The sequence below is a fragment of the Ipomoea nil genome, unplaced genomic scaffold (assembly GCF_001879475.1).
Source record: "Ipomoea nil cultivar Tokyo-kokei standard unplaced genomic scaffold, Asagao_1.1 scaffold2926, whole genome shotgun sequence".
Lineage (NCBI taxonomy): Eukaryota > Viridiplantae > Streptophyta > Magnoliopsida > Solanales > Convolvulaceae > Ipomoea > Ipomoea nil.
The window spans coordinates 1158374-1302552 of record NW_017619354.1 but is presented as its reverse complement, the minus strand read 5'-3'; the positions used below and the strand labels follow the sequence as shown (position 1 = coordinate 1302552).

Below are 144179 nucleotides of genomic sequence, written 5' to 3'. Positions count from 1 at the left end.
CTTCAACACAAGCTATATCCATAATGAATGGGTAGAGTTTTAGGAAGAAGACAATGTAGGAGTAGAAAGAAAGTGATTTTTATAGTTCTTAAAATCTGCCCAAAAACAAGGGGATGATAAAATCAAAGCATTAATTGGCACAATAAATTTTATTAAATAATCATATTAACACGTTTGAAACGGTTATATTTAATATTTAAAAATTTTAGATCTTTCTGAATAATTTCTGAAAAGTTACAGTAGCACCTTCCAATCTTTTGGGATGGACGACATTCATGCCCGCGAGTTGCACTTCATGCACGCCAGAGGGATACTCTAAACTATACAATGCTAACATCCTATAAAAGAGTAGTGTATATATAGTGGTGAAAACCCATATCTCTTTCCCATGCCCGCATGCAACTTGGTTTGTTAATTACAATAGAGAATTGAAGTACAGGCCTGCAGGTAAAATGATAATAAAAGTGTTTATTGCTCACACTTTGCATAATAGACTTAAAAAACTGAACACACCACACACTAGCTTATTGGATGCATGGCATTATTTTATATATATATATATATATATATATATATATATATATATATTATTTATGCAGACCCAAGATACTTGTGATAGTCTGTGTAGCAGTGAGGAAAATAAGCAGTATAGCTGCAACGGTTGAAATCCCTGCCCATAATGGACTGTGAAATAATCACGTCTTAACTTTGACATCAACACATTCCTTGGTTTCTTGCAATGTTGAATCAAATCGTAGCACACATTAGCATAACAGAAGTCACGACTAGAATATACGACCCCTTTAGATAGGGTGTTAAAAAGATGAGCCACTTCATTGTCATTACCTAGCCCATTTAAGATAATTCCATTCAGACGAAGTATGCTGACATCCTTGTCTGTTTTGATAAGATCATCCATGAATACCATGTAATTTGAGAAATACTTGGAATACATACACATCAATTGAATGTTGCTCGTAGGCTATAAAATTCTTGAAGAGACCAGGCTGACCGATGAATCCTCAAGTCTGAAAGAGGGGATCCCAAGTGTGGCGCCATTGAATCTTATATCAAATAGACTCATCATTTTGACATTATTAGTATTAACAACGTTGCCAGCTGCTGCAACCTTTTTGAAGCTATCATCTTCGCCTCTTTCTTGGCTGGAGTAGTCATATCCTGCCAGATGCAAACAAGTTGCTATGGATTGTTACAGAACTAATGCAAATCCACTGAATGCCAGGATATATGAAAGCTTATACGCCTTCTCAATTTAAGTAGGTCAACTTTGGATCATAGTATAATATTAATGACATAAAAGATTGACAAAGGGGGTGTAGCTCATATGGTAGAGCGCTCGCTTCGCATGCGAGAGGCACGGGGTTTGATTCCCCGCACCTCCAATTTTTCTATTCCCCACAACGTTGTATGTATATACCATACACAAGCTTAAAGCTGTTCTGCACCCATATATTTTGCCTCCAAGGCGAGTTCTTTCCATCACCGTTGATAGCTTAGATTAGATGACAAAGGCCGATAATCTATAATAAATTTCAAGACGATGGAATTGTGATGCATGATTAAACCTTATTCAAGTTTTTGCAGGCTTGTACCATTGTTTAATAGCATTGGAGTATGAATCCATGGAATTGTTAAGTTTCCGAATAGCATTGCATAGTCAGTCAGTCATGTTATGAGCCACATATACATAACCATTAACCCGTTAAAAACCATTTTGCGGTTTTTCTTTCCGGGAATGAATTACAACCGGAACCAAAACCGCTGTGGAACCTGCTCTCATTCCTCAATTTTTGAAACCAAAACCAGACCGATGCCCATATCATAAGCAAATATAAGAAGCATAGATGCAGGGAGCTCAGGCAAAGAAAGTCTTGGTATAATATTCCAGGTCTCTCTTTCCATCAACCTCCAGATTACCCCAACATCCTGAGCAGACCAGTTTTATAGATGGCAGAGAATATTAAAAGTTTAAAACAGCCTCTATAGGATAGATCAGAGAAGTGCCAATCAATCTGTATGCATAATGCATGATCTTCAATTCAATGACTTTAAGAAACAGAAAAAACATGTGAGCATTGTAAATGGGTTAAATAATGCCAATGATAGCAAAATATGCACTTGGAAAAGGCCGACGAATTTACTATTTGCATGATCTTCACTCTCCTTTAGAAAAAAGATACGAAATGAAAGCACTGACACGAGATATGCATTAGTTTGTTGTCCATGATAACAAAATATGCACTTAGCCCACTTACACAAAGCCAAGATAACACAACTTTAGATGTTTTTATGGAACAAGTCAGAAAATAATGGAAAAATGATGCCTCTCCACTAACTAAAGAATGGAAGTGAAATGCTCCAACTAGCTTTAAAAATCAGTGGAAGTGAATATACCAGATGCCATGAGATATTAGGACTGTAGTAGCATGTCAAACAAGAACACCCAACTTTTTTGCTGGCACAGAGCCACAGACAAAGAAGCTATCATATAATGCAAAAAAAAAACTGGGTTTTCTAAAGAAACTAGAATAGAATATGATGCATCACCAAGGTAAACATTAGCCATTATCTGTGTGAAGTTTGCATTTTTGCACCCAAGGCATTTCTCATTCCCTAACACCGGAGTCAATAATCAGTTCCTTCATCAGTTAGTTCGTGAACGCAAAACAAACAAACACATGTACCTGTTCATGATCATAATTTGTACGTGAACAATAGTCCATGTTCACGAACAACAACCAAATCAATTCCTTCATCAGTCTATTGGAATAAAGCAGGCTAATTCATAAATACCATTGCCTATATGAAAACCAAAAGGCTTCACTTTTATACTTTTGAGAGCTCAACATGAGGGCACCATTAACTCTCACAAGTCTAATGAAGATTTAGGCAAAGCATATATGCAAAATAAATTTATAACCGATCCAAGTAATGGCCAACCAAAGCAACACAAGTATTTGCAATTACTGAAAATAACAACCAATTACTGTGAAAATTTGGGCAAAATCACCCATTCAAAACTCATCCAAAAATACATTGAAAATTTCTAGTGTTTCTGCATGTAACTATTGAAGACAAACATATATGGTGTAAAATTCAAAGAAAATAAGCAAAATTTTGTGACCTAAGTGGCATGTCAATTAACGGCGACGGCCTGCTGCTTAGGCGGATCGAGGGATTTCTTGGACTTATCTCCGAGAAAATCTTCCATATTGTAGATGACGGTGATGTAAAGAGAACAACTTGGGCAGCGAGCGATCTCTTCACCTTGCTTCAGCTCTTCCATGGTAATTTGGAACAGGTCTCCGCACGGACAAGGGTATGTATACGCCTGAAGCTCTTCCTTCCACTCCATATCCTCGATCTCCACGTCGTCGTAAGACATCGCTTCGTGTTGCTTCCCTCTCTATGCTTCTTTTTCTTTGTTGTATACGAACCTCTGCCTGAACTGTTTCGTATCTAGGTTTTCTCTTAGGAAATTACTCAAATTAGGGCTTTTCAGCTGCTTTTGCTCAGATTCGGAGCCCCGTTTGATTAAAATAAAAATAAAAATATTCCGCCGCGTAGACCGGTGTGTCCGTGTAGGCTAAAAGCCTAGAACCAATAGAATTTATATATATATAAAAGTAAAATCCTCATATGTAATTTTCCCGCTCAAACTTTTATAGTCAAATTAATGAAATGTTTTATTGGTCAAATTAATAAAACTTATTTGGTAAGCAAATGTAAAATGGAAATGTTATAAAAGCTATTAATTGGTAATATTATGCAATACCAATATACCATTGTGAAATCCAGTCAATATAAATTGAAAAAAGGAAATTGATATTATTAATTGATTGAAAATATAAAAGGATTCTAATGAAAAAAAGGAAACAGAAATTAGGCAAATTGATTGAAAATATAAAAAGAAATTAATTCTCACATTCTCTATCTCTACCTATAAATACAATGGATTAGTGACTAGAAAAATTATAACTCTTCCTTTTTGTACTGGGGTGAGTTCTGTATTGTGTCTTTCATTTTTCAATGACATAATTCTTAATTTCTGTTCTTATTTCTTTTCTACATCTTTTGCAAATATTGCAGGATACAAATATAGAGACAATTGAAATGGTTCTGAGCAACTATTTACATGCATTAAGGAGAGGTGTGCCCACATTGTAGAAGGTACGCACAATAACTGGATAAACTAGAATGATGTTAGGCATTGACAATTACAACGAATTTATAAATTTACATGTAATATGCATTATTATTATATAATAGTTGACACTACATTTTTTTAAAAAAATTATTTCTCTTTTATTTTTTTCTATATTTATTTTAATAATAATATAATTGTCTAATTGTTGTAGCAGGAAGTCACAACGAAATTGTTGGTAGTCAACTTCATCCTACACTCATTTGGAATAGAATCAATGTTGGAGTGCTCCGTGTTGTTCATCTTCCAGAGGCAAGAGGTTCTGAAACAATAAATTCTATAGAGTGTGTAGTCCATGATAAAGAGTTTTTTTTTTTTTTTTTTTTTTTTTTTTTTTTTTTTTTGGGTACTATGATCTTAATTTTAATAGTTTGTATTTCAAAACTTTTAGTTTATGCATATGGTTGTTTTATAACATTTTCTTTTTACACTACAAATTCATGGTACTTTTCTACATATGCATATTTTTCAAAAGAATGTGATTCAAATAATGATGGATATGTTAATAGCTCTAAAGATTGTATAGTTATTCCAACATTTAACTTCACTTATAATTTTATATTTTGTTATTGTTATGTAATAGGCATTTCTCACTTCTCAATTAGATCGAATATGCTTCTGGTTTTGAGAATTTTGGATAATATTTACATTAATTTATTACTACTCTGCACTATTCTTTGAAATTTTCGAAATAGAATCACACAGACTTTTATGAATCATTTACGAAATAGAATCAAATTTACGGACGTGGTTACATTTTTGCTAATTTTTTGTTAAGAGTTTTCCAATTTGTATAATTTAACAATTTAATCATTTTTAATTTATATATAACTTAATAAAGCTTATTCTGTAACCAAGTATTTTGTAATATTTACGGTGTGTATATATATATGTGTGTGTGTGCGCGTGTGTGGCCTCACGATCAAAATAAATTATAAAATAATTTATGTATAAAATTTTTCGCTCCTTATAATAAAATAATTCAATAAAGGTTTATATATAAGAAAATAACCAGTAATATTTACCTTTTAAGTATAATTTATCAATTTAATTACTTTTTATTTGATAAAGATTATTTTCTAACCAAACAATTGGTAATATTTACGATTTATTGAACCAACCTTCATATTTCCGGTCAAATGAGTACACAAGATGAAATATGTTCATTGCGTGAAATCTTAATATTAATTGAGTTGCCAAATTGTATATTGCATAAGAATTATTCATACCATAATATGAATTGTAACCAATTTAATAAATCAAAATATTAACAAGTATGTATGGTAATATTATTTCATATGAACGTAATACCATATCTATATAAATGTAAAATCCTCTTACATCATTTTCACGTCCAAACTTGTGTACTAAATTAATTAAATATTTTATATTTTTTAGTCAAATAATTAATAAATCTTATTTGGTAAGCATATGTTTAATGTAAATTAATTAAAATATATTAATTGATAATATTGCATAATTATGGTATTGTAAATGTATTAATTGCTAATCAATTTATAGTAACGTGAATATTATGTATGAGAATAAAATATGAAACACGGATTTGGAAAACGAAAGTGAAATTATGCAAATTGAAAAAGGAAACGTATATTATTAATGGACTGAAAATTATAAAAATCCCTAATTGACTGAATAGAAAAGGAAATGGAAAATGAAACTTATATTATTAATTTATAATTCTCACATTCTCTACCTATAAATACAATCCATTGGTGACAAAAAAATAAAATAAAATGGAAAGATGTTTTTTTTTTTTAAACCAGAAGTTCAGTTGCTATGTTTTTTCGTATACAAATTTATAATTATAAATTTATATTAATAAATAATTATTAAGACAATTATAATTTATTTTATATTATGGACACATTATTTTTAATAATTTTGATTTAATAATATTATACCTTAATTATAAAAATTATACCTAATAATCTTAGTATTAAATGTCATACAATAATTACCATAAACAATGTTTAATAATTGACAAATTCTATTAGGCGAAAATAATTACTATTATAAAATCTTTTGTAATATGGACACATTATTTTTAATTATTTCGATTTAATAATATTATATCTTATTTATAAAAATTCGAAGTAATACATTTAATACTATTGAATATTGATTGACTAAAAATTATCTTAATTATTAAGGTAATTAATAGATATTTATCTTTAAAAAATTCAAATAAATGAATTATACATAGTAGTATGGAATCAATTAGTAGGACAATTATATTATGTAATCTAATTAATAATTTACTTTTTAAAATTATATAATCTTTTCAATAATTATATATATATATATATATATATATATATATATATATATATATATACTTAATGTATAATATTATTGGCATAAAATAAATTATAATTACATTAATATATAATTAATTTTTAATATTAATGGTAATTATTCTAATAATTTTCTTTCCTTCTTTCGTGTAATTATTATGATAATTTTATGGTAATGTGTTTAAATATTGGAAGAGAACAAATATTAGAATTAATATAATTAATGAAATTATTATGATAATTTCCACAATATTTATTAATTATAATTAATATAACTATTGAAACTAAGAAATATAAGATTTCTTTCCTAAAAATATTTGTGACAATTTCATTAAATTATAATTAATAAAATATGAAATATAATTAAAGAAATGAAAGTATAAAATTAACAAAACATGAATATTTATAATTTTACATACAATTATACACTATAATAATCCCTTTCAAAAAATACACTATAATAATCATACAATATTTAAATGTTACATTTTAAATTTCTAAATGTAATTTTTTAATTATAAATCTATCAATATAAATTATAATTATTGAAATTATAATATAGAACTTTTCTATATACATATTAATAAATATTATGTGTATATACAATGTATTATACAATCATATAAGGAAATGCGTCCGATTAGAGTTTAAATTTATTCATACAAAATTTAGAATTTACATTTTTTTTTTTGATTTCTAAGTACAATTCTCTTAGTTAGTATTCATATTTTTAGAATTATAATATATATGAAATACAATTAGGAATAAATAAATTTAATTATGTGAATTTTTCAATAAATTTATCTAAATATGTACGTGATTAGAGATTATATTAGCCATACAAAATTTAAATTTAAATTTTGTATGTTATGAAAATAGATACTTGACCAAATATATAAAAGTCCAACTATATTATTATATTGTACATTATAATATATTTTCATTGTTTTCTATTTTTAATTTTAAATTCATAAAATAAAAAAAAAAAATCCGTGCAACGCACGGGTAAAACACAATCGTTATACCCTGCACCACAGCGCGCGCAGCACTGTGCGTCCCCCGCCTCCCAAAATAACGTTGTTTTGGGAGGCGCGGAAGGGAGTTGACGTGATTATGTGTATTTGTTTATATCATTATGTGTATTTATTTATACAATTATGTGTATTTTTTTATACAGTTAGGTATTGCATCAGGGCGCACAATGCAATGCGCGCCCTGGTGCATGATATAAATTGCCGGTAAAACACTATATTTTTAAAAATACAATTTGATAAATATCATAAATTAATTAGTACAATATCATTTCTGTTTATAATAATTAAAGAAAAAATAAAAAATTCAAATATGTGAACCAATAATTTCAAAATAAAATTAATACATAGTTACAAATAAATATAGCATTATTAGATGTACTTTAATTAGTTTTAATTTTCTTAATGAAATGACTTTTCTTTATCAATTTTTTATGGGAAACTAAGGGAGTGTGTGGCCCGCTGGAAAATATTTTTAAAATAAAAACACTTACTAATAAAAAATAATTTTAAAATATGTTTTAACACCTCATAACATGTGTAAATGTTATATTTTTTAAAAATACAATTTGAAAAATATCATAAATTAATTAGTATAGTATCATTTTTGTTTATAATAATTAAAGAAAAAATAAATAATTCAAATATGTGAACCAATGATTTCAAAATGAAATTAATATACAGTTACAAATAAATATAGCATGATTATATTTAATTTAATTAGTTTTAATTTCCTTAATGAAATGGCTTTTCTTTATCCATAGTGTTTCGATTGGTGGAGAATCTATAATCTATAATCTATAATATAATTAAAAACAAAATTCTATTTACTTGATTTCCCGCTCAAACAATAGTAAATAGTAAAGGTAAATTAAAAAATAAACAGAAATATTTCACAATAATTCTCTACATCATCATCAATTAAAAATGAAACAAAAATTAGGTAAATTGAAAAATAAATGAATATTAATAATTGACTGAAAATTAAAAATGAAAAAAGAAACAGAAATTAGGTTAATTGGAAAAGGAAATGAATATTAATAATTGACTGAAAATAAAAAATGATCCATAATTGACTAAAATTGAAAAGAAAATTGTCAGATTATTGCATTTTAATTTTTCACAATAATATTACATAGTAGAATAAATCAAATCACAATTATATCATAAATCTTTCACAATTTTAAGCAATGGAATAGAAATTAAAAATGGAACGGAAATATTCAATAATAATATTCTACATCATCAAGTAAAAGTAAATAAAAAATGAAAATGAAATATTTCAATAATAATATTCTACACCATCAATAGTAAAGACATATTTTAAACAACAGTAAAGGTAAACTAAAAATGGAACGGAAATATTTCAATAAAAATATTCTACATCATCAATTAAAAATGGTTTGGATAGGTAAAAATATCACTGCATCTGATATTCTAATTGACTAATTGACTGAGAATAAAAAAGAATAATTGTCTAAAAATGAATCTGATATTACTAATTGACTGAAATTATAAAAGGAAATTAATATTAATAATTGACTACAAATAAAAAATGATCCATAATTGAAATGAAAAAATAAATTGACAGTTCATTGCATTTTAATTAAAAAATGGAACAGAAATTAAAAATTGGACGGAAATATTTCAATAATAATATTCTACATCATCAATAGTAAATGCATATTTTAAACAATAGTAAAAGTAAATTAAAAATACAAAGAAAATATTTCATTAAAAATATTCTACATCATCAATTAAAACTGGAACAAAAATTAGGTAAAAATATCAATGCATCTAATATTCTAATTGACTAAAAATAAAAAAAGAATAATTGGCTAAAATGAATTTGATATTACTAATTGACTGAAAATATAAAAGGATTACTAATTGACTGAAATTCTACCATTATATATTTTTACCCGAGTCACCCATCCTTTTGGACTAAAGGTGTTAGCTCTAGACGAAGATAGACAAGATTGTGTTGTAACTACCAATGTTGTCTACAAAGAGGTTTCAATAGTATGTAAATACAATTTGTGATATTATGTTTTTTTAAATGGCAAAATTGCTATATATCTAGACAAAAAAAAATATATTTTCCATACAAATAAATTAGGATATCAATTCATTTTTATAACTGAGTTGCTAGAGAACGAGCACATTTGACTAATTTATAAAAGTACTGAACAATGATAAATAAAATCTCCAAAGTTACAGCACCGCATGCGTACATCTACATATTAGCTACTAATTTGAGCAATTAATAACATAAAAACACATAAATGATCCAAACCATACTTTCAATTGCACTATATAATATTTGATGTTCTAATTTAAATAATTATATATCGATCCAAATATTCTTAATATATTACAACAAATCCATTCCGTGCATCGCACGGGCGCAAATACTAGTTATAAATAAAATAAAATAAACTGTTAATGCAAACACAAATAAGATAAGACAAAATTAATCAGAACGGGGCGGGGGATTTATCCGTCCCCGAATTTTTGTTTTCAAGATAAAAATCAAAAGGCAAAAACATAACGAAAGCCAATAAACCTGGTATTCATACTCATTTTCATCCAGGACTATTATTTTAATTCTAAAATTCATCACACCAATTACCTCTCTGTTTAAAACATGTCGAATTTTAAAAATATTTTCATCATTTTCAAATTAAAATCCTAATTTAAGTATAAATAAAGGGATTTAAGCCTTAAAATCAATCTCATTTCGCAGTTCTCCTCGCCATCCTAACTTAATTTGGGAGGAAAACTGCAATTGAGATTGATCGTAGAGCTTAAATTCATTTATTCATGGTTAAATTGAGATATTATTTTGAAAAAAAATGAAAATACCCATTAACAATTTCATATTTCGACATGTCCTAAACGAATGGGTGACCGGCGTGATTATTTTTTGCACTAAAACAATAGTTGTGGATGAAAATTAGTATGAATTAAATATATAGACTAAAACTGTCATTTTACTAATACTCGTAGGACCAAAATTGAGATTTATTCTATAAAAAATAATTAATTAATTATTATATATAGAAAAGTATACAATTTTAATCTCTCAGTAATTTATTGACTAAGTGGTTTAGTCCCTAATTATTCACTGTTGCAAAATACTCTCTCATTTTTTCTAAGACGGTCTGATTTTGGTCCCACGAAATCAGTTTAAAGATGTTAGATTTTAATTATAGAATGAATTTTTAGTAATTTCTTGTCGCTGCTTTCAAATTTCCGCTTCATCATAAGTATACAATAGAAGCAATTATCATTCTCAACTTTCTCCTAAAATATGAGAGGTAAATGTTAAGAGCTCATGTGGATAAAGCAACATTCTTTAAAAAAAAAAAAAATCCTCTGCACAAGCCTACAGAAACCAATCGAATCACTTCCCAGTAGTGTATACAAAGGTTATAGTTCGTCAGCTAAAAGGACGGAAGAAGTGCGGTATGAATTGTTTTCGAAGAAAATGCCTTGGAACTACGTTAATTCCATTGGTCTTCAACAACATGTTCAACCCAAATCTCAACTTCTTCGTTTGTAGGGACCTCATAGGCTATATTGCATATAACAATATCAACTGCTATTTGCTATCTAATGGGATAAGATATCTTACAATGAAGAGAGATTGTCTATTTATAGCAAACTCAAGTGAATATTAGTCGTAGATTTGTGTGCTTAGAGATTTACAATTCTTAACTTGTTGCAAATATTTGACTTTATTCTTCATAATCTTAACTCATTAAATGCAAACCTACTCCACATTTGACTTTATTCTTTACAAACGACACTTCGATCCCCTTAATAGTTAAGTTTTGGTTGTGTGACTAGTGCCCAACATAATACAATGGCAAAAACTTGTGTGAGACCGTCTCATGGGTCCCATTAATTCGTGAGCGAGATTTTGTAACAGTAAATAATTATAAACTAAAATGACTAGTCAGTAAACTGAAACAAATTATAATATAAAATTTCTCTAAACTTTCAACAAACCACCTTTAATTTGCATTATCAACCAAGTGAAGCAAATGGAGGATTATTTAGGATTCCAACTGAATTGGACATATATGGATCTTTTAATACATGAATTCATAGGAATAAGGAACTACATACTGGAGTTAAGTAAGTGTGATGTTAAAAAGCTAGCTAGCAATTCAATATAATTACAAATTGTGAGACAGTGAAAGAGGAAGGAATTGTATGAAGCCAAATGGGTTTATGCGTGTTTAATATATTATCTGCTAGCTCAGCTCCATCACTGGGATAATGGTTAAGGAGGCGGATTTAATTTTATGTTGATAAGATAAGGTTTATGTTATTTTCTCACAAGATATGTCGTTTTTGATGTTTTTTTTTTTTTTTTTGAAAATGTAATTTTACTCCCACAATCATTTTCATTTAGTTGTTTTAGTCTTACATAATTGGAGTTGCTCTAAAAATACTCCTTTTTTATTTACTAGGTCCCCTACTAATCTTTTTCTCTCTCTCTCTCTCTCTCTCTCTCTCTCTCTATATATATATATATATATATATATATATATATATATATATATAGGGTCAGGTCTTCCCGTGCGGTTAGTGCAGCATACACCATTAGGTATGCATAAATGCACCACACAGTGTTCGTGTATATAAATACACCATTATGTGTGGTGTATTTTTTTTTGTGGTGTATTTTCGAACACTGTATGGTGTATTTATACATACCTAATGGTGTATACCGCACTGACCGCACGGAAAGACTTAACCTCATAGGAACCAAAATCTTTACATATATATATATATATATATATATATATATATATATATATATATATATATATATATATATATAGGAATAAGAGTCAAATAGGCCATCGAACTACACACGATAATGCAATTAGGCCACTGAACCTAAAAAATCAACAATTAGGTCCCTAAACTAATCAAATTCATGCAATTCTTCCAATTTGCAGGTTTCCAAAAGGTCATCTTAAAATAAATTATTTTTTTAAAAAATAATTATTTAAAATTAAATTTTTTTTTTAAAAAAAAGAAAAAAAAATAAAACTTCCGACCGGAGACAAAGAAACCGTCTCCGGCCGATTTCTTCGTCTCCATGGCCGGAGACGAAGAGTTTCTTCGTCTCCGTCCAGACGAAGCTTCGTCTCCGGCCATGGAGACGAAGAAATCGGCCAGACGAATCTCCGGCGGGAAGATCTGTTTTTTTTTTTTTGTTTTTTTTTTAAATTTCAATTTTAAATAATTATTTGTAAAATTTATTTTTTTAAAAATAATTTAATTTGAAATGACCGATTGAAAACCTGCAAATTAAAAGAATTGCACAAATTTGGTTAGTTTAGGGACCTAATTGTAGGTTTTTTAGGCTCAGTGGCCTAATTACATTATCGTGTGCAATTCGATGGCCTATTTGACCTTTATTCCTCTCTCTCTCTCTCTCTCTATATATATATATATATATATATATATATATATATAGTCTTATTGGGTCACCCTTCTGGCCCAATTTCATAGTCCTATTCTGACCTCTTATGGGCTATGACCTGACCCCATCATTTTCCAATCGTTATGCCTTGGATGGACACGGGTAACAGTGCCGTTAGGCACTGTTATCTCCTCTTTTTTTTTTTTTTTTTTTTTTTTAAATTTCAGATCACTTTGTTATAGAAGTATATGTTCATAATTTTATTACTATATGTTAATAACTATACATTCATAACTCCATAACTGTACGTTCATAACTCTATAACTATACATTCATAACTCTATAATTGTACATTCATAACGTCATAACTGTACATTCATAACTCCATAATTGTACATTCATAATTTTCGAAGCTCTATGTTCACAATTTTAGAGCTCTATGTTCATAATTTTATCACTATATGTTCATAATTGTAAGTTCATAATGTTAGAGCTCTTTGTTCATAATTCGATCAATAACTGTACATTCATAATTCCATAACTGTAGATTCATAATCTCATAACTGTAGATTCATAACTCCATAACTGTAGATTCATAACTCTATAACTGTACATTCATAATCTTCGAAGCTCTATATTCACAATTTTAAAGCTCCATGGTCATAATTTTATCACTATATATGTTCATAATTGTAAGTTCATAATGTTAGAGCTCTGTGTTCATAATTTCATAATTGCATAACTGTACATTCATAATCAAAAATAAAAAAACAAAAAACGCCGTTAACGCCGTTAACGGCAAAACACGCACGAAATTTTTTTTTTTAACTAAATGACGCGTTTTTTTTTTTAAAAACGACGTCGTTTTGGGCCCGTGTCCACAATTCAATGTGGACACGGGTCCAGAGCATAATTTGCCATCATTTTCATATCGTTATTCTATGGATCGGACCATGGTCCATATAGTTGTGTATATAAAGTACATTATTTAAATACTAAAAATATATTATTTTGTATATTATCAAATAATGTACATTCAATATATAAATAATATATTTTTAGTATATTAAAAATGTATCTTGTATTAATGAAAAATATATTATTTGAATATTGAAAATATATGATTTTGTATGTTTTCAAATAATGTACATTCAGTACATAAATAATATACTTTTAGTATATTAAGAATGTACATTATATTCATGATCCACACATCTGTGTAGAACATATAGCCGACAGACAAATTTGCAATCATGCATTTTCTATAAAGTACGGAATATATATAAAACCTTGGAAATTGAAAGGCAATGCTATGAGTGATACTACCTATAATTTAATTAATGATTCATTCATTATATTGCTTTTATAAGCTTTAAAAAAAGAAAGAAAAAAAAAAAGCAGATGATATGAAGTTGCATGCATACGTCTTCTTCTATCATAACACTATGCCACGTGGGAACCTTTGCAGGCATAATGGTTTGGTTACGTTTTCGAAGTGGAAGAGATGAACGTTGATGATCTTATGAAAGGGTTGCAAAAGATGAGTGGTCCTCATCACATTGCATATATGCGTTCATCAATCTCTACTTTAAGGATTGAAATGCGAAAAAAAAAAAAAAAAAAAAAAGAAGAAAGGATTCAATCTCAACTCTATCTTAAAATGTTAAAAGTTAAGAGGGAGAATAGTTATTTTAGTCCTTCAATTATATTAGAATACACTATTGAAAATTATGAATTTTCCGACCACTTGAAAATGATCTTAAATCAAGTAAAAAGTCTTGTTCCGACCACTTTTGATATCCGGAAAAACCTGTGTTGCTATTTCCGATCACTTTTTGGTATCAACTTGATTTAAGATCACTTTCAGGTGATCGGAAATTTCATAATTTCTAGTAGTGATAGCCTCTCAATCTTTTAAATTAACGGTGGTAAAATGATAAATACATAAATTCATGAGTTTCCTTCCAAAACACACATCAAATAAGTAAAAATAAATTTTAAATCAAAAGTATCAGACAATAACTCTGTGTTATCTGTATTCATTTAAATACTCCGATCCTTAACGAACCTTAAATTATATAATGCGTGAAGGCATTAAAAGCTGATGGATAATGCGAAATTAGATTTTTGGATTGCTTTTATAAAACGGAGATAATGTTGTATCCTATGACTTTATTTTGCAATGAATTTGGTGATCGATGAATGCTAAAGATTTGATGAAAAGGCTGGAAAAGCAGTGAATGTTCCGTGTAGTAGAGTATTCATCAATTATTATTGCATCAACATATATATATTGATCCTTCATACGTGTCATGTTACATAAAATATAATCAAATAGCTAGTAAACATACATCTAGTCATTGTTGCAGTTGGGCAACGTGAAGATTTCTATACAACTTTTCCTCATACTTTTATATTATAGATGGAGTGTGTGGAAGACTTAGAGAGTAACAAAAGAACATAATAAATTATAGAGTATTAATAAATGGGATAAGAAATTAAGGGGCATATAATAAGCTCTCGAAGTACTTTTTAGTCTAGGGCATTACATTTTAATTTTTTTTAAACATTTTTACTAGTAATTAACTTGCTATTGCAGATTATGCTAATGTGATTTTCATGTATACTTTTCTTTAATTTATAAACATGGGTGCTACGTGAAAGTCATGTCAACATAACTTGTAATTTTCTTTAAATAAATAAAAATATTTTTTTTAAAAATTAAATTAGTCTATATGACATATAAAGACAACGTACTACATGTTGAAATCACGGAAAACATAACTTGTAATGTAATATAATGTAAATAGTTTGATGGCATGTTTATATTTGTGCTACATTTCAGCAAATTTGGGGCAAGAGAGAACATCCTTGATAAACAATTCAAATTCTTTAAAAAGTTAAATTGTGTATATATTAGTGCGAATCTACATGCCTTTCTAATGTGGAACAAAGACTACTTAAAAACATTTCCAACTTTATTTTCATATCTTAAATGGGTATACTTTAAGAATTAAATTCTTATTCATTATCCATCATTCATTTTGAGTGCATATAATATAACAAATTAAACCTTTAATCCACCTTAACCCAACTCAACTCAAAAGTGAATCTCATTTATGAAAAATTATACCACAAAATGGTTTGACCTCTTTAAATGACAATTTAACTAATTTTTTTCAACAAGTATACCTTGTAATATTTGTACCACTTAATGGGGTATATTACATAAAAATGTGAAAAATAAAAACGTTGAATCATCATCATCAAATACGAAAAGAAAGTATTTGACATACACATATTAGTATATTACTCATTTGTAGTGAAGAGGAAAATGATTGAGGTAATATTCCAGGGAAATGAAACACTTGGTTAAAAGCTTTGTGTCATTACGGAACAAGAGGGAAAAGCTTATTGGGACACGTAATGTATGTCATTCCCCACTATATATAGACACACTACACTAGTGGGATCAGTGTTGTATTTTCTTAGTGCTCTGCATTTATTTAATCTAATAGAGACATGTTTTCTAATTTGTTGCTCAAACGATTAAAACTAGCTTTTTGAAGTCGTCAATTCGTTTGTTGTCTGTTACTCATTCTAATTTGCCATCAATTGAACATGTCCCTTCGATGTTGTATACATACTCCATTTGTTAATAACTTTTCTACAAAGTAAGACACTCCTTCATTCAAAAAAAGGAAAAATTTGTAATTTATGTCCCTCACAAATATGTCAATTATTAATATTACTCTTAAATTAGAGAATGGATGTTTTAAAAATTGAGGAGCAACATTTACACCATTAATAATTTAGGGGTGACATTGATAATTCACATATTTGTGAGAGGCATAAATGTAATCCCTTCAAAAAAATTGAAAAAAAAAAAAGAGTAAGACGATGCTTCTTCTGGGAAGGATAAATAATGGATCTATGAGGAGTAGTTAGAACATAGAGAATATTTTTAATTTTCTCCCTTTCTTCTCATGCTCAAATATCCTTCAAATTGTAATAGCAGTACTCCTAAGACATAAGTTAATAATATTGCTAAACACTCATAAACATCCTATAGGAAAGCACCCTGCAATGATGAACGTAGAGCCCACAGGATCATATCCAACCTTCCTTTTTAACTATATATTACAATATATGGATGGACGACATGACATTTTCATTAACCATCCAATAACTATCATGCACTAACCTTAAAAGCTTTAATTTGTTGAATTGACCATATTGTTTTAACGATAATAGATCATGGACTAAGAATGTCCTCATATACACTCATGTTTGGTAATGCTAAAACTAAGAAAATATTTGGTAACATAGTTAGTTTATCAGTCAATTTTGACTTATTTGATCACTATTGGTTATTTGGCTTGGTTAAACATTCAATATAAATATTTAATTAATTAGTTTGTTGTAACAGCTTATTACTCTAAAATGCTAAAATTCAAATCAGTTTTTTAAGAAAGTTATTTTGCATGTAATCAGCTATCAACTAATAGCTAATTTACCAAACATTTTTCTACAATTAACTAGTCAAATCCATTAAAACAGCTATTTACCAAACACCCCGAAATGTTATGGTTCTCGCATTGCCGCTTCACTTTCTCTTAATCATCCTCAAGAGCCGCATACTTTCTGCTACCACTTTTTATCCTATACGTGTTGTTTGTGGAAACCCATGCAAAGTGCACCTTAAATCCGATTAGATTTTTGTCTGTAGTACTGCTTTTGAGTTTTGATACAAACCATGATGTTCTTGTTCTTGTTCTTGTATTTAAGGCTTTCATGCAATTCAATTCAATTCATTAATCTCAAGTATGGGAACTCTAGTGGGACATCTGGTACCAGGTTTGGCCCTTGCCTTTCTTGGGTTAATGCACACAATCAACACCATTAGAGCTTACTATCAAAATGGCCCTGCTAAGTTCAGATCAAGGTTTTGGTACCCACTCAACAACAATCTTCATCCTCTCTGCAAATCCCACAATCTGGAACTCATTCTTGTGTTGTCTTTCTCAGTTTTTGCCATGGTTACACAGCTCATAAGCTTCCCTCCTCTCCACTTTTCTTTAGAGCTTCTGAATCTAGAGCACGCAACCATGTTCCTTCACCTCGCCATATTTGCTGGGTTCACTCTTTTCGCTGAGTTGAACCACTCCACTGATCTCCTAACTGGGATCTCTGGCATACTTGCCTCTTCCGTTTTCAGTCAAGAGCTTTTCTTGCTTCATTATCACTCTGCCGATCACGTTGGGCTAGAAGGCCATTACCACTGGCTGTTGCAGATCATCGTGTGCATTTCTCTCGTGGCAGCCCTGTTTGCCACAACCTTTCCAGCCGTTTTCCCAGCGGCGCTTGTGCTTTCCGTCTCGGTTGTGTTCCAAGGTTGTTGGTTCGTGAACATGGGGTTCATGCTGTGGGTTCCTCGGTTCGTGCCGCGGGGATGTATGGGCGCCGCAGGGCATCACAGTAGCGCCGTGGTATGTGGCAGCCATGAAGCGGGCGTGAGGGCTGTGGCGCTGGCGAATTTGCAGTTCAGTTGGGTTCTTGCTCTTATTTTGGCACTTGTTGCCACTCTTTGCCTTGTTTTTGCCAGAAACCAAGCAGCCAGGGGGGGTTTCCCTTTCCCCAACTATGAACAACTTCACAGTAGAGTGGTGGATGACCCAGACGCCATTAATGGCTTGAAACAAGTTCAGGTATAGGTTAGATGACAAGTTATGGGTTGCCCTAATTATGTGTATATTATGAACTGCCTTATAAGCATGCTTACCCTAATGAATATCCCACTTTTCCTGTTTGGAGCTTTGGGAATTTCAATCTGAAAAATCCCTTCTTTGACTTTATCATAGATTTTCATGTTAAAATCATAACAGAAGCAAACAACAAGAGTTTGATGTACTAATTAAGGTAATGAGAAAAAGAAATGAGCAGGTTTTACTATTTTGATGATATATATAATAATATGTGAGAAAAACAAATGAAATCAAATCAAATCTGTCACAATAAGCATAGATATGTATATATGGAATGAATGGAGAAGCAGAGCTAATCTTGATTAGCAGTGAAGCATCTGATCTCTCTCAGATCACTCAGCTTCCTCGACAGTAGCTTCGAGGCGGAGGAGGACGAAGCCGACGGCAACCCCAACGAGAACAAGCCCCGGGAGGATGGCCGCAATCTTGAAAATCTCAGCCACGGCATTGCAGGTAGAAGAGAGAGCTCCGCCGCCGCCGCCGCCGCCTCTCCCTCTGCCCCGTGATGGGTCTCTCAGTGAGCTCACAATCTTTGCAAATGAGTGGTCAGTGCAAACAGGGAGGCCCAGAGTGGATACATGGTTATGCGCCTTCAGCCCTCCGAACGAGTTCAACCCACTAATGTAATTCACTTTCGTCGCCCTTTTCTGGGAAGGCCTGATGGCCGTGCCGGTAACTGCACTCGCCGGAGAAAATGTAGCCGATGCAGATGCAGTTGCCATGGCCTTCTTTACCTGATCGAACAAGTTAGAAGATGAGTATAGAAGTGATAAAAACGGAAAAGAAAAGGTGTGATTGGGAGGAAATGGGTGTGAGGAGAATATTAGAGGGTGAATGGATAAGGGGGTGAGGAGGTGGTTGGTTCACAATTAAACTGGACTGCCTCTGCACTTCCTTACTTTTGATATTGGCCAGGAAAAATAATGCTAACATAATCGGTTACCACGGTTCAAATTGAATCTTATAGAATTAAATTAGAATATAATGATATACCAGGAGCAGGCAAGCATTAGCCTCTGCACGAGGCCAAGCCTAGCCTAACCTCCGGCACATGCTAGTTGCACGTTGCAAGCCTAAGGCTAGTTGTCACAATGTGGCAGCTCGCTAAAATTAATCAATGTATTTTTGCCATGGAGCAGGGACGGAGCCACCTTAGGGGTAGGGGAGTCCTGCCCGCCCCCACCCCACCCCACTCCTACTCCTAAATTTTTTAATAAATATGTATGTATATATATTGATATAGTAGGGATAAAATACACTTTTGGTCCCCTCTAATTTATTTTTTGAAAAAAATAATCTATTATGTTTATATTAAATGAACTCAAAATCTAGACTATATATGAAAACAAAATCCTGAAATTTTAACTTCCCGTCCAATTTCTAAAAAATCTCTCTTCGTAAGAAAATATATTGATTTCTACTTTCCCATTCGTACAATAATTCTGGGTTAAAATTCTATTCTAATATTATAAAATAGTGTAATACAATTCCTATTGTAATATATACTTTATATAAAATCAAAATCCTGAACTTTTAACTTCCCGCCCAATTCCCAAAAATCTCTCTTCCTAATAAAATATATTGATTTCTACTTTCTCATTCGTACAATAATTCTGGGTGAAAATTCTATTCTAATATTATACAATTGCAAATTATGCTGTGCAACCGAATGCACCATGCGCATGGTGCATTCGATGCAAAACGACGTCGTTTTGGTTAAAAAACACGCGTCCCACTTAAAGAAGAAATTAGGTTCGATTCCCGGCAATAGCATTTTTATATATCCATAAATTCATAACTATATATCCACAAATTTATAACTATATATCCACAGTGAATGAATGAAGTAAAAATCCACAATGAATGAACTAAATATCCACAGTGAATGAATGAAGAAAATATCTACAATGAATGAACTAAATATCCACAATGAATGAACTAAATATCCATAAATTCATAACTATATATCCAGAAATTCATAACTATATATTCACAGTGAATGAATGAAGTAAATATCTACAATGAATGAACTAAATATCCACAATGAATGAACTAATCCATAAATTCATAACTATTCATAACTATATATCCACAAATTCATAACTATATATCCAGAAATTCATAAATATATATCCACAATAATGCTATTGCCGAGAATCGAACCTGAAATTTTTTTTTAAGTGGGACGCGCGTATGCATGTATGCACCATGCGCATGGTGCATTCGGTTGCACAGCATAACTATTGTTATAAAATAGTGTAATACAATTCCTATTGTAATCTATACTTTATATAAAAACAAAATCTTGAAATTTTAACTTTCCGCCCAATTCCTAAAAATCTCTCTTCATAATAAAATATATTCATTTCTACTTTCCCATTCGTACAATAATTCTGGGTTAAAATTCTATTCTAATATTATAAAATAGTGTAATACAATTCCTATTGTAATTTATACTTTATATAAAAACAAAATCATGAAATTTTAACTTCCCGCCCAATTTCTAAAAATCTCTCTTCCTAATAAAATATATTGATTTCTACAATAATTCTTGGTTAAAATTTTATTCTAATATTAGAAAATTGTGTACTACTATTCCTATTCTAATCTATATCTATACTATATATCAGTGTTGCAAAAATCGCTGAACCGACGATTAATTTTTTTTTTTTTTAAGTTGTAAAGTGTCAAAAGTTCAGCAAGGCATAACTTTTGACTGGATTGTCCGTTTTGGACAAGTGTTTTTTTGAAATCGCGTATTTTTTCGAGACCTATCCTCCGCAAACAGCCTAGGCAGTTTGGCCCACCAATTTCTAAAAAAAAAAAATGCTTTATTAAATAGTTTCTAAGAAAAAACTATGAGAACCTTATGTTTTATTAATAAATTTTTAAAAATTTTAATTAAAAAATTATCCCATGCATTATTTAATAATCTCTCTTTATAATTGGTCAAATTATTTAACTATGGTAAATTAGGGAATAATTAATGATGGTAATAGAAATCCTAGAAGAATATAGAATTGAAGAATATTTAATTATTGTTATATTATTATTGTGACTCACGGAATACAATACAAGAATATTTAATTATGGTTATATTATTATTGTGCCTCACGGCCATTATATACTACCAGAACTTGATAAGAACCTAATAATAATAATAATAATAATAATAATAATAATAATAATAATAATATAAGTGGTAATAATAATATCTAAAAGTAATTAAGTGTTAATAATAATAGTAAGAATATTAACGTAAGAATTATAGCATAGAATAAATCGTAATAATTAATAACTATAGTCTAGGATTAAATTTGGAATTGTCAGGAAAGATAAGCGACCTCTGGTGAAATTAACTCTTAAATAATTATATATCGATTTAAATATTCTTAATATATTACAACAATTCCATTACATGCATCGCACGGGTGAAAATACTAGTATATATTAAAGTTCAAATTCATTAAATAAAAAGAAATAAATCAAATAATTAAAGTGACCATTTTTCTTTATTATCTTATTTCTTTTATCAAGATTTTAATAATGAATGACATCAAGTATATATTTTAATTTAAAAAAAAATCTCTAATTTTGAGATATATACTTTGGTTTTATTAGTTATATATATATATATTGATTAATAAATTTGTGATTTATTGTTTATCTTAATTATTTATTTACATTTGTAAGATGTACATTTTAGTTTAAATGATTAGTTTTGAAATTGACAAAAATTAATATTGATTATTTAATTCATCTTGATTTTTGTCTTTATCTCTTAAATTTTGAAATATTCAGCTAACCATAAAACGAATATAAGTTAATTATGAAAAAAATTTGGTGACAAAATAATTGACAAAACTTTTTATTTGATGTTAAGTGACAATCTATATTTAAATAGATGTTGTTGTTATTGTTGTTATTATATTTTGTGTTATGTGAAAAAATTTTAAAGTAATGATTTACACCTGTGTCGATCGTACTCATATAATTATGTATTTCATACTTTATTACACATAGTATAATTAGAAATCATTATCAATAATAATCACAATAATGTATGGTATATATAATAATATGGTGCAGTTAATTATAATGTCGACTAACATTGTAAATTTTCTTTACTACATCAGCCCCCAACTCAAGTTTTCTGACTCCGTCCCTGCCATGGAGCTACCATGCTTTGTTGCCGTGGTTGCATGCTAAGTTTACCTGTCCCTGGGTTGTGCACGGGCATGGGCCTGGGCCAGTCCCGTGTTTTTTTAAAGGACCGGTCCTTTACAAGTCGGTTCTTCTCCGGCTAAGTCCGGTTCAGACCTTGTGAAGTTCAACCCCCACTTTTTCGGGCTGATTTAGGGTTGGTTCAACCTTAAAAAGGCCCGTAACCACCTCTAGCAATAGATATTTTTTATGATAGCAATTTGACTCAATTTTTTTTTTTGAATACTATTGACTCTAATACAAGGTAATATCTGTTTTATATTTTCTCAAATTAATACAGCCTAAAGAGTCAATACCCCATCATTGAAATTCTCGTCTATAAAATTTAAATTTCTCAAGAATAATTGATCTGGATTTCTAAATGATACCAAGCCTATTTGTCGTAATTAATGCTCTTGATGATAGCAATATGACTCAATGAGAACTTATAAACTAACAATTAGAGAGTTGACACATGTTAAGCAAATTCACGTGATTCTAGAACTTATAAAACTAACATTTAAAGAGTTGACACATGTTGAGTAAATAATTAAATGATTAATTATGGACTTAATTTGTATGTCAAATTAAAACTAAGCATTGTTGGAATCTCGGCAATGTCAATCTTTCGACAAAATGTCATTGTAGATTTGTAGATGCTCTACGTGGATTCAAATTTGAATTACTTTCACTGCTCTGCTACTTGGATTTTTGCTAGATCACTTTAACATTTCGAAGGATTACCATTATAAGCCATATGAAATTAAGAGTATAAAAATTAAAAATATAGGACTAATATAGGATTATAAAGAATTAAAAATATATAAATTGAAATTGAAAATTTGAGAGGTTAAAAACAATCAAAAGAATAAAATATAAATAAGATTAAGAGGATGTATAGAGGAATATTCTCTAATCCCTAACCTAATATTCTCTCTGTAAGGGTTTTCCCTCATCGACCGCCGCCTCCGCTCGTTTTGCGGAGGCAACGAAGGCCTCCTCTCGTTTCTTCCCCAACTCCGACCGTCTCTCAATCGTCTGTCCTTCGGCCTCTCCTCCGCTGCCGGCACCTCTTTCCGCTTCTCTTCCACCGCCACCCTCTCCTCCGGCCCCTCATCGACGTTTCTTCCTCCTTCACCACCGTCCCTCGCCATCTCCAACTCCAGATCCAAGCTTCTTTACTTTATATATATATATATATATATATATATATATATATACACACACACACACACACACATATTAGTTAATGGTTTGGTGTTTAGGAATTGTTTTGGTTGTTTTAGATTTGATTTTCATCTGTTGTTTTGTTAAAGTTATTCCCTCTCGTTTCGTTTGCGAGTTATTTCCTCTCGTGTCTTTAGCGAGTTTTCCGCTCGTTTATTTGGCGAGTTCTCTTTTTTTCATAAGGTGAAACAATTTATCTGATAATGGAGTATGTTTGCTTCATCCCGAGCACCGAAGAAGATCCGAACCTTGATATGCACTTCGGATTAATGGAGATATTGTCTATGGACAGAAGAGCCGCAATAGAGTCAAACTTGGTAGTAAGATCATTAACAATATCAAAGAAGTTTCAGGTTCTCAAAACGAATTCAGCTTCAATCTTGAAAAACAGTAAGAGATTCAAGTTTCGTGTAGCATTAGAAATTTGTTTCATTGTCTGATTGTAAGAATGTTTTATCATTCCATCGATCTTATTGTAAACTTTTCATCGTATGATTAATGAATTAGCTCTTTTATTTCAAAAAAAAAAAGGATGTATAGAGAATCATTGTAAGAGTAAGAGAGTGTTCGATTGAAAATTTTTGTTGGTAAAAATGAATTGGGTAAGGATATTTATAGAGTAGATAATTTTTTTAAAAAAATATTTAAAATATTTTCGAAGTGCAATGACTAAATTAATTGGTCGTTGCACGTTGCAGGCCTAAGTCCAGTTGCCACAATGTGGCAGTTGGCCAAAATTAATCAATGTTTTTTTTTTTTTTTTTTGCCATGGAGTTGCCATGGCTGCATGTTAAGTTTACACGGGCCTGGGCCATGCACTAGGTTTTTTTTTTTTAAAGGACCTGAATCGGTCCAAAGCCAATTCCAATCCGGGCTAAGCTTGGCTCAGTCATGCCTAGTGAAGCCAAACCCACTTTTTTCTCGACGGATTCTAAGTTGTTTCGATCTTGGACCGGCCCGTGGCTACCTATAGTAATGGATAGTTTTGATGATAGCAATCTGACTCAATAAAAATTAAATTCACGTGATTCTAGAACTTCTAAAAGTAATAATTAGAGAGTTGACAAATGTTGAGTAAATAATAATTTGTTTGATTTATTACATACTTAATTTGTTTATGAATTACAAAGTAAACTAGAAGCAAACCACAATCTATGAAGGGTTAGACATGAGTAGGGGTAGGCATTTCGTCCGGGTTATTCGAACCTAGTCGAGCCGAGCCGAAACTAAACTAAATGATTAGGTTTTGGTTTAGTAGTAAAAAACGATATGTTCTATATTTTATAGACTGAATGATTTTTGACAAAAAGAAAGAAAAAAAAAAACAGAATGGTTTATATTTAATTTATAACTATATATATAATTATAGGGTCTTAACAAGTGCTTATGTATGGTCGTGTGGTTTAATCTAGACCATTCAAATTTCTATTAGCAAAAAGATGTGTCTAGTTTAAGGGAGGAATTCCAGGGATTTGATTGATTTTATAACTGCCAACTACTTAAAAAACTGTCAAATTAAATATACCAACTTAAACTTTCAAAAAAAATATACCAACTTAAATTATGACCATAGATCTAATCAAATTAACAGTAAAAATTAGACCACACATTCTCACCTAAAGCTCTATTCTCCTGATTAGAAATCTATAACTAAATGTTTTTATATTTAGAAATTTACCCAATATATATACTAAATCCTCAATTTTCTAATCCAAATTTTCACAATTGTTCTTTGCTCTCAAATTTTTTCTAGGATTCTATGACGTTGTTGTCTGAAGGCATACGTAGGTGATGAGATCGGTTTGGTTTGGTCTAATTTTTTATTGAGAAATGTGAAATATGCATTGTAGACTTGTTGTTTATATTTTCAAATTTAAATTATTAACGAAAATAAATAAATTTATATGCGGAAAAGAATTAGGAAATGTTTGAGTTCTCAAATAGAACTGAAATCCAAGCCAAAACCAAAGTGTAACCAAATCGAACTAAAATTTAAAATCGGTTTGGTTTCATTTTTTCAAAATCAAAATAACCGAAACCTTAAAAAAAAAAAAAAAACCAATTGAAATCGAAACGCCTGCCCCTAAAATTTAAATTTCTCAAGAATAATTGATTTGGATTTCTAAATGATATCGAGCCTATTTATCGTAATGAATACTCTAGATGATAGCAATCTGACTCAATGAAAAGAACATTCACGTGGTTCTAGAACTTATAAAAGTAACAATTAGAGAGTTGACAAATGTTGAGTAAATAATTAATTGATTAATTATACACTTAATTTGTATGTCAAATTAAAACTAAAGCATTGTTGGAATTTCGGCTATGTCAATCCTTCTACGAAATGCCATTGTAGATGCTCAACGTGGATTCATATTTGAATTACTTTCACTACTCTGCTACTTGGATTTTTGCCAGATCACTTCAACATTTAACATTTCGAAGGATTGTTGTATTTTGGTTTTTGAAGATTCATGATTTAGGGTTACTACTCTTGTGTTAATTTTTCCAACTACGACACTGAACAAGACAAAAATGTGGGAGAATGTAGGGAAGGAACTGAAATTACAGCTTTACCCTTCAGTTTAACACCTAATTGACCGCAACTCTAACGAATGACTATTTTGAGTAAAAATTCTCCCGGGAACGAAGATGGAAGGAATTTGGAGAGAGTTCGACAGGTGTCCCTCCGGTATGGAAGAGCTGATCAACCGTGACTACTTGCGCATTTCTTGGTTGCGCAATGGCAGCAACTAGTTTTCACCCCCCCCCCTCCCCCCCTCCTTACGATCAAAAAAAAAATTGAGTAAAAATTTTATAACCAGAGAACCAAATTAAGTGCAGCTAAAAGACAATGATACAAATTAACAAATGACAATAGAAGGAACAATTTTGAGAATTTACTCTTCTTGAAATAGGTCAAATAGTGCAGGAATGAAAATCTATGAGGTAAAATATATTTTATGTAAATGACAATTTAAGTCGACCCTTCCCCAGTTCCCCTAATACTTAAATTTTGGTCCATAAAATCCCACCAATTCAAAATTGGAACAAATTGTGGTCACAACTATACATTGGTAGTATCGTTACATCAAATTATACTAGTTTTTTCATGTACAATTACAAGTAAAAATAAAAAATAAAAAAATTATCCAATTTATACTCTAATATTATAAATATTGCAAAATATCCGTAAAGGGCACCAACCCAACAATATAAATGAATAAGTAAAGCCATCTAAGCATGTAACTAATAAAATGATGACACATTATTCAAACAATATAAATTAATCCCAACAAGATTATAATAATACCATAGAAAATAATGTATGAAACCAAAGCAAAGATGACATTAACATAAGTTTCAAAAACTAAAATCTAAATTAAATTTTCCGAATTGAAATTACCGAAACTAAACTTCATACGGTCTCAAAATAGAGAGGTCAGAAAGCCCCCATAAGAACATGGATAGAAACTGTGGTGAGCTATGTCTTCAAAACATTAAGATTGAACTAACTAGAAAGCTAAGCATTAATTTGGTTGTGCTTCTAAGTCCTTTCTTCGAATAACGGTGACCTGCAAGACCAATTCTGGCCCCAATGAAGGCACAAACTCACAAATGCACCTGTCATTTTCTTGAACAAGGTTCCATCTACACAATTGTCGCCATCCTCCAGACAACCATGTTCGCCCATCACCCCACGTCTTTATATATGCTTTCCATTTTTTATCTTTCTCATCACACATGATCACTTTTGCAGGCAATTCAATATTGTGATCCTTGATGACTTCCATCGGTATATACTGCAAATTAAAATATGTAATTGAGAAACAAGATTGAAATATATGCCAACAAACTTAGCTTCCGCTCATGCATTAAGAATAAATGTCTAGAATAATTACCAGATCATCGCGCCTTTTTGGCCTGATTTTGGTCACAAAATAAGGATTTTTAGGTTGAGTAAAACGTCCTGAGCTGAAAATATCTAAACCAAAATGATCAGGAACATCCTTCTTCTTCTTTTTCAGAGTGGCATCTTTTTTCTCATCACTAACACCCACTTTTTCTGCACTAGCATCATTTTCTTCTTCACTAACATCCTTTTTCTTTGCCCTAGCATCATTTTTCCCTGCACCAACATTCTTTTTTTTGGGACTAGCATCACTTTTTTTCACGCTACCAGCTCTCTTGAATCCACCTAAATTAAGAAACCTTAGCTCGGTGAAAAGTATATATATATATATATATATATATATATATATATATATATATATATATATATATATGAAACATATGACAAAATGAAAATTAAAAAGAAAATCAAGAGAAACTAACTTACATTCAATAATGCAACTTTTTCCTTTGGAACGTGTATGGTATTGAAAACCAACATCATTGTTCTCCTCTTTTGCATCCATCTCATCCTCGTCTTTCTTAACTTGAGTGACCATATTGACTTCATAGTCCACCAAGAAAGTGTTATCTTGACAATTAACACCACCACCATTATTATTTTTCAACCCCTTCACTCGAGCTTCTTCACCTTCCATTATTATCTTTTCACAGCCAAATTGGTCAATTACGAAGAAGTCAAACACAGCAGGATGGTCATAGATGAAAACCAGTTGATCTCCATTGATGAAAGAGTTATCCTCTACGAATTTTGCCCAACCGTGCTTGAAAAAACAAGCATCTCGAGTTTCTGTTATCTCTATGTTCCAGACTTTTTGCGTACGATTCCTTAGTACAACCTTGCGCGAATATCTTCTCTCTGGATCCATGTATGATTTGGGAATTTCCTATTAGAAGAAACATGGGGTTAAATTTGATAATTAAGTTGATAAAAAAACACAATTATTTTCAATATTTGGAATGTAAGGTTTAAGCTTAGGCAACAATTAAACACATAAAAGGCTAGCACTATTTCAATCAAAAACTTAAAAATAAAAAATTAAAAAAAAAAAAAAAAAAAAGGACAAACAAACAAACAAAGGTTGAGTGTGTGTAAAGTCTGCACATAAAAATACTTTGTGGAAGCTAAAATTCCCGATGACTCTGATTAGACTCAGTAGGAAGCAAACTCATAAACAAGTAGTGCCTTAATTTGTCTTAAAATTACAATCTTAGTTAGGAGCAAAACATTGGTTATCATTGAATATTGAAATAAAAGAGATTTATCATTCATATTTTAAAATTAAAAAAAAAAAAAAAAAAAAAAAAAAAAAAAAAAAAAACGAACATTAGTATGTGTAGAGCTCATTGATGTACACTTCCATTCTAAAGAACAAGAAAACAAGGAACAATGAAAAAAAACAACCCAAAATCCATTTTATAAAATATTCTTTCTTCTTCATTTGGGTAAGAATACATTATATGAGGATTTCTAAATGGTATCGACAATCTTAGACAATTGAAGCAGAATCATGCACAAATAGCACAATCTCTTGAACTTAAGTAAAGAAGTAATTAACCATTTATCGATAATGATCAAAGAGTAAATTAATGCTAAATAAAATATCTATTTATTATCATAAAAGAAGTTGAAAACTTGGTTGTGGCTTAAATTGTGGTGTCAAAGGCAGAAAATGGAGTTGATACAGAAAACCATGGTGAGCGACAAATGTTTTGAGCAAAATAAACTATTAATAAAAAAAGTCGGACAATTGTCTAAAACGGTAGATTTTACCTATGGGCACCTAGCACCTAAATTGCTACTTCAGCAGGATTTTACAATAGTATTTTCTGTTAAAAACAAAATAGTTTGTTAAATTTATAAAATTTTAGATTATTTTCAAGATTTGAACGATAAGATTTATACAACTAAAAAGGTTACATTCTAGATTAAAAATCTCTAGATTCATTTACTCAAGCACATACACAAATGCTAAAAAAAAATAAAAATTAGGGTTGTTTATGCAAACCAATTTCTGTGAGCAATTTTGTTGGCAAAAAATCTTGAAGAAGCTAAAAATCCTCTTTTGTGCGCAAGCCATTTCGAACAATGGATCGGAGCTTCTTCTCCTTGTCTTTCTTCAATTGCGTCTTCTGATCTGGATTTGTAAATGATGTCAAGCGTATCGGAGCTTCTTCTCCTCGTCTTAATCTAGATTTGTAATGATGTCGAGCGTATCAAAGCTTCTTCTCCTCGTCGGAGCTTCTTCTCCTCGATTGCGTCTTGATCTGGATTTGTAAATGATGTCGAGCGTATCGGAGCTTCTTCTCCTCGATTGCGTCTTGATCTGGAGCGTATCGGACTTTCTTCTTTCTTCTTTCTTCTTTCTTCTTTCTCCTTTCTCCTTTCTTCTTTCTTCTTTCTTCTTTCTTCTTTCTCGTAACGAATGGCTGGGCCAGGGCCGATCCCGGGTCGTAACGGATAGAGGTTCTTCTTTCTCGTAACGGATGGGCCAGGGCTGATCCCGAATCGTAACGGATAGAGGTGGTTGGGCCAGGCTGGTCCCGGGCCTTGGTCAGTACAAATCTGGACCGGGCCGGTTTCAGGCTAGGCCCGAAATTTTTTATTTTTTATTTGAAATATATAAAGTGTTAAATATTATTTTATAGGGTATGCACGCAACGTGCACAGGGAATGCACAGAACACACGCCAGAAGTGCACACCCTAAAAATTCCTCCAAAGTTCAAAGTCTTTAAAACTCGTCATGATTGAATACAGCCATAAATTTCCTTCGAATTCTTGACTACCGCTATGCCCAAGCAAACCGAGAAAGGATGAACCGACTTGCTCCTGTTACTAACCGTTGCACTTCGCGGCAAAATAGAACCCTCTTAAATTTCGAAGTTTCACGCGATTCCAACTCTAACGACCATTCATATGCTTCAACGCTGAAACTGCTCAAGCGGCGAAAACATATTCAAGAAATCCATGCCAGCCTAGTGACATCAGGTCTTTGCCGGAACATTTTCCTCTGCAATAGCTTATTGAACTCGTATGTTCGTTGTGGACTTCTAGCGGATGCCCAGAAACTGTTTTCTCGAGTTGTGGGTAAAAATTTGGTTTCTTGGACAATATTGATCTCTGGGTTCGTAAAAAATTGTCATTTTGTTGAAGCTACTGAGACTTTTCTTGAGATGGTTATGTATGGGTTGAGGCCTAATGAGATTACGATTTCGAGTATTTTGCCAGCTTTTGGGGAATTGGGATTGACTCTCACGGGGAAATCGGTACATTGCTATTGGATTAGGCAAAATTTTGGAAAGAATGTATATGTGGAAACAGCATTGGTTGACATGTACTCAAAAATGGGGCTGCCGATTAGTGCCAGACACATATTTGATAATATGTCTGAAAGGAATAGCGTTTCCTGGAATGCAATGCTTTCTGCTTATTCAGATAATGGATTTGGTGTGGAAGCAATTCAACTGTTTAGTTTGATGAGAAGGGAGAGGATTTCCGCGGATGCCCTAACAATCATGAGCTTAATATCAGCTTCTTCAATTGCAGGAAATATGCAAATAATGAGTGGAGTCCATGCTTTAGCAGTTAGACTTGGATGTGAGGATGATCTTGTTAAGACTGCTTTAATGGAGAAATATATAAACCTTAGCTGTATTGATGATGCCCATTGTTTATTTCTTGAAATGTTTAAGAGGGATGTAGTTGCTTGGACATTGATGTTGACAGGCTTTTCAAGAATTGGAAACTGGAACAAAACCATTCAATATTTTAACATGATGATGGGTGTAGAAGAAATAGTGCTGGATTCTGTTTGTTTGGCAAGCATCATTTCATGCTGCAGCTGCTGGGGAGCACTTCAACAGGGCAGGGGAGTACATGGACTAGCCATTAAAACGGGCTGTGAAGCCGATGTATTCCTAGGATCAGCCATTATAAGCATGTATGCAAACTGTGCAAACTTGGATGATGCAAAAAGATTTTTTGGAGCGATGAGCAGAAAGGATGTCGCGTGCTGGAATGCCATGATTGCTGGCACTGCGATGTATGGGTATGGTAACGATGCGATTGAGCTCTTCGTGAAGATGGGGAGTGCAGGCGTTGCTCCAAATGACTCGACCTTGGTGTCTGTCTTGTGTGCTTGTAGTCAAGCTGGGATGGTTGACAAAGGGCTCGAGGTTTTCAACAGTATGGTTGAAAGTTGGAACGTTGTTCCTAACCAGAAGCACTACGCGTGTGTTGTAGGCCTTCTTGGGCGTGCAGGCCGATTGAATGATGCCTACTCCATCGTTAGCGAAATACATTCACAGCCCGGTGTTGAGGTTTATGGCGCATTACTTGGTGCCTGCAAGGCTCATGGAAATATCGAACTGGGGATTAAGATTTCAGAGAGGCTTTTTGAGCTGAATCCAGATGATGCTGGGTATTATGTACTGCTGTCGAATATGTATGCCTTTCTGGGGAATCAAGAGGGTGTAAAGCTGACAAGATTATTGCTCAGATCCAAAAACCTGAAGAAAGGCCCCGGTCTGAGTTTGATCGAGATAAATGGAGAAGTATACAGGTTTATGGCAAGTGAGAAGGATCATCCTTTATATCCAGAGATCTCTGAGTTTCTGAAAGGTGTAATCTTGAAAATAGAAGCAGAAGGTTATGTTGCTGACATGAACTGTGTGTTTCAGGATGTACCAGATTTTGCTAAAAAGGATATACTGTATCACCATAGTGAGAAGTTAGCTATTGCTTTAGGATTGATGAGAACAAAGCCAGGTACAATGTTAAGGGTAACAAAAAACCTGCGCATCTGCAACGATTGCCACTCTGCAAGCAAGTTCATCTCCAAGGTTTATGGAAGAATGCTGATTATTAAGGATGCAAATTTCTTCCATATGTTTCAAGATGGCATCTGTTCATGCAGAGACTTCTGGTAAACACAGATTGGCTAAGTCCAACACAATCTAAAGCCTTTAAATTACAAAAATTAACTCATGTATTTACAAAACAATACTTGGGAAGTATATTTTCTGGATGAATAAAGAATGGAGTTGCATATTTTGAGTTGAGTCAAAAGAGTATGCAAAAGAATGTGTTTCCTATACATGTCAATGCACGCTCTAATTTACATTCTGTACAAAACGTGAGCACGTTGGGCAAGCGCTATTCTCACGTCCAAGAAAGAATTTTCACACATTTCAAGATTCCTATTTCTGGCCTAAGAAAAGAGTTAGCTGGTCAAGCTACTGCTTTCAGTAGCTCATCCTGTAGCTGATTGCATTACTTTTCTTGGTCACAGTTGTTCAAAGTTATCTCGCGCATCTTTTCATGGATATCCTTCACAACATCCCGTAACTCTGGAAAGATGGACACTAGCACAAGTTCAAGAATTGCATATGCTACTTGCTTTAAGCATATAGTAGACTGCAACTCACAAGGCAGTTAACGGTAGTCAGTCCCGAGGAATTCAAAAAGACGAGAACTTGTTCAACCAAATAGTAATAGGTCCGTGGATACTAAGAATCAGATGATGGCAAGGTCATACCTGAAGGAAATAGTATATATCTCGAGCACAACGTCTGTACTGCTTTTGCCCAATCAAGCTGACTAAAGCACTAGGGGCACTATCTGGAATGAGCATTAAGATCAAGATTTTGAGCCATGTAAAACAAATAGTAACTCAAGATGCAAGATGCATAGACTGCAGCTATTCAAACGGCCTCCATTTCAAGAATAGAAGGGGGGATGGGAATCCAGAATAAGATAGAGAACTCACTGAAAAGTATGTTTTTTACATTACTAGCTCTGCGAGCAGCCTCAAGCTGTTGCTCAAAAGATCCTCCTTTAGATGTCTGACTCATTGGAAACTGTCTCATTGGCTGCCCATATTGTTGTTGATTTGATTGGCCATCATTCCTTTCACTTTGAGCGGCTGCTTTGAGGAAGAAAGTACCATCAGGCCAAAGAATCTGGAAACAAGTCATTAACAGCAACAGTATGATTATTTCAAATCCTGTGAGTTACAAGTTTGGAGCTTAAAATCTTGGGTTCCAATTGAACTGCTTTCAGTAAAGAAAAATATGATTAGCAAAGACATTTACATCTTGGAGCCATCGTATTCCTTGGGCAATGACCTCCTCTCTCCGGATCCAATGAATTTGCCTCAACAGCCAGTCATCAATAGCGTCTTCCATCATCAACTGCAATATTTGCTTTGATATCCAAAACACTTGTCTTCTGCAAGAACACATAACAAGTTGTACAATAAGACGCTCCATGAAGCTCTACACATCCATGGACTTGCTGCAGTCCATCAGTTTGCCTCCGTTAAGTTGGAAAAAAACTAGTGCAATGCAGAAATGCAGGATATAAAAGAAAATAGAGCAGAGAAGGATGGTACTACTTAGGAAAATCAAGTCACATGTGTCATTATCAAAACCGAAAATGCACGTGATAAAAAAGTAGCAGCTTTACCTTAACCAACCTCTTTTTGAAAGTTGAAATACGTTGTCTACTAAATTCAGAATAGGCACACTTAGATTTGGAGGACTCCACTGCAAGGAAAATTCAGCAAGCAGCAGAGTAAATATAGATGAAACCCCATGATCGAACAAATGAGAAATAATACCTGCAGCTGGCTGTATACTTTTTCATGGATATTACTCAGAAATGATACTATCACCACACTTACTATCTTACAAGAAATGATAGCATTATTTTTGCTTCATCTGTATTGCAAATCCCTTTAATCATTTTAATCACTTAACTATTAGAAATACTATATACTTAATAAGAGACTTTAGGGAGTTTACTCAGGAACACAATAAACAATCCTCAGAACTATCAGCTTGTGAAATATGAAAAGGATTGATGCCTGCACCTCATACTCATTTCACGCCTAACTCAAGTAATTAGGCTATGAAGATAATCGAGAGCATAATCAGAATCCTATTGGAAGAAAGTTCATTTTCGAGGGACTAGGGATGTTGAAAATGGTAAATACCTCTGGGGGCACTACAAGCGGCTCCCCTTGTTGACCTGAGACAATTGCGAAATTTGCTTCAGGACATCCACTAGCACTGACAGGTTCTTGTTTTATTGCCTGATTGGGTAACTCTTTTGAGTTGACTTCATTGTCCGAATGCCATTCATTGGCTTGTGGGCTGGACCCTCCATCTTTATCGCCATCATCTTTATCAGACAAACTGCTCACCGGTTCTGAAGTGTTTTGCCTCGATGCAAGTTTATTGATCTCATCATCGTTCCAGGCAAAAGTTTTGCCTGAAAGTGGAGTATAAGCAGCAGTAGGGGAGTTAACAACTTTCCGCACTAAACCATCAGAGACTCCTTTAAATTGGCGTACTATATCATCCACAGCATCATCCACTTTAACTGTTTTATCGAAAGGAAAATAATAATAATATTGGTTATCATAGATGAAAACAAAGAAAGTGACCAAGAAAGTGATACAATTATACAATAAGAAATGAAAGCATTGAATTCTAGACAGTATTATAGTACTCAGCCCTTGTATAAAGCATAATGAAGATAAGCCAAGAAAAAAGCCAATTACCTGCCAAAGTTTTCATCACTGATGGAGATTTTCCAAACGAGTAGCTCTTCATCCATATAACCCAAAAGTTAGTCTTATTAAATCAACCTGAGTTTATAAAATTAAAACTGTCTCCAGAAACAAAACAAAATTACGTGACCTACACACCTTTGAGGAAGTGCTCAGAAAATCCCACACTTCATGTTGCTCGGCAACATTAGCAATGGACAAAAGATCCTGGTAAAAGAGAAGCCTATGAAGGCAGCTAAAGATAGAAAACTGCTCATCACAAATTAAAAAAGAGCAGTGTGAAATATACTTGCAAATACTTGTCAAGCAGAATACAACGCTGATGAACAAAAGCATCTTCTGTGCTTGAAGAAAAAATCCTTTTAGGAGGCAAATGTAAGGTGTAATTCGGAATTTCCTTCAGGTGTCGATGCAATCTCTCAAAGTTCCTGTATCTGCTAAGACAGCAGTAAGAGATAGAAATCAGTGAACAAAGTCAGAGGATAACCAAGCAATGTTAACATCATAGGAACCGTTTTTGTAAATGAATGTAAAGTAGTTCAAGGTTCCAATTTTACCAAAAGCAGAAAGATGTAACTGACTAATAATGTTATGGCTAGTAACAGAAGATGAAGATGAGAACACGACCTTCTCTTCACGAACCGAGTGTTATTATCAACATCAGTCACTGCAATTGAGTAAACTGCAAATTGTTGTGAACCCAGTTTCTCAAAAAATGCTCCTATAACCTGTTAGAGCAAGCCTCAATTAATATAAATCTGTTAAAGCAATTGCTTATTAACCATGGCCCAACTTATTGAACCTATAGCACATAATACATGAGTATGAGGACAAGAGGTAAAATAATTCTTATACCCGGCACTTGAGCTTTGGAATTTGATGTTTGTCACTGTGTAACATCATTTCTGATGCACTAGTGTTGTTATGTTCTTCAGTATTCCTCCCAACAACTGCATTATTAAGTTGTGATGTAGTAGGTTCACCTTTGCTAGCCAACTGATCTTCCATCTCTAATAGGATATTCAAATCGGAGGTGCTATTTGATCTCTTATTAAGCATAGTTTTTCTTTCAGGGCTTATAATGGCACCAGCATCTTCAGCTTCCTGCATTCAAGGGCCTGTTTTAGAAGCTAGCTCCATGTTCATATGTAAAGATGAATATAAGAAATAAGTACTGAGACCACTAGGTGCAGAATAGTGATTAGGCCTTGAACAAAATTTTACCAGAGACTTATCATCCTTTTCTGGAAATATTTCATCCTCCTGAGTTGCTATTTCCTTGGCTATATTTTTTGAATCACCCAAAGAACCGAATTCTCCAGGATCTTGAGACTCAATAGAAGCATACTTCTTGAGTTTCTTCTTATAGTTTCTCCCTATTGTCCACATATTCTCAAGGTTTTCAGGCATTAGAACTTCTGTTCTTTTAAGAGTTGCTGCTTCAAGGGCACGGGCCCATATAGCAGGTCGTGGATGCATTGTCTCGTCTTGAATTAAATTAGACATGGAGTTTCCTGAAACATCAGATGCAGTCATTGTGAACGAAGAATCACTACTCTGTACATTTTCTGTAGGAGCAGCATGATCATGATCATGACCCTCTACATTGGTTGCGATATCTTTGATAAAATCCTTAATCGCTGCAAAAACATATTCGATCAACTCATTGATGTACCTGCAAGAATGGTAGGTGACTATAATGATTGAAAAGGGTAGGCAGTATAGATGAATGAAACTAAGAAAAAGGAGAAATATTTTTCTTCTGACTCCATGTGACAATTAAGAGAAATGGGAGAGTGCTTTAATTCATTGCAGTCATTAGGAATTATAGAATCTCATTCAGACATTAGAAGAATAGGTGACTGGTGCTCTAGAGGACTTCTCGTAATAGAATAGTTACTTATAATTTAAAAAGAAAGAATAAAACTTCAAACAAGATCTCAAATATGGAGTATAAAAATTGAAGATTCATAAATAAGCATTCTAATATTAAGAAGTAAACAGAAGATAGTACTTTTAACTGTGAAATAATTCAAATGAGGGTAACACCCAATCTTCAACTAACTTTAGAGAATAAAATAGTAACTAATAAACATGCATAGAATACTACATAACAAACATAAATTTCGACAAGAATACATAGTAAAAAGATAGCTCACCATGGACTGGCAAAGTTCAATATAGGTTGCAATACCAAACAAGTTACAATTTCTCGAGCAATGCAGCGAACTAAAGGGCATTGAGCTTCCTTTGGTCTTAGCACTATAGCTAGGACTCCACTGATGAGCCGCTGAAGAACCTATTTCACTGTAGCATTAATTGATATCCTAAAATAAAATGAAATTCAAGTAAAAGAAATATCTTCGTGAGAACACTCCACTCACACCTTGTACTCACACTCTGCCGATATCAGAGCTGGGTGAAGTTCTTTGGAGAGCAATAAATGGTGCTTCAATCTCTCATCCCTCTCTTCAGAAGACAGTGTCGCCATTACATCCCTGCCAATAGCAGCCTGGCTTCTTCGGAAAAGGTCCAGATGATCGCCTATCAGGTCAACTATATCCCTTAATAATTGGAACACATTGGGTTTAGTATCAAGAATTTAACTATCCCTAATGCTAAAGTTCTGCCACTTTGAAAGAAAAATTAAGCAGATATGTTTTTACTAGCCTGGAATAAATGATACCTTGTCAACAGGTCAACAAGGTTTATTTCTTTCACTCTTTGAGATATTTCAGCAAGGGCATCCATAATTACTTGATATATTAGTTCAGGTGCTTCCTTGTCAGGCGTAATATCAGAATACCACAAATCTATTACATAATCATGCAAAAGCTTGTTTACAAAGTCATCCATCGCGGCTTCTACAAGTGGTGCATCAATCTTCCTCTTCCGTTTCGGTGGGGGCAGTGATGTACAAAGACGGGAATCATTCACAGGTAGTTGCTTCTTTTCCAAGTGTGACAAGTATGTGTATGGTCTAACCTTTTGAGGTTTCCAATGAAACTCCACCTCATTCAATAGCAGCCGTAACACAGACACCAGCAACACCGCAATTGGCACATTCATCCACATTGATTTGCTAGTGTCTGCAATCAAGATTCAAGAGAGGATATTTAGAAAGGAACTGCAAATTTTCCATGAAAACTAACTATACAGATGCATTATGCAATCCTTTAAAAGCCTAAACTTTACTCTCATAAAATGTAAACACAAGCAGATAAAACCATAGCTATACTCTAAGCAGCATTGCAATAATTTAAAATTACTCATTTCTGAAGGATGCAAAGATCAAACACGAAATAACATTATATAATTCGTAAACACACAGAAATAAAGCAATGCCAATGACATCTGCAGCAAAGAACAACGTTCGTTTATGTAAAACGTCAAAAAATGAAGAACAAGAATTTTAAACTTACGCGTTATGAAGTAGCAAACTGCGAATATACAGAGACCCCACCATACCGTTCGAAGCTTTGCATCTTCGATCAGATCTTTTATAGTCCCCATGTGCGTTAATACACCGTGAAACCCTAAAATTTCTCGATTTTACAGTTCAAAAATTTCGAATCTAGCATCAAAGACGATAGATTTTGAACGGAAACAACAACAAATGCATGAATGCCCAGGAAGATAACTCGCAAGCCACTGATCTGATTGATTGCGCGAAAATGTTACAACTTTTTACAAGTGAAATTTTGGGCATAAATTCAAAATTAGAATCCAAAAATTTTATCGATTATTCATGATTGATCGAATATAATTTCGAGTTAGAAGCCGGCTGGCGCTGTGCGGTGGAGAGAGAAAACTAAAAAAAAAAAAAAAAAACGAGGGAAAGAAAATCGTCGTTGCCACCTTGTTGGGAGTAGAGGCAGTTGCGGCCGTTATATTTTACTATCGGAAGTTATTTACGGACTATTCAAATATGAGAAAGACTTTTTTATTTTTTTTTTAAAAAAAAAATTTATAACCCCGACCATGGCAAACTATACCATCGACCAAGTTCTAATTTTGTAAACTTTCATTCGAAATAGCTTTTAAATGATATGTTACAGATGAAATATTCTGTACATGTAGTTAAATGTTTATATGCATATAAATAACTTAAAGATACATAATATATTAACTATAAACATATAAACTATTAATTGTATGTACATAATATGTCAACTGCACCTGTATGAGCAGTTCAGTTGGTCAAAGAAGTGAAGTTTAGAAAAAATGATTAGGAATCGAGTCTCACAAACGGTAGTGTGGGAGCAAGTGAGGAAAGCTCATTGTGTGCAGTAAGCAAAGATCTGACATCTGTGTTCAGCTGAGTTACCATGATTTACGTCCTCCTAGATGCTCTGTCGGATCGGGGTGTGGGTCCCCTACCTTTTTGGGAATAATGATATGTCATCTGCATACACATAAGTTTTTGCAATTGTTATATTGTGCACAATGCATTGTGCGCCTTAGCCCAAAACGACAATGTTTCTATAAGTTGGTGGGGAGTTGACGCGACGGACATCGTTCCGTCCGTCTAATCCCATTACAGTTTTTTTTAACACTTGCGTTTATGTGTATTATGTTAAAAGTTTATGTGTATTATGTATTATGTTAGGAGTTTATGTGTATTCTACTATACAATTCTGTACATACAAGACATGGATTTTTTTTTATTTTTTTTTTAAAGTTAACAGCAGAAACGGAAAACATATACAAAACGACGTCGTTTTGGGTTATGGCGCACAATGCATTGTGTGTCCTGGTGCACGATATAATTTGCCTAATTTTTAGACCTGGGTACACAATACAAGATGGACCATGACCCATGGTATAACAATTGTCCCGACCATATATTGGGCCCATGAATCTGAGGTAAATTGAATCAATTTATCTTTGAGATTCAACATTAAATTACTTATATGTACAATAAATTCAAACTCAAACTCTCAATATTAGTAGTAGAAATTGAACACACACCCTAGCACGGGAAGTATTCAATAAAGAATCTCATTTACTAGACCAATTGTTATACTATAGATCAAGGTCTATATTGCATTGTGGATCCTGGTTCAAAATTATGTGTTTGTAGTTGACATATTTTATACATGCATAAGTGACTGTAAATAAATTAGAAGCATATAACATGTTAACTACAGACACATAAGTACATAACATGATAACTACATACACATAATATCTTAACTGCAGGCACATATAATGTGTACAATTAGTATGTTATGTGTATTTAATTTATTTATAAACATATAAACTGTTAATTGTATGTACATAATATATTAACTATAAATACATAATCTGAATATTATTTTGGACTAGGTTTACAATATATGATAGACTATATGGTCTATAATATAATTTGCCTCACAGTATCAATGTTGATATTTTTCTTATCGAGCATTTAGTTCACGAAATGTGAAATTACCTAAAGCAATAAGATTATCTCCTAAGAGGTAATGCAAAATTACTTTAGCCCTGTTTGGTAAAATGGTTGTTAGCCGATATCTGTTAGCTGTTAGCTGATTCTGTTAATTAGAGTGTATAAATAGTTGATAACATTAGATGTTTGTAGAAAAGTTTTTGGTAAATTAGCTGTTAGCTGATAGCTGTTTGGTGTAATTTCTTTTTTCAAAAAGCTAATTGAAAAAGTTGCTTGGAGTAGACTTTTGAATTTTAGCCTTTTGGAGTTGCAAAAAGCTAATTAACCAAACATTTATATTGATATTTTAACTAAATCAAACAATTAATAGTGGTCAAATAAGCCAAAATTGGCCTATATGCCAATTTTTTACCAAACAGGGCCTTTATCTTTTTAGTTAAGATTATGGTGATATAATACTCACATAATTGGTTAATATGTGTTTGAAATTTATGAAATTTAAAATAATAATACCTTATAACATCCACAAATAATAATATGAGAACTCTAGATATTCTCAAAGTGAATAGGGCTTCTTATGCGCAGTCATCAAAGATCTACCCTCTGTAGTTCATGTTCAATTGAGTTACCATGATTTACATCCTCCCAGGTGCTCTGTCGGGCGGAGTGTGGAAGCCCTTAGAATTAGAGTTCAACCTTTTAAAAAGAATGAGAACTCTAGATATGACCCTTAGAATTGAGGTTCTACCTTTTAGAAAGAATGAAAACTCTAGATATATACAAAATTACTGATTAACCCCCCTATAAATATATGTAAATAATCCAACAAAATTTAAAAAAAAATGACAATACACAAATCCGAGATCAAAGGCCCAAATTATCAAAGCCCAGTGGGAGGCAAAAAGGAAACAAGGAAAGTGATTTGGTGGGGCCCAAATGAAGTGTTCTTCAAAAAAGTTTAATAAAGTATTTGGCATTTATTCCTTTTTGTTCAATTTTATTAGAGTAAATACTCAAAATGGTCCCTTGACTATAGCTAAATTCATAAATTGGTCTTTGATTTTTAATTTCAACCAATTAAGTCCTTAACTTTGTAACTTTGACACGATTTGGTCTTCTATCTATTTGACTGTTTGTTGACCGTGATCGACGATCTCCAGAAGAACCTTTAGCTCTCGTCGGAGCACGTGGAGGCCTCCAGGATGACGTTGCAGCGGTTCAGAAACACGTCGTCTTCTTCGCTCTGGTACGAACTCAACTACATTGAATCCAAAGGGAGGATGAAGAAAGGCGACCGGATTTGGTAGATTACTTTCGGTAGTGGATTCGAATGTAATAGTGCGGTTTGAAAATGCAACCGGAACCTTAAAAAACTGACTATGGATCATGAAAGTACATATATATCCTAAAAAATCACAGTCAACAAACGGTCAAATAGACAGAGGACCAAATTGTATTAAAATTACAAAGTTAAGGACTTAATTGGTTGAAATTGAAAGTCAAAGATAATTTATAAATTTAGCTATAGTCGAGGACCATTTCAGGTATCTACTCATTTTATTATTTCTCTAAAAATTGTAATAATATAATTTCATATTTTAATAAATTACTAAAATAAAATACAAAAAGTAATTGTCACTTTCAAGAAGAGTAAATACCGGCGGAGGTCCTCTGACTTTGTTGGCACTGCCACTTTTAGTCCTCAACTTTTAAATCAACCACTCTTAGTCCTCTTACTTTTTGTTTCTAGCCATCTATGGTCCTTCCGTTAAACTTGATCATCTAATGTCGTTTTCTCAAGGATAATTCAGTCATTTCATAATTAATTTATTAATTATTATGTTTGCCGAGTCATACCAAGATATCCCGATGTCGTTTTGACACAATCTTTGTACCAGCTTTTGTACGCCATTTTGATTCACGAGTTGGTTTTGTACACGTTCATAGCTGGGAAACCATTATTTGACTATTCTGATGAGGAAATTAAGCATAATAATTAATAAATTAATAATGAAATGACTGAATTATCGTTTAGAAAACGGCATTAGATGGTCAAGTTTAACGAAAGGACCATAAATGACTAGAAACAAAAAGTAAGAGGACTAAAAGTGGTTGATTTAAAAGTTGAGGACTAAAAGTGACAGTGCCACCAAAGTCGGAGGACCTCCGCCGGTATTTACTCCTTTCAAGAATATCTAAAAAAGAACGGCTTCTCTAGATATTTCTTTTTAGTTTTTTTAAAAAAAAAGATATTTCTTTTTAGCCCAAAGAAAACGCTCGTGGTTTTAACGCCGCAACCTAGTCTCAGGTGACCCCACAAATTATGACATCAAACAAAATTCTGATAAATCAGTGTCCTGGATTAGGCTGTCACGACATCCAATCGTGACTGTCCGTGACACTATCTCTCATCAAAGGACAACTAAAGAAAGAAAATTCAATAAAAAATATCTCATCCTTATCCACAACATCTTTATTATCTACGAACTGTTTCAACCTTCATTTTATGATTTTTGAATTGATGAGTCGTCTCTGAACATTACACAAAGGAAAAATGTTGCGATCTGTTAGTTTGAAACCCCATCTGCCATTTTCGTCTTCTTCAGCTCTTCTTTTTGAAGCTGCAAATAAAAGCCATGGTTCAGGAAGCGCTGTAAATCCGCTCACCATCCGGTGTTCTTCAAGAACCAATGGTTCGATACCAAAGCTCGAGCCTTTTAGCCGGAGCAAGCTCGAGAGAGTCGTTAAAGACCCTCCTCTCATCGAGAAATGCGAACGCGAACTCGCAGGTACGCATCGTATATCGTGTCTTGTCCTAGAAACTTTCTAATTTCATTTTGTGTATTCCCCTCGAGTCTTGATTATTATTGCCTTGATTAGTATGTTCCAAAAACATGGGCTTTTCGCGATGGAAGAAAAAGGGGGAGAAAACAGATCAGATGTTGTTTAAAAACTTTGTCTTTCTTTAGCCTTGTTTTCAGCAACAGGGGTTTTAATTTTAGGGTATTTGATAATCTTCAGATTATTGCTCTGTTCTGGAAGGGGATGATTCCTATAGCTGCTGGAGGGCGTATTTTGAACTCAAGGATCTTGAAGTAAGTCTCTTAAGTATTCAAGAACGGTCTGAGCTTTTTTGGTTGATATGGATCTAATGGGTTCTGGAAAGTTTTCTTAATCAAAATTGAAAATGGTTGTTTTATTATTATCAGAAAGAACATCCAAAGGAGGAGGTGGAGAGGCTAATCCTGCAAGCAGGTGGAGTGAAATCTCTGATTGGGTGCGTGCATGGGATCGCGTCAATGCAGAAACCGGCGAAAAATTTGCAGGAACCCGCGAAGGCGAAGAACAGTGATAAAGTTGATGAGGAAAGGGTGTGCCCTGTACCTGACGGATTGCCCAAGTCAAGAGAAGAGGTTGAAGAAGAAGAGAGAGCTTTGATGCCAGATTCCCCTTTCACCAGATTACTGAGGATCAAAGGGAAATCCCCGGCATGGTACTCCCAAGCACCTGATCACCAAACCTATTGATATTCATATTCAGCTCCATGTTTATACTACTAGTGAGTAGAGGTTGAAGGAATAAATGTATAGTTACTCTGATCTGTAATCTTCTTATAAAGTCTGTTGATTAATATAAATACTGGGTTTCGGCAGACAATTGTAGTCTTCAATCTGTAGCTTGTTTAATGAAAAGGAATTGCTTTATAAATTTGTGCTTTCTGTGACCAAGAATCTACAATATAGTTTAGAGTTCTCTTTCCAGTTTCCACAATAAGCTGGTGTAAATTAAAATGACAAGGGGAGATTACGGCTCTATTTGGCAGAGCTTATAGTATATTTTAAGCTACTAATAAGTTATAAGCTTTGTTTGTTAATGTTCTGGACAATTTTTGAATAGGAATTTCGAGAGCTTAGAATTAGTCTGACCTAAACCGTCCCATTTGAATCTGGGAGCATAGGATTAGTCTATCAATTCTATTTGTGTTATTGGGTGTATGTTATTTTTTGTAAAATCACAGACCACAGAGCTACAGGTTTTTATGATTTCTATTACACATTTGTTGGGGGAGGTGTAGGTGTGTGGTAAAGACTAAAGAGATGTGAAGAAATTAGTGTCCATTAATATTGCACGGCAAATAAGGGGAAGAAGACTGGTTCAATTCATAGATGGATGTTCTTCCGACAATTGTGCCTGAAAACCTCGGAATCTGTGAAATGTATATATATATCCAGAAACATTGAATGGCAGGGTCGGTCCCGTTTCCCCCCACCCATAGAATAAATAATCGGAAGCATGAAGAAGGCATTATGCTGCCTTTTACTCCTCTGCCTCGTATCCCTCGCCGTCTCTCCGGTCTCCGTCGCGTTAACCGATGCCGAGGTTGATTTAATTGCCCATCGCCAGCTCCTATCTCTTGAGAAAGTGAAAGCCGAGGAGGCCCTGGAGAATTGGGAGGAAAAGGTAGATAAAAATTTGGTTTTCGCCAATGACAGGCAAAAAAAAGCTTATGTTGGGCTTCAGGCAATGAAGAACGCCATTTATTCCGACCCAAACAAGATCATCACCGGTAACTGGACTGGCCCTGATGTCTGCTCCTACAATGGCGTCTTCTGCGATCACGCTCTGGATGATCCCGATAAGCCATGGGTTGTTGCCGGGATTGATTTCAACCACGACGACATTGCCGGCCATCTCCCTCTTGAGATTGGGCTACTCACAGACCTCGCTCTCATCCACATTAACTCCAACAGGTTTTGCGGCATTATTCCCAAGACCATCACCAAACTCACCCTTCTCTTCGAGATCGACTTCAGCAACAACCGCTTCGTCGGGCCGTTCCCGGAGATTCTCCTGGAGCTGGAGTCCCTCAAGTATCTGGATCTCCGGTTCAACGATTTCGAAGGGGAAATGCCGCTGGGGTTGTTCGACAAAGACATGGACGTCATTTTCTTGAACGACAACCGGCTGCAGGGGAACATCCCGGAGAACTTCGGAAACTCCTCGGCCTCGCTTGTGGTGTTGGCGAATAACGAGTTCAGTGGGTGCGTTCCCGGCAGCCTGGCCAGAATGCAAGGGACAATGGAGGAGGTGCTTTTCTTGAACAACGGGTTATCCGGGTGTTTGCCGGAAGATATGAGTATGTTCGAGAATGTGACGCTGTTTGATGTGAGGAATAATAAGCTGGTTGGGGAGTTGCCTAAAGGGATGGAGAAGATGGAGAAACTGGGAATTATGAATCTTGATGGGAACATGTTAACGGGGAATGTTCCCAAGTCCCTCTGCACCTTGCCTAATCTTAAAAACCTGTCTTTCGCCGGCAACTATTTCGATTCGCAGGATCCATCATGCGTGCCGCCGCAGGAGGGGCTTCAGGTGGATAATAGTAACAATTGTTTCCCAGGATTGGAGAACCAGAGGTCTGAGAATGTGTGTCGTGAAGTTATGAGCAAGCCAATTGATTGTAGTAAAATTAGTTGTAAAGGTGGCGGTAGTCCAGATTCAACCCCATCCACTCCCAAACCGCCGCCCGTCGCTTCTCCTCCACCGCCAACTCCTTCGCCCCCGCCTCCAGTCGCTTCTCCTCCACCACCACCACCACCCGTTCCCTCTCCACCGCCCCCCTCACCATCTCCACCACCACCTCCGGTTCATTCTCCACCGCCTCCTCCGGTCTACTCCCCACCGCCCCCCTCACCATCTCCACCGCCTCCTCCGGTCTTTTCTCCACCGCCTCCCACACCATCTCCACCGCCTCCTCCGGTCTTTTCTCCGCCGCCTCCTCCGGCACCTGTTCCGTCCCCGCCACCACCGGAGGTGGTTCTTCCTCCAGATTTGGGAGCTGTGTACTCATCACCCCCACCGCCAATCTTCAAAGGCTATTAAGGAGTGCGTCATCAATATCATCATATTTCTACACCATTATTGTATCACCATTTCTGGTCTATACAACAGCTCACCACGTTAAAATCAACAAAACCAACCAATTGGGCATTTAAATGACGGAACAGAATCTCATTGGATTTCATAATTTTTTATGATCAGTCCTGGTATCTCGTGTGGACATTATCTTATTAAAATATGATACAAGATTGAATTTAAAAAAATAATAATATGATGTGTCATTTTAAAATACTTTTATGTTCTTTTCAGAATTTATTTAGCATTGTAAAGAAGATGAGACAAATAAAGTTTAGATTAGTTTTATTAGGAGTAAGATAGAATGAAAAGGAGAGCTAATAAAGTTTATATTAGTTTTATTAGGAGTAAGGTAGAATGGAAATGAGAATTGTATCTATTTTAGAGTTTAAATGATTGTAATTAAGTTGAAAATGTTGAAAATATTTTCAAAATTTCTAGATTTCAATGTGTTAAAGAGAGGGGTGACCTTGTGACAACTTTGTAGATGAAAATTAATAAGAATTATATTTGCTCTTGTAAAAAATTACTACGGGAGTACTATATTTAAGAGCAACCCTAATAGGGGTTTATTCAAAGCGTTTGGAATAGTAAGATCTTCTTAGCTAAACTTTTGACAAATGGGAATGATAGATTTTGGGGATTTTTTTCTCCTGCAAGAGAAAAATAATTTGTCAGTTTTGTCCCTTGTGTGGGTTCCACAAAGAAAATAAGAAAGCAGCAAGTTGTGCGTGGGCTGCACATTCGCGCCCAGTCGAACACGTGCCGTGCACGCGTTTAGAGCCTAAGTCTGTAATTTATTATTATTATTTTTTGAATTTTGCTGACATTTGATTTTTTTTTTTTAAACATCTTTCTTCCATTTTTTTTTTTCCTAATCACACTTACAAAAATTTCTCAATAGTCATACCAAAATGTCCACTATTAAGGATGTCCTACGCTTACCATTAGTATTATTATTGTAAAATTCAAGAGGGAAGAAGATATGCTAGAATTTCTTTAATTTTAGGGCTAAGTTATGATTAAGCGTCACTTGTTGGGAAAGAGCATTAACGACGTCGTTTCGTTTCGAATCCTTTTGCCGTCAAGGACAAGTCTTACCAGATCGGTAGGTAAACCCAACCACTGAATTTGAGGTGGCATTGGATCTTCACCGAGAAGCAGGGCGATCTGTTGTTCCTCGGCGGGATTCTGACCAGTAACTGAACGCTCGGAACTAAAATGGCGGAGATAACGGCCAAATCTTCGAATGAAGAAGAGATAAAACTTGTACAGGAAGGTGAAGGAGTAACGGAGGCGACGACAACGGCAACTGAAGCGCCAAAAGGAACACCTGCGCAGGATAGCAGCCGTGCTGGCGGTGGATGGGGTGGGTGGGGGTTCTCCGCTTTCTCTTATCTCTCCGACCTTCAGAAGGTTGCCACCGTTGCTGCCGAAGAGATCTCTCGCAATGTACATTTCTCCTTTCTCCATATCTCCTGTGTGCGTTTGGGTTTCCTGTGTTTCTGGTTTATTTAGCCATCGTTGAAGACGGCATTCAATAGTGCCTCCAAGTCTCAAATTTAGCCATCTTTTAATTGTTGTTAGGGTATATTTTAGAGTGTATTTGAGAATAGACTTTGGGTAATGTTGCCCTCAGTGTTTTACTGAACAAATTATAGTCGATCTATTTTTTAAATTTTGGGGTTTTGCCGTTTTGGAGTCTGGAGTTTAAAGTTTACTTGTATTTAGAAATGCCTTCTTTTTATGCTCCTCAGGTGCGAATTTTGCTAGTAATAGCTTGGTTTTTGCATTCTGAGTCACTTCTACATGAGGGAAGTTTGTGGATAATTATAAATTTTTTATTGAAGAGTAAAATCTTAGCTTTCCTAAAATTGAACTGATAAGTTAATTAGGATGTGTTTGTGAAGTGGTGAGTAAATAAGGCATAGTTAGGGTAACAATTGTTTTTCATAAAAGAAAAGCCAATGCCTTTCTCAAGCAGCCGTGTATTGAATTTCATGGGATGCTGGGAATTTGTAGTGTATGGGATCTTTGCCTTGAATAGTACCTTTTCTAATTTTCCATTTCCATTTCTTCATTCCAGGGTAGTTTCAGTTATATGTGCTTCATTTATGCAGGCTGTTGAGGCTGCTAAAACAGCAGCAAAAAGCATTTCTGACGTGCAGAATGCAGTTGAGGAGTCTGAATCTGCTAACGAGAATGAAACTGAAGCATCTGCAGTTGAGATTGAAGGTGAAGATGAGAATGACAAACGACGCAAGGAGGCTTTGGATAAATTAGAGAAAGCTAGTGAAGATTCTTTCCTTGGCCAGGCAAGTCATAGAGAAATGGTTAAGAAGAGTTGTCTGTTTGTCTATTGTAGGGGTCATGCTATATTTGTCTTGCACATATGCCATATCCGTCCAAGTTATTCCATTTAGATTGACATGTGCTGATTTGTAATTTTTTCCTCTAATTGTTTAGTATGGCTATGTTTATCTCTCAAAAACTTCTGCAGGGCTTGAAGGTCATTGACAATTCAGTTGAGAGTATTGCTTCAGGGGCTTGGCAAGCACTAGGAAATGCATTGAAAGGGGGTTCTAGTTTTGTTCACAAGTACGTCTTCTTTTATCTGAATTGCATGGTTTTACTCTTTACCTCTAAGCCTGTTACTTCTCAAAAAAATTAATTAAATAACAAAATACAATTCTAAACCTGTGAACTTCTTTCCCTTCTTGGATTCCCAAGTAGTTAGTTATTAACACGATCCTTTGTTCTGCTTATTCAGGCTTGAGGAATCCATTCAGCAAGGTGGCTTACCTGGGGAAACTGGTTCTGGTGCGCCATCCATTCTGGAGGTCTGCAAATATTTTTCTGATTAGCCTTTTCAATGTTTGCATTCTGCCATCACTATTTATATTTGTGCTATTTTACAGACAGGAAAAGCTTTTACTGCCAAGGGAATGCAAGTGCTTGAGCAACTGGGTAAAGAGACCATGGATCTTCTAATATCAGAAACTGGTATTGAAGTTGAGAAACAGACCAAGGAAACTGAAGGAATAGTAGATGAAGATCAGCTCTTTGAGGAGGTTACATTTGATCGATGCTTCTATATTTATGGGGGTCCAGAACAATTAGAGGTCAGTTCAAATTTCTAATTGCTATTTTTGTTTTGAAAGGCTTCTTGTAGGTTTGACAATAATGTTTACTTACAGGAGCTGGAAGCACTGTCCAATCATTATGCAATGCTATTTAACCGAAAAAAAGTGAAGCTACCTTATGAACAAAGGTCTACTTTTGATGGAAAGCTTAAACAGGTCCAGCTGTATTTTGACTTGAGTTCTGAAATTGATGGAAGTGTGGAATTGGAAAAGGGAAAGCAAATAGAGACTGGAAATATGGATAATGCTGATGAGATGAAGGTTTTACGTGATTCCAGTGTGAGCAAGGCTGCTGAATTGGCTGCTGGGTAATATAACCTTAAACACATTCAGTTTTTGGGCAGTATGGTGGGAGGGCCTGATTCATCAACTTTAGCAAACTAAACATATTCATCAAATAACCGGGGGGGGGGGGGGGGGGGGGGGGGGATTCATACGATTCGTTAATTTTATGATTCTTGATGTACGTTGGCAATTTTTGTTGCATATTGTGGTCTGGGGCTTTTTTCTGTCCTGTGCATATTTTGAGAAGAACAGGAATCATCTGGTTCAGGCACTAGCAGTTAGCTAACAGAATTCCTGAATTTTCAAGCCAAATAGGGAATGAACTATTGCAATTATGATTATCTACTGTTTTACTTCCCTTTTTTAATAGTATACTGATGCCTTTTTCATTGGCTTTTACCTTGTTAAAAAGCTCTATTTTGGTTATTTTGTAGTTTTACAAATGCTTTGGCTGGACTAGCTCCAAATGATATGATACAACGGACTGTGGGGAGACTGGAATCTCTCCACTCTGAGGGTGTTCATGTATGAAGGCATTTAGTTATTCTCTTGTACTCTCTTATCAAATTGTGTAACTAACAGCATTTATATTTCTGCTATGGCCAAATTTAGCAAGTAACTTATTGTCCATGTTAATACAGAGGCTTTCAGAAGTGTGTTGCTCTGCTGTTACCCAAATTCTCTTGCTTGGGAAATCTATCACATCTGATGCAAACAAGACTCAGAGTCCGGATGAGGATGTTAATGAAGTGGATATGGTGAAAATTAATTGGCCTGAGGATTCTATTGAAAAAGCTAAGATTATCCGAGCGAGGGCAGAATTGATGACTGCAAGTGTTGAGGCAGTCTGTTCCAGTTTTATTACAGGTAGAGTTGTAATAAACCTTAATTCATTTTTTCTTTAACCTGCAATTTCTTCATGTTTCTTTTGTTCTAGTTTTTTTGCAAGTCGAGTTGTAACAAATAATTTACTTCAAGTCTTCATTTTTATTCTATAAGATAGTCTGACAACCTGGCACCATAGGACAAATATCTTTCATAGTTCTTGAAAACACTTGATAGCCTTATTATATTGGGATATGTATTCTTATGCCCCATGTCCAGGTATGTCTCGTGTGAAGACAATGATACTCTATAATTACAATTTTACCTTCAAATAGAGTTAGGCACGCGTTTCACCATATTATGCAAATCTTTTATCTTTATGCTTCAACTTCATTTTTGTCTTGAATTTTGATAGCAAAGATAACAGCTCCTCCACTTGTTGAGTTGATGAACTTGATTTTGAGCTGCAGGTATATCTGATGTGACAGAGGCATATTTAGATGCAATCAAAGCTGCTTCTGCTGATTCGCATGAAACTCCCCAGAAAACAATTCAGGACAAAGTTAATGCTTTTTCAAAGGATCTCAGTGCAGATCAGAGCACAGCTATTGGAAAAATTCAGGATGGGCTTCAATACTTGTCTTATTTGGTCATCTCTACTTCGATGCCTGCTGCCTGAGAATTAGTAGATTCACACGCTGGTATGGGATTCTATTTTTAGTTTCTCGGTGTAAATAGTTATGCTTAGAAGTTGATTCGCTTGTTCTTTATACTGGCGCCCTTTAAGTTTGCTGTTCCGATAAATCGAAGAATTATACCCTCCTAAGTTCTAAATCATTGTTACTGGTGCCTGGTGGGCATGTATCTACTCTAAGTTACAGACCCTCTCCATTTTCCCCCTGTTTTTTTTCTGAAGGGAAGATACAGATATTGTATGGATTGATGAAATTGAAATAAATTTACATTTAGGTAACCTGGATTTCCATTTGTTGTAAACTTGTAACACTACCTGAGGCTGAGACCCTTACGTTTGTACACTTGCGAAGACAAGTCAAACGAGCTAGTTTTGTCCGAGGAGAATTATGGATCAGTGTTCATAATATTAGGTGAAGATAAGGATGTTGGCAAGGATTTTCAAGAATGGATGACTCAAAAGGAATCCTCCAAATGAAGTGAGAGATTGTAGGGTCTGATCACATGGCGATGATGTCGAGCTTTTTGTTAATTCTCAGCATTGCTGACAGGTAAGGGCAAATTATATCGTTGAACATTCATAGTTGACGTTGCAACGTGGATAATGAATAAATGTTCATTTTTAATATATTGCATGTAGGAATGGTAAGGTATGAGATTTAATATGAGACACTAGCTAGCTCTTACTTTTATCAATAGAGAGTATAATGCTTTCAAACTATTACAAACAAAATGGATTTCATATTAAAATGTTTGGAAATAAAGAGTTAATGTCATATAAGATCCTCCGAGTATGATAGTTTTGTCACGTTTAGTCCTAAACTTTTAAATTGATTTTTCATAGTTTTTTGACATTCAAATTGTTACATCCATGATTCAAGTTTACCATTCATGGTCCTTCAACTTTCAAAATTTAACTAATTGTGGTTCTCCTAGAAAGATTATGGGTGGTTAAAATTTGATAGTTGAAGGATCATGATTCATGAATGGTTAACTTGGACCATAAATAATAACAATTTGAAAGTCGAAGGACCACATGTAATCAATTTAAAATTTTAGAATTAAACATAACAAAATTACTATAATCAGAGGACCACAAATGACATTAACTCGGGAATAGTAGACTACGACAAACTTTTATAGGCCCTAGGAGTAGCTATTGTGCTGCCAAAAGTTATGAGATGTGGGACATGCATGTTAAGCAACCACCTCTACGTCCCCACATGACACTAGGATGGGGCGACCTTTCCATGCAATCTTCCTCCTATCTTCAATTTTCACCTCTAATCCCATCTCTAGACCCAACCTTTACCCTCTTGCCCCAAGATGGATTTACCGTGGGGCAGCTGCTCCTCTCCTCTCTCTCTCTCTCTCTCTCTCTATATATATATATATATATATATATATATATATATATACTAGTAATTTACCCGTGTGATGCAGGGTATGAAAAATTTAAATATAAATATTATGGCCTCATATCAATCGTTATTTTGACTATAAAAAGTTAAATTAATAATAATAAATAAAAATAATCAAAATTACAAATCAAATTACAAATTATTAAAAATAATTATTAAAATACTAATCAAAATTACAAATTATTAAAAAATTAGTACATAATTTTTTATTTTTTATTTTTTAAAAATAAAAGTTAGTACAGATCTTAAAATCAAAGTCTTTATTCATCTTGTAAAAAATCGGCCCAAAACCAAAAAAACGGAGCGTTATGCTGTGCAACCGTGTGCACCATGTTGCAAAAATGACATCGTTTTGACGTTCGCCTTTAAAAAAAATTTACTTTCGATTGTCGTTAACGACGTTATGTTGTGCATAGTTTAAACTATATAGTTCATTCATTCTAGATATATAGTTCATTCATTCTGGATATATATTTCATTCATTCTGGATATATATTTCATTCATTCTGGATATATAGTTCATTAATTCTGGATATATAGTTCAAATTATGCACAACATAACGCCGTTAACGGCAATCGAAACTGATTTTTTTTTTTATTTTTAAAGTTGGACGCGCGTTTTTAATCAAAATGACGCCATTTTTGCAACCGTGTGCACCATGCATGGTGCACACGGTTGAACGGCATAATTTGCGCAAAAAAACAAAACAAAACAAAACCCAAATAACAAACCCTAGACCCATTACTATTGTACGGCTTCTCAAATCTGCAAATCCCTAACCCTAATCCATTATTGAGTCATCTGTTAATTGAGGGTGAACTACTAACCCAAAAGATATCTATATATCACTAACCATGCTTAAATACTTATTTTTTTTTAGAAAAAAAAAAGAGTCCACCAATCAGATAGAATAATTTAATAAATTATAACTTAAAACTAAAAAATTTTGAACTTGTATAAATATAAAATTAAGAAATTTTAAATATTTATAACCATAAAACTAAAAAAATGGATGGAATAATTACATGAATTATAACTTATATAAATATAAAATTTGCTATAGGGTAATTTCTCAACATATTACATTCAGAATATTTGATTAACCCGGTTCTGTCCGTCTATATATAATGAGGGCACAATTGAATTTTGTGTTCATATAAAATTACAGAATATTTTTTGCAAAAATTAATTCTAACATTTGTTAAAGGGAAATATAGGATTTAAATATTGATTAATACACACACACGCACGCACGCACGCACACACATATAATAATAATAATAATAATAATAATAATAATAATAATAATAATAATAATAATAATAATAATAATGGCACAGTAATTTTTTAAAAATATAAAATTATAGAAAATATTTTTCTATAATTAATTCAAACATTTGTTAAGGGGAAATATATGACTTAAATATTAGATTAATCATTCTCTAAAATGAGGAAAATAAACATTCTCTAATATTTTTATGGAGTAAAATTCACTTTTGGTCCTACATTTATTGTGCACTCGACACATTTTGTCCGCTTTTATTAATTTTTCCACATTTTATCCAGACTTTATAAAAGTTGGACATTTTTAGTCCATCGTCTAAATTGGCGTTAAGTTTCCGTGAACTAAAGGGTATTTTTGTCTTTACCATCGCTCTTCTTCCTCATCTGGCTATCGGACATTCTTCTACGGCGGCTTTTGATTGCGTTCTCAACCTCAGCTTCAAGAACCCCGCTCCCATCCGCAAAATGGGGTTTTCGCCGGAGAAAGATGCAGCGACGTGCGGCAAATACCCATCAAAGTCGAAGTCAAAGAGTGGCAGTAAAGATTTCGGAGCTTCATCTCGGCCGGATCGTGGACGCGAGATAAAAATCAATTGTAATCACTAGAATCAATTCGTGGAATCAACCTACTGCATAAACCTCGGCAGAGCAACCCGGCGAGTCTGGTGTTGCAGAACAACGATGACGGCGACGGGGCTAGGCGATGATGGGGCAGGACTCCCGGCGACTTCCTTCTGTCGAAGCCGGTGGATGGCGATGGTGGGGCAGAATTTCCGGCGGAGCGATGCAGGTGACCAGGGACATCGTTGGTTTGGTGGCGCACTGGTTGCGACGAGAATGACGGGAACGACGAAGGGGAGGTGTTTGAGTGTGGTGGTGTAGTCGCCATTTTTCCTCTCTCTCGTTTGTGGCCGCCAGTGACCGGGAAGACGGAGGAAAGATGGAGGAGAAGTGTTGGTGCTATCAGCTGAACTCTTTCTCACCTAATTTTGTGGCTGCGCCATGGCAGTAGACTCTGTCTCTCTCCTATTTCTAGTAATGTAATACATTCTGATTTATCAGCTCTTGTGCTAGTCAGAACTGCCTCCATCTTTTTTACTTCAAGATTGCAACTTTTCACTGGGTTTGTTGTGGGAATCCTATAATTTGTCATGAAGTTGTTTTCTTTTTCTGGTTATTCATGAAATATAGCATTGGTGGACTGTTGTGGATGCGATTTGGTCGTGCGTGATGAAGTATTTGGCCGTGCGATTTCCTTGCATGAACTGAGCCAATCTAACAGTGCGATTGCTCAAGAGCCCCCATATTCTGAAGAGCAGGAAAAAAAAAAAAAAAGAAATTTTGTTTAAAAAATACAAAAAAGTTTATGAGAGATTTCATTCTTGGTTTTGAGGGTTTGTTCTGATATTTCTGGGATGTTTTCGAGTTCGCAGTTGATGAATTTATGCTTTTCTATTTGGTGTTTGCGTCTTTAGCGGAAGAATTCTTTGCCTGCTTGCTTAGCAAAATCTTGATTGCTTAAACACATTAATCAATCTAAGCTTTATGAGTTGCTGTTGCAAGTATGGCAATGCCAAGAACAGGCCACCAAAATTTTTCTTGATTTGTCCCTTCGACTTTGCCTGAGAACAAGAAACAATAAGGGCTGAGGAAGAAGAGTAATGGAAAGGACAAAAATGCCCTTCAATTTCACGGAGACTTAACATTAATTTAGACGATGGACTAAAATTGTCTAACTTTTATAAAGTCTGGACAAAATGAACAAAATGTGTCCAATGCACAATAAATGTAGGACCAAAAGTGGAATTAACTTTATTTCTATACTACTTAGTCTATTATGAACATACTAATATTTAATGCTTATGAAATACTAATATTTAACGTTTATGAACATGCTAACGTTTAATTGTTTGTATTTCACTTTTGAGATTTTTATTCACATTGACAATGTTTTGAAGTCTGACGTTATTCACATATGTGAAGCAGGCTCAAAAAGAAAAAGAAAAAAAAGAAGAAGCAAATACTCCAGATTATTAAATGGTATCTTTGGCTTCTTTCTCTTACCCATGGTGGTTTATTTCTTCAACATTTTCATTTTTCTTCACATACAATTGTAGAACTCACAACTCACATACCATATATGAAATTGGATTTACATAATTTTTTATGGTGCATCAACGCACCTTAATCTTCAACCAACTGTCTTCTTCCCCCTCGTGAATGCGGTCGCGGTCCCAACATGCCATATGCAGCTCTACGGCAGTCCAACATTTTTCTCCACAAGACTTATTTATAGAGTACGGTTCAAGTTTATCGCGCTATGTATGTACATGTGCATATTTAATTTAATGTTAGTATTGAGGATTGCCAAAGTTTTCATTCACTTTGCATTCACATTTGTATTTATGATTTGTAGTAGTGATTTAAGTATACGAAGTGGTAGAATATCCTTTTAAATGGTTAATTAAACAAAAATTCTGATATGTATATAACCTTTCAAATACCAAAATATTTATATAAAAAAAAATTACAAATCCAATAAACATTGGACAACGAAGAGTTACATAAAGTAATTAATAAAAATATTTATTTAATCTAAATGATATATATATATATATATATATATATATATATATATATATATATATATATATATATATATATATATATATAGGGCCGTTCCAATAAAAATTGGGGTCTGTGAAATATCTTAATTTGGGGCCCTTTTTTCTAAGTAATTTCTATATATAAATAATAGTTGTTCAAAAAGTTGTATCAAAATATAAATATTATATAAAAAATACATCTAAATTTTCATTTAAAAAGTGACATGCGTTGTGCACATTTAGACGCAAAATCATCTATCAAACTTTTGATATCAACTAATTCCAAAAGCTCATATCCAATGGAGATTAAAGTTATTCCATTGACTCTCTCTTGCAACATACTTGATCATAAGTAAGATTTCAACAATTTTAACTTTGAAAAACTCATTTCTGCAGCGGCAACAGTAATTGGGATAGTCAATAATATTCTATATGCAATAGTAGCACTTAGAAAATAACCCATCTGTTTCAATGAATTCAATATACTCACTGCACATATCTTTTCTTTCGATCAAATCTCTCTAAGCAATTTTAGCTCAATATACATTTCATTTTCATTAATATCACCACTGCACACTGTTCATTGAGATCTAGGAATATAATTGAATTAAAAATTAAAATTAATAGTAATTGTTAATTAGCATAGCGTCCCGATTGAAAATGCTAATTGTTATTTGAGATTTTGAATTGAGAATTGCCAAAAGCAGGGGAGAGAATCAAAGGATTAGAAGATATATATACATACATATATATTCTTTTTTTTTTTTTTTTGGTTTTAAAGTAATTGTCAATTGGGTTCAATTTCACCTATCACAAATTGGTCCAATCTCCCTGCACTTAGCCTAAAATCATGTATACTATATATATATATATATATATATATATATATATATATATATATATATATATATATATATATATATATATATATATATATATATATAGAGAGAGAGAGAGAGAGAGAGAGAGAGGACACCATAGATAAAGATAATAATTGTAACAAAAATTGTTCATAAAAATAATATGTTTGATTTACCTTCACAAAAAATATAAAAATGTTTTGGAGGGAAAATTTTGTGGCCTTGAATTTTGCTTTATTATATATAATTTACTCTAAATGTTATAACAAATTAAAAATTCTGATATGTATATAATAACCTTTTAAATACCAAAATATTTTAAAAAAAAATTACAAATCCAATAAACATTGGACAATGAAGAGTTACATAAAGTAATTAATAAAAATATTTATTTAATATATATATATATAGTGTAAGGTTCCCGTGCGGTTGATTAATGTGCGTGTGGTTTGTACTCAATGTGCGTGAGTCTTGTGCTTAATGTGTTTGAGATTTGTACTTAATGTGTGTGGGTGTGTAATGTTAATGTGCGTGAGTTTTGTACTTAAGGTGTGTGAGTCTTGTGCCTAAGGTGCGTGAGTTGTGTGCTTAATGTGCGTGAGTGTGTTCTTCATCCACTGCTGTGAAAATTATGCCCATCCACTGCTGCATTTTGTCTTGTTTTTAACATAAAATCAGAACAGTCATATGTGCGTTTACATATATCCATCTATTCACACACAATCAGAAAAGCTTCACCCACCTTCTCTTTCTGTCCTGCTTCCATGTTGAGTGCTGATCTCTGTTAATTTCGATAGTTTATGAGGGGAAAAAAAGAAGAAGCTACAAGGCATTATGGAGCAGACCTAAGCAGCTGAGCTTGATTGATATTAATATTTTTTGTGAATCAAGTTTTAGAAAGGCAACCTGTGCGTGCATAAATGAGTTAACATCCTTAAAATTTTGACTGTGAAGTTGATAGTTCAATATAGCTCGTAATTCTGAACTTACGCACATTAAGCATAATACTCCGGCACATTAAGTACAAAACTCACGCACATTAACATTACACACTCACGCACATTAAGTACAAATCTCAGGCACTTTAAGCACGCAACTCACGCACATTAAGTATATAACTCACGCACATTAATCTACCGCACCATCGCACGGAAAGCCACAAATGCACCTGATCCCTTCCATATATATATATATATATATATATATATATATATATATATATATATATATATATATATATATATGATACCAAAGATAAAGATAATAATTGTAACAATAATTGTTCATAAAAATAATATGTTTGATTTACCTTCACAAAAAATATAAAAATGTTTTGGAATGAAAATTCTGTGGCCTTGGATTTTGCTTTATATATATATATATATATATATATTTTGTATGTATAAATTGTTAGTAATATAAATAATTGTATTTGTTTTATTATACTATATAGTCTATATCTGTGGTAGAGGCTTAGTCTTATTAATGTTAGCCTACAGAATAGGAGCTTTGTATATAGGACTGTAATTCTTTGTCTACGATTAATTGAATTGGTTATCCATAATCTCATCTGGTATCAGAGCCGAAGGTTCGATCCTCTCTTTTTTCGTTCACCATACACTCTTCCCGTAACAAACGCATGGCATCCTCCTCCAGTGAACGAACCGTCGCCACCACCGCCGGCGCTCCTCCGGTGGCCGTCAACTCCCTTACGGCGGCTCATCACTTTGTCTCCACACGGCTGACAATGAGGAACTATCTCTTCTGGCGCACTCAGTTGGTGCCGTTCCTCCGAGGCCAAGGTTTGTTAGGCTACATCGACGGTCGAGTCCCGTGTCCACCGGCGACTGTCGTTGTATCCTCCACCGCCGGCGATTCCACCACGACAACCACTACCGCTGCAAACCCGACGTATGAGGCATGGATCCAGCAGGACCAGGCGATCCTCTCCACCATCGTCTCATCCTTATCCGACAAGGTTATGCACCTCGCGGTCGGCCGACAGACATCTCGGGAGGTCTGGGATGCGATCGCATCGACATGCGCCTCCTCCACCCGTGCGCGCTGCTTGAGCCTGCTCCTTGTCTACGATTAATTGAATTGGTTATCCATAATCTCATCTAAATCTCTTATGTATATACATAATAAAAATTTATGAATACTAAATATACATAAGTTTCAACAAAGGATGAGCTCCGATCCATAACTCTACATCTCACTCTCGGATCTCTACTTTTTGACCCAATTGTCCTTGGATCCAGGTCCCATGGCTCCATCAATACCCAATTAGCTATGAATTAGATTATTGAGCTATGAAAATTTTCAAGAAAAATTCTAGTATAACCCCCTCCCAACCCCCACACAACCCCTCACACACCCCCTCACACACAAGGTAGGATTCCAGTGAGAACATGAGAGAACATGCTCTCACGACTCTCATGTAAAAACTAAGGATTAATTTAACTAATTCATCCATATGACAAGATCAACGGTTGACGGTTACTGAAAAATAAGGAAAGAATTGTGGGTTGCATTCTTTTTATAAATATTAAAAAATTATAAATTTTTAATAATTATAAAATTGACTTCATTTTTTATTTATTACTAATAAAACCGTGACCTAGCTTTTTATCTTTCTAAGATATTCATTTTTAAAATTTTATTACTTGCATCAAAATTCAATGGAAATCCGGACAAAACCAGATGAAAATCTCAGTAATATTGCAGAATTTGTCGTTTTACAATAATTTGCTTTAAACAACATGCATGAATCTAAGACTGCAAGTTTGGACGAAATTCATGCAACAAATGTCTTATTGGAAAAGGTATTTTTAAAATCAATTACTGTATCCAATTAGTGCTAGTATTCTTTTTTTTTTTTTTTTTTAAATAATCATTATAATTGGTACCTCAATAAATGATACAATGATCTTGAAGGGTCGGTTAATTATTATATAATAGTTAATATAAAATCAAGCAAAAGTTTATAATGTCAATAAGTATCATGTCTACTGCCGTTAAAAAAACACGTTTTTATATGTTATTTTATTTTTCAAAAAATGTCATTTAAAAAAAAAAGATAGTAATATATACAATTACTTACATTTTATAATTTCTATAAAATCAAGAGTAATGTTACGTTACTCAATCTTACAAGGTCTGTACATTTCTTCTCTCTTGTGCAATAACTCGTAAATTACACCACATAAAAAAAATAAAACACACTATAAAATTATGTGCTATAGGCTCGATCAAGAAGATATTGACAAGAATCAAACTTGTGATCATCTAAATATGAGAATTATGTTTCACCTACTCACTCACCCTTTTGGAGTAAAGCCACTACATTTTTACTATTACATGATGTGACAATTGCCACATTATTAGGTTGGAGTTTAAAATTACAAAAAAAAAAAAAAAATTGCTAGTCATATAAAAACAATCAATCACATTATAATAAAATGCAGTGCCCTCAATCCTCTCATGATATTGATCTAGTAGATGAAAAGTCTTACTTAAGACTTGTTTTTTAACAGTAATAATAGGGTGATGGTTCAATTTCTATCACGAATATTAAGAATTTGAATTGGGTTATTCATTGTGCACACAAGAATACAATTTGGTGCCCGTATGGATAGCTCAATTGGTAATAGATGTGAAGTTTAGAAAGAATGACCAAGGATCGAGTCTCACCAGCGGAAGTGTGAGAGCAACCTCTCAAATTGAGGGGGCTCCTTTTGCGCTTAGATGCTTTGTCGGGTCGAGGTGTGATAGGCCATTAGGATTGGGGTTCAAATTTTTGGAAAGAAGAATACAATTTGGTGTTAAATATAGTGACTTTTACATAATTGTAGGGGTGAATAAAGTATGAATGAGGTGGAACTTCCGCAAGAATCTAGAAAGCATCTTTGAGGAATAATTTCCTTATCTTAATTAAGCTAAGAAAAGTGGGCCTTGTTGATTAACTTAGGTGGTTGATATGTCATTATATATATCAACATGCAAATCACATTTTCTGGTGATTGGGAATTCTTGAGAGACAAATGACTCCTCAATTTTATATTGAATAACTCAACTAAATTATATTAAATTTAAGTTTAATATCAATCTAGTAATCAAAGTTTAGCTTCGAGATGAGGATGTGACTCAACTCAAACTGTTATTACGGTGGTTCCTGTAGCTTTATTAAGGTATAGTGGATGAGATTGATAGTCAATTCAAAAGTATTAAAAAAAAAACTCTAGTTTTTATTTAGGCCGTGTTTGATAAAATGGTTATTAGCTATTAGCTGATTGTGTTAATTAGAGGGTATAAATAGTTGATAACATTAGCTGATTATAGAAAAATATTTGGTAAATTAGTTGTTAGTCAATAGTTGTTTGGTATAATTTCTTTTCTCAAACTAATTGAAAAAGTTGCTTGGAGTAGCTTTTTGAATTTTAGCCTTTTAGAGTTACAAAAAGCTAATTAACTAAATATTTATATTGATGTTTTAACTAAATCAAACAATTAATAGTTGTCAAATAAGCTAAAATTGACCTATAAGTCAATTTTTTCCAAACAGGGCCTTAATTAGTCCGGTTCATTATTATGTATCATAGATTTGATGAAATTGTATAAAGTTTACATTAAAAAACAGTGATTTGTTGTAATCCTACATGATCAGGTGCCATCAATGCCATGTACCATTTGTCCCATCAAGATTGGAAGTTTGAATATTGTTAATAATTTATGAACAAACTTATCTTTACATTGGTTGGTCAGAGGAAATTAAAGAACTAACATGCCATATCATTAAATATTTGAATTAGTCAACGAATGAATTTTACATTTTACTCTGTAGGCTGCTGCCTGCTCAAATCTCCAATCCTCTGTGGAATCAAAGGATTCTGAGAATTTCCTGTCCAAAAAGATCTTAACAATGAAGAACTTTAACAATTTGATGCTGGGTATTAATCTTCTGCTCTTCTTTCTCCAATCTGCAGAAACAGCAGCGTCGCCAACTGATGAACTCATCCGGCCTAATAAGTCCCAGAAGCATTTTGTCCTAGTTCACGGCGCCTGTCATGGAGCCTGGTCGTGGTACAAGGTTGTCGCGATGCTTAGATCTTCTGGTCACAACGTCACGGCTCTCGATTTGGGTGCCTCAGGGATCAACCCTCTGCAAGCGTTGGAAATCCCACACCAATCTGATTATTTCAGGCCATTGATGCTCTTCATGGCTGCTCTTCCTCCCACTGAGAGAGTCATTCTCGTGGCTCACAGTCTCGGTGGTCTCGCCATTTCTAAAGCAATGGAAACCTTCCCAGAAAAGATTTCTGTTGCAGTTTTTGTCACAGCCATCATGCCTGGCCCATTCCTCAACATTTCCACCCTCACTGCAGAGGTATATATGATAGGTTTTGTTATATTTTGATCATGGTTGCAGTAGGCTTTAGGCGCTAGTCGGGCACCGGGTCTCTGGCAACGCCTAGGCGGAATTTAGGCGGCGCTAGGTGAGTGCCAAAAAAATAGTAACAGACTTGAGGTTTGATAATTTTAATGAAGCTGTTTTCAACATTCAACCAAATAACACATCTAAATAAATGAAATAATGATGATTCATAAGTCATAACATCTAAACAATATTAAAAATTAGAAATACTATATATATATATATATATATATATATATATATATATATATATGAGCTGATCGGGTTAACTCGACCGAAATGGATGAGTTAACTCGACTAAGTTAGACGCTAGGCGGCCAAGTCGGCCGAGTTAGGCGCTAGGCGGACGCTTAGGCGGCCAGTCGACTAGGCCAGCGCCTAGGGGAGAAATCGCCACGGTCTAGGGGCCGCCTAGGCGGACCAATTTTTGCAACAATGATTTTATTTATTTAATATTATCATACATCTAATGGCAAATATTTTTGGTTATGTAAAAGGCATCCAGGAGACAGGGTCCTCTCCTAGATAGCAGATATAGTTATGACAATGGTCCCAATAACCCTCCTACCACCCTAATACTAGGCTCCAAGTATATAGCAGAATACATGTATCAGCTCAGCCCAGTGGAGGTAAGACTATATATCTAATTATTAATTAATTAAATTGTTTCACAGACAAAAACTTAGTATGTATCAGAACATTATATTGATTTTGGTCTGGGTAAACTGCTTATGAGCATAGGATTTGGCACTGGCAACCACATTACTGAGACCCATATATCTGTACAGTGAAGAGGATATGTCAAAAGAGGTAATTTTGTCCCAGAAGAGGTATGGGTGTGTAGACCGAGTTTACATAAAAGCAGGTGAAGATAAGAGCTGGCATATCAAAGGTGTTGAGCAATGGATGATACAAAGGAATCCTCCAAACCAAGTGATAGAGATTGCAGGGTGTGACCACATGGTGATGATGTCTGGGCCTCGAAAGCTTTTCCTTCACCTTCTCTCCATTGCTCACACATATCATTAAATCATGTCTGATATATATGGTTGCTATGGAGTTTTTTGCACTTTTAGTCCCACGACTATAGTGGCACTAGCAGAATTGATCACGACTTTTGAACCTTGCAATTTTAGTTCACGACTATTGATTTTTTTTGCAAAAATGGTCCTTCCGGCCACTTTTCCGTCAAAATTTCACCAGAAAAAAAAATTATATATTTTTAATCGGGTTAAAATTGATATTTTACTTATCTCAAAAAATTAAAAGAAAAAAATTGATATTTGACTACATACAATATTACTGGGCTACAGACTACTGCCCCAGGCAGCGGAGTACATGTACCACTCCAATGCTGCTGCCGGATAACCCAACTAGCCCGGGGAACGCCACGGCCTCTCCGCCGCTTACTGACAGCCCTGCCTGCTCCAGGAACTCCGCCGCCTGGGGCAGTAGTATGTAGCCCAGTAATATTGTATGTAGTCAAATATCAATTTTTTTCTTTTAATTTTTTGAGATAAGTAAAATGTCAATTTTAACCCGGCTAAAAATGGAGAATTTTTTTTCCGGTGAAATTTTGACGGAAAAGTGGCCGGAAGGACCATTTTTGCAAAAAAAATCAATAGTCGTGGACTAAAATTGCAAGGTTCAAAAGTCGTGGATCAATTCTGCCAGTGCCACTATAGTCGTGGGAGTAAAAGTCCAAAAAACTCGGTTGCTATGTCTTATAGAGGCAAATGATTTGTACTCACTCTTAACATTTCTCAATTTAGCTAATAAATGTGTGTAACATCTAAAACATTCCATGTTGTTTGTTGAGTAAAAGAATATATGGAATAAAATAATAAAATAGAAGCTGCGCTATGTTTGGTTTGGCCTCTTATGAGGATCTGTCCATTTCGAGCATAATCTCTACTGGAACTGTCGAGTTTCGAATCTTGATTTCTTCTCTCAAATACTGCATACTTGAATTAGTGAACTAAGCTTGTGCAGATATCTTGAATCAAATTTCTTAAATCGGTAATCGTCATGAGAAGATGAATTAACTTAATTTAGATCAAAATTTGAAGCAGAAGATGGATCAACTTAATCTTTTACAGCTCGTTTGGTTCGCTGGAAAATATTTGAAGGGAAATGGAATTGAAATTTCATGGAAAATAAAATCCAAGAAAATAGATTACATTGGTTGGTTGGTTGAAAAGAAATTACTGGGAATATGAATCCATTGTTTGGTTGAGTTTGGAATGGTAAGGAATAATGTGTATAATGACAAATATAACCCTACACAACAATAATAATATAATAATAATAATAAGAGTAATTAATAAAGAATAGTGAGGGTAAAATTGTCATATTAATTTTTCATGGAAAACTTTTTCCATGGAAAACAAAATACCTAGGGTGAGCTAGGAATTTGTTTTCCTCCTTCTCAAGGAAAACTTTTTCCAATGGAAAATATTTTCCATCCAACCAAACAACATAAAACATCATTTTCCTTCACTTTTAGGAAAACATTTTCTATGAAAAATGTTTTCCATCCAACCAAACACCCCCTTAAAGATTGTATATTATTTACATTTTGTAATAAATAAATAAATTTATAGTGTTATACGTAACATTATTATAAATTTACTTTATACTTAATTAGTGACTACTAGTCAAAATAATTATTTAAGACGGTCTAAAATTATACGGAGTAATATAACATGAAATCATCAGGTAAAAGTGGGTCAATTATTTTGTGGGCAATATAATAGTATATCCATAGATATTTGGGATGAGAATCAGGACAACGTCCGATATATAAAGATATGCAATAATGTAGATTTTGACGTTTTCAACCATTTGTACTGACCAAATGAACGTGGCTGCAACTTTGAACCAAATACCTGCAACAAATCTCTTGATTGAAGAAACTATTTTATATTCTTATTATTATTGGTATTGTTATTTTATTATTTACTACGGAGTATTATTATTTCCAATCATTAGTTAGTAATTTTTAATTTTTTTCATAATTAAATTATGGAATAATAATTAGTACCAATAGAGGCGGTTGTTATAGTGTGGGTCATTGTCCACACAGTTATGTAGACCATGGTCACAAAACGATACCGTTTTTTAAGTAAAGAAATGACATATGTTACATTTTAATAAATTCCGTATTTTTTGTGTATTAATAACAAAATGATTGAAACTATAGTGTACCTAAAATGAAACTGTTTCGCATATTGTGTTTATACTATCAAATGAAACTATAATTGAATTGAAATGATACTTTTGTTGTGTTGAAATGAAACTGCAGTATTTATAAAATGAAACTGAATAATATGTCTCACATATTGAGTGTAAATTGTCAAATAGAACTGTAGTTTAATAGAAATGATACTTTAGTTTTGCTGAAATGAAACTACAATATGTATAAAAAGAAACTGAATAACATGTCTCACATATTGAGTGTATATTGTCAAATGAAACTGTAGTTATATCAAAATGATATTATAGTTGTGTTGTAATGAAACTACAGTATATATAAAATGAAACTGAATAACAGTTTCACATATTTGAGTGTATGTTGTCCAATGAAACCGTAGTTGAATTAGAATTATAATTTAGTGATGTTGTAATTAAACTACAACGCATATAAAATAAAATTCAATAACATGTCTCACTGTAATAAGACAATTGTATGTACAATGTCGAATGAAACTATAGTTGAAGCAAAATGAAATTGTGGTTGTGCTGAAATGAAACTACAATGTATATAAAATGAAACTGAATATACTATATAAACAGAACTTATAATTACGCAAAACGGGTGTCGTTTCTTTTCATTAAAAGAAATGACATCGTTTTGGATTGATAGTGTTAATACACGTGGACCTTATCTAAACTAATTGACTAGTCTAGAGGACCAATCGTCTGCGATCGGGAAGCTCTGAGGCCAGCCTTTTATCCCTCCAAAAATTCCCTTCACCATTGCTAACACGGATATTTATAAGATCCCTGGCGAAGAACTCAACCCGGGCTACCGGCATGCTGCCCACGCGGCATACACGTGTCAAGGGCCGGGGCTTCTCTTCTGTCAACACCTATAACCGACACGTAACCTCTCCATGGCCTTGCGTATTCCTAAGGCTAAGTAATAGCGGTCGGGCAACGAGGTCGGTCGGAGAGGTGACCGGGCAACGGGGTCGATCGGGGAAGATAAAAGTCGATCGAGGAACGGGTCATGGGTTGTCGAAGGAGCAAATCAAGCACATCAGGGGTTGGTTGGGAATATATCCTACCATGGACCATGTTCCACAGTAAAATTTGCCCAATAGAGGTGGGAACTCAGTATGGATGTCAATGGGTCGGGTGTGGGTTGGGGAGAGCTACATCCATCACCTCGACCCGCCTTATATTTTCTCCACTCACCCCCATCCCCAACCCGCATCGGGTGAATTTTTTCAAAACCCTCATCCCCACCGGGTGCGGGTGCCCACTACGGGTACCTACCACTTATCATTTTATTTTTTTTTTCAGAAAATAATATTTAAATTACTTACGCATAATAAAATAATAAAATTCATTACTAGTGGTACTAAAATATAAAATAATCTAAATATTTACATATAATAACTAAATTGTTAAGTTTTAAAAATAAACTTAGTAGTTTATATTTGGATATAAAAATAGTAAAAAGATACACGAAGTTATATAAACTTTTATAAATAACTGCATACTAGTACTTATTTTACTATTATATATATATATATATATATATATATATATATATATATATATATATATATATATAGGCTTCGGATCCAGTGAGGTCCCCTAGATAGATGAGATCATGAGATCTCATCTTATCCATTAATTAAATTTCAATGGATGGATGAGATTGAAAGTCAAATTCTAATTAAATAAGGCTAGATTTTAACTAGAAGGGTGAAAGAGTAAATATAATATGGTGTTTATTTTTGGTTATAATTAAAATACAATCTTTACCATAATATTAGGGATCATATCAATGGTAAGAATTAATTATATTTTGTGTTGAAAGATTCAAACATATTATCAACGGTGTAATCTAAAATTACAGAGTTTGAGAATGGTGTCTAAAATCGTGGGTAAGTGCGTCTTTAATTTTAATTTAGGTAAATACTACGTAGGTTTGTGCATTGTTGTGTAACGGCGTGTGCAAATTCGCAGTCGATACGTTTTTTTTAGAGTAGGGTCTATGCATTTATGGTGATTGGCGTGTGTGTTTTTTTTTTTTTTTTTTTAATTTTACTTTAGTTCTAAAAAATTTCGTATGTTCTTGTGTGTGCAATTGTGGTCAACGGAGTGTGCAATTTGCTAAACATATGAATCTCCATATGGTAAGGCGTGTGTGCAATTATGTGGTAATTATGCAATTATGCATACAACAATTTATGTTGGGATCTCCATCTTAGCAGTAAATCCCTTTGGTAAACATATGAATCTCCATCTTAGCAGTAAATCACTTTGGTAAACATATGAAATGGCATTTGCTAATCATGTTCCTCATATGCCTATGTTGTGATTAGGGTGTGTGCATTTATAGTGATTGGCGTGTGTTTTTTTTTTTAATTTTATTTTGCTTCTAAAAAATTTTGTAGGTTCCCGTATGTGCAATTGTGGCGAATGTGCAATTTGCTGGCAAGGGAACTCTTTCTCATGGTTTTTTTTTTTTTTTTTTTTTATTTATTTTATTTTATTTTATTTTTTATGGTGGTGTGTAGTTTTGGGGAAAGGCGTTTGTAAATTGTTTATAATGGTACTTTATAACATGTAAGCCAGGGTTTTTTTGTTTTTTTTTTTCAAGTGGGTTGTTCATTTTTTTGATTGGCTTGTGTTTTTTTATTTTTCTCAATGGAACATTGTAACATATCGGGTGGCAAGAATATAAAATGATGGTGTAAGCATGTATGGCAAAAGTTGGGCTTTTGCATTACATTGTACAGTCAATTTTAAATAGTAAACAAAAGGAACAAATATTACATTTACTATAAAAAATTTTGAGTTTACATTTACGTAAATTGGGGTGGGTGTGTGCGTTTGTGTTACATGGCGTGTACATATTCCAGTCCAGTGTGTGCACAGTATCTGTTTTTTATTATTACTTTACTTTTGATTGCACAACAATGCACACGTCACCCAGTATTTTGCACACACCATCCAACACCAATGCACACAACACCATAGGTAATTTCTTAGGCAATAAAAAAAATCTGCATAAAAGTAACGCATTGGCCAAATGTTGTTACATTCTTTATTAAGAAAACAAAAAACTCGTCAACATAACAAATTTTAAAAAAAAAAACATTATGCAAATTAAAGTCTATGATCTACTGATGCACAAACTCGTCAGCATAACGCACCCGCTACCGTCTGAGGTCCTCACACTATTTGCACTTGTGAAATTTGAACGAGTCGAATTTTTATCACAACAAACTGGAATTTTTGTTTACACTTAAAATAAAAGAAACACAAAAGTCACAACAATCATCCATTAATGACCAACAAAATATTTACATCACATTCAAAATAAATAAATAATAAAAACAAGAAAAACAAAACAAACAAACAAAATTTCTGGAATATTTCCAGTAAAAAAAAAAAAAAAAAAAAAACAAACAGCAATCCAAAAAAACCATGCCCCAGTTAACACAAATGTCAGGAATATAGTGCAACAAAGAGCAACAACCATCAAGGATTCATGTCTCTTCCTCTTATTATACACAGATAGTTAACAACTTAACATGTTAAGAGCGTCTGATGCAATATAATAAGTAAAATGCATTCATCTCACCTGAGCCAATTTGATAGAAATCTTCCCATGCAAGTCAGTAAGATCCATAAAATACATATCTTTCATGGACTTGATCTACATAAAAGTTTCACAGATTCAGTTGCAGGGTTAAAAATCCTTCCAGGCATCATAGAATATCCCTATCATAATACTTTCACATGACAACCAGACCACCAAATGGAACCAAAAAGAAAATGGAAGAAACAATATCACTAAGAACAAGAATTAAAAATACCATGGTCATAGAATGCAAATGCCAAAACTTTGTAGGTGCTAAAAAATAGAGAAGCTCACAAACAATTCTGCAACTCACTTGTATGCATTTCAGTTTAAAGTAACCATGGAATTCACACAACGTCAGCTTGTGTCTAACATCATCAACTAAGTCAAAGAAAATTAGAATAGAAAGACATTTTCCTATAGAAAACATAATTTTATTGAAGATGTTGAGATTATCTTATCCCAGAGTCCAGATTATTAACTCATTAAACAATAAAGAAAACAAAAAACGCCACACCGGAAACGCCACAAGCAAAGAACATGGAGTATTGCACACGCCTACATAATTTAACACACAAACTCACCCCTACTCGGGAACTAAAATACCGAAAACAACACCCACAGTGAACCATCCTCCCCCGGAAACCCTAAACAAGCAGTATTTTGCATGTTTTATATCTCCCCGCGCAGATTTACCCAAAAAAAAAAAAAAACAAAAAACAAAAAAAAACAAAAAAACAAAAAACAAAAAACGCCAGTAACCCCAAACCGGAAACGCCAACCCGGAAACACCACAACCAAAGAATATGGTTATTGCACACGCCGACGTAATATACCACACAAACTCACCCCTACCTGGGAACTAAAAAAACGAAAACAACACCCACAGTGAACCATCCTCCCCACCCGGAAACCCTAAACAAGCAGTATTTTGCATGTTTCGAATTCCCCCGCAGATTTACACCAAAAAAAAAACAAACAAAAAAAAAACAAAAAACCCCATTAAACCTGCATACCCCCACCACCGGCAACACAAGAAACGCCACAACCAAACCCATTACCCCGCATAAACCCGCGAAAAAAAAAAAAAAAAAACGCGCCTAAAACCCTAAAACCGGAACATATCACCCACCCCAAGCAACATAGCTCCCGGCACCGCCAACATGCAAACCCCACCGACCCCAAATGCACAAGCCAATCCGAACACACAAACAAACAACAGATGGGATACTTGGAATGCGAGCAGACGATCCACGCCTCGGTCGCTTGGGTTGGCGTGATGGAGTGAGTGCGTCAACCGAAAGCAGCAGGAGAGGACCGGACGGACAACAGCAATTGGGAGAGGAACGGACGGACACTGCAATTGAAGAGACGGGAAGTAATATATATTTAATCAACACATAAAATACCATAATTAGTGGTGTACAAGCCCATAAAATCTGTTATCAATTATTACACCCTAATAAAGACACCATCAAAAAGACAACAACACCCCCATATGCACAAACATCAAACGCACGTGGCTTCCAAATCAGACAAATCTCATCCATCCAAAAAAATAAATAAACGTACCAGATCAAGCCTCACCATCTTGCCTGACAAAGGTAACCTCACCAGATTCAATATCTATATATATATATATATATATATATATATATATATATATATATATATATATATATATATATATATACACAAATACACATGGTGGGTTAAGTGGGGTTCTAGGCGGATTTTGTACATAGAATTCGAATCCGAACCCGAACCCATCACGGGTTTACTTTTTTAAGACCCATCCCGACCCACCACCCACCATCACCTAAAAAAACTCAATCCATACGTGATGAATTTGGGTGGATATCCGCGGGACGGATTGAAATTGTCATCCGATCATCCCTAGAACTCAGCAAGGATCTAAAAAGCATGGAGGTGGGAAACTCAGCAAGGATCTAAAAAGCATATCAAGTGGAATAATTTTCTCCAAATAGGAAAAGTGGGCAGGTTAATTAATTAGGTTGTTGGCAAGTGAGACCACATACAAACCCACCTAAACTAAATTAATGTCATTTTAATTAGATACTCAAAATCAAATAAAATATGAGTTAATACCCAAAATCGTCCTCGACTATAGTGGTTTTTCTCAATTTCGTCCTAAACGACTTTGGTGACCTAATATCGTCCCAGACTTTTGTGTTTCGCTCAATTTAGTCCTAGACTTTTGTGTTTTTGCTCAATTTAGTCCCTCATTTGTTATTCTGTCCATTTGGTGTTAAATAAATAGACAATTCAGTAATTTTAATATTAGCATCTCTTTACTCATAGACATGTGAACTGCGAAATCCCTTTTTTTTTTTTTTTTTTTTTTTTACGAATTACTCCCAGAATTACTCCTAAAACTGTGAATATAAAATTTGATTTGCAGGTCCGGGAGTAATTCTGGGTGTAATTCGTACAAGAAAGAGGAATTTTGCACTTCACAAGTTGAAAGTAAAGAGATATCAATATTGACATTACTGAATTGTCCCTTAATTTAACACCAATTTGACGGAATAACAAATGGAGGACTAAATTGAGCGAAACACAAAAGTCTGGGACGATATTAGGTCACCAAAGTCGTTTAGGACGAAATTGAGAAAAACTTCTATAGTCGAGGACAATTTTGGGTATTAACTCAATAAAATATTGAATTTTAATTTTTTTTTAAAGATTTTGAATAGGAAGAATAGAATTGAACTTGAGTCATTGTCTCATTAATGGTGTTGAGATAATAACTAATCATATACTTAAGTTGCCTAGCTAACATTATATATATCAGACAGAAAAATATTTTACACATTAAAAAATGTGATTATTTTTTATTTTTTATTTTAACTAGTTTATACCCTACCAAATAATGTTTATGCCACACAAAGACACTTTTCTCAGTTTCCTGTTCACTTTCTAACTTTATTAAGAATAAACTTGAGAATTGACAAGCACCTTGTGCTAAGATGACATCTCTGTGACTTCCCTGGGGTATTGACCCTTTGAACTGCATTAGTTAGAAAAAATATAGTACAGATACTACCTTATAATAGAGTCAATAATATTAAAAAAAATTTAAGAATTAATTTCTTTGTCATCAATAATCGTTTTGAGCATATAATATAACCATATGGAATTAAAATCGTTGCTAAATTTCACTTAAAATATCTATTTATTAATCCATTTTCCAACATAGCGAACATTATCCCATATATGTGGCTGATCATAACCTTGTTTGCATGCTATGTTGAACCAAAGTCTAAACAAATATCGGTGTGACGTGAAGATTCAAAGTCATAAAATTAAGTTTAAGTGATACTAAGATAGATGGTATGTTTTGTCTAAACTAAAAAAGTAAACTAATAATTGGACTAAACATTCATGTTATGCTCCACCATTATCTGCAATTTATCACCCAACATAAACAAGGTATTAAGTAATTTTGGCATGCATCTAAAAAACATTCTCGTACAGCCCAAAACTTAAAAGGAAAATTGTCCTAAATGATAACTTATTAACGTTGCATACTAAAGAAAAAAATTGAAACTTAATTGTCAAAATTTGAATCCCAAGCCTGGAAAGATTAAATTTAAACTAACACAAAAGAAAATGAAAAATCTATCTTTACAATATATGAAAATGATGGAAAAATTGGCGCCATATACACTGCTCTGTTCCAACACGTACTACACCATATATATATATATGGAGCTGAGGGTGATTTAAGGGAGGAATCCAACATAAGTAACCGGAGAAATGTAGGCTGCCCGGTTGGTCACCGTCGCCGGAAAAAATGAATCATCAGAGCTCCGGCAGAACACGACGCGAACTGCCTCCACGAAGACGAAGACGAACTCTATGGCAAGTTTCACCACTTGTATACATATCTCCAATCTCCCGATCATCATTTTTCTTCCTTATTAGCTTCTTTAATTTTATCACTCAATATAATTCTGGTCGCCGAAGATGCTGGCAAGCGGTTGGTCTAACCAGAAGACACCTGTATTTATAGTCTTCGTTGTCCAATCATTTCTGCTTCTTCTTCTTTTCTTGAATTTAATTAATACTATAAAATCTAAAACTGGCTTTTGGATGTTCCCAAGGGTCACAATACTAGAAATAATGCCCCCTTTTTTTTTCCCTTGCTATCAACTGATATATCACTGTCAAAATTCAAGCATATATATTACATGTTGTATTTGTTTTGTAAGGACACATATATCTATATAGTATGGGCTAGTTATACCACAAGTTGGTATGCCACTCATTAATTTGCATTAAAGAATTGAAATTCCAATTAAATATCATATCAAAACTTATAGAATATGTGGTAGAAAGGGATTTGTGGTACTATGATATTATTTATATTTAATTATTAAATATTCATACCCTGTTAAATTCATAACAAATTAATCATAGCTAATATTACAATTTACCAGTGGGTACGGTATATATATGTCATTTGCATTTAAAAGATACATAAAACTTTTAATATGAATTATAAAGGAATTATGATATGTGGTATTATTAATTTACTCCATATTGGATTATTCCACAATAAATTAATATGATGGTGCAAATTTTGGCGGCCTTTAATTTTGATATAAGTGATATATTGTCTTTTAACAAATAAGTATCGATTATTGTTGTTGTTCGCACTTATTAATTATATATACTACTCTTTTCTGATGCGCAAAAACATATGTCCAATATTTATATTTTTTAAAATAACTAAAAAATTCTTACTAATTAAAATTTATTTGAAATCAAATTTATTTATTATAATAATTCAATATATAATGTTTACAAATATTATTATCATTAAAGAATATAAGAAAATATGTGGTAGATGCATGTGCATGGTAACAATAATGGAAAAGATAACGGAAGTTATAACGGTATGGGTATTTTTGTTCAAAAAATTATATAGTACAACTTTAAAAGAACAATGTACAAAATGATTAGCATTAAAAACATGGACATAAATGAGGGATATAACTTTGATTGAGACTTATTATGTTTTGAGAATTAGAATGCATACTTTACCAGTTATTTTTGAAAGCTACTGACTCTATTAGATTGTAATATCTATTCAGCACACAGAGTCAACAACTCCACTGAGATTCGATCTCATGACCTCCCACATGTTCTCAACCTAATGAAGCACATAGAGTCAACAACGACTTCACTGAGACTCAATCTTATTCTTCCATGACCTCCCACATGGGAGAGGTCACTGGATATATGCGCACAAGGTGCTTGGCCATACTTTACCAATTATAAGTTTGTTAAAAAGTATTGTTTTGTAATAAACTCTACACAAGAATTCAAAATTTATATAAAAAAACAAATAATAAAATAAATAAAAATACAAAATTTACATACAATCCACACTCAATATAATAATGAGTAAATACCCAAAATGATCCCTCGACTATAGCTAAATTCACAAATTGATCCTCAACTTTCAATTTCAACCAATTAATTCCTTAACTTTGTAATTTTAACACGATTTAGTCCTTCGTCTATTTAATCGTTTGTTGACTGTGATCTTTGAGGATATATATATATAATTTCATGTGCAAAGCTCAAGATCTTGGATGTGACGACGTCGTTTCGGAGGGGGAAGTGCTTATCCACTTGCTGCTTGGGGATAGGGGTGAGCATAAATACCAAAAAACTGATAAAATCGATAACTAAACCGATCGAAAATTTCGATTTTCGGTCGGTTATCAGTTACATGAAAAAGAAAATCGATTATACGGCTATTCGGTTATTTTATCGAATATGGAGAGTTCAAAACCGAGTTCACCGAATAACTATATATCCTCAGAGATCACGGTCAACAAACGGTCAAATAGACGGAGGACTAAATCGTGTTAAAATTGCAAAGTTAAGGACTTAATTGATTGAAATTGAAAGTCGAGGACCAATTTGTGAATTTAACTATAATCGAGGGACCATTTTGGGTATTTACTCTATAATAATCAATAAGTACATATACAATGAATGAGAGTATTAAAATATAGAGACAACAACTAATTCCAACCGAGTTTGTTGGACAATTGACTTAACAACCACAAAATTCTAAATTTAACTCATTGTAGGAACTGCATATTGATGACTTTTTCTATTTAAGGCGATATCTACATGTAGTCCTTCGCTAACTAATGTCACAAAGCAGGCAGACTTCACTTAAGTATTAGAATATAAAAATATTTCTTTACACTTTTCTAAAAACTAGGCTTAATTAAGGTTAGTTGATGCTTATCCATGTTTACATCTCTCATTAAATATATATATTTATTACATAGGAGTACGTGTTGAATAAGCTTAAAAGGTATACTGTCCTGAATAATTGTTTGTTGTATGATTGAGACATTTTGTTGCTGATCCATGTGACAGATAACCTTATCCGATCGATTGTTACGTTTGCCGATTCAAAATATACATGGAGTTACTTTGATGAATAATGGAGTGAGAAACAAATGTTTTAATTTGTATGGAGTTTAACGATTTGACATGTTAGCTTAGTTCCAGGCCAGGGCTTTAATTTGCCGACAAAATGAAAACGAAGCGTATTATTAAACTATCCGAAAACTTATATTAGATCAAACATGCAATCAAAACCCCTCCTTCGCCTTCCTCGTAACCTCCGATCCACTACCACAATTGTCTATCATCTGCATTAACGTAACCACCTCCAAAGCTCCAAATCCTCCCCCACACCTTTAAAGCCACCAAGTCCTTTGAAAATTATACTAGCAAGGGATCTACGTTCCACGTTGCACCAAGTTATTTGCAGATTATATCATGGACCACTAATAAATGTTTATTTTTAGTATACAGAAGGTTCATTGTTAATATATTAAAAGTTCATTTATATATAATATATCAAAAAAGTAAATATTCAGTACATCAAAAATAAACTTTCGAACAATGAATATTTAATGCACTAAAAATGAATATTCAGTATACAGAAAATGAACGTTATGTCATTAGATTGGTTTACGATATAATGATTGGAACAAAACCTAGCTCCCATTCTCTTTCTAAGCGGTAAAAAAGTGTTGCTACTATATGTTAATTGGAAAATTAGCTATTTTTGGCATGTAAAAAAATGAGTGAATTTCATTTTTGGTCCTATTGTTATAGATGCTTTTTCAATTTTTGTCCACCATAATTATTTTTGCCACATTGCGTCCACTATTATTAAAAGTGTTCCAATTTTAGTCCACTTTAAGATTTTTTGTGGATTAAAATTAGAACACTTTTAATAATAGTAGACGCAATGTGACAAAAATAATTGGTGGACTAAAATTGGAATAACCTTTATAACAGTAGGACCAAAAAATGGAATTCACTCTAAAAAAAATGATCATTTTCAAGCAAAGTTTTGAGCGGGTTTACTTCCGCTTTGAGACAAGTCAAAGTGGGTTCCCTTTCTCCTGAGTGAGAGGTTTGATTTGATATATTTACACTCAAATCAAATAATGAGTAAATGCGAAGTTGATTCTCAAAGTATACTATTTGAGTTGGGAAAAATGGAGTTGGAAAGGCTTTGAAGGAACCTTTGTCCCGCATTGAAAAATGCAGGTGGGATTTAAAATAGTATAAATACAATTCTTTTTTAGGAGAATTTGAATGGTATATTATAGAGATTCTCTCTCACACATAGGGTGGTGCAAATCAAATTTAAAAATGAGTCTAAAATGACGTTAATGCTAGTTTGACCACCTCTTCTATATTGTGGCCTAGATGTATGTTTTTACAACTCACGGAAATATTGCTTTTCCTCTAGGAACTATCTCTCTCAAAAGTTATGCTCTTCTTCATCTATAACGCTCCTAATATTTTTGGGAGGTGACAAATAAAGTTTTAAGAAAAGTGTATGTGGCACATTACTTGAATTTTTGGTTTACCCAAACTGCTTGTTTGTTTTTCGCTTATATTTTTTAAAATTATCCAACCGAATACATACACTCTATTATTAACTTATAAAAAATTGAAATTTTGCTCGACTAAATTTTAGGGTAAATAACTTTTACTAGAAAACATTCATTTTAAGACCAAAGTAAGGGTTTGTGGACAAAAATGATTTTTGGGGGACTATTTTGGCATCCAAAAAAATATGTGTTAGTAATAATATTAACCACTAATGAATGTGCTCAAATTATTAGATTAAAATTTAATTAATGAAACATCAAGTAAATGTGTTTTTACGAGATTTACCGTTGAAACTTATTTACTTAATTAACTACTAGGACTAGAAACAAAACTTACTAAAGGGGAAAAAGAAATTTTTAAAAACATAAAACGGACAAGCTAGCATGGGATGAAGATGGGCTTGATTTGTCGAAGAAAGCTAATTTTTTAATTTTTATTTTGTTTTTGAAAACGTCGAAGAAAGTTAATAATATACGGATTATTTATTTTAGGGAAAATGACACTTTTTACCCCTGAGTTATATACTTATAGCACTTTTTTTTCCTCAATTATTTAGGTAAGCACATTAGTCCCCTCAATTATTCTAAAAGTGGTGCTTTTTTTCTCCCCTGATATATTAAATTGACATTTATACCCTTAAAGTAAACATTTTATTTATTTTACTACTCCAACAAATTATTGCGTATACGTAGCGATGACCACGGTTCGATTTGAATTGAACCGGATACTAAAGCAATCAAATTAATAGTTTCCGGTTATAATTCAGATCTAGAACCCAATATTTAAATGTCAATTTATTAAAATTATGTATCAAAAAAATTGAATCTTGAACCGTGAACCGGCAGTTCCGGATCCGATTCGTGATTTTGAACCGTCTTTATTTTAAAATTTTGATTTTTATTTTAAAATAGTCTAAATTCAACAATAAATGTATTTTATTTTTTCAGTTCGAAACATGAACCGTCCGTTCCGGTTCACGATTTTAATAAACTCTAAATATCGAATTTCGATTCTAAATTGTAATTGGAATATTTCGGTTTTGTTGCTATAGTGTTTGTTTGGTTTGAACCAAATTATGGTCATAATTTGTTGGAGAAAAAAAATAAATTAAATATTTAATTTAAGGGTAAACATGTCCATTTAACATTTCAGGGAGAAAAACAGCCACTTCAATAATTTAAGGAAAAAAAATGCTATAAGTATATAACTCAGGTAGAAAAAGTGTCATTTTCCCTTTATTTTATTTGTTGGAGGATGTTGCCAATGTACCCTACCCCACCTGATAGCAACAGGACAGGACCTTTAATTTGTTGTACTAGCTTATTAGTAAGGAAAATACTAAGGCCATGTTTGGTAAAATATTAGCTTATCAGACAATTTTGATTTATTTGACCACTATTAATTATTTGACTTGATTAAAAAATTAACTTCAAAATGTTAAAATTCAAAAAGTTGTTCAAAACAACTTTTTCAATTAGCTTTTTGAAAAAAGAAATTATACCAAATAACTAACAGCTAACAACTAATTTATCAAAGACCTTCTACAATCAGTTAATATTATCAACTAATTATACCCTCTAATTAACCTAATCAGCTAACAGCTAACAACCATTTACCAAACAGTGCCTAAGTCTAATCCATGGAAATTGCAATTCAACCCACTCCCAGAGAAGAGAACTTTCTACCCTCTATAACACATAATTTACTGGAAGACCCGGTAATAAAAAGAAATACTACTTGAGAATTGAGATTAAGTTCTGCCAAATATATATATATATATATATATATATATATTTAAAGAAATATATATATATATATATTTAAAGAGTGTTGCACGTATCAACCAAATTCTCTGTGTAACATATGATTATACAAAATAATTAAAGATTAAAATGATGATAATTCTGAAATAACTCAAGGACAACAAATGCTTGTTTGCCTAAAAAAGTTATTGCACTTGCGGCATCCAAAATCTTTTTGTAACATGACTGGTGGACGGGCCTTTCCTGACACCATGACAGGTGAAGTGATATTAGAAATAGAGTGCGTGAGAGATTTGAGCAATCGGAAGAGTGATCAGAGTAATTGAAGGAGCAACCTGAGTAATTGGGGAACGATCGGAGCAAATCTAAGACTTAGTTAATTGTTATTTTTAGAAGAATGAAAACCATTTCTTAATTAATCACAATCACCTTGTATCAATAAAAGCAACAACACCCTTCTAAAGTATCAAACTGGTAAAAAAAATATATTTTTAGTGATAGATAATTATCAAAGGTTCTATGATCTCATAAAAATTTAAACTATCATTAATTTTCAAAAGTTTAGTCTGAAAGGTGGAAAGATTGCAAGCTTAGATTTCATCAACAATGCTAACTGAAATGATTCCAACAGCTAGCTTACAGTTAATGTTCCCAAGAAGTCCATTATGTAGACATAATTTCTACCTTTTTGGGCACGATACAACTTATAGTATTTGACACGTTTCGAGTAGATTTATGAATCTAAAATACACCCATTTACTTTAGTGTTAAAATTCTTCAAATCAAATTAAGAAATTGTAATTTTCACCCTATAACACAATCTATTGGTCGAAAGATCCTGCATTAGAAATAAATATTGCACGATTATTGCACATTTATTGTACGATAGTTGCTATGTTGTACTCTTGAAATTGATTTGAAAACTTTAAACGCTCCTTCATACACTGTACTTTTGAAGAAAACCAACCTCCATACTCAAGTATTTAAAACCTTTTAATTTTTCGTCTCATATTTAGTTTGAGTATTCTGAAAGGTGGAAAGACTGCACGCTTGGATTTCATCAACAATGCTTACTGCTCCTGAAATGATTCCAGCAGCCAAACTACAGTTAATTCAACCCACTCTCAGAACTAAACTTTTCACCCTCTAACACATAATCTACTGAATAGATGACCCTGCAGTAGAAAGAAATATTTGAGATTAAATTCTATCAAATCTATATTTAAAGAAATGGTTGCACATTTATTGCACGTATAAGTCAAATCCTTAGTGTAACATATGATTACACAGAATAATTAAGACTAAAATAACAATTCTGCAATAACTCCCCAAGAACAAAAAATACATGTTTACCTAAAAAAAATTACTGCACTTACTTGTTCAACATGATTGGCTTGAAGGGCTTCACTTTTTCCATGACAGGTAAAAAGCAAGCTGTATATTCTTAAATCTTTTCTTTATCATTTGCTTTGATTTGATTGACTCTAGCTCAAATAATCCAATAAATAATAACACGTCTGCAATATCAAAAAAATTATTTAATTTCTTTATTCAGTTTGTCACTTATAATTTCAGAATTTCTAGTTGCTATGTTGTACTCTTGATATTGATTTGAAAACTTAAAAAAGCTCATTTATTCGCTAACAATCTCCATACCCAATTACTTATTAAAAGCCTTTTAATCTTTTGTCCCATATACTTTTAAGTTTAGTCTGAAAGGTGGAAAGACTGCAAGCTTGGATTTCATCAGGTGCTAACTTACAAAGAAGTCCATTATGTAGACATGATTTCTGGGCACAATACAACTTGTAGTATTTGACACATGCATTTGAGTAGGAGATTTCTGAATCTAAAAAACACCCATTTACTCTAATGTTGAAATTCTTCAAATCAAATTTCTGAATCTAAAAAACACCCATTTACTCTAATGTTGAAATTCTTCAAATCAAATCCAGAAAAACTGCAATTCAACCCACTCTCAGAATTGAACTTTTCACCCTCTGCCACATAATCTACTGGAAGACTATGCTGTACTTGAGTTTGAATTTAGTCAAATCTAAATTTAAAGAAATTGCTGCACAATTGTTGCACATTTATTGCACGTATCAGCCAAATCATTAATGTAACATATAATTAAGGATTAAAATAAAAATTATACAATAACTCAAGGACAAAAAATGCTTGTTAGCCTAAAAAAAATTATTGCACTTACTTGTGTAACATGACTGGCTTGAAGAGTTGAAGGGCCTTCGCTTTCTCCATGACAAGTGAAGAGCAAGCTGCAGATTTCTTAAATCTTTCCTTTATCATTCGCCTTAATTTGATCGTTTCCTGTGTTACATATAACAAAACTTAAGTCTCCAAATTCAATCTCACTGCTTCTATTGTTAGTTCTTATGAAATTCATTGAAGTATCACGTACTAACCTTCTGGAGTGTGTCACATAGTCCAGAAGAGTTACCTGCACAAATTAAAGGAATATATATAATGAAAACTATTTATTAATGGCGGCCTTCCTCTTGTATCACTAATGACAACAAACCATCGGACTGGAAACAAATTATTTTAATTTTAACATATATAATTCCTCAGAAATTCCATGATCTGTCTCAGAAAATGTATGTGAAACCAATCTGTTTCTTATTAAGGTCTGCATTATATTCAGATCAGAACACACTAACCAGAGAGGGAGAAGCAGAGGGCGATAGATCTTTGTTTTTTAACAAGTAGGACAGGCAGGGCGGAGCCAGAAAATTTATGTAATGAGAGCCAGGATCTTAGAAACAATTTACAATACCAATTAACAACAGTACCGGTCATACATGATATCATTATATATACCATGCATAATTATACTATAACAAGCCATCATGTTGCTTATCATGCTGTGATCAACACTGTAATAACAACACACTATTTCTCAATAACCCAAACTCTAACATAAGAAGTCCTAGCTCCAAGATGTTGTTAGTGGGAGGTGAGTCGAATCTCCTGCCATAAAAGTTGTGACTTTAGATCAATTGATTTATCACTTAAGCTAATCCCGTAAGATCAGAGGGTAATATATCTTAGTTGGGGGCATTCAGCACTTGGAAGAAAGAGTTCTGAGAGGGATCAATAAGATCAGTGTTGCCTGGTGGGACAACAACTTCAATTGGAGCAACCAGACCAAAACGAGCAGGAGCACCAAACTGATAACATTAACAGGGAATAATATAATTTTCAAAATAACCATAAGAAAGCTTCAGTATATATAGAAATAACAAGGTAACTGAGCCTAGCAGTTCGCCACCTGAAATTTGGTCTCCATATTTCAATTTAAACAAATTTAATCTTTCAATTACCCAAATTAAATGATGTTATTTAATTCAGTATTTTATGGTATAATACTTTTACACTCAGTAGATTAACAATAATTTGGATAATTTGGGCACCAAATCGATTCCATTAGGTTTCATGTAAAGAGTATCAAGACATGCCCAGATGAGATTTTGGACCATTACGGTCCAAAGGTCATCATGATTAGTCCAAATGCTTAAGAAGGTTAAAATATGACTCAATTACATTTTTAAAACTAATTTAAGAGATTATTTAAAACTTGTTCACTTCAGAAACTTAATTGCACTACTTACTACTCAGTAAACTTTAGGAACTAATTTGAGACTTTTCCAAACCTAATAAAAGATTCTCTTCTTAAATATATGTCTTCGGAAAACAAATCATGCATACCCCCACCACAAACAAAAAGAACAAAAAAAAAAAAAAAAAAAAAAAACTCTTATGAAAAACACACAAATAATCAACATTTCTAAATTATTAAGCTTAATTGAATTCTTGCTATATAAAATCTCCATAAATTTTAGACATATCAAGTAGTTGAAAAGAGAAGAAAATAGTGGTATCTTTCAAAATTATCCCACTATTCATTTTTTTTTTTTTTAAATGAAGGCATCAAATTCTTTTCTTCTTCTCCCAAATCAAAGTCTTTTCTTATATACACACAAACACATATTTTATGCATGTAAGGATCATTTATCACTACGTCAAAAAATGTGTATAAATCTAGTTGTCAGGATCAAACACTTACCAGTTACCACTATACCATAAGTTATAGTTTGTAGTGAAAGTACAACTTTATTTCTTTATATTTGTGTAGCAATCAACGCTATGTTTTCATTGACAGGATACTGGACTCAATCCTCCAATAAGCCTCTGATCAACATTTTAAAAAATAAAAAATGAAATCAATTAAATTAAAAAATTTAGGGCCAATATGCAAATAAAAAATTATAATTGTCTAGTGATTTTGGTACTAAAATAAGCATTTAATATATCTGCATATTAGCAGTGGCTACTATAAGTGTTTGGAGAATTTGTTTTTTTTTTTTTTTTTTTTTAACATTAACTTAAAAAAAAATAAAATTGTAGACAATTGTGAGACGAACACTGTCATCAATATAAATAAGAAAATGCTAATTACCCCTTATTTTATCACTCACAAATCAACTGCTTCATGATGTGGTAAAATTCTAAGCATTAGTCTTTCTTTTTAAAAATTTAATTTTAACTTTACTGATGTCTAGGGTTTTGCCATGAGTGATTAGTTGTGAGTGGAAAAATTAGGACTGTGTAGCTAGGCATGGTCCAAATAATTTATAGTTTATATCTTAAAAATACTTTTTAATATTCTTGGTTTGAGCAGGGTCAACTATATGGACAACTTAGACTAATTTATCTGTTTGTGGTTTTTTATCGACTATGATCACGAAGTGGGATTTACGAAGTACATATCATCGAGTAGTGACTGCAAGCTTCCCTCATCAGTCAAAATACTCTTTAATATTAAATTAAGTGTGTTAATTAACCTCAATCAATTCTCAACTGCCTAAGCCAATATTGATTTGCACAGTGGAAAATTCAAAGTAGTTCTTCCGTCTGCATTTATACAGTGATGACAGGCACGTACCTACCATATTCCATAGGAAAATACTTGGATCCCTAGAGACCCAACGTAGTACCTAACAACCTAAGACGATCCCATCTCCCTTAAAACACTTTGGTCATTTGCATTCAACAAATGCATAGGGCCACGAATTGGTGCTATTTCGTGAGAATCTCACACCCAGATATCCTGACAGACTCGAAATTGGATTCCAAACATTTTTTAATTGGAAATTTATATTGGCCTTGTTTGGTAAAACAGTTAGCCTATAGGTCAATTTTAGCTTATTTGATCACTATTAGTTGTTTTACTTAGTTTAAAAATCAATATAAGTATTTGGTTAATTAGTTTTTTGTACTCCAAAATGCTAAAATTCAAAAAGCTACTAAAAACAACTTTTTCAATTAGCTTTTAGAAAAAAGAAATTATACCAAACAAGTATCAACTAACAGCTAATTTACTAAACACATTTCTACAATCAGCTAATGTTATCAACTAGTTATACTCTATAATTAACCCAAGCAGCTAACAGCTAACAATCATTTACCAACCAGGGTCTTTTTTTTTTTCTTTTTTTTTGTCATTCAAAGCTTACATGATATATGCCAATTACTATATAATGTGATGACACATGTTCCCATTCCAAATGAGTGATCACAGGAGTATAAAATAGAAGTGGTCATAGGAGTATAAAACAGATATTACTTTGTAAAAATCACAAGTCTTTAAAAATTATTATTATTATAGTTAAAATAACAATAGTACTAATTATTATCATTATTATTATTGTGAAAATGATAATTGAGAGGGTAGAGCACAATTTATTAACTTATGTACACCATTAAATAGTGGATATAGAATCAAGGACTTTGTACTTTTGTAGTTCAATGTTACCATGTTGTTCCCCTATATGAGAGGTGATAGGTTCAAGGCTTAGTGGAGATATTTAATGTAATAATTGGGTATTCTCCTTCCCATAAATTAAAAAAAAAAAAAAAAAAAAAGTGGATACAGATTTCTTCAGTCACTCAAAATAATTATTTTGTGCAAACAAGTATCGAATGTGGACGTACAAATTAGCATTTATTTCCTCCTATACAAATTCATTAATATATTACTCCTTTAAAATGAAAATATAATGCATTATAAATTTCAACTACAAATTTACACGTTTTCTCACAGCTTCTATTTTAAAAATGGATAGATGAGGTAAATCATGAGATGTATTTCACTTTTTCTACAAGTCCTTAAATGTTTGTACACACTACATGTCGTTTGGTTGGGATGAGGGAATTATAGAAGAAAAAATTATATATAATTTGGTGGAAAATGAATAAAGTTAGAATTTAAATTACATTATGTAGTAGACATGAATATAATAATTGCAAATTGAAAGAAAAGAAGTGAATAAAAACTAAAATGCCATTGTATAATAATACTATAATAAAAGAAAAGTGATAAAATAGTCATTTATCATGAAATTACAATTCTCCAAAGTGTGAAATTGCACTTCCTAGGATCCCCTAGAAATTGCAATTCCCTCTAACCAAACCATGAAATTTTACAATTCCATGAAATTTGGTAGGAATGAAATTATAATTCGATCCAACCAATAATGTCAAATTCATATACCTTTCTTTTTTGGTTGTTGGTAAAATTTGACAAAAAGCAAAGTAAGAATTTTACTATTATTAAATTTTCAAGTTTGTAATAATTATAAAATATACCTTGTTCTTTAAAGTTTTCAATAATTATAAAACAGACAATTTTTTTAAACTAAAACTTTCAACTATTAATGAAATGGAAGACATATATATAGATATATACTAGTTCAATAGTGCTTCCCGTGTAATCAGTGCGGATTCAACATTAGCTATTCATAAATGCACCACAATGAAATGCACCAATAATGCACCATAGACCAAAAAATGCACCACACTTAATGAAACATTTCCAAACACTTTGTGGTGCATTTATATGTAGTTAATAGTAGGGTTGGGGTTCAGCCTTTTGGAAGGATGCGTAGTTAATACTGAGTGACCGCATGGCCATATGAGAAGCAATGTCCGCGAGAGAAACTGACTATATATATATATTTACTTATTTATTTATTTAATTATTAAATTATTTATAACTTTAAAAGTAGACCAAAAGAGAAATAATAATGGAGAGGGTAAAGGCTTAGGAAGAGTGGAATACCATAAATGGAAAGTAATACCAAATGCGTGAAAGGTGATGCAGAAGTTGATAAAGTTGAAAGAATCAACTTCTCTATCAGTCCAACTTCTCCTCCATTGGTTATGACTTATGAGTCACCCGTCTTCAATTCTACCACCACATACAGAGCAGGAGCAGCGCAGCAGTTCTAGAGAGAGAGAGAGAGAGAAATTAAAGTTAGCAATCAAGAATGGCTCGAGGGAAGATTCAGATCAAGAGGATAGAAAACCAAACAAACAGGCAAGTCACCTACTCCAAGAGAAGGAATGGGCTGTTCAAGAAGGCTCATGAGCTTACTGTCCTCTGTGATGCTAAGGTTTCCATCGTCATGATCTCCACTTCTGGCAAGCTCCATGAATACATCAGCCCCTCTACCACGTATATACCATCTCTCTCTCTCTCTACACTTTTGTTGTTGTATATATATAAAGATTCATCTTTCTTTTCATGGTGTATATATATGCAGTACAAAGCAGTTGTTCGATCAGTACCAGAAGACTGTCGGGGTTGATCTATGGAGCTCCCACTTTGAAGTTAGTTTTAATTTCCTTCCATATCAATTTCTTTAACTTTTTTACACCAAATATATGAATTCTTGTGACTTTTCTTTTTCTAAAAAAATTGTAGAAAATGCAAGAGCAGCTCAAGAAACTGAGAGATGTTAACAGGGCTCTTCGAAGGGAGATCAGGTATATATATATAGGGGTTTCCTATGCTTTAATTTCTAGTTTTAGTACACATTATTATCACATATATATATTTTTTATATCACAATTTTTTTAAGGATTCGGCCTGAAATAATTATTTAATTTTATAAATTTATTTTTGGATCGTCAAAATGATTGTATAGACAAAGGATGGGTGAGAGTCTGAACGATCTGAGCTTTGAACAATTGACTGAGCTCATAGAAGATGTTGACAATTCTATCAAGCTTATTCGTGAAAGAAAGGTTAAGCTCCATCCATACACATATATAATCTAGGGTTTTCACTCAGTATACTCTTATCAATTTTATTTTTTCATTTTCTATCTTCTTGAAATTTTTGGCCAATTAATTGTAATTCATAATTAAATTCCTTTTCTGTTTATAAATTGTGTAGATCTAAGAGGTACATATCACAAATATAAATATAAATAAATATAAAAATAAATAAATAAATACTTATAATAACCTTGTGGTCTAATGATGTGATGTGGCTCTCCCATATAAGAAGTCATGGTTCGAGTCTTTGAACTTCGGTAGGAACAAATTAATACTGCAGTGTAACAGATTCAGTGGTACTTAAAAAATAAATATATGCAATATATTATATTATTTTGAATTTGTTTTGTTTTGGGCTAATTTGTATGATATTTGCTTCATGAGTTTGTTGTGATCTTAAGTTTAATGTAAATTATTTTTTTCTCATTTTTGTTTTGTTGTATTAAAAAAAAAAAAAGCAGTATAAGGTGATTGGCAATCAGATTGAGACTCACAAGAAGAAGGTATGACCAAGTACTTTAATCTCTAATAACATTTATTTTATTTTGCAATAATTGATTTTTGATTTGCTGATCATATATATTTGTAGGTGAGGAATGTGGAAGAAATCCACAGAAATCTGCTACTGGAATGTGTAAGTCATTGCTTATTCATTCTTCATCAGTACTATATAAAGGGCACTAACCTTCAAACTTAAATGCTCCTTAATTAATACCTTAACTATGATTTTTTCTATTTGAATTTCTATGTCAATTTCCATTAATCTTTATTCTTGTTCTTGTCATGCATTTATTGAATGAGAATGGTTTGGCAATTAACAGGAGGCAAGGCAAGAAGATCCATATGGCTTGGTTGATCATGAAGGGGATTATAATTCTGTTCTTGGATTTGCAAATGGAGGCCACCGCATATTAGCTTTGCGCTTGCAACCAGATCATCACCACCACCATCATCACGGTCACCTTCACAGTGGAGGGGGATCTGATCTCACTACATTTACTTTATTGGAGTAGTATGTACTTAATATTTCTGATCAGTTTAACATTTTACATGTTAAACTGTAGTAATTTTTCTAATGTATGAACCACTACTCAAACTAACAATAAGGTTTGGTTTGCCTAGAATCGGATTGATGTGGTCCGATATGTGTTGTATAAATCAAAACAAAAAAAAATCCTTGAACTACTTTGACATTTAGAAATGGATTATGCATGCTCAATTCCAAACTTTTGGCTACGTTCATTGTTAGTCAAAGTTTATTATGTAGAGGAAAATGAATCTTAAAAAATTATTATTCAAACACACAGAAGTAGACATAGTAAGTAATGTGAGTAATAAGGTAAATGTACGCACAGAAAAATGAGAGTCAGAAATTTATAGTAGTTCAAGAATGGTATGTATAATTCCTCTATTTCATTCTTCTCCTTCTACTAAGAGAAAATTCACAAGTGAACACAAACTAGTGTGTTGACCAGTGACCACAAAGTCAGCACTAATTAGTTTATAGGATTTCACAAAGCTTTACCAAGCTTATTACTACTTAGCCTCTATCTACACCATGTGTAGAGTTCTACTACAACATATCAACCCAAGTTTGCTTTATAGAAGTTCGAATGCTAGATATTCTCTTATGTATCTTATGCTTTCTTTTTTCAACATTCTTTATATATATATTTATAGCTTGATTTCAAATTTATATGTAGGAGGGAAATAAATTTGAATCACCAACTTGCAAATAAAATATTTTTTCATTCTTCCAAAAGGTTGAACCCCAATCCTAAGGGCCCCCCACACTCCGACCCGACAAAGCATTTGGGAAGATGTAAATCATGGTAACTCAACTGAACATGAACCACAGAGGCTAGACCTTTGCTCACTACGCACAAGGAACCCCCCTCACTTTGAGAGGTAGCTCCCACACTGCCGCTGGTGAGACTCGATCCCTGGTCATTCTTCCAAAATATTTTTTCATGATTTGACAAGTGTATGTAAACTTTTGTCCAATTGTTTTGTGTGTATTAGGACTCTATGTATTTGAGTTTGATTATAATTCTCTATGAGACTTCCTTCCTCTATATATATATATATATATATATATATATATATATATATATATATATATATATATATATATATATATATATATCTGTATTCTGTACATAGTTGTTATTCATTCAATAATATACAACTCTATCATTTCTCATCTGGTGTGATCTAAGCTAGGGTTTCTTTCCAATGGCTGACGGATCAGTAAATCAGTTAATTCCTTTGAACGGACCGTCTCTAATATTCCTCTTTCTTCCACTACATCGGCGGTTAATCCTTATCCACCGCTCACCACTTCATCAGCATTAGCATTAAATTGACCTACAAGAACTACCTATTTTGGAGAGCTTAGGTTGTTCCGTTTATTGATAGTCATGATCTTCTTGAATTTGTTGATGGAACAAATCCATGTCCACCGGCCACCCTCCCCGTTCACTCTCCCTGCCTCGTCGGCCGACCTATGACACTTGAAGAGCAAAACCTGTACGTTCTTCGAGAGTTACGGCCAAATTAAAGTTCAGAGGGCTTGCGTCGTCTCTCAATGTGTGTGCCCAGCCGGTCACACTCCAGGAGCTTGTGGATTTCTTGGGCGCGGAGGAATTTATGATGCACGGTGATCCCGAAGATAATTTGCCGACGGCTTTCACGGCACAAAGAGGCGGCCAAAAAGGCCGCGGCTCCGATCGAAACAATGAAGGCCATGACTGTCTTCTTCACGGAGACGGCCATGGCTGACGAAGGAAGACGGCCATGGCCATCTTTTAGATATGGAACGAGGGCTACGGCCTTCGCTGCCGCCTTCATTCCACACGGAGGGGACTGGAACGAGGGCGGCGGCGAAGGCCGTAACCCTCGTTCCAAATCTAGAAGACGGCCATAGCCGTCTTCCTTAGATGGTCGTGGCCACATGGCTCCTTCAATACATATCAATTACCTATGAATTAGATTCTTGAGCTATGAAAATTTTTAAGAAAAAATATAATTTTAGTATAACCCATCTCCCCACTCCCACCCCCCACACAAAGGATTCAAGTGAAAACATGTTCTCACCTAAAAAAAAGTGAGGATTAATCTAATTTCATCCATATGAATAGATTAATGGTTGACAATTACTGAAAAAATAAGAAAAAAAATTATGGGGTTACATTTTTTTTTTTATAATTAAATATATATTTATTTATATATTTTTATTTATTTATTTATATTTATTTATTTATTTATATTAGGATGAATTTCCTTGATTTTTTATTTTGTATTTTAAAAATATTTATTCTCATTATAGAGTTATACATAACCAAACATCAGTGTAATTATTCCAATTCCATCATACTACCAAACCTGCAAAATACTTTAACTAAAACTCTTATCATTACCAAGTATTTATTTTTCATTCTGATTCCAATTTCATGTGCGAACCAAACACACCCTAAGATTTATATTTTAAAAATTTCCAACAAAAATGATAGAATTGAATCCAAGTTATTGCTATCTATATATACATGATTAATTAGAACACACAATCTTATCTTCTTCCCAAATTGTGTGTGGGAAGAACATGTTGTGCGTAACAACAAAATAAATACCTGGAAGGTAGTTTGCGATGCGTTGTTGCTTTGGGACAGGAAACCGGCAGCGTTCTGTGTCGTGTTTGGCAACACTATCTTAAAGATATTTAACGACCAGGGTATCGTTATATCTCCGACAGATAACACAGACGGGAAGAAATCAGTCTAAAAGAACTCAGCACGGTGTTTCTCAAGTATGTCTGTAAAGCCGTGACTTTTTTTTGTGTAAATAAGAATATGAAATGCATTGCTATTTATAGCATTTCACATTCCATTACAGCCAAGCCACAAAGATAGCTCACACATGGTTTAGCCGTACGAGAAATGTGCTTACCACATAATTCATTAGGACATATGTTCACCACATAATCCATTTGGATAATTATGCTTAGTATATGAGTCATTACCACGTGGCTAAACCTTGCCTTTGGATGTTTTCCCAACAATCCCCCACACATCCGAAGGTGTAAGGCTTGTAGGAGAGCAATTGAGTGTAACAAATAAGAGCTAGCTTTCATGTCAGTGTGTTAAACTTGAACTGACAAGTAGTGGCACTAAGTAATCCACTATCCGAGAGTGAACAGAGTCTTGAACTCTTCAGCTAGTTGAATTTTGAACTTATGTGCACCTCGTTAGCTCCATTCGTTGTACACTCTGTATAGTTATTGAATAACCATGTATTAACCCTGTTTTGTCTGTCTCAGCACAGACATTCCACTCCACTGAGTGTACTTTACCGTAGACTGCCAATCGAGAACTACGGCAAGCAGACTGATTTACAGTCTGCTTATAAATGCGAGTCTTTCCATGACTTCGTTTGACCACCGAGGTGGTATCCATCATGAATTTCTCACCTCATTGGCTTTTAAGCCCATCTCCCTTGATGTATCAAGGATAGCCTTTCGATTTAGGCCTTTCGTGAAAGGATCAACTATATTCCTTTCAGATCTCACAAACTCCATTGTGATTACCCCATTCAATATTAACTGCCGTACAGACTCATGTCTGACTCAAATGTGTCTTCTCTTTCCATTGTAGACACTACTTTGTGCTACACAAATAGCAGTTTGAGAATCACAATGAATGGGCACGGCGGGAGCAGGACTCCCCCACAGTGGCACGTCTACCAATAGATTTCTTAGCCATTCGGCCTCTTGGCTAGCCAGATCTAAAACTATGAACTCTGCTTCCATAGTTGATCTGGCTATGCACGATTGTTTGGTTTATTTCCAAGACACTGCAGCTCCACATAGTGTGAACACATATCCACTTGTAGAGCTAACATCATCACTGTCGTTTACCCAGTTCGCATCACAGAACCCTTCTAGCACAGCTGGGTATCCTTTGAAGTTGAGACCCCAGTCTAACGTGCCTCTAAGATACCGGAGTATCCTTTTTAGTGCGTCCCAGTGTGGACCACTAGGGTTATGAGTGAAATGACTAAGTTTATTTACGGCAAATGCAATGTCGGGTCGGGTATAGTTCATTAAGAACATTAGACTCCCAATTACTTTTGCATATTTCTCTTGAAACACACCTGACTCCATGTTCTTTATTAGTTTGACACTAGGATCGTAAGGAGTCTTGGCCGGAACAACATCAAAACTGTCAAACTTCCTCAGAAGTTTTTCTGTGTAGTGACCTTGGGATAGAAGGTAACCTGTATTGGTTTTTGTGACTTTTATCCCGAGTATCACATTGGCTTCTCCTAGATCCTTCATTTCAATCTTTTGACATAGAGTTCGTTTGGTTTCATTTATAGCATCAATACTTGAGCTAAAAAGCAACATGTCATCCACATAGAGACATATTATTACAATGCTGGATTGGACCTCTTTTGAGTACAAACAGGCATTTTGACCGGTTAGTCGTGTAGCCTAGGTCCATTAAGGTCTTGTGAAATTTTTCATTCCACTGTTTGGGGGCCTGTTTTAGGCCATAAAGAGATCTTTTTAATTTACATACCTTTCCTTCTTGCCCTGGATCAACACAACCATGTGGTTGTTCCATGTAGATCTCTTCTTCTAATTCACCATTGAGGAATGCAGTTTTTACGTCCATTTGGTGAACTATCCAGTTGTGTAAAGAAGCCAATGCAAATAGAACTCAAATGGTTCCCACTTTTGTCACTGGTGAGTATGTGTAAAAATAATCCTCACCGAATCTCTGTGTAAAGCCTTTGGCTACTAGCCTGGCTTTGAACCTTTCAATAGACCCATCTGGTCTAAGTTTTCTTTTGAAGATCCATTTGCAGCCAATTGGCTTGCACCCTTTGGGTAGTTCTACCAACTCCCAGGTGTGGTTGGACTGAATAGAGTCCAATTCACTTTTTATTTCTTCTTTCCACAGAATGGAGTCGACTGACTGCATTGCTTCTTTAAACATTTTTGGTTCTTCTTCCAATACTAATTGGCACACAAACTGATCACACAGTTCGTTTAAATCTTTTAGTTCTGTGACATATGTTATGAAGTCAGAACCAAAATTCTTCTCTATCCTGGGTCTTTTGCTTCTTCAGGGCTCATCCAAATTGTTAGTAATGCGAGGAAAATTGGCATTATCATTTTGACACAGAGTATCAACTGGTGAGACATAAGCATTTTTTAAAGGAAAGATATGTTCAAAGAATATTGCATTTCTTGATTCACACATAGAACGGTTTTCTAGACACATAAACCTATATGCTGCACTATTCTCGGCATATCCAACAAAAATAGCATCAAAGGTTTTGGGTCCTATGTTGGACCTTTTCAGGGATGGTAGACTCACCTTAGCCAAGCATCCCCACACCTTAAAGTGTTTCAAGTTCGGGGCGTGCCCTTTCCACATCTCATAAGGGGTTTTTTCGAACCCTTTATGTGGGACTCTATTTAAAATGTGGTTCGCCGTTAGAACAGCTTCCCCCCCACATAGAGTCTGGTGCCCCAGAACTGATCAACATTGCGTTAATCATTTCATTAAGGGTTCTATTTTTCCTTTCAGCGATGCCATTTTGTTGGGGAGAGTATGGTGCAGTTACTTCATGGATTATACCCGAAGTTTCACATAAGGTTTTTAGCGATAAAGATTCATACTCTCCACCTCTGTCAGAACGAAGCCTCTTTATTTTCAAGTTTAACTGATTTTCTACCTCAGTTTTAAAAATCACAAATTTGTGTTCAGCTTCATCTTTTGTTCTCAAGAGGTATAGTTTTGTAAAATGAGAATAGTCATCTATAAAAGATAGCTCACACATGGTTTAGCTGTACGAGAAATGTGCTTACCACATAATTCATTAGGACATATGTTCACCACATAATCCATTTGGATAATTATGCTTAGTACATGAGTCATTACCACGTGGCTAAACCTTGCCTTTGGATGTTTTCCCAACAGAACACACAATCTTTATCTTTTTTGATTGGTTGGAGGATGACTCAACTCTTATCTTTACATTTTACTCCGTAGGCTACTGCCAATTTCGTGGAGTCAAAGGATTCTGAGAATTTCGTGTCCAAAAGGATCTTATTAACAATGAAGAACTTTAACAATTTCATGCTGGGTATTAATCTTCTGCTCTTCTTTCTCCGACCTGCAGAAACAGCAGCGTCGCCAACTGATGAACTGATCCAGCCTAATAAGTCCCAGAAACACTTTGTCCTAGTTCACGGCGCCTGTCATGGAGCCTGGTCGTGGTACAAGGTTGTCGCGATGCTTAGATCTTCAGGTCACAACGTCACGGCTCTGGATTTGGGTGCCTCCGGGATCAACCCTTTCCAAGCGCTGGAAATCCCACACATATCTGATTATTTCAAGCCATTGATGCTCTTCATGGCTGCTCTTCCTCCGACTCAGAGAGTCATTCTCGTGGGCCACAGCTTCGGTGGTTTCGCCATTTCTAAAGCAATGGAAACCTTCCCAGAAAAGATTTCTGTTGCAGTTTTTATCGCAGCCAACATGCCTGGCCCATCTCTCAACATTTCCACCCTCACTGCAGAGGTATGGTAGGTTTTGTATATTTTTATTTATTTATTTAATATAATCATGCATACATCTAATTGAAAATTATTTGGTTATGTAAAAGTTATTCAGGAGACAGGGTCCTCTCCTAGATAGCAGATATAGTTATGAAAGTGGTCCCAATAACACCATAATACTTGACCCCAAGTATATAGCAGAATACATGTATCAGCTCAGCCCAGTGGAGGTAAGACTATATATCTAATTATTAATTAATTACATTGTTTCAGAGACAAAAACTTAGTATCAGAACATTACATTGATTTTGGGTAAATTTATGAGTATAGGATTTGGCACTGGCAACCACATTACTCAGGCCCTTATATCTGTACAGTGTAGAGGATATCATAAAATTTATAAATTTGTCCCAGAAGAGGTATGGGTGTGTAGACAGAGTTTACATAAAAGCAGGTGAAGATAAGAGCTGGGGTAACAAAGATCGTGAGCAGATGATGATACGAATGAATCCTCCAAAGCAAGTGATAGAGATTGCAGAGAGTGACCACATGGTGATGATGTCTAGGCCTCGAGAGCTTTTCCTTCATCTTCTCTCCATTGCTCACACATCATTAATAATTGTGTGACGGGTTAGTGATCTATTTACTTTAAACATAATCTTAACACTGTCGCTATGGAATTTCGAACCTTGATCCCTTCCCCCAAATTAAATATCAGTATACATGGTGTGAAGATTCAATGTCATAGAATTAGGTTTGAGTGATACTAAGTTAGATGGTATATTTTATCTTAACTAAAAATGTAAAGTGATACCAAGACTATGTGGTCTGATGATACCCGGGTTGGACTTCTATTTGGAAGGTTGTGAGGTTGAGAAATAAAGTATATAAACAGATACTACATTGTAACAGAGCCAGTAGCATTCAAAAAATGTAAAGTGATAATTGGACTAAAAATTTATTATTATGTTTATATATTGTATATATATACTCTACCATTATCTGCAATTTATCACCCAACATTATCAAGGTATACTCATTAAGTACTTTTGGCATCTAAAAAACATTGTCCTACAACCCAAAGCTTAAAAGGAAAATTGTCCGAAATGACTTATTAACGTTGCATACTCAAGAAAAAATTGAAAGTTGTCAAAATTTGAATCCCAAGCCTAGAAAGATTAAAGTAAAACTAACACAAAAGAAAATGAAAATCTATCTTCTATCTTTACAATAATATATGAGAATGGAAAAAATGGATCATCAGAGCTCCGGCAGAACACGATGCTAACTGCCTCCACGAACACGATGACGAACTCTATGGCAAGTTTCACCACTTGTATGCATATCTCCAATCTCCCGATCATCATTTAGCTTCTTTAATTTATCAGTCAATATAATTCTGGTCGCCGGAGATTCTGGCAAGCGGTTGGTCTAACCAGAAGACACCTGAATTTATAGTCTTTGTTATCATTTCTGCTTCTTCTTCTTTTCTTGAATTTAATTAATTGTATAAAATCTAAAACGGGCTTTTGGATGTTCCCAAGGGTCATACCCCCCCCCCCCCCCTTTTTTTTTCTAATGTCTGAACCACTCTACTCAAACTAACAATGGATTATGCATGCTCAACTCCAAACTTTGGTTTGCGTAGAATCGGATTGATGTGGTCCGATATGTGTTGAATAAATGAAAACAAAAAAAATCATTGAACTACTTTGACATGTAGAAATGGATTGTGCACGCTCAATTCCAAACTTTTGGCTACATTCATTGTTAGTCAAAGTTTATTATGTAGAGGAAAATGAATTTTAAAAAATTATTAATCAAACACACAGAGGTAGACATAGCAAATAATGTGAGTAAAAAGGTAAATATACACATAGAAAAATGAGACTTAGAAATTTATAGTAGTTCAAGAATGGTACGTATAATTCCTCTATTTCATTCTTCTCCTTCTACCACGAGAAAATTCACAAGTAAACACAAACTAGTGTGTTGACCAGTGACCACAAAGTCAGCACTAATTAGTTTATAGGATTTCACAAAGCTTTACCAAGCTTATTACTACTTAGCCTCTATCTACACCATGTGTAGAGTTCTACTACAACATATCAACCCAAGTTTGATTACCCTCCAGCTGTGTGAGACTCTTGCAAAAGTTTATCTTGCTAGAAACTCTATGAGTCATCTCTTCTTGATGACTAAATGTTTGCTTTATAGAAGTTCGAATGCTTTTCGATATGCTAGATATTCTCTTATGTATCTTATGCTTTCTTTTAAAAAATATATATATATATATATATATATATATATATATATATATATATATATATATATATATATATATATATATATATATATATATCGCTTGATTTCAAATTTATCTGTTAGAGGGAAATAAATTTGAATCACCAACTTGCAAATAAAATATTTTCTCATGATTTGACAAGTGTATGTAAACTTTTGTCCAATTATATTGTTGTGTGTATTAGGACTCTATGTATTTGAGTTTGATTATATTATAATCCTCTATCCCAATTTCATTGAGACTTCCTTCCTATATATATATATTTGGAGAGCTTAGGTTGCTCCGTTTCTTGATAGTCATGATCTTCTTGGATTTGTTAATGGAACAAATCCATGTCCACCGGCCACCCTCCCCGTTCACTCTCGCCGGCCGACCTATGACACTTGAAGAACAAAACATGTACGTTCTTCGGGGGTTGCGACCAAAGTTCAGAGGGTTTGCGTCGTCTCTCAATGTGCGTGGCCAAACGGTCACAGTCTAGGAGCTTGTGGATTTCTTGGGCATAGAAGAATTTATGATGCACGGTGATCCCAGAACTACGCTACACATATACGGTGATTTTATCCACATCAGCAAGTTTGGACGAAATTCAAGCAATAAATGTCTTAATTGGAAAAGGAATTTTTAAAATCAATTATTGTATCCAATTATTACTTGTATTATATTTTTTTAATCTTCTCCCACTATATTTTTTTAATCATCATTGTAATTGGTACCTCAATAAATTATACAATCATCTTGAAGGGTCGGTTAATTACTATATAATAGTTAATATAAAAGCAAACAAAAGTTTATAATAATGCCAAGAAGTATCATGTCCACTGCCGGTAAAAAATCACGTTTTTATATGTTATTTTATTTTAATAATGTCATTTTTTAAAAAATATAGTAATATATAAAAATACTTACATTTTACAACTTTCTATAAAATCAAGAGTAATGTTACTTTACCCGCATGGGCAGCTCAACTAGTCATAGAGGTGAAAAATTGGAAGAATGACTAAAGATCGAGTCTCATCACAGTGTGAGAACTACCTCAAGTGAGGGGGCTCCTTATGTGCAGTAAACAAAGGTCTAGCCTTGACATGCTCTTTGCCGGGTGGGGTTCTTCCTTTTGGAAGAAGAGTAATGTAGAGGGGGCTCCTTGTGCGCAAACAAAGGTCTAGTCTTGAGTTACCATGATTTCAGGGCCGTCCCTGGGCAAGTCTGCCCAGGGCTGGCGTACAGGGCCCCCAAATTTTGGGAGCCCCATATTTAAAAAAAAAAAAAAGTATATTATATATATTGGCATTAGGCAGCTGCGGCATTCACAAACCATCAAACACTCAAACCCTACGGCTCTACCCTAAATCCCTATCCCTAATCTAGATTCTAGCGCCTTACTGTAGACAAAGACGAGTGACAGAAGAACTAGAGAGACTACAACAATTTCAATAATTCAATTTGCCTAAGTAATTGAAATTGAAGTCATTTAAATATTTAATTTTACTTATTTGCGTTATTGAGGCTGCTGTAGTGCTTTAATCTTAATTGTTTCTTCATCTCAATTGTATTTTTAAATCTTAATTCTTTGTTGTTTGGTTGTTTGTATTTTTTTTGATGTAGTAATTAAAATATTCAATTTGGTTGTTTATTTGTATTCTTTGTTGTTTGACGTCTCTTAGGCAACTCAATTTAGTGAATTGATACAAAGACGACAGACTCAGCTCGTGTGCTACTGATTCTTCAATTCTTTTTTTTTTTTTTTTTTTATCATACAAACTCTCAAGTTATTCAATTTTCATGACATGTAATATAATTAAAATTACGTATTGTTGCATTCAAAAAAAATTACGTATTGTTTTATAATTCTTGTTTATTGTTTTATTTACATCGTTACGCGACTTAGTAATTCTGATTTCAGAATAATATATTCAAAGAATTCGTTTCTTGATTAATTATTTATTGATAGTGTTTCTAAATAAATTTTTATTTTTTCTTTTGGATTTTATGTCTTCTTGAAAATATTCATCTGGGTTTGTGAAGTGTAAAAAGAAAAGAATAATTGAGCAACTAACTCAATCTCAAAAGGGAGCTCTTGAAAAATTCAAGACAAAAAAAACTCAACTATTAGATGATAATTTTCCTATAGAAGATCAAGATGATTGTGAAATTGGAACAAATTTAAATATTATAGTGTGCACAACGATGATAGTTATCACTGTGGCAATGAAAATAATAAGAATGTTGATAGTTGTTTAGATGATGTTGGTCATAGTTATAAATCAAATGATTCACTTTTATTTGACCTATATGATCCAAGAAATTGGGATGCTCTTATTCTACATTAATAGATATTCTTGTGAAAGATGGTCCTAAAAGAGATTTATCAATAAATAAAGGTCCTAAAGATGGTTTAAGTGTGCACGGCGCATGTCAATTTTTAAATGAAATTTTAGATGTATTTTTTATACAATATTTATGTTTTGAATTTTTGACACAACTTTTTGTACAACTATTATTTATATATAGAAATTTCTTGAAAAAAGGGGTCCAAATTAAAATATTGCATAGGACCCCACTTTTTATTGGAACGACCCTGCATGATTTACATGCTCTTTGTCGGGTGGGGTTCTTCCTTTTGAAAGAAGAGTAATGTTACCTTAGTCAATCTTACAAAGTCAGTACATTTCTCTTCTCTAGCCACTACATTTCTACTATTACATGATGTGACAATTGCCACATTAAAAAAAATGCTAGTCATATAAAAACAAATAATAAAATGTAGTGTTCTCATCATTGATATAGTGGATGAAAGGTCTCACTTAAGACTTATGTTTAACAATAATAGCAGGCACGTAATGAATTTTGAGGTAATAGGAATGTTATTCCATAAGGAATATAATAGGGATGGAATATAATAGGAATTATATTCTACTGTTTGATTCGCAGAAGGAATAGACTTTAGGAATTATATTACTTTTGGTTGGTTTAAGGAATAAAAATGAAATATGTTTTAAAAGACATAAATACCCTTATAAAAATATGTGGTGGTGGTGGTAGTGGTAGTGGTGGCGACGGTGGTGGTGGCGGTAGCGGTGGTGGTGGTGGCGGCGGTGGCGGTGGTGACAGTAGTAGCGGTGGCGGTGGCGGTAGCGGCTGTGACGGCGATGGTGGTGGTGGTAGCGATGGCGGTGGCAGTGGTGGTGACGGTGGTGCATGGTGAAATAGAAAATAAATTTAATTGGGGGTAAAATATAAAATAGCAACTTTAGGTAGTGTTTGGTTGACAATTCGTTAAAACATAACTATAAGATTTGATTACCCCTTTAATTAAAAACTTCATTCCGTAATAAAAAGGTATCATTCTATGTTATTAGTAATATGATTTTTAGATTAGTGTTTTTAGATTTTTTTTTTTTGTTCATATTGGCGCTTTGAATGTTATTATTTATTTATTTATATTATGATCAATTGCCTTGACTTTTTATTTTGTATTTTAAAATTCTTTATTCTCATTATAGGGTAATACATAACCAAACATCAATATGTGTAATTATTCCAATTCAATCATACTACCAAACCTGCAAAATACTTTCACTAAAACTCTTATCATTACCAAGTATTTGATTTATATTCTGACTCCAATTTCATGTGCGAACCAAACACACCCTAAGATTTATATTTTAAAAATTTCCAACAAAAATGATATAATTGAATCCAAGTTATTGCTATATATATGTGCATGATTAATTAGAACACACAATCTTAACTTCTTCCCAAACTGTGTGTGGGAAGAACACACAATCTTATCTTCTTCCCAAACTGTGTGGGAAGAACACACAATCTTTATCTTTTTTGATTGGTTGGAGGATGACTCAACTCTTATATTCAGTCCGATTCATTACTAGCCTACGACATAAAAGAACAAACAACCTTATCTTTACATTTTACTCCGTAGGCTGCTGCCTGCTCACATCTCCAATCCTCTGTGGAGTCAAAGGATTTTGAGAATTTCGTGTCCAAAAGGATCTTATTAACAATGAAGAACTTTAACAATTTGATGCTGGGTATTAATCTTCTGCTCTTCTTTCTCCGATCTGCAGAAACAGCAGCGTCGCCAACTGATGAACTCATCCAGCCTAATAATAAGTCCCAGAAACACTTTGTCCTAGTTCACGGCGCCTGTCATGGAGCCTGGTCGTGGTACAAGGTTATCGCGATGCTTAGATCTTCAGGTCACAACGTCACGGCTCTGGATTTGGGTGCCTCCGGGATCAACCCTTTCCAAGCGCAGGAAATCCCACACCTATCTGATTATTTCAAGCCATTGATGCTCTTCATGGCTGCTCTTCCTCCGACTCAGAGAGTCATTCTCGTGGCTCACAGCTTCGGTGGTTTCGCCATTTCTAAAGCAATGGAAACCTTCCCAGAAAAGATTTCTGTTGCAGTTTTTGTAGCAGCCAGCATGCCTGGCCCTCTCCCATTCCTCAACATTTCCCCCCTCATTGCAGAGGTATGGTAGGTTTTGTTATTATTTATTTATTTATTAATTTTTGAGTCACACTTGTATTAGACCGGCTCATGGATAAGGTAATCTGTTGGTTGGCCAACCAGTAACGGAGCCAGGATTTTCAATGGGTGGAGATAAAAAAGCAAAGGTAAAATGCATTAAAAAATATTGAAATACAAAATATCAAATATGAATAAAATTGTTAAACAACTAGGCCAACTTTCGTCCTTAATAATTAACATAAGCTGGAATGCATAAGCAGTGAACTGCTGACCTTTCATATTATAAGAAAATAATGTCCTGTTTAAATCTTTGTATATTTAATATATATACAATTTATATGGGGTAGGACCAATGTTTCAAAAATCCTGCCTAGGCACCGATTAATCGGCGCCTAGCGTATCACTATAATCGGTGGTCTAAGCGCCTAGCTGGCTAGGCGACTGACTAGGCCGCCTAAGTGCCGTTTAGGCCGCTTAGGCACTGACCACCTAGGCCTCCTAGGCCACCTTGTCGGCCAATTAACTATTGGTCCATTCTTTTTTAAATGAGTTATTTCATTCAAAACAACATCGTTTTGAGCGAAATAACCATAAATTGTTCAAACTTTAAATGTTTTGTAGGTTAATATTTAATATTTTAGTATTAACTATTAAAGTATTAAATAGTTTATAATTATCAAGTCTTAAAAAATTTAAAAATTTTAAAAATAAATATTACACTGGTACCTAGGCACCGATTAATCTTCGCCTAGGCGCTAGGCGCTCCCCGAGCGTCCGATGGGCGCCTAGCGATTTTTTCAATCATGAGCAAAGCAGTAGGGGCAGTTGCCCTGGCCAACACTATTATAAAACAATATGAAATGTGTTAGAACGACTAAGAAGCAGTATTATTACAAGAGAATCAAATTTTAAACCCCTTACTTTGTAATACCTTGGGTATTTATACATGCTTAATTGACAGGAAAGGAAAGGAAGGAAATTAACAAATGAGTTAATACTCAAAATGGTCCCTCGACTATGCCATAATTACCAATTTGGTCCTCAACTACCATTCTTACCCAATTAAGTCCTCAACTATGTAACTTTTACTCAATTAAGTCCTCAACTATACAATTCTTACCCAATTTAGTCCCCAACTATACAATTCTTACCCAATTTAGTCTTCTGTATTAATTTGATTGTTTGTTGACTGTCAAAAGTCGGGATAAAATTATAATTTTACAAGATTTCTCCTTCCTCTCCATTTAGCAGCGCCAAACCATGCAGCAATACACTCCGATCAGATTTCGATCGTCAAAAAATCGTTGGAAATCAAATTCATGGGCTATCCGATGCATAACCACTACTTCGATACTGACAGGTTTAGAACCCAACCGGAGCTTATTGCTACATGGTTTGGCGCTGCTAAATGAGGAGGAAAGAGAAAACTTGTAAAATTACAACTTTATTTCTACTTTTGACAGTCAACAAACAGTCAAATTGACAAAGGACTAAATTGGGTAAAAATTATATAGTTGAGGACTTAATTGGGTAAGAATGATAGTCGAGGACCAAATTGGTAATTACGACATAGTCGAGGGACTATTTTGGGTATTAACTCTTAACAAATTTAGGCTTAGGAAACCCAATCGTTATGCGTTGGATCCGTGTCCAGCATGCTTGCTGGACACGGGTAACAGTGCCGTTAGGCACTGTTATCTCCTTCTTCTTCTTCTTTTTTTTTTTTTTTTTTTTTTTTTTTTTTTTAAATTTCAGACCGCTTCATAGGAGTATATGTTCATAATTTTATTACTATATTATTAATAACTGTACATTCATAACTCCATAACTGTACGTTCATAACTCCATAACTGTACATTCATAACTCCATAACTGTACATTCATAATTTTCGAAGCTCTATGTTCACAATTTTAGAGCTCTATGTTCATAATTTTATCACTATATGTTCATAATTGTAAGTTCATAATGTTAGAGCTCTTTGTTCATAATTCGATCAATAACTGTACATTCATAATTCCATAACTGTAGATTCATAATCTCATAACTGTAGATTAATAACTCCATAACTGTAGATTCATAACTCCATAACTGTACATTCATAACTCCATAACTGTACATTCATAATCTTCGAAGCTCTATATTCACAATTTTAAGTTCCATAGTCATAATTTTATCACTATATATGTTCATAATTGTAAGTTCATAATGTTAGAGCTCTGTGTTCATAATTTCATAATTGCATAACTATACATTCATAACGGCATAACTGTACATTCATAACGGCATAACTGTACATTCATAATCCAAAAATAATAATAATAATAACGCCGTTAACGGCAAAACGCGCGCGATTTTTTTTTTTTTTTTTTAACTAAATGACGCGTTTTTTTTTAAAAACGACGTCGTTTTGGGCCTGTGTCCACAATTCACTGTGGACACGGGTCCAGGGCATAATTTGCCTAGGAAACCTCCTTATTCTGATTTGGTCTTAATACCTTCTTCCAAATTTTCACCTCTATGACCAGTTGAGCTACCCATGCGGGCATTTGGTCTTAATTCCTAATTTTATTTTTGGTAGAGAAAGAGAGGCTAAGCCTCGAAATTATCTAATTCTACGGATGAGGGCGCTGCCCGCATATTGCTCAATTAAAGTATCCAAGCCATCCGGGATGTCAGCCACCAAATTTTAAATACCGGCGAAGGAGAAGGCGACCTCCTTCGTTGGAAAAATTGGTGACCGGTGTCGCCGACCACCAAATTTAAAAAAAAAAAAAAAAAAGAAAAAAAAAACACAAATGCAAGTCTCACTTGCATTTGTGTTTGATCAATTCTGACATCAAACGCATCTCTCAAATGTCTTTTTCATATCTTTGTCCAATTTTCAGCAACGTCATAATTTTGGAAATATATATTTGTTTGTTCATATTTCAGTCATTTTTCCAACTGAAATATGTGTGTGGTAGTCTCTACTAAAAGATTAAGTTAATAATTATACTTTTAATTTGTATATATTATACTTAGTTGTATTGGGTACTTTTAATGCTGATAATTTTTTTATTTTTATTTTTGAAATAATGCTGATAATATCTATTACGTACTACCAAACAAAAAATAGTATACTGTATACATACAATTGTATTTGATACTCTGTGCAATTTAAAAAATGTCATTAATATAATCATATATACACATCTAATGGCAAATATTTTTGGTTATGTAAAAGGCATTCAGGAGACAGGGTCCTCTCCTAGATAGCAGATATAGTTATGACAATGGTCTCAATAACACCCTAATGTTTGACTCCAAGTATATAGCAGAATACATGTATCAGCTCAGCCCAGTGGAGGTAAGACTATATATCTAATTATTAATTAATTACATTGTTCCACAGACAAAAACTTAGTATCAGAACATTACATTGATTTTGGGTAAATTTATGAGCATAGGATTTGGCACTGGCAACCACATTACTGAGGCCCTTATATCTGTTCAGTTTAGTGGATTTCATAAAAGAGATGATTTTGTCCCATAAGAAGTATGGGTCTGTAGACAGAGTTTACATAAAAGCAGGTGAAGATAAGAGCTGGCATATCAAAGGTCTTGAGCAGGTGATGATACTAATCAATCCTCCCAAGCAAGTGATAGAGATTGCAGGGAGTGATCACATGGTGATGATGTCTAGGCCTCGAGAGCTTTTCCTTCATCTTCTCTCCATTGCTCAAACATCATTAATAATTGTGTGACGGGTTAGTGATCTGTCTACTTTAAACATAATCTCAACACTGTCGCTATGGAGTTTTGGACCTTGATCCCTTCCCCAAATTAATACTGTCTACTGAACCAGTGAACTAAGTGTTGAATAAATACAGTCAATATTTCTTGTGGTAATTTTATATTATGTCCTATTCTTATGGAATTCGTTTAGACTTGTTAGTGGGTAGAGTGTTCATGAGATCGAGCCTTTGACTTTGTGTGCTTCAATAATAGAGTCAGTAGCATTTAAAAAAAAAAAATAACAATATTGTAAATGTACTTTATACTTAATTAGTGATGGGGGTTTTTCCACTTAGTTATCAAGCTATGCTCAGTAAACTTTCTGTTTGGATCCTGTGGTTTCCTGGCCTCCCTCCATCCTAGCTCAGCTTGCAAGAAATTCTTTGCCTTTGATCTCTCAGGATTTCAATGGAGAAGAAGTTGTTTGATTCCAGTGCTTATTATTTCTGGCCTGCCACAAACTCCAACAAATTAAACCATCATAATTTCTCCGCCATATATATATATATATATATATATATATATGCATCAGAAAGCTAAGTTTAACTCCAGCCAATGTTGAAAGGATATGATGTCACATTCACCACACTAACTCCTCCCACAGAATCCCAGGGAAGACTTGTGAGATCACCAAGGCCTTGTAGCCATCTCGCAGAAAGCCAAGTTGCATGTCGCGAATTGTGTCTCAAGAGCCTCTCTTTCAACTTGAACATCCATCATGGCTTCTTTTAGTTCCATAAGCTTTTTCTCAACAGATTCTATTTCTCTGTTCAAATCATTTTCTTCAGTTATGATTTCAGAATGCCTACTTGCTTCATGGGAACCTTGAAATTCAATTGCACGACTTGAAAGTTTGCTTAGTCGCTCTTGCAGAAAACCAACGTCCATACCCAAGTGCATAAAGCCTGATAATGTGGTGTCCCAACTCTTGAAATCAGTCAGAGGTGTGGAAAGAGTACAAGCTTTGATATTGTCAGCTATGCTAACTGTTTCCAAAATGATCCCAACAGCCAACGTATAGTTAATGTTCTCAGCAAATCCATCATGTAGATATGATTTCTGAGCACAACACAGCTCATAGTATTTCAGACGTGCTGAGATGGAGAATTTTGAGTCCACAGGGCACCCATTTACAACAATGCTGAAATTTTTCAAGTCCACAAAAAATTCCGTGGAACTGTCATCCTCAGTTTCTGCAGGGGAATCCTCGTTATCATTCTCAAAAATAAACCCTTCATCCCCTAACTCGTAATCCGTTTCTGGCTGGCCATCATTTTGACAATTTTCTTCAAGATATGGTGTCTGGACTGTCTGCTCTACCACAGTTTTCATTTTTTGGCATACATTAACATCCTTTGCTGCAGTCTCTGAATTTCAATGGCATGACCATATTCAAGAACAAAAAGATGACATAGCTGGTGTAAACCAAAGAATTATATACTGGAAAAAAAAAAAAAACACTCTGAAGTACCTAATTGTCTTTCATGCATATGATCCGAATTGTTGGCTCTCACTGTGTAGACCTGGGGAAATGCTTACATTATAAGTTGATAAAGTTGGGAGATTTTTATACATTACAAGAACTAGAAATCTTCCCACAAACCCCACCCTGCTGATGGAAGGCATGTATTTTAATTGGCATCAGTTTGATGATAAAAAATGAGGTTCAAGAAAGCGAAAAGATTAGGAAGGAACTAATAAGGCTACTACAAATGTAATCCTAGTTAATCGTTCCTCAACCCACAGTAGTTTAACTCATTTTAAATTTTTTTTTTTTTTAAAGGAGATCAGCAAATTAGTACCAGATAATTACAGAAAATGCAATGAGTCAGTCATGAAAATCAAAAGCTATCTTCACTTTTAAAATTGGTCACAAAGTAAAAATGAGCCGTTACTTGAAGGAAAAATTATTGTCTTCATTTGGATAGACCAAAAATAAAACACAGGGCACAAAGCATTCAGTTGCCAGACCAAAGATTTATGAGAACATTGTAAGTAACAGCAGAATGAAAATGGCACTAATGTGATGTTTTCATTGTCACTATGTTTGTCCACAAACAGATGAGTTAGATATTTTAAAGTGCAAATAAAAGTTTAGGAGGGGGATAGACTGGAAAACAGATATTCTTAAAATAGTGTTGAAATATATAGTTTACCTTGAATTTGTATTGCTGTACCAAGTGAAAGACAACTGCATCACCTTCTTGCAAGTTATGGGCAAGGGAGAATCCTCTCCATCCACCACAAAGTCGTTGCCTTTCTGCTATGAATTTGGTCTCATACTGCTTCTCATTGTCACCCTCCAATTGTATTGTATGATCATGAGGGGGTAAGTACATTTTACAGAAATCCGGTGGAAGGCCCTGTAGCAGAGGAACTTTGAGGTTGAATTCTGATAAATCTATTTTTTTTTTATAATAATAATACTGCACTTACCACCCAAAATCCAAGTGTAGCATAGGTACGGCTCAGGAATTTAATGAAGCTTGGTTGGGTTGGGTCAAGACTGGCTTGAAGGGCCTTTGCTTTCTGCATGGTAAGTGAAGAATAAGCTGCAGATTTCTTACAGCTTTCTTTTATCATTACCCCTGCTGGTTTCCTGCGTTACAAATAACGAAAGTTAGGATCAAATAGTAAAGAAATCTCTAAATTCTCACAGTTATTAGTTCAAGTATTCACTAACCTATTGGTGGCTGAGACTTCACCGTTCAGAGGAGTTCCCTGCAAAAAGAAATGAAATGAAAACCGTTTCTTAATCACCATCCTTGCGAGCAAAATTCTTATTTACTAGTTCTTGGGCTTGGCAGGTAACCAGATACGAAAAAGAAGAGATTTCCCCCTTTTTTTCCAACAAGACCTAGGGTACTGGGAAGAAATCCCAGTTCCATTTGAATATACACATTAAAATTTCAGAACAAATAAAGGTGGCAACTTTGTGAATATAACTTGAAATGGAAAATGTATCTCCAAGGAGCTAAGAAAGATGCAGTGTAAGAATAAAATAAAAAGAAGAATAACCTAAGAAACACACTGAGTACTGACCATAGAGGGAGAAACAGAGGAGCTTGATTTGTTCATGAAGCACTGATACAGGGAGAAATACACTGGTCTATTCCTTCTTTTCTTCTTCTTCTTCTTGGTGTTCTAGATTTTTCTCCGGCTTCTTCACTTCTTTGATCAATGGTTCTTCGGAATTCTGCTCGATCTTACTCACGTATTCACTCGGTTACAGACATCAATATTTTTCTATGTGTAATTATCAACGGCTATAACAGATGCTTTGTTGGAGCAGACGGGCAGTGTGATTTTCTATTTTTGTAAAAAGTGTTTAGTGTGTACAACACTACAACTGTACAATGTATTGCCATATTGGACTAAGATTTTTTTTTTTTAAAAAAAAAAACGGATTGCCTTACTAGTGACTACTTCACTTTTTTTTTTTTTTTTTAATTTCTTCAAATTTAATTTTTGAAAGAATTATATAATTACAAATTTAATACATTAATGCTAAATATTTATGTAACAAACATTAAACAAAAATTACAATAAATATATAATTTATTAACTGAATGTACATAATATATACAAAAATAATCGACCATACACATGATGAATTTTGGTCCACAACATAATAATTGCAATAAAATAAAGATATATAATTAAAGTTTTATTCTCCAATATTTCATATATCTTATGAAAAGGATTGACTACATTATGTCATTTCGTTATTATTTGTTGGGGGATTTGGGAGGCTCGTTTTCGAGGGATGTTGTGAGGTTTTCTCTGGCTTATTTGCGTGAACGCTAGCAGCGTCCTATGGCTGGTTTATTGAAAGTTAATGTGGACGCTGCTGTGCGGGGAGAGGTGAATATGGTAGGGGGTAGGTTGGGTGGTTCGTGATTATAACAACTCCTTTATAGCTGCAGGTGCAATTGCGAAGGAAGGTGCGTGTTTGCCTCGTGAAGATGAAGCATTGATAGTCCGGGAGGCCCTTAGTTGGTTGAAGGATAAACATTATGATGATTTTGTGCTTGAAACGAATGCTAATCAACTGGTTGATAGTCTTTATAAGGATAACATCACCCCTTATGGTCTGCTTCTTCAGGATATTAACTTTCTTTATCTTTATTTGCACATGTCAATTTATGTTTTGTAAAGCGATCGACAAATGTTGTTGTTCACCTTTTGGCTCGAGATGCTACTTTTAGTTCTGGTAGTCGGTTTTGGTGTGATACCAACCCCTCGTTTATTTCTAGTGCCTTATGTAACGTCTTGATGATTATATACAAGTTTGTTTTGTTTGGTTTTCTAAAAAAAAAAAAAAAAAAAAAAAAAAAAAAACATTATGAGTAACATCAAATTGAAAAGGACACCAATATTGGCTTCTTACAGAGTAAAGTTAGTTTGAGCATTTTCAATAGGAATTTTTATATGGTTTTTTTTCAAATTCAAAAATTAACATGAGTATTTCGACAAATGGAGGGTGAAGTTTTTTCATGATTTTTATTTGTGCAAATACAATTCTTTTGTGGGGTCCATTAAATATGAATAAAAGCAAAACAGACTTTATAGGTGTCAAAATTATTTTTTCGACTGGTTCAGGCACGCTTACTCTCTCAGATTTTCGACTTTGCACAACTCAGATAGTGTATGTGTGTGTGTGTGTGGGGGGGGGGGGGGGAGGGGTGGCGGGCGACTGATGATGGAGATATTGGAAATCGCCCAAAAATAGGGACTTGAGGTCCAAGAGCCCAGAGCCCGAGGCCCGAGAAGAAGGCCGGCGACCCAAGATAGAAGACCCACGCCTAGCAAAAGGGGCTCGGGGGCCTAAGACAAAGGAGCTAAATGAGGCTACTCGAGCAGGGTGGATGGGTTCGAGAGAGAGAGACCTGGGGCTCGGTCATCGTTCTGGCTCGGAACCTGTCTCCCGGGCCGGAGTGGCCAGATTTAACCCAGTTTTGCGGCCCATCATGAAATTAGTTAAATTAGTTGGAATCTTCTTTGAATAAATTATCATTGTATAGTTATTACAAATTATGTTCTATTCCTAGAAAATCCTGTAGTATTCTTACTTTAATACACTCAATATTTTTACTACAATTATCGCTTTTACTATTTTACCCCTTTAATTTATGCGAGCTTAGTTGGTCCATACAAGGGTAACGCACCCATAAAAACCACCCTTAATGTGAAAACGTGATAACTAATCTAAACTATTAAATCAGAATGATGCACGAATGTGATTAACATGAATGAATCACATGGATTAAGGAAACAAATTCCTTTAAAATATTAAAAAAAGAGTTAATACCCAAAATCGTCCTCGACTATAGTGGTTTTTCTCAATTTCGTCCTAAACGACTTTGGTGACCTAATATCGTCCTACACTTTTGTGTTTCGCTCAATTTAGTCCCAGACTTTTGTATTTTTGCTCAATTTAGTCCCTCATTTGTTATTTTGTCCATTTGGTGTTAAATAAATAGACAATTCAGTAATTTTAATATTGGCATCTCTTTACTCATAGACATGTGAACTGCGAAATCCCCTTTTTTTTACGAATTACTTCCAGAATTACTCCTAAAACTGCGAATATAAAATTTGATTCGCAGGTCCGGGAGTAATTCTGGGTATAATTCGTACAAGAAAGAGGAATTTCACACTTCACAAGTTGAAAGTAAAGAGAGATCAATATTGACATTACTGAATTGTCCCTTTATTTAACACCAATTTGACGGAATAACAAATGGAGGACTAAATTGAGCGAAACACAAAGGTCACCAAAGTCTGGGAGAAAAACCACTATAGTCGAGGACGATTTTGGGTATTAACTCATTAAAAAAATATAGATCTAAATCAGTCATATTATAAGCTGTACATTTCTATACATAATGTTGTGCATTCCTATACTGAATGTCATGCATCGATAACTCTCTGGTTGTGCACTTAAACACGGCCAAAAAATCCTACGATCCATCGCGCTAAGAGCACTAATGCACATCTCACCAGCCTACGATGCACAACTTACAACACTGAGTTGCACAACCAGCACACCCGAATGCATAACTGTACTACCGAGACGTGTATATATACACCAACATCCAAATATAGTCAATATTATACTTAAAAAAAAAAAAAAAAAACGAGCAAAAGAATACAAAACACTGGTCGATTTTCATGAACGAACACTCAATCAATGATGAAGAAGTCACGACTCTAAATCGCAACGGTGATAATTCAAAAAAATAAGAAACAAATTTGGCCAAAGATTACACATGTGCTCATAAACCTTCTGTTTGGATCCTGTGGTTTCCTGGCCTCCCGCCATCCTAGCTTAGCTTGCAAGAAATTCTTTGCCTCTGATCTCTCAGGATTTAAAATGGAGAAGAAGTTGTTTGATTCCATACCTTATTATTTCTGGCCTGCCACAAATTCCAACAAATTAAACCATCATAATTTCACAGAAAGTTTAACTCCAGCCAATGTTGAAAGGATATGATGTCACATTCACCACACAATCCCTTAATTGCCATTTTACACCACACAAAAACATGAAGCAAAAGTTTCATTCTCCCTGCTAGCTACACAGATGAGATGGAGATATATATATATGTTAAACGCCCACATTTTGGTCCACCAAAATTCTTCAGTCCCCTGAAACTCTCCTGTAGCAACTCTTTACAGACTAATCCCCCTTTTCCTCCTCATTCCAGATAAGTCTGAAATAGGGATTTTCATGATCAGATCACAATCTCTTTGATTAAACAGATCTACCAAGATTTCAGTATCCCAGTAAACCAGCCTCAAATAACCACATTTAAAGACTACATTAGTCTATGTTGTTCAATTTGGTGATGGAAGTATAAAACAGTGCTGCCATATCAAATTATCACTCAAAAATCAAAATACATAATTGTAATTATAGATTAACCATTAGCACAAAATTCATACAGTACCAAAGTTCCATCCAGATTTGGACCAGGAAATGTAGTAATGAGCTTCTAAGTCTTCTACTAACCTGGCTAATCACTACATAGCTAAAACAAACACTGAAACAGAAGCTTCCTGCCTGCATCTTACATTCTTTTTCTTCTAGACTAGAAATGGATCAGAGGATGCCCAATACATTATGTACACAACTAAGTCATATAATATAAAGGTAAGGCATCAAACAGATTAGACGGAAGACTTGTGAGATCACCAAGGACTTTTAGCCATCCCGCAGAAAATCATGTTGCATATCAGGAATTGTGTCTCAAGAGCTTCTTTTTCAACTTGAACATCCATCATGGCTTCTTTTAGTTCCATAAGCTTCTTCTCAACAGATTCAATTTCTTTGTTCAAATTATTTTCTTCAGTTATGATTTCACAAAGCCTACTTGCTTCATGGGAACCTTGAAATTCAATTGCACGAGTTGAAAGTTTGCTTAGTCGCTCTTGCAGAAAACCAACGTCCATACCCAATTGCTTAAAGCCGGATAATGTGCTGTCCCAACTCTTGAAATCAGCCAGAGGTGTGGAAAGGGTACAAGCTTTGATATTGTCAGCTATGCTAACTGTTTCCAAGATGATCCCAACAGCCAACGTATAGTTAATGTTCTCAGCAAATCCATCATGTAGATATGATTTCTGAGCACAACACAGCTCATAGTATTTCACACGTGCTGAGATGGAGAATTTCGAGTCCACTGGGCACCCATTTACAACAATGCTGAAATTTTTCAAGTCCACAAACGATCCGGTGGAACTGCCAACAATAGTTTCTGCAGGGGAACCCTTCTTATCATTCTCAAAAATGAACCCTTCATCCCCTAACTCATAATTCGTTTCTGGTTGGCCATCATTTTGACAATTTTCTTCAAGATATGGTCTTTCATGCATATGATCCGAATTGTTTGCTCTCACTGTGTAAACCTGGGGAAATGCTTACATTGTAAGTTGATAAAGTTGGGAGCTTTTCTACATTACAAGAACTAGAAATCTTTCCACAAACCCAGGGCATGAATTTTAATTGGCATCAGTTTGAAAATAAAAAATGAGGTTCAAGAAAGCGAAAAGATTAGGAAGGAACTAATAAGGTATTAAGGCTACTGCAAATGTACTACTAGTTAATCTTTCCTCAACCCACAGTTTAACCATTTTTTTTTAAAAGGAGATCAGCAAATAAGTACTAGATAATTACAGAAAATGCAATTGGTTAGTCATGAAAATCAAAAGCTATCTTCACTTTCAAAATTGGTCACAAAGTAAAAATGAGCCGTTCAAGTCTCATAAATTACTTGAAGGAAAAATCATTGTCTTCATTTAGATAGACCAAAAACAAAACACAGGGCATAAAGCATTCAGTTTCCAGACCAAAGATATGATATGAGAACATTATAAGTAACAGCAGAATGAAAATGGCACTAATGTAGTGATGTGATGTTTTCACTGTCATTATGTTTGTCCACAAACAGATGAGTTAGATATTGAAGTTTGGGAGCCCATTTCATGTGACCCACTGAAGTTTACATTTTACTTCACTAAGAACTAGGAGAATACTTCTAACTTAATTAACACTCTAACAAAGTTATGGAAATGTCATTCTAGCACAGTGCTATATTTTGTGAGGGATAGACTGGAAAACAAACAGATATTCTTAAACTAGTGTTGAAATATATAGTTACCTTGAATTTATATTGCTGTACTAAGTGAAAGACAGCTGCATCACCTTCTTGCAAGTTATGGGCAAGGGAGAATCCTCTCCATCCACCACTAAGTCCTTGTCTTTCTGCTATGAATTTGGCCTCATACTGCTTCTCATTGTCACCCTCCAATGGTATTGTATGATCATGAGGGGGTAAGTGCATTCTACAGAAATCCGCTGGAAGGGCCTGTAGCAGAGGTACTTTTGAGGTTGAATTCTGATAAATCTATGGTTTTTCTAAAAAAAATTAAAAAAAACACTGCACTTACCAACCAAAATCCCTGTTTAACATGGGAACGGCTCAGGAATTTAATAAAGCTTGGTTGGGTTGGGTCAAGACTGGCTTGTAGGGCCTTTGCTTTCTGCATGGTAGGTGAAGAAAGGGCTGCAGATTTGATTACCCTTGCTCGTTTCCTGTGTTACATATAACAAAAGTTAGGATGAAATAGTAAAGAAATCTCTAAATTCTCACAGTTATTAGTTCAAGTATTCACTAACCTATTGCTGGCTGAGGCTTCACCGTTCAGAGGAGTTCCCTGCAAAAAGAAATGAAATGAAAACCGCTTCTTAATCACCATCCCTTGCTAGTCAAATTCTTATTTACTAGTTCTTGGGCTTGGCATGTAATCAGATACCAAAAAAAAAAAAAAAAAAAACAAGAGATTTCCCCCTTTTTTTTCCAACAACACCTAGGGTACTGGGAAGAAATCCAGTTCCATTTGAATATACACATTAAAAATTCAGAACAAATAAAGGTGGCAACTTTGTGAATATAACTTGAAATGGGAAATGTATCTCCAGGGAACTAAAAAGAAGAACACTGACCATAGAAGGAGAAATAGAGGAGCTTGATTTGTTCATGAAGCACTGGTCTATTCCTTCTTCTTCTTCATCTAGATTTTTCTCCCGCTTCACTTCTTTGATCAATGGTTGTTTGGAATTCTGGTCGATCATACTCACGGATTCACTCACCATTGTTGGGACCACGCCTAAACTCGCCATGACAAAATAAGCCGACACCTGTATCCTCGCTTTTCGCGTACAGACATAAAAATTTTCTATATCAGATCATCAAAGATGTTTGGTGGGGACTCGGTCCAGAATGGGATTAATGTGATTTTCTATTTTTGCATATAGTGTGTACTGTGTAGTACACTACAACTGTACAATGTGTTGGACTGGAGAATGGAGATAATTTTTATTTTTTAAAAAAAAAAAAAAAAAACTAGAAAACTAAATAATAATTATAATCAAAATTGAAACAATTCACGGATGAAAACTATTATTTTCTACAATATTATTAATTACTTTTTGTCACGCGATTTGCCAAAAAAAAATGGATTTCCTGATTAATTCATTTTTTTAATTCCTCCAAACAGTTCATTTTTTCAAATTTAATTTTTTAAAGAATTATATAATTACAAATTTAATACATTAATGCTAAATATTTATGTCGACAAACATTAATAAAAATTACAATAGATATATAATTTATTAACTGGATGTACATAATATATATAAAATAGTCCATTATACACATTATTGATCTTGGTCCATAATATAATAATTGCAATAAAATAAAGATATATAATTAAAGTTTTATTTTCCAACATTTCATATATCTTTTGAAAAGGATTGATTACGTTATGAGTAACATCAAATTGAAAAGGACACTAATGTTGGCTTCTTAGAGAGTAATGTTAATTTGAGCATCACCAATAGAAATTTTTATATGATTTTTTCAAATTCAAAAACTAACATGTACGGTGAAGTTTTTCTAAAGATTTTTATTCTTGCAAATACAAATTTTTTGTGTGGTCCATTAAATATGAATAAAAGCAAAACATACGTTGCAAGTGTCAAAATTAATTTTTCGATCGGTCCACGCACGTTTACTCTCTCGAATTGTCGACTTCGCACAACTCAGATAGTGGGGACTGATGATGGAGCTATTGGAAAGCGTTCAAGAATAGGGACCCGCGGTCCAGGAGCCCAGAGGCTGGGGCCCAAGACCCATGCCTAGCAAAAAGGGCCCAAGGGCCTAAGACAAATGACCTAAATGAGGCTACTCAAGTCGAGTGGTTGGGCTCGAGAGAGGGGACCTGGGACGGATCATCGTTCTGCCTTAGAACCCGTCTCCTGGGTTGGAGTGGCCAGATTTGACCTAACCCGCGACCCACCATGCAGGTTGCTCATTTGATTTTGGATGAATAACTAATTACTAATTTTAGTTGAATATTGTGATCGTTTATGAATTGTGTTGAAGATCATGTATTAAATTTAGTCATTTCAATAATTGTTGCATATTTTTGTGCCTTACCGTGTACATTTTTACCTTCCAATGCATATTGTTATGCCTTCCAGAGCACATTGTTGTACGAACCTTTCGGTGGACATTGTTGTAGATCGTAAATGGTGAATTTTTTTTGTTTTTAAATATGAGTTGATTTAAGGCTGAGATTCCTCTGACCACCCATTTGGAATAGTAACAGAGATGCCATTATAGTAAAATTGATCTATATAACTATTAACCAAACAAGATAATATTACATATTCACAATCTAAACCAAACATACAAGATAATCTTACATTTCAAATTCTCGCGTTACATTTCATGAGGTAATTTTATTACCTTAAGTAATGTTACATTTCATGAGGTAATTCTATTACCTAAAGTAATGATACATTTCAAAATCTCGCATTATATTACTTTTTCATGAGGTGTATTGCCTAAGTTAATCTCATATTATGTGAACCAATTGTCCCTTAGTATGATGTTTGTATTGATCCACAACATGACAAGAATCCATTCTAATGCTGGCCTTCATTTTGAAAAACTCCTGGATATGGCTTGACAAATTTTATTGAACTTCTGCGCTTGTGATTATCTTTTCATGCAAGATCAATAATATTACAGAGATCAACAATCAAATCATGAGAACATACAAAAGAAAGAAAGAAATAAATAAATAAATAAATAAAACGAAGAAGTAATATTAAATGACTAACCAGGATTTGAGGTTTTCTCATAATCATTTAAATTCATAAGGAAAATAGCTGCATTTACAACATCTCGACCATTTACCCTTACAATGTTAACCTAAAAAAAGTGATCCTAATTAATAACCAATAATATATATTAGGGAAAGGGATCAAATAGGCCCTCGAACTTTAGCTTAAAAGTCAATTAGGCCCCTAAACTTTTTAAATGTACAATTACACACATCAACAATTCATTTAAGTGCAATGAAGCCCAAAAACAAATTAATGACCTGCTATCACAGGTCATTAGGGTTCAGGCTGCCTTCCGACGAATCCAGCAAAAAAAAAAAGTGACCGGCGAAATTTTCAACAAAAGAAGTGATCGGCGAAATTTTCGACAAATTTGGATCGGTTGCTGGTCACCTTTTTTATGTCAGAAAATTCGCCGGAAGGTGGCCTGTACCCTAATGACCTGTGGTAGCAGGTCATTAACTTATTTTTGGACTTCATTGCACCTAAATGAATTGTTGATGGGTGTAATTGAACCTTTAAAAAGTTTAGGGACCTAATTAACTTTTAAGCTAAAGTTCGAGGGCCTATTTGACCATTTTCCCTATATATTATTTTCTCTAAGAATTAACAACTATATATTCCATTTAAACACAATAATAGAAGATGACTACAGAACAGTCCTAGTGAAATTGGTATTCAAAAATCAAAGTAAACATGTTTCCAACTTATCACAATTTTGCACTCAGTACGTGGCATCTTTAATTTCATGCACAATGTGCATATTATGTGCCTGAAATGGGCTTCACATTTGAACTAAAAAAAAATTCAAAAAGATAAGTTACCTTTAATTTGTAAGGTTCAGTCAAACAAAAAATTAAAAGATCTCTTTTAATTTAAGTAATCGGTGAGCGATTGAGAATGCTCTCCATCCAGCACTCAATCCATGCCTCTCCAAAAGATAATTAGTTTTGTATTCATTCCCCATTCATCTACCAACACAATCGCAGAGTCCTGACTTGGTAAATATAAGTCACAGCAAACCTTTGGAATATGCTGCAATTAGAAAGGGGAGGGAGAGAAGAAATAAATACAGCTAAAAATACAAGTAGGGATGTCAATGGTAGATTGGGCAGGTCTAACAAGACAAAATTTAAAATTAAGGTTGATAAAATATCAGCTCAATAAGCCCGAAACCGATAAGTTCAATGGTCTGAATGGACTAGCCTGAACCAATAAGCCCGATAGGACTAGTTTGAAAGCAAACGAGTTGGCTCGATTGACATCCCTACTGACAAGTTATTAATATAGACATGATGGGATAAAAATTTGAATATTACCAGCCAAAACCCATGAACAACATTTGATGGGAGCATACACTTCATGAAGATAGGGTATTCATCTTCTAGACATGACAACACCCTTTCTGCTCGCTCCAAAACAGAGAACTTAGCTTCAACATCATCATAGGTGACATTACATGTAGTCACCCTTTTACGCTTAGAACTGTACATTAAATAGGGAAGGGAATAAGAAAACTATTCAAAATGGGAATCACATTAAGTAAAGGAGACGTGAAAATCTACAGAATAAAGTGCAAACCTCTCTGACATTCTAAGATTATCTTATTTTACCTGCTAACCATGCAAATAGTTTCTTGTCATTTTAAAAATTTACTCTGTAATTAAATGGACTTTTAATCCAAAATCCAATTAAATGAACAATGGAGAGATTAAAAAGAATATCACAATTGATAACACAGCACAATTAGGGCTCTGAGCACCCACTTGTCATAAAATTGTACACTCATTAGCAGAGATAATTTTGCACTAATAAGTAATAACTGAGTATCATAATCTGCAACATAAAATTAAAGGAAAATTACATTTTTTTGTCCTATAATTATACCTGTGGTACAGACTTAATTAGTTCCTGAGTTATATGTTTGAACATCTTTAACCTCTAAGTTATGCATAAACTGACAATTTTAGTCCTTGAATGACCAAATTAGGCAGAAATAGTCTCCTAGAGACTAAAATCGTCACTTCACGCATAACTTAGAGATTAAAGATCAATGGTCACACATATAACTTAGGAACTAAGTCTGGACCACTAAAAGACCAAAAATGCAATTTTTCTTAAATTAAAAGCAAAGTTGAAGTTCTAATGAATTTTATGCAAAATCCAACAAAAATTCACATTGTAGAACTTAAGCAAATTTATGAAACAGAGAGCTAAAGATCATAGATATGCACTGACATCAAAAGCATAAGCACGAAAACATCAGTACCCATAGATCCTTAAGCAAAAAATACAAAAGAACAAGAAAAAGAAAGAATATTAGTCTAACTTGTTTAGCCTTAGATTTGACACTTTCAGGCTTCTTGCAAACCAGCTTTTTCTTGCTCTCCATTGTCATCTTCTTCTTACTCTGCAAGCAAACAGATAACTCTCTGGTTGTGCAATGAGTCAGTCATGAAAATCAAAAGCTATGTTCACTTTCAAAATATCACTCAATATACATAATTGTAATTATAGATTAACCATTAGCACAAAATTCATACAGTACCAAAGTTCCATCCAGATTTGGACCAGGAAATGAAGTAATGAACATCTAAGCCTTCTACTAACTTGGCTAATCACTACATAGCTAAAACAAACACTGAAACAGAAGCTTCCTGCCTGAATCTTACATTCTTTTTCTTCTAGACTAGAAATGGATCAGAGGATGCCCAATACATTATGTACACAACTAAGTCATATAATATAAAGGTCAAGTATATATGCCTCAAACAGATTAGAGGGAAGACTTGTGAGATCACCAAGGACTTTTAGCCATCCCGCAGAAAACCATGTCGTATATCAGGAATTGTGTCTCAAGAGCTTCTTTTTCAACTTGAACATCCATCAAGGCTTCTTTTAGTTCCATAAGCTTCCTCTCAACAGATTCAATTTCTTTGTTCAAATTATTTTCTTCAGTTATGATTTCACAATGCCTACTTGCTTCATGGGAACCTTGAAATTCAATTGCACGAGTTGAAAGTTTGCTTAATCGCTCTTGCAGAAAACCAACGTCCATACCCAAATGCATAAAGCCAGATAATGTGTTGTCCCAACTCTTGAAATCAGTCAACGGTGTGGAAAGGGTACAAGCTTTGATATTGTCAGCTATGCTAACTGTTTCCAAGATGATCCCAACAGCCAACGTATAGTTAATGTTCTCAGCAAATCCATCATGTAGATATGATTTCTGAGCACAACACAGCTCATAGTATTTCTGACGTGCTGAGATGGAGAATTTCGAGTCCATTGGGCACTCATTTACAACAATGCTGAACTTTTTCAAGTCCACAAAAGATCCGGTGGAACTGCCATCCTTAGTTTCTGCAGGGGAATCCTCCTTATCATTCTCAAAAATGAATCCTTCATCCCCTAACTCATAATTCGTTTCTGGCTGGCCATCATTTTGACAATTTTCTTCAAGATATGATCTTTCATGCACTGCTCTCACTGTGTAAACCTGGGGAAATGCTTACGCTGTAAGTTGATAAAGTTGAGAGATTTTTCTACATTACAAGAACTAGAAATCTTCCAACAAACCCCACCCCACTGATGGAAGGCATGAATTGTGATTGGCATCAGTTTGATAATAAAACATGAGGTTCAAGAAAGCGAAAAGATTAGGAATGAACTAATAAGGCATTAAGGCTACTACAAATGTACTACTAGTTAATCTTTCCTCAACCACAGTTTAAGTCATTTTTATTTATTTATTTATTTTTTTAAAAAAGGAGATCGGCAAATTCGTACCAGATAATTACAGAAGATGCAATGAGTCAGACATGACAATCAAAAGCTATCTTCACTTTCAAAATTGGTCACAAAGTAAAACGAGCCATTCAAGTCTCATAAATTACTTGAAGGAAAAATTATTGTCTTCATATGGATAGACCAAAAACAAAACACAGGGCACAAAGCATTCAGTTGCCAGACCAAAGATATGATATGAGAACATTATAAGTAACACAGCAGAATGAAAATGGCACTAATGTGATGTTTTCATTGTCATTATGTTTGTCCACAAACAGATGAATTAGATATTTTAAAGTGCAAATAAAAGTTTGGGAGCCCATTTCATGTGACCCACTGAAGTTTACATTTTACTTTACAAAGACCACCGAGAATATTTCTAACTTAATCAACTCTCTAACAAAACAGTGCTATATTTTATGAAGGATAGACTGGAAAACAAACAGATATTCTTAAACTAGTGTTGAAATATATAGTTACCTTGAATTTATATTGCTGTACTAAGTGAAAGACAGCTGCATCACCTTCTTGCAAGTTATGGGCAAGGGAGAATCCTCTCCATCCACCACTAAGTCCTTGTCTTTCTGCTATGAATTTGGCCTCATACTGCTTCTCATTGTCACCCTCCAATGGTATTGTATGATCATGAGGGGGTAAGTACATTCTACAGAAATCCGCTGGAAGGCCCTGTAGCAGAGGCAATTTTGAGGTTGAATTCTGATAAATCTATGTTTTTTTTTAAATAATAATAATAATAATAATAATAATAATAATAATAATAATAATAATAATAATAATGCACTTACCAACCAAAATCCATGTGTAACATGGGAACGGCTCAGTAATTTAATAAAGCTTGGTTGGGTTGGATCAAGACTGGCTTGAAAGGCCTTTGCTTTCTGCATGGTAGGTGAAGAATGAGTTGCAGATTTCTTACATCTGTCTTTTATCATTACCCTTGCTCGTTTCCTGTGTTACATATAACAAAAGTTAGGATGAAATAGTAAAGAAATCTCTAAATTCTCACAGTTATTAGTTCAAGTATTCACTAACCTATTGGTGGTGGCTGAGGCTTCACCGACAAGAGGAGTTCCCTGCACAAAGAAATGAAAACCGTTTCTTAATCACCATCACTTGCGAGTAAAATTCTTATTTACTAGTTCTTAGCCTTGGCAGGTAATCACATAAGAAAAAGAAGAGATTTCCCCTTTTTTCCAACAAGACCTAGGGTACTGGGAAGAAATCCCAGTTCCATTTTAATATACACATTAGAAATTCAGAACAAATAAAGGTGGCAACTTGTGAATATAACTTGAACTGGAAAATGTATCTCCAGAGAGCTGCAGTGTAAGAATAAAAAAAGAAGAATAATCTAAGAAACACACTGACCATAGAGGGAGAAACAGAGGAGCTTGATTTGTTCATGAAGTACTGGGACAGGGTCAGCTGATCGTCTATCCCTTCTTCTTGCTCTAGATTTTTCTCTGGCTTCACTTGTTTGATCAATGGTTCTTCGGAGTTGTGCTCGATCATACTCACCGGTTCACTCGCCATTGTTGGGACCACGCTTACACCCGCCATGACAAAATAAGCCGACACCTGTATCCTCGTTTTTCGCGTACAGACATCAACAATTTTCTATATCAACACTTATAAAAGATGGTTTGTTGGGGCCTCGGTAGAGAATGGGATTAATGTGATTTCTATTTTGCAAAAAGTGTTTAGTGTGCAAATTATGTTGTGCATACGGATACAAAAATAATGTCGTTTTGATTAAAAACGCACGTTTATTTAAAAAAAATCAGTTTTAATTTTCGGCAACAACATTTTGTTGTACACAATTTGAACTATATATTCAGTATCAATGAATTAAAAATTTAGAATCAATGAACTAAAAATCCATAATGAATGAACTAAAAATTCAGAATAAATGAATTAAACATCTATAATGAATGAACTAAATATCCCAGCATGAATGAAAAAAAAAAAAATCAATTTCGATTTCCGTCTAAATATCCAGAATCAATGAACTAAAAATCTAGAATCAATGAACTAAAAAACCAGAATCAATGAACTAAAAATCCAAAATTAATGAACTAAAAATCCAGAATCAATAAACTAAAAATCCAGAATTAATGAACAACATAATGTTGTTGAGGGGAATCGAAACTGAAATTTTTTTTTAAGTGGGACACGCATTTTTAATCAAAACGACATCGTTTTTGCATCTGTATGCACCATGCATGGTGCACACGGATGCACAGCATAACGATTGTGTTTAGTGTGTACAACTATACAACGTATTGCCATATTGGACAGAAGATTGGGGAAAAAAAAAACAATCATAATCAAAATTGAAACAATTCAAGAGTCAAAAATGTTGTTACGCATAAAATTATTACTTACGTTTTGTCACGCGATTTGCAATTATTTTTTTTAAAAAACGGATTGCTTGACTATTTCGTTTAAAAAAATGGAATATAAATTTTTTGTGGGAGAAAATATCATTTTTAGTCCCTCGACTATAATACATGTATCAGTTTTAGTCATTGACTATTAAAAATTTTAATTTTGGTGCATGACTATTCAATTTGTATTACATTTGGTCCTTGACTATTAACATTTTCAAATTAGGTGCATCAACATTGAGGTTCACACTGAGACCAAAGGAACCATCAACATTGAGGTTCAGATTGACTGTAAAGAAATTGTTACAGTCCTCAACGACGCTAACAGGAGATATCATCAACATGGAGCCTTGGAGATCCGGTGCAGAAACTTACTTTGCATAAGTGGTAGCACTACGATAGTGCATGTATTCGGAGAATAAAATACTGTTGCTGACTTTTTTGCTACGCTCGCTGCCAATAGGAGGGAGCCTAGTATTATTTTTGTTTCCCCCAAATGTGATACTCTTGTTTGTAATTATGAGATAGGGGTGGTGAGTGAACGTCTCATGCTTGAGATAGAGTAAGTTGTTTTGTTTGTCTAGGTTTCCCCCTCCCTTTTATATTTCCAAATCTATATATATATAAAAGTAAAATCCTCCTATTTCATTTTCCCGCCCAAACTTTTGTAGTAAAACTTATTTGGTAACTAAATTTAAATAAAAATTAATTAAAATCTATTAATTGATAATATTGTTTCCATATTCACATATTAACCTAATTGGTAAATCTATTAATTGATAATATTTTTTCCTTATATTTATTTATTCATTCTTTTATATTGAGTAAGTATATATAGAGATATAGATATGTATACTAACATACAACTATTACGGCTCCAATGTTTATTCTTGCCCAGGATATTTCTCCATTGAAGACTTGCAGAGCTATTAGACTGCAATTGGTGCGCACCTATATGAAGTCCCATAGAGAAAGGGGAGTGAATCCATAAAATCTAGAGAGTGCATGCTTCACGATCAAGAGGTATTTTTTTTTCAATTTTTTTTTTATACGACTCCAATGTTTATTCTTGCCTGGGATATTTCTCCATTGAAGACTTTCAAAGCTATTAGATGGTGATTGGTGTGCACCTATATGAAGTCCCATAGAGAAAGGGAGTGATTCCATAAAATCTACAGAGTGCATATTTCCCGATCAAATGGTATTTTTTTCAATTTTGCTTTTTTCTATAACTCGTGTTGTATATGAAATTGGGAAAAAGATGCATTACAAAGCTGCTTCCTATACTGCAAAAATAAATTGGAAAATAACACTTTTCCTTTTTATTTCATTGTAGGAAACTTCATGCTCATATACCAAGAGAGCATGTTGGTAAGTACTGTAAGCTTTTCAAACAATGAAAAGTTTATGCCATTAAAAATTTTATGGTGATAAATAATTTCTATATTTTCAAAAAATGCACTCATTATTTTATGTTGTAATTCCACTATGGTACTTTGGTTAAAGAATATAAAAAAAAAGACAACTTTTCTAGACAAATTTATGTATTGAAATCATTTTCATCTTTTAAGTCTGTAGATGATAAACAATTCGTTGGTAAGTTTCATTTACAATTTTAATCTACATCTGAATTCTTTTTTTTTTATTATTATTATTATTAACATGTTTGACGTTATTGGTAGGGTCGTTGGAATTGAGATATACTCCCCATTGGATAAGATCATTGCAGGGAAGCTTTCTTAACTTATTGATTTTCTAATTGTACATGGATACAAAGTAAATTATCTATTTTTTTTTATTTTTATTGTATTTTTTATATGTATTTTTTATTAAGAACTCCGTAGTTTATTTGTTTATAGTGACAATCAATTGAAAGCTACAGTGTGGGATCAACATATACCAAGGCCAAGAGTTGAAACTTTTTTTTTTTTTTTTTTTTTAATTCTAGCCTTGCAAATCCTATGGTTGTTCTTATGCAATTGTGTAGAGTTAAAATGATACGAAGAGTTAATCTAAACACAAGTATTTTAATTTTTCTTTATATTTGAAAGTGTTTGAATAAGGACAAGTAATGAATGTTCTTTTTGATTAGCCATTTCAAGATATGTAACTCTTGATACACAGCTCCTTTTCAATCAGGATTTCTCGAGTTTTGTGATTTTTTGAAAAGGTAAATTTATTATGTCTTAATCATTATCATAATGTTTTTATCATTTATTTTTGTACATATTTTGTTTATGATTGTCATTTTTTTTTTCAGTTTATGTGTTGATTAGATCCCTCTAATAAAAATTATGGATATTTATGAGATGATTGAGGTAAACAATAGCAATAATTTTTTTTTTTTTAAATTGATGCAATGGCATCAAATTAGAAAATCATCTTTTGCCACTTTTTAAAATGATTTATTATTATAAATTGTCACACTTTAAAATGTATTTTTTTTAATGTTAATAAATAAATTAGCTTAAAATAATACATTAAAATCTAAAGGATAAGCAAAGTATAATTTAAAGTATAAAATAAAGCCAAAGTTGTACATGTTTGCAAAGTGATGGAGCATTGTAATAGTCTTAGTGCATCCAAATAAAGGCATCATTTAACTGATTATTTCTTTCTTATCTCATATATATGTTACAACCTCACGGTCAAATCTATACTATAATTAAAAACAAAATACTATTTACTTGATTTCCTGTCCAAACAATAGTAAATAGTAAAGGTAAATTAAAAAAAAAAAAAGAATGAAAAAAAAAAAGAACATAAATATTTCACAATAATATTCTACATCATCAATTAAAAATGGAATGGAAATTAGGTAAATTGGAAAAAGAAATGAATATTAATAATTTATTGAAAATTAAAAATGAAAAAAAGGAATTGAAGTTATGTTAATTGGAAAAGGAAATGAATATTAATAATTGACTGCAAATAAAAATGATCCATAATTGACTAAAATGAAAAAAGAAATGGTCAGATCATTGCATTTAAATTTTTCACAATAATATTATACAGTATAATACATCAAATCACAATTATGTCATAAATCTTTCACAATTTTAAACAATGAAATGGAAATTAAAAAAAGAATGAAAATATTTTAATAATAATATTCTACATCATCAAGTAAAAGTAAATTAAAAATAAAAGGAAATATTTACATAATAATATTCTACATCATCAATAGTAAATGCATATTTTAAACAATAGTAAAGGTAAATTAAAAATGAAACAAAAATTAAAAATGAAACCGGAATATTTCAATAATAATATTCTACATCATCAATTAAAAATGGAACAAAAATTAGGTAAAAATATCACTGCATCTGATATTCTAATTGACTAATTGAATGAAAATAAAATAAAATAAAAAGAATAATTGGCTGAAAATGAATATGGCATTACAAATTGACTGAAAATATAAAAAGAAATGAATATTAATAGTTGACTATAAATAAAAAATGATCCATAATTGATTAATATGAAAAAAATAAAATGTTTTGATCATTACATTTTAATTAAAAATGGAACGGAACCTAAAATTTGACGGAAATATTTCAATAATATTTCTACATCATAAAGAGTAAATGCATATTTTAAACAATATTAAAGATAAATAAAAAATGGAACGTAAATATTTCAATAATAATATTATACATCATCAATTAAAAATTTAACGAAAATTAGGTAAAAATATCATTGCATATGATATTCTAATTGACTAATTGACTACAAATATAAAAGAATAATTTGCCGAAAATGAATTTGATACTACTAATTGACTTAAAATATAAAAGGATCGCTAATTGACTAATACTCTACCATTATATATTTTCACCCGAGTCACCTATCCAGATGGACTGAAGGTGTTAGCTCTATACGATGATGGACAGGATTGCGTTGCTACAACCAATGTCATCTACAAACAGGTTTCAATAATGTGTAAATACAATCGTTGATATTATGTTTTTTTAAATGACAAAATTGCTATATATATATATATATATATATATATATATATATTTCATACAAATGAATTAAGATGGCAATTCATTCCTATAACTGAGTTGCTAGAGAACGAACATATTTGCTTAATTTATAAAAAAAAATACTAACAATGATAAATAAAATATTCAAAATTACAGCATTGCATGCGTACATCTACACATTAACTATTAATTTCAGTAATTATTTATTCAAATTCAAACAATGATAACATCAAAACACATAAATAATCCAAAACATATCTTCAATTGCAATGTATAATATTTGATGTTCTAATTTAAATAATTATATATCAATCTAAATATTTTTAATATATTATAACAAATCCACCCCGTGCATCGCACGGGCGAAAATACTAGTAAAAAATAAAAAAATTATCAACCGTTATAAAAGATGCTTTGTTGCTTTGGTGGGGCCTCGGTAGAGAATGGGATTACTGTGATTTTCTATTTTTGCAAAAAGTGTTTAGTGTGTACAACTGTACAATGTATTGCCATATTGGACTGAAATTAAAAAAAAAAAAAAAAAAAAAAAAAAAAAAAAAAAAAACAGTGACACAATTCTAGGACCAAAATTATTGTGTGTGTATTTTTTTAACACTTATTTTTTTTATTACAAAGTAGTATTTATTCTATACTTTCATGTGACCATCCATTTGGAAAAGTAACATAGATGCCATTATAGTAAAATTGATTTATATAACCCTTAACCAAACAAGATAATATTACATACAATCTAAACCAAACATACAAGATAATCACTTTCAAAAAAAAAAAAAAAAAACATACAAGATAATCTTACATCTCAAAATCTCACATTACTTTTCATGAGGTAATCCTATTACCTAAGGTAATGTTGCATTTCAAAATCTCACATTGTACTACTTTTCATGAGTAATGCTATTGTCTAAGTTAATCTCACATTCTGTGAACCAATTGCCCTCTTAGTATGATGTTTGTATTCATCCACAGCGTGACAAGAATCTAATGTTGGCCTTCATTTTGAAAAACTCCTGGATATGGCTGGACAAATTTTATTGAACTTCTGCGCTTGTGATTATCTTTCCATGCAAGACCAAAGATAACATTACAGAGATCAACCATCAGATCAAATCATGAGAACATAAAAATTTAAAAATAATAATAATAATAATAATAATAATAATAATAATAATAATAATAATAATATTAGATGACTGACCATGATTTGGGGCTTTCTCATAATCATTTAAGTTCATAAGACAAATAGCTGCATCTACAACATCTCGACCATTTACCCTTACAATGTAAACCTAAAAAAAGTGGTCCTAATAATAATCAGTAATATTATTTTCTCTAAGAAGTAGCAACTAGATATTCCATTTAAACACAGTAAAATAGAAGTTGACTGCAGAACAATCCTAGTGAAATTGGCATCTTTCATGCACATAATGTGCATATTATGTGCATGATATGGGCTTCACATTTGAACTAAAAAAATTTTAAAAAAATAAATTACCTTTAATTTGTAGGGTTCAGTCAAACGAAAGATCAAAAGATCTCCTTTAAGTAATCGGTGAGCGATTGAGAATGCTCTCCAGCCAGCACTCAATCCACGCCTCTCCAAAAGATAAGTAGTTTTGTATTCATTCCCCCATTCATCTACTAACATAATAGCAGAGTCTTGACTTGGTAAATATAAGTCACAGAAAACCTTTGGAATATGCTGCAATTAGAAAGGGGAGTGAGATAAGAAATAAATACAACTAAAAATTTTCACAGCTTGACAAGTAGCTAGGGATGCCAATGGTAGACCACTAGGCTGGTCTAACAAGAACAAACAATTTTAAAATTAGGATTGATAAAAAATCAGCTCAATAAGTCCGAAATCGCTAAATTCAATGGTCTGAATGGACTAGTCTGAACCAATAAGCCTGATAAGACTTGTTCGAAAACGAATGAGTTGACCCAATTGACATCCTACTTACAAGTTAATATAGACAAGATGACCTGGGATAAAAATTTGTATATTACCAGCCAAAACCCATTAGCAACATTTGATGGGAGCATACACCTTATGAAGATAGGGTATTCATCTTCTAGACATGACAACACCCTTTCTGCTCGCTCCAAAACAGAGAACTTAGCTTCAACATCATCATAGGTGACATTACATGTAGTCACCCTTTTACGCTTAGAACTGTACATTGAATAAGGAAGAGAATAAGAAAAGTATTCAAAATGGGAATCACATCAAGTAAAGGAGACAGTGAAAATCTACATAATGAAGTGCAAACCTCTCTGACATTCTGGGATTATCTGATTTTACCTGCTAACAATGCAAATATATAGTTTCTTGTCATTTTAAAAATTTATTCCGTATAATAGATACATAATTAATAGTGGCATCATATGAAAGATCAGAAGTGTATCACTTTCAAACGTAGCTAAAGCTTCTTAAAATTGCAAATAATAGAGAGACAATTACAAATCAACTTAATAAGCATGCAGCATCTATATGCATAGTACTTCAAGTAGACATCAGTGCCCATAGATCCTTAAGCAAAAAATACAAAAGAAAAAGAAAAAGAAAGAATATTAGTCTAACTTGTTTAGCCTTAGGTTTGACACTTTCAGGCTTCTTGCAAACCAGCTTTTTCTTGCCCTCCATTGTCATCTTCTTCTAATTACTCTGCAAGCAAACAGATAAGCACTGACACACACCTTTAATCTATTATATGGAGTATAACTATATGCATATATATATATATATATATATATATATATATATATATATATATATATATATATATATATATATATGTATGAGAAAGAGAGGAAAGGGATAATACAAAGACGCAGAATAGAGAAAGTATCAACCAACTCATCTAGACATATTACAGATCAGATTTAATAAGTGGTTAATGGAAAACCTACTAATGTTGATTTTTAAGAACACTATTAACTTTTAATTAAAGTGTAATTTCATAAGTATATGATATCGGAAAAGATTTCTAATTTTTTGTATTAATGTTCATTGTTAGGGTTGTTAACGAACCGAACATAAACGAACAGAGGTTATTCGTGTTCGTTTGTTATGATTTTTGGAGTGTTCATGTTGGTTTGTTAAGATTTTTAAAAATCTGTCCGTATTCGTTTGTTAAGCATTCATTACTGTTAATGTTGTTAATGCTGTGATAATTACGTACAGTAAACGTTGCCTAGTCTCGAGTTACCCTGAGTCACTGCACCCAAGATGTTAATAATGGTGGGATAGGAAATTCTTTTAGAAAAATGTTTTCAAATAATACTTTTGATGGGAATAATTTACAGAAAAATTAATTAACATGTTTAGTATTACCGAGAAACATAACAATTAAATTACATATAAAATTAATTAACATGTTTAGTTGGTTCAAAATTTTCTAAGAAAATTTTTATAATATCTAGTATATCCTTACTATATACAAATATTTAAAAACATAACTAATAATTGAGAGTTTAATAAATTATTTGTAAATTAATAAATCATATGTCAAAAAATTTAGTCCATCAAATTAATTAAGTACTCAAAAATTAAAATCAAATATTATATATACATACATATAGAGGAGTGATCACATGTGGCCATGTTGTTAGGTGTGGTCATATGGTCAATTATAGGCCATTAGATTAGATTTTTTTTTTCAATTACATTGTAGTATCTGTTCATATACTTTCTCAACCTATTGAAACACAAAGAACCAATAACACCTCCTATTGAAACACAAAGAACCAATAACGCCTCCACTGAGGCTCGAACTCATAATCTTCCAGATGGAAGTCCAACCCGGGTACCATTAGACCACATAGTCCTGGTAGGCCATTAGATTAGATAAATTCAATGAATCATATTAATCAAGATTTTTCTAGTATTTTCGCGCACATTCTCATACCCAGCGAATTGCAAGGGTAAACTCGTCATAAAACACCGGAATATTAATCAAGATTTTGTTGTGTATTTTATTACACTATTGGTGCATGTTGTCAACACTGTTGGTGTATTCTGGAACCCGGCCGCTATAAATGGCCATTGTAATTACCATAACACGGGAATACACCATTGGTGTGTTCACTCTGGTGTGTTTTATTACACTATTGGTGTATGTTGTCAACACGATTGGTGTATTCTGGAACCCGCCTGCTATAAATGGCCACTGTAATTACCATAACACCCCCACTTACCAAAACGCGCGAAAATCCTCAGAATTATCACTGCCGTTAGATTAAACTGATTCAACGACACAGATACGACCACACGACCACACCTAATGACATGACCACATATGAGCGTTCTTCTATATATATATATATATATATATATATATATATATATATATATATATATAGTACTGCATATATATACACACGTACTGCTTTGTTACATAATAAATCATATTGCAAATTAGATTACAAAAAAACTTTAACTATTTACCTGGAATCCTGGATGTAAATCTTTTTTATAAACAATGTGTAATGGCGAGAGAAACAAATTTTTATACTTATAAGAGACTTTTAATCTGATGCTGAAAATGATAACACGTAATTAAATAAATTTGACAGATTCCTATAGTTACCCGGAAAAAAAAAAAAAAATCTTACCTCCTTTAGGTGAGATTTACTTTCCTTGATATTATGGAATGTGATTCCCATTGACCTGAACTTCTCTAAGTCAATGATTACATCAAACGTGGAATAATTTTCTCACCTTTTAAATTCCCAGGAAAATTAGAACTTTCATTACTAACAATGCCCTTAGAGAGCTTCAGAGGTCTCAATCACTGTGAGATGGGTTAGGAGATCGAATTTGATATTTCTGTAAATTGTATATTATAGTTTTGATATAAAGTATTACATTTATGTTACAAAATATTATATGAAAGACTTAAAGTAATGATTATTTATCTGTAATTCTGTTGTGACACTTATTTTCTAAATATTATCTATTATAGTTTTTCTACAGGGGTGTCCTGAACAAACACATGTAAACCTAGTAGCCCAGTACCAACTATCATGGTGCAGGTGCAACCTAAATCTAAAATTATAATTGAAATTTAATTTTTAATTTTTCCATACTTCGGTTTTATTAGGTTTTTATTTATCAATCTCGTTTTTGAATTTTGACTTTTCACCTTCTTCTCCACTAAGTCAGATTTGTTCTTCTTCACGACCTCACAATCACAAGCTCAATAAACATCGTTTCAAGTCAGACTTAAAATATGTTATCAATCCACATCCAATCCGTCGAATCCACTGTTAGTGAATTAGATTGGATTGGGTCCGTACCCTTAACGGATGCAGATATGGATGAGATTTTTCGAATTCAGCTTTAGCGGATGGGATGCGAATTCACTCAAAATTCGCTCCAATTCACTTCACACTCACCCCTATCGCTAATCCATTTAGCCACTACTAGAATCCATGACTATAAGAAACCATATAAATGGTCAAGAGAAGATGAATACCTGGAATATATGGAGATATAAACGGAACTTGGAATAGGTCACGACAAACAAAATTCTTCAAGATTGAGTATCAATTGAGAATTAATTTAAGCTCCTACTTTGAGAATCTTTTCTGGAAATGGCAATAAATGTAGCGGGGTATGACAACAATAATACCTCTTTCTTAATAAAGCAAAGTTCATCGAGGAGCGTTTTGAAAAGGACATTATTTAGGGACTAAATGTGAAGTAAAGGTGGAAAACGAGCGTGCTAGGGCGGCCAAATGGGGGTTGATATAGGGTTCGGAGTAATATTGGCGGCAAATTATACCATGCACCAAGGCGCACAATGCATTGTGCGCACTGATCTAAAACGACATCGTTTTGTACCTTTTCGTGTGTCTGCTGCTAACTCCTGAAAAAAAAATTCATGTTTCGAATGTACAGAATTGTATAATAGAATACACAGAATTTTATACTTGAAAACACAGAATTTTATAATTGAATACACATAATCTTTTTTTGAAAGGATAATACACATAATCTAACATAATACATAATATACATAAACTCTTAACATAATACACATAAACTCTTAACTCTTTTTTAAAAAATCTATGTTTCGAATTTACAGAATTATATAATAGAATGCACATAATTTTATACCTGAAAACACGAAATTTTATACCTGGAAACACAGAATTTTATAATTGAAAATTTTCATGTTTAAAATGTACTGAATTATATAATAGAATGCACAAAATTTTATACCTGAAATTAACAAAATGACGTCGTTTTGGGAGGCGCGGGGTGCACATTGTTATGTGCGCCCTGGTGCACGGTATAACGATTGAATACTGGCCATGTTCGTAGTGTGGACTAAGCCAGACCCGTCATTTTTTTTGTCCACAAATCAGCTCGGCCCAGGATGAACCTTAAGTTTATGAACCCGATTGTCAATCTCAACAATGAGCTAATTTTTACATTATTACTTTCAAATTGAATGTTCACTAAATTAATATTTAACTAAAAGATTAAATTTGAAACAAAATCAAAAGTCAAGTGACCATTTATAGTCAAATTAAAAATCGAGAATAAAAATTTACAAACATCAATAGTCAATGAACCTCTGTTCATATACTTTTTCACCAGTGTGGTAGTTGTTTCTTCTTGCTTTACACTTGTTTTAGTACTTTCAATTTTGAACAAATTATATCTACAAAAAAACAACTAATTTAGCATTTTTGTATTCACCACTTCACCATTAAAACTATCCACATCCCTACAATACTATCTCACTTTTATCTATTTAGTAATTATACTCGTAGTGCTCACATTTTTAAAAGGTGAGTTATATCGTGATATCATTATATTTGTTCAGAAAAAGTGTCAAATTAGCCCCTAAGTCATGTGGACAGTGCAATTGGATCCCCTAAGTGAAAAAAGCTACAATCAAGTCCTCTAAACCGGTAAAAATGTTCAATTAAGTCCAAATTGACTTGTTTATCAGGTTAAATCAATGCGGTGTTGACACGTGTCATTTTTATTTTATTTTTTAAAACAAATGTTTTTTATTTATTAAAAATTAAAAAATATTATTTATTATAAATTAATTAATTAATTAATTAATAATAATAATAATAATAATAATAATAATAAAAGAAGAAGAAGAAGAAGCCACTGGCTGTTCGCGCCGAACAGCCGGTGGCTATCTTCTTCATTGGAAAACTCTCCCACGACACGCCGAATCACGGGGATTTTTCGCGACTCGACGCCTCCAACTTTTACTACGTTCTCGAGGATCTTCTGTTCGACAAGGTGAAGAATGAGGGATTAACATGGTCCGTACACCGGCCAGGAACCATAGACGACTTCTCTCCGTTTAGGCATGATGAACATCGTGGGAACTCACTGCGTCTACGCCGCTATCTGCAAGCATGAAGGCGCCCCGCTGAGATTCCCAGGGATTAAAGCTGCGTGGGATGGCTACTCCATTTGCTTGGATGCGAATTTGATTGTGGAGCAAGAGACCTGGGTGGCAGTGGACCCGTACGCCAAGAAGACGGCCATTGCCATGGTCGTAGCCCTCGTCGGCCATGGCCGTCTTCCTTAGACAACCGTGGCCGTCCTGCGACAGCTGGTGGCTTCTTCTTTTTCTTTTTTTTTTTTTTTAAAAATTTAATTTTAATTAATTAATTTATTTATAATAAATAACATTTTTTTAATTTTTAATAAATAAAAACATTTGTTTTAAAAAATAAAATAAAAATGACATTTGTCAACATCGCATTGATTTAACCTGATAAACAAATCAATTTAGACTTAATTAAACAATTTTACCGGTTTAGGAGACTGAATTTGAACTTTTTTTCACTTAAAGGACCCAATTGTACTATACAGCTAACTTAGGTGACCAATTTAACACTTACTCCTATTTGTTCTTCACTCATTAATTTTCCCAACATCCTTGCATTTTCAATTTCCTTTTAGAAAATATCCCACTTTTACAAAATAAAACTATACAATTATTTAACAATTAAAAAAATAATAGGACGACCCTCACCCCCATAGAGCTTTTGCAACTTTCCAATGATTGCAAACCACCTCAGCCATTAAAATAAAATTATTATTAAAAAAAAAAAAAAAAAAAAAAAATCTGTTTGATAGATATTAACATTCTACTGTAATAGGCATTAGAGACATGTTAGAGTACAGTACAACACCATCCTGTTTCTTGATCTCCAGACATACTAGACATATTCCTGGGAGTGGGAGAATAGATATTACACTATACAATACAGTGAACCCCATAGCACATTACTAATTCCCTAACCCCACATATTTACCAGCCATCAACTATGTGCTGTGCTGTCTGTCACCTTACAAAATCACAGAGGAAGCTTTCAAGATTCAAGAAACACCTCACTTTATACACACTTCTCAATCCCTATACACAGAAGCTCAAAGTCAAGGCAGATATGGTAGTTACTAGTTAGTGGTGCCTGTCAAAATCACCTCTCACATGATTTCTCTCGCCTCTCGGCCATCTGGGAGGTTTCCATTGCAAAGTCGATAGGTTTTTGAAGTTTCTGCCAATTTGATCTTGGCATGCATATATAGTATTCCAAACAGGCCGGGCTCACAGCCTTGAGCGAATAAGGCCCTTCTTGGCGTTTTGTGGTGAGTGTTTACGTCGAGAAGTAAATGGATGGCCTTTTGAGGAACTGGAAAACTTAATATCCCAGCCTTCAACATTCTTCGGGACACATGCATCAAAGAGGATTTGGCCAAGAACGCTGTGTGCATTTATACTCAGGTTTGGCCTATGAGTCATGTTTTCTTTTTCTTTTTGCTCCTGCTGACACCCATAATCTCTACTGTTCCGATACTCTGCTGAACTTGGCAAGAAGAAATGATCATTCGGCCCAAGTGCAACTCTTCGAAGACTTTCATTTGAGTCCACCGCTGCATTTTGGAGGTCACATATTAAGTCAGATACATCATCATGTATGCCCTCCATTCGGTCTCCTAGTTTCTGAATTTTGTGGTTGAACACCGAGACCGCACATGCAAGCAAATCAGTTACAGCCGCTCTGTACTGGATAGGATCACTCTTGAAATGACCTGCATAAGGCAGCAGATGCATGACACATCGCACAAACTATCAAGGACGACAGTCATAGCCAAACGGTTTACAGCATTGAAGTGAATATCACAAGGTTAGCAAGTTGTATTATTAGTATATATACATACATATATATATGCCAAGACCTTGTGGTCTAGTGGCACCAAGTTGCACTCTCATATGAGAGGTTGTGGGTTCGAGCCTCAGTGGAGTGACTCCCTGTGTTTCAGTAGGTTGAGAAAGTAGTTATGAACAGATATTGCATTGTAACAGAGTCAGTAGCACTCAAAATATATATATATAATACTAACCAACATGAGGGGAGCTCTTCCACTTTACAATTCTAACTGATCCTCCAGTATCTTGCAAACGCTGAGCAAATTCGCACACCATTTGAAATGGAGCAAGATCATCATTTTCAGAACACAAAATGAGGAAAGGGGCCTCAAAGCTCTAGAACAAGAAAAGGATTAATTAAATTTTGATAAAAAGAAAGTGACCAGTTAGAATTTCCAAAGACTTCATCCAAATTTTGTAACTTACAACTGTGGAGTAAAGAGTTTGCCAATACTCGGCATTCTGGGAACCAAATCTAGTAAGGAACAAAGCATCCATTCCAGAAGTGAAACCTCTTGCAACCAAAGAAACAAGCTTTGCAGAACCAGGCACTTTGAGAAAAGTGGGTGGCACAGCAAATCGGGCACCGAAATCGGCTGTAAAATCAACAGGACCAGAATCAAACATTTGACCAGCGATGCAGTTGGTTATCATTCGGCTGTCCTCCTATGCAAACGGGTGTCAATCAATAAGAATGGATTGCCAATGGTTGGCCTTTAAAAAAAATTGAAACTTTACATATGAATATGATGTTGCATTCCCAATCCCAATAACACACAGATAACAATACGTACTAGATTGAGCTGTGCTTCGCATGCCCCTTCAATGATCTGTACCAGATGTAATGAGTTAAATACTAGACTTCCTTAAACATTATTTACACAAGCAAAATCTGTTTGGTTGAATTCTGCTTCTGTTTTACCTGAAAAAACTTGTACATGCAGGCTTTAGAACCGCCAGAGAAAGCTGCAAGCACTACTGGACATGGCCTACATTTTAGCTCCTAAATATCATAAAAATGCCATCAGACAAAATTTAGGCCAATAAGATGAACAAAAAAGAGAGCTCTTCGTTTCGCAGCAATTCAAAAAGAGAAAAATGATGAATCATGTTCTCTTCAGCCTTTTCCTTGGCTGACAAAAAACCACCCACACTATAAATAGTTAATTCTAGTATACTGCCAAAACTAATAAGTAAACATAACTCAGACCAACTTGGTTGGAATTTTTTATAAGGAGACAGTAATAATCATGTTCTATGCCTTCTCCAGTTCTCCGTATGGGCTTATTCTAACAGAAAGCAAATCAGGATATAAGTCAGTAAATCTAGTTTTGGGTATGCTACTAAAACTAAAAACTAATGATAACATTAAGTGAAAATAAACACAAACCAACTTTGCTGGCATTTTCTAGAGGGAAATAACAAGAAATGCATAATTAGAAGTTGTGTTTCAACTCTAACTGACTTTTGTATCGACACAATTATCACATATAACAGAGCCAGAGCAATAGTAGGTTCAGTCTGAAATAACATGAGAATACATACATAATGGTGTAAGTGACAGAGTAAAGAACCAAACCTCAACAAGTTCACATGCAAGAGAAAATGCCAGTGATGTAGCCCTCTCATGGATGTATCTGCACAAATTGTTCAACAAGCTCAAAACTTTTTACACCAAGAAGGATCCAAAAGAGTAAAGAAGAGGTCACAACACTTTTATAATTACTCCTCATTCAACACGCAACATCAATCTAACCCAAATAAATCACAAAGGTCTCTATCCGAAGCATATTTTATACATCAAAAGCCACTAAGTCTCAATAAGATGGTACAGAAATATCAAACTAACAAACTTATAAGCTTTCCCCGAAGTGACTAATTCCTGCAGCTTCCAAAGCCATTGCACTGCCATTATATCAATCATGTCTTTCCCACTAATGCAACTATAGAAACAAACAATCCACCTATGAAATTTTAAGGAAGAGATGATAACACACAACCTTATACAAACGAAACCAAACAGAAAATCCATGGGATTAACCTTTAATATATAGTCAAAGTGAGTGTGTGGTATTGAAATTTTGGTCTAAACAATGACAACGGGCAATAACCCAATTCTCACTTTACATTGAATTTTCTTCCAGATTTATTTCTTTCTTCCCCATATCCCTAAAACCAGTTCATCAACTGAACACACAATTGTGTAAATTAGCAATAACCCCACCCCAGAAAACTGATCAATTATTCAGCCAAAGCTTGGATTTCCATGAGCAAGTTCTCATTTTTTGCCCAAGTAAAAAACTATGATGCTCAAGAATAGCACAGTACAGAGAATCAAGTACAAAACCACCATACATAGTTGTAGGCGAAGTGTAAACATGGAGAAGATATAGAGAGCTTACGGGTTGAGGAAATCAGCGAAACAGACGAGAGAGTTCCAGCCAAGAGAAGAGTAGAGATTGGTGTAATTCTTCAAGTGGGATTCTTGAATAGATACCCAAGCGAATAACACCACAATTCCCTTGACTTTTTGTTCTGCCCTCTCGACCCAGAATATTCTCCCACCACCTCCTCCGCTACTCAACATCTCCAAAGCTTCGAGATTCCTGAAACCCGAACGGGCGGGGCCTTCAATCGGACTGTGGGGTTGGTTGGTGGCGCGTGCGAGAAGTGGGGTGTGAATTGTGATGTGAGGATGAAATGAAAGGAGAGGAAGAGGTTCGGACTGCGGACGGGAATTCTGGGTTGGGTGGGGCTGATCGTCGACTCAGATCGCACATCTTCCAGCTCAGACGCGCATTTTAGGATTGCTGTCCTCTATCCTGCGCCGCTACTCTTTTGTTGCAGGCACGAAACGACATCGTAAACTATGATTTTTGCTTGGACGTTTGTATCTATTGATGACGTGGCGGAACTGATATGGATAGATGGGCGTTGGGCCAATTGGATTTATATTCTTGAATTCTTCTTTTTCAGGAAAACTCTTTTTATTTTCAGGAAAAGTCTTATTCACACAATAGTTATGCTGGGCATCCGTATGCCACCATGCATGATGCATACAGATGCAAAAATGACATTGTTTTATTAAAAATGCACGTTTCCCCTTAAAAAAAAAAAATCAGGTTCAATTCCCAGCAACAGCATTATGTTGTTCATTGATTCTGGAATTATAGTTCATTGATTCTGGAATTATAGTTCATCGATTTTGAAATTGTAGTTCATCGATTCTGAAATTTTAGTTCATAGATTCTAGAATTTTAGTTCATTCATTCTGGAATTTTTAGTTCATAGATTAGATTCTGGAATTTTAGTTCATAGATTATGTAATTATAATTCATCGATTATGGAATTATAGTTCATCGATTCTGGAATTTTAATTCATATGTTGTTGCTGGGAATCGAACTTGAATTTTTTTTTTTTAAGGGAAGACGCGCATTTTTAATAAAACGACGTCGTTTTTGCATCCGTATGCACCATGCATGGTGCATACGGATGCACATAATACCCCGCTAAGCCGCAAATTATGCCCTAGACCCGTGTCCACAATGCATTGTGGACACGAGTCCAAAACGACGTCGTTTTAATGGAAAACGCGTTATTCCAGTTTTAAAAAAAAAAAAAAAAATTGATTTTGTCTCGCCGTTAACAGTGTTATTCGTTTGTGTCATTATGAATGTACAGTTATGGGATTATGAATGTACAGTTATGGAATTATGAATGTAAGTTATAAAATTATGAACACAAAGCTCTGACATTATGAACTTACAATTATGAACATATAGTGATAAAATTATGAACATAGAGCTCTAAAATTTTGAACATAGAGCTTCGAAAATTATGGTTTTACAGTTATTGAATTATGAATGTACAGTTACGGAATTATGAATGTACAGTTACGGAATTATGAATGTACAGTTATGCAATTATGAATGTACAGTTATGGAATTATGAACACAGAGCTCTGACATTATGAACTTACAATATGAACATATAGTGATAAAATTATGAACATAGAGCTCTAAAATTGTGAACATAGAGCTCTAAAATTGTGAACATAGAGCTCTAAAATTGTGAACATAGAGCTTCGAAAATTATGAAGTTACAGTTATTGAATTATGAATGTACAGTTACGGAATTATGAATGTACAGTTATGGAAATATGAATGTACAGTTATGAAATTATGAACATAGAGCTCTGACATTATGAATTTACAATTATGAACATATACTCTTATAACGAAGCGGTCTGAAATTAAAAAAAAAAAAAAGAAAAAAAAAAAAGAAAAAAAAGTGGAAGATAAATGGCACTGTTACCCGTGTCCAACATGCATGCTGGACACGGGTCCATAGCATAACGATTGCCGCTAAGCTTCATTGGCTAATTTAACGTTTGGTCCATAACTGGAAGAAGGGTCAAATAGACCACCGAACTACACAAAGTAATACAATTAGGCAATTGAATTTAACAAAATTACAATTAAGTTCCTAAACTTATTAATTTCATTCAATTAGTCTAATTTACAGATTTTGCAGGTTAGTAACATGTCACCCAAAATGTACAATATTTTTTTAAAAATCATTATTTAAAAATAATAATAATAATAAATATTATTTTTAGATAATAATTTAAAAAAAAAAAATTAAATTTTGGGTGACATGTTACTAACCTGCAAAACATGTAAATTGGCTTAATTCCAAGAAATTGGTTAATTTAGGGACCCAATTGTTATTTTTTTAGTTTAGTGGCCTAATTGCATTATTCTGTGCAGTTCAATGACCTATTTGACCTTTATTCCTTCACAATTTATTATACTTTTAAATTTTTAGTTATTTTTTTTTAAAAAAATTATACATAATACATTCTATCTATGTTATACTATAATAATCTAATAAAAGCTAATAAAATTATATCTATAACCAGAACTAAAAATTTAAAAAAAAATTAATATAAATAGTTCAATTGCTTGTTGAAGTTAATGGTTTATATTATTTTGATTTTAATATTTTTAAAATTTTCAATTTTACCTTTATTATATCATTTATTTTTTCTAAATAGTTGGGTCAATTGGATTTATACTCTTAAACTCTTCTTTTCAAGAAAAGCCTTATTCACCCATTGTTACGTTGTGGAACCGTGTCTATCTGGACACAGTTCCAATATGACGCCATTAGATAATTTTTGAGTAATGGTGTCATCAATGGCACCGTTTTTCTCCACCAATAAGATTTTTTATTAAAAAAAATGTCAAAACAATTCAGCGAGACATTGTGAATATAGAGTTCGAGAATTATGAATATAGAATTCAAAAATTATGAACATAGAGTTCTGTAATTGTGAATATAGAGTTCAATAATTGTGAATATGAAGTTCAAAAATTATGAACATATAGTTCTATAATCATGAATATCGAGTTCAGTAATTATGAACATAGACTTTTAGAGTTCAAAAATTATGAACATATGGTTTTGTAATTATGAACATAGAGTTCTGTAGTGAATATAGTGTTCAATAATTGTGAATATGAAGTTCAAAATTTATGAACATAGAGTTCTATAATTATGAACATAGAGTTCAGTAATTATGAACATAAGACTTCTAGAGTTTAAAAATTATGAACATAGAGTTTTATAATTATGAACATGAAGTTTTGTAATTGTGAATATATAGTTTAATAATTATGAATATAAAGTTTAAAATTTATGAACATAAAATTCTGTAATTATGAAGAGTTTAGTAGTTATGCACGTAGGTTGAATTAAAAAAGGTTGAATAGTCAAATTATTTTTATTGATAGAAACATTTCCAAGTTAAACCATAAAAAATACCGTGAAAAATAGATGTGAGTCTAGCATGATTCAATAATAAAATAGGAATAATTTATAAAATTCAATAAAATGTTCCATATATATGTGGAAGTTATATCGTGAACCAAGGTCTATTACATGAATTGCGAACTTTGATCTAAATTATGTCAATTATTATTGTGTGGACCATGATCTACACAAGTTGTATGGACCATATTTTGTATACTGTAAAATAATGTATATTCAATACAAAAATAATGTACATTCAATATAAAAATAATGTACATTGTATTCAGAGGATGTACATTATTTTTGTATTGAGTGTACGTTATATTGTATAATGTACAAAAATAATGTACATTTAATATATTAAAAATGTACTTTTTGTTATGGTCCACATAACATTGTGTGGACCATGGTCCACACAATAATTTGCCAAATTATGAACCTACAAATTAATATTTTATGTATCTTCAGTTAATGAATTATATATAAATAAATAAAATCAACGTAAATAATAGGTTGATTGAAAGTATATAATTTGATAACTAAAGAGGCATTGTATGTTAACAACTAGTATATAAACTGAACATGGTTCACAATGTACATTGGGTCTGTTTGGGTAATGCGCATGGGCCTTATAGAGAATGATTTATAATGTTAAGCCCAAAACTGCAATGCGAGTACACAAAAGGAGGCAAATTAGGCAAATTATGCTGTGCATACGGATACAAAAACGACGTCGTTTTAATAAAACGCGCGTCTTCCCTTAAAAAAAAAAAAAAATTAGGTTCGATTCCCAGCAACAACATATGAACTAAAATTCCATAACCGATGAACTATAATTCCATAATCTAATCTATGAACTAAAAATTCCA

The 144179-nt window shown here is 33.5% G+C and overlaps 14 protein-coding genes, 2 long non-coding RNA genes and 1 other non-coding gene across 22 annotated transcripts; 12 read left to right on the top strand and 5 right to left on the bottom strand.

The window, feature by feature from the left end:
• Window positions 1-1330: 1330 nt before the first annotated feature.
• TRNAA-CGC lies at window positions 1331-1403 on the top strand. The gene has a single exon. It is a non-coding gene; the product is annotated as a tRNA-Ala (tRNA).
• Window positions 1404-17736: 16333 nt separating this feature from the next.
• Window positions 17737-36578, top strand: LOC109161909. Of its 2 annotated transcripts, none has more exons than XM_019310475.1 (2): window positions 17737-18743; window positions 36567-36578. In XM_019310475.1, the coding sequence occupies exon 1, from the start codon at window positions 17844-17846 to the stop codon at window positions 18729-18731; it is 888 nt and encodes a 295-aa protein (XP_019166020.1). In that variant the 5' UTR covers window positions 17737-17843; the 3' UTR covers window positions 18732-18743; window positions 36567-36578. The 2 variants fall into 2 exon arrangements, with proteins under 2 accessions (XP_019166020.1, XP_019166021.1); XM_019310476.1 differs by lacking the exon at window positions 36567-36578 and adding an exon at window positions 26872-26882 and having other exon boundaries at window positions 17737-18731.
• LOC109161908 (putative B3 domain-containing protein At5g66980) lies at window positions 27558-48110 on the bottom strand. Its single transcript, XM_019310474.1, has 5 exons — window positions 48106-48110; window positions 30134-30238; window positions 28552-29011; window positions 28115-28410; window positions 27558-28015 (listed from the first exon to the last, which is right to left on the bottom strand). The coding sequence occupies exons 2-5, from the start codon at window positions 30203-30205 to the stop codon at window positions 27743-27745; spliced, it is 1101 nt and encodes a 366-aa protein (XP_019166019.1). The 5' UTR covers window positions 30206-30238; window positions 48106-48110; the 3' UTR covers window positions 27558-27742.
• Window positions 30879-33175, top strand: LOC109161905 (pentatricopeptide repeat-containing protein At1g11290, chloroplastic-like). The gene has a single exon (XM_019310470.1). The coding sequence runs from the start codon at window positions 30940-30942 to the stop codon at window positions 33052-33054; it is 2115 nt and encodes a 704-aa protein (XP_019166015.1). The 5' UTR covers window positions 30879-30939; the 3' UTR covers window positions 33055-33175.
• Window positions 33193-39552, bottom strand: LOC109161904. 2 transcript variants are annotated; one of them, XM_019310469.1, is made up of 16 exons: window positions 39122-39552; window positions 38386-38788; window positions 38086-38263; window positions 37859-37998; window positions 36924-37374; window positions 36555-36803; window positions 36327-36427; window positions 35989-36133; window positions 35838-35906; window positions 35691-35736; window positions 35121-35509; window positions 34592-34671; window positions 34219-34354; window positions 33894-34086; window positions 33663-33745; window positions 33193-33541 (listed from the first exon to the last, which is right to left on the bottom strand). In XM_019310469.1, exons 1-16 carry the CDS (start codon window positions 39210-39212, stop codon window positions 33398-33400), a joined length of 2898 nt encoding a protein of 965 aa, XP_019166014.1. In that variant the 5' UTR covers window positions 39213-39552; the 3' UTR covers window positions 33193-33397. The 2 variants fall into 2 exon arrangements, 1 of the variants encoding a protein (XP_019166014.1); XR_002050972.1 differs by lacking the exons at window positions 33193-33541; window positions 33663-33745; window positions 34592-34671 and having other exon boundaries at window positions 33995-34086.
• LOC109161910 (CCG-binding protein 1) lies at window positions 43585-44791 on the top strand. Its single transcript, XM_019310477.1, has 3 exons — window positions 43585-43877; window positions 44110-44183; window positions 44298-44791. Exons 1-3 carry the CDS (start codon window positions 43643-43645, stop codon window positions 44613-44615), a joined length of 627 nt encoding a protein of 208 aa, XP_019166022.1. The 5' UTR covers window positions 43585-43642; the 3' UTR covers window positions 44616-44791.
• On the top strand, window positions 45199-47152 carry LOC109161906 (pollen-specific leucine-rich repeat extensin-like protein 3). The gene has a single exon (XM_019310471.1). It carries the CDS (start codon window positions 45382-45384, stop codon window positions 46969-46971), a length of 1590 nt encoding a protein of 529 aa, XP_019166016.1. The 5' UTR covers window positions 45199-45381; the 3' UTR covers window positions 46972-47152.
• On the top strand, window positions 47996-52239 carry LOC109161907. Its single transcript, XM_019310473.1, has 9 exons — window positions 47996-48456; window positions 49125-49319; window positions 49505-49602; window positions 49775-49844; window positions 49923-50126; window positions 50202-50455; window positions 50867-50957; window positions 51074-51299; window positions 51728-52239. Exons 1-9 carry the CDS (start codon window positions 48226-48228, stop codon window positions 51934-51936), a joined length of 1578 nt encoding a protein of 525 aa, XP_019166018.1. The 5' UTR covers window positions 47996-48225; the 3' UTR covers window positions 51937-52239.
• A 10586-nt stretch (window positions 52240-62825) lies between these two features.
• On the top strand, window positions 62826-65354 carry LOC109161998 (polyneuridine-aldehyde esterase-like). The gene is made up of 4 exons (XM_019310615.1): window positions 62826-63508; window positions 64054-64185; window positions 64298-64626; window positions 65237-65354. Exons 1-3 carry the CDS (start codon window positions 63044-63046, stop codon window positions 64583-64585), a joined length of 885 nt encoding a protein of 294 aa, XP_019166160.1. The 5' UTR covers window positions 62826-63043; the 3' UTR covers window positions 64586-64626; window positions 65237-65354.
• An 8460-nt stretch (window positions 65355-73814) lies between these two features.
• LOC109162000 lies at window positions 73815-97182 on the top strand. Its single transcript, XR_002050990.1, has 3 exons — window positions 73815-73839; window positions 76721-76723; window positions 96867-97182. It is a non-coding gene; the product is annotated as an uncharacterized LOC109162000 (long non-coding RNA).
• Window positions 74276-76221, top strand: LOC109162001. The gene is made up of 3 exons (XR_002050991.1): window positions 74276-74423; window positions 74843-74845; window positions 76211-76221. It is a non-coding gene; the product is annotated as an uncharacterized LOC109162001 (long non-coding RNA).
• Window positions 87353-89381, top strand: LOC109161999 (floral homeotic protein PMADS 1). The gene is made up of 7 exons (XM_019310616.1): window positions 87353-87650; window positions 87739-87805; window positions 87900-87961; window positions 88123-88222; window positions 88717-88758; window positions 88845-88889; window positions 89077-89381. Exons 1-7 carry the CDS (start codon window positions 87463-87465, stop codon window positions 89266-89268), a joined length of 696 nt encoding a protein of 231 aa, XP_019166161.1. The 5' UTR covers window positions 87353-87462; the 3' UTR covers window positions 89269-89381.
• On the top strand, window positions 95335-102296 carry LOC109161997 (polyneuridine-aldehyde esterase-like). Of its 2 annotated transcripts, XM_019310614.1 has the most exons (4): window positions 95335-95844; window positions 95930-96052; window positions 96153-96452; window positions 102213-102296. In XM_019310614.1, exons 1-3 carry the CDS (start codon window positions 95380-95382, stop codon window positions 96447-96449), a joined length of 885 nt encoding a protein of 294 aa, XP_019166159.1. In that variant the 5' UTR covers window positions 95335-95379; the 3' UTR covers window positions 96450-96452; window positions 102213-102296. The 2 variants fall into 2 exon arrangements, with proteins under 2 accessions (XP_019166159.1, XP_019166158.1); XM_019310613.1 differs by lacking the exon at window positions 102213-102296 and having other exon boundaries at window positions 96153-96616.
• On the bottom strand, window positions 101680-123610 carry LOC109161991 (B3 domain-containing protein Os01g0234100-like). 3 transcript variants are annotated; one of them, XR_002050989.1, is made up of 6 exons: window positions 123270-123610; window positions 115578-115615; window positions 115349-115493; window positions 115060-115266; window positions 113350-114307; window positions 101680-101690 (listed from the first exon to the last, which is right to left on the bottom strand). XR_002050989.1 is itself a non-coding variant. In XM_019310608.1 (5 exons), the coding sequence occupies exons 1-5, from the start codon at window positions 123459-123461 to the stop codon at window positions 113591-113593; spliced, it is 1299 nt and encodes a 432-aa protein (XP_019166153.1). In that variant the 5' UTR covers window positions 123462-123610; the 3' UTR covers window positions 113292-113590. The 3 variants fall into 3 exon arrangements, 2 of the variants coding, with proteins under 2 accessions (XP_019166153.1, XP_019166152.1); XM_019310608.1 differs by lacking the exon at window positions 101680-101690 and having other exon boundaries at window positions 113292-114307; XM_019310607.1 differs by lacking the exons at window positions 101680-101690; window positions 113350-114307; window positions 115060-115266; window positions 115349-115493; window positions 115578-115615 and adding exons at window positions 120590-121590; window positions 122361-122567; window positions 122687-122849; window positions 122934-122974.
• On the top strand, window positions 101982-106515 carry LOC109161995 (polyneuridine-aldehyde esterase-like). Its single transcript, XM_019310611.1, has 3 exons — window positions 101982-102622; window positions 105846-105968; window positions 106069-106515. The coding sequence occupies exons 1-3, from the start codon at window positions 102149-102151 to the stop codon at window positions 106363-106365; spliced, it is 894 nt and encodes a 297-aa protein (XP_019166156.1). The 5' UTR covers window positions 101982-102148; the 3' UTR covers window positions 106366-106515.
• On the bottom strand, window positions 107010-109504 carry LOC109161993 (B3 domain-containing protein Os01g0234100-like). Its single transcript, XM_019310609.1, has 6 exons — window positions 109439-109504; window positions 109080-109117; window positions 108833-108995; window positions 108553-108759; window positions 107868-107919; window positions 107010-107763 (listed from the first exon to the last, which is right to left on the bottom strand). Exons 1-6 carry the CDS (start codon window positions 109472-109474, stop codon window positions 107024-107026), a joined length of 1236 nt encoding a protein of 411 aa, XP_019166154.1. The 5' UTR covers window positions 109475-109504; the 3' UTR covers window positions 107010-107023.
• Window positions 123611-136395: 12785 nt separating the features above from the next.
• Window positions 136396-140215, bottom strand: LOC109161994. The gene is made up of 8 exons (XM_019310610.1): window positions 139898-140215; window positions 139075-139132; window positions 138418-138498; window positions 138290-138325; window positions 137922-138161; window positions 137690-137831; window positions 136888-137377; window positions 136396-136855 (listed from the first exon to the last, which is right to left on the bottom strand). Exons 1-7 carry the CDS (start codon window positions 140080-140082, stop codon window positions 136893-136895), a joined length of 1227 nt encoding a protein of 408 aa, XP_019166155.1. The 5' UTR covers window positions 140083-140215; the 3' UTR covers window positions 136396-136855; window positions 136888-136892.
• Between the last annotated feature and the right edge of the window lie 3964 nt (window positions 140216-144179).

Bases quoted from the DNA above. Each gene is read 5' to 3' on its own strand.
- LOC109161909 (XM_019310475.1), top strand. From the start codon at position 17,844: ATGGGAACTCTAGTGGGACATCTGGTACCAGGTTTGGCCCTTGCCTTT.
- LOC109161908 (XM_019310474.1), bottom strand. From the start codon at position 30,205: ATGGCTTGCGCACAAAAGAGGATTTTTAGCTTCTTCAAGATTTTTTGC. The intron at 29,012-30,133 runs GTTTGCATAAAC...TTCTTCTAATAG, and splicing joins AAAATTGCTCACAGAAATTG to GAAATTCCCAAATCATACAT. The intron at 28,016-28,114 runs GTAATTATTCTA...TTTAATTTGCAG, and splicing joins CAAAAAGGCGCGATGATCTG to TATATACCGATGGAAGTCAT.
- LOC109161905 (XM_019310470.1), top strand. From the start codon at position 30,940: ATGAACCGACTTGCTCCTGTTACTAACCGTTGCACTTCGCGGCAAAAT.
- LOC109161904 (XM_019310469.1), bottom strand. From the start codon at position 39,212: ATGGGGACTATAAAAGATCTGATCGAAGATGCAAAGCTTCGAACGGTA. The intron at 36,804-36,923 runs GTAAAATTTTGT...CCTTGAATGCAG, and splicing joins AAAAGGATGATAAGTCTCTG to GAAGCTGAAGATGCTGGTGC. The intron at 36,134-36,326 runs GTCGTGTTCTCA...CTGTCTTAGCAG, and splicing joins ACTCGGTTCGTGAAGAGAAG to ATACAGGAACTTTGAGAGAT.
- LOC109161910 (XM_019310477.1), top strand. From the start codon at position 43,643: ATGTTGCGATCTGTTAGTTTGAAACCCCATCTGCCATTTTCGTCTTCT. The intron at 43,878-44,109 runs GTACGCATCGTA...GATAATCTTCAG, and splicing joins ATGCGAACGCGAACTCGCAG to ATTATTGCTCTGTTCTGGAA. The intron at 44,184-44,297 runs GTAAGTCTCTTA...TATTATTATCAG, and splicing joins TTGAACTCAAGGATCTTGAA to AAAGAACATCCAAAGGAGGA.
- LOC109161906 (XM_019310471.1), top strand. From the start codon at position 45,382: ATGAAGAAGGCATTATGCTGCCTTTTACTCCTCTGCCTCGTATCCCTC.
- LOC109161907 (XM_019310473.1), top strand. From the start codon at position 48,226: ATGGCGGAGATAACGGCCAAATCTTCGAATGAAGAAGAGATAAAACTT. The intron at 50,127-50,201 runs GTCAGTTCAAAT...GTTTACTTACAG, and splicing joins GGGGTCCAGAACAATTAGAG to GAGCTGGAAGCACTGTCCAA. The intron at 51,300-51,727 runs GTAGAGTTGTAA...TTTGAGCTGCAG, and splicing joins CTGTTCCAGTTTTATTACAG to GTATATCTGATGTGACAGAG.
- LOC109161998 (XM_019310615.1), top strand. From the start codon at position 63,044: ATGAAGAACTTTAACAATTTGATGCTGGGTATTAATCTTCTGCTCTTC. The intron at 63,509-64,053 runs GTATATATGATA...GTTATGTAAAAG, and splicing joins TTTCCACCCTCACTGCAGAG to GCATCCAGGAGACAGGGTCC. The intron at 64,186-64,297 runs GTAAGACTATAT...TTATGAGCATAG, and splicing joins ATCAGCTCAGCCCAGTGGAG to GATTTGGCACTGGCAACCAC.
- LOC109161999 (XM_019310616.1), top strand. From the start codon at position 87,463: ATGGCTCGAGGGAAGATTCAGATCAAGAGGATAGAAAACCAAACAAAC. The intron at 87,651-87,738 runs GTATATACCATC...ATATATATGCAG, and splicing joins TACATCAGCCCCTCTACCAC to TACAAAGCAGTTGTTCGATC. The intron at 87,806-87,899 runs GTTAGTTTTAAT...AAAAAATTGTAG, and splicing joins TATGGAGCTCCCACTTTGAA to AAAATGCAAGAGCAGCTCAA.
- LOC109161997 (XM_019310614.1), top strand. From the start codon at position 95,380: ATGAAGAACTTTAACAATTTCATGCTGGGTATTAATCTTCTGCTCTTC. The intron at 95,845-95,929 runs GTATGGTAGGTT...GTTATGTAAAAG, and splicing joins TTTCCACCCTCACTGCAGAG to TTATTCAGGAGACAGGGTCC. The intron at 96,053-96,152 runs GTAAGACTATAT...TTATGAGTATAG, and splicing joins ATCAGCTCAGCCCAGTGGAG to GATTTGGCACTGGCAACCAC.
- LOC109161995 (XM_019310611.1), top strand. From the start codon at position 102,149: ATGAAGAACTTTAACAATTTGATGCTGGGTATTAATCTTCTGCTCTTC. The intron at 102,623-105,845 runs GTATGGTAGGTT...GTTATGTAAAAG, and splicing joins TTTCCCCCCTCATTGCAGAG to GCATTCAGGAGACAGGGTCC. The intron at 105,969-106,068 runs GTAAGACTATAT...TTATGAGCATAG, and splicing joins ATCAGCTCAGCCCAGTGGAG to GATTTGGCACTGGCAACCAC.
- LOC109161993 (XM_019310609.1), bottom strand. From the start codon at position 109,474: ATGAACAAATCAAGCTCCTCTGTTTCTCCCTCTATG. The intron at 108,760-108,832 runs GTAAGTGCAGTA...CCTCTGCTACAG, and splicing joins CTACACTTGGATTTTGGGTG to GGCCTTCCACCGGATTTCTG. The intron at 107,920-108,552 runs GTAAACTATATA...GCATTTCCCCAG, and splicing joins TACAGCAATACAAATTCAAG to GTCTACACAGTGAGAGCCAA.
- LOC109161991 (XM_019310607.1), bottom strand. From the start codon at position 123,461: ATGGCGGGTGTAAGCGTGGTCCCAACAATGGCGAGTGAACCGGTGAGT. The intron at 122,568-122,686 runs GTAAGTGCATTA...CCTCTGCTACAG, and splicing joins TTACACATGGATTTTGGTTG to GGCCTTCCAGCGGATTTCTG. The intron at 121,591-122,360 runs GTAACTATATAT...GCATTTCCCCAG, and splicing joins TACAGCAATATAAATTCAAG to GTTTACACAGTGAGAGCAGT.
- LOC109161994 (XM_019310610.1), bottom strand. From the start codon at position 140,082: ATGTTGAGTAGCGGAGGAGGTGGTGGGAGAATATTCTGGGTCGAGAGG. The intron at 138,162-138,289 runs GTACGTATTGTT...CCGTTTGCATAG, and splicing joins GCGAAGCACAGCTCAATCTA to GAGGACAGCCGAATGATAAC. The intron at 137,378-137,689 runs GTTAGTATTATA...TGCCTTATGCAG, and splicing joins GAAGAGCTCCCCTCATGTTG to GTCATTTCAAGAGTGATCCT.